This window comes from Mchenga conophoros, linkage group LG3, assembly GCF_057382185.1.
Source record: "Mchenga conophoros isolate Kocher_MC1m ecotype Shallow Benthic linkage group LG3, M_conophoros_male_GT1.1, whole genome shotgun sequence".
NCBI classification, from domain to species: Eukaryota; Metazoa; Chordata; class Actinopteri; order Cichliformes; family Cichlidae; genus Mchenga; species Mchenga conophoros.
Window position 1 is genome coordinate 53541334 of NC_140528.1, and position 141821 is coordinate 53683154.

The window sequence follows — 141821 nt, forward strand, 5'->3', positions numbered from 1 at the left end:
TGGCCAAATTTATATTGTTTCTATTGTATATCGTTTATATCGTCCACCCCTAATTATAATAGTGTAGCTTATTGGTTAAATTTGAGCACAATGTCATCAGCATGTATTGAGAAATTCAAAGTTGCAGTTTTTTCAGAGATATATAGTGTTTAGACTTGTTGGAATTGAATCTTTTGTCTTTCACTTGGTCTGAACATGTGTCCTTTACAGAACTGATGCCAGTAAAGTGTGTTTTTTCTTTGTTGATAGATGTTTGAAAACGTATGGTGCTTTGAAAAAAAGATTTAGACAAAGAAACTCAGAAACAATTTTCTCATAAACACAATAATTTACAAAATGAAGCAGCACAATGAAAGAAAGTCATCATTTTCAGAAGAAAAGCAGTATGTACAGCAACACTGATCATTACATTTCTATTAATTTAAACTCTGTCACATGTAAATGTTACATTTATAGCACTACCTTATCTTCTGGCTCTTGAACAGAGGTTAAATGAAGAGAATCTGCTGGTTAATTATGTCTTACCAAAAAGCTCTGGAGACCCAATGTTTCTTTTCTTCGTTCTTTTCTTTTTTTGTTTTTCCTTAATACAGAATGATTGACAGCAGCCAGACTGACACACATTAGAGCTGTTGCTGTCAGTCCCAGTACAATATAAACTGAGGTTCTTTCCCGACTCTCTTCTCTTGAACTCAGAGTTGGTCTCGGTGGTTGGAGCTGATCAGCAGCTGCTGTAAAAAAGCATAAAATGTAATTGTTGACACTTGCTCGTGTTCATGATCTGGACTTAAAAAAAACCACAGTTCTCAGCAGGACTCATTCAAGTCTCTCAGTGATATAGAAATAAATTAGTAAATAAATAATGGTAATAATAATATTAATATTAATCATGATAAACTTACCAGTTACGTTGAGTCGACATCTTCCAACACCGAAGCCATAATCAGTGTTGACCTCACACAGGTACAGACCCGAGTCATCAGTCCTGAGTCTGGACAGCTGAAGTCTGATTCATCCTTCTCTGAGGGCGTCTTTGTCACTCTGGACTCATCCTGAAAACTCTTCATCCTGAGACTGACACCTCAACACCTTCGTGAACCTGATACAGGACTGAGAGTTTATCACCGATGAAGAGTTCACAGAGGATGTTGAGAGTTTGGGTGGATCTGTCAGGTTTGGTGGTGAACGTCCACTCCAGTGTGATGTTGTGGTTCTCCTCTGCCTGATAGCAGGTCTGTGTCACTGATTGTTTTGCAGTCTTGGACTTTGATGTTTCTGGATTTGCGGTTAGCAATAATGGAGACAAGACTGACTGAATGCAGGGAGGAGACACAGAGACAGGCCAAGAAAAGAAATGAAAGGGAACTGATTAAACTAAACAAGGAATTAAAAACGAAACACCTAGATCACTAGACCAGGCACTTGGGAAAAATACTAAACATAAGGAAAATAAAAAGTATCACATACAACTCCAGAAACAAATCACAAATCCACAATATTAAAAAGTACAAGGCAGAAACCCTGAGATCCTAATAGTTACTAGTAAGACTGGATATAGTGTAGCTCTTTGTAATGGGTATCTTCCTGCGTTGTCTCTGAGAAGATACAGCAGTTGATCAGATGGAGTCCAGTCATTTATTCAGTTTGTACAGGTATTCCCACAGCACAGGAATGAACACTTTGTATGCTTTGTGTAGAAATAATACACAACAATAAGCAACATTCATATTAATATTACAGATTACATGGGTTTATACAACAGTCTGCTAAAACCAGGAGAAACCTGGTGTTAAACCAACTAACACCTACTGCTGTTACTACATGATTGAATGCAATCCAACATTTCCACCTGCTGGTTATAATGGTTAACAGCAGAGCAAATTTGCAGCTGCGGCTTTATGTTTTGTCAAGCTTCTTTATAATAGTTGTTCTTGGACTGTAGGTTCCTGTCAGTACTGATGGGTTTTTACCATAAGAAGCTCAGCATCTGTACTTCTGCTATAGGATTTTGTATCCTCTCTTCATTTCTGAAAACAACTAAAAGTATTGCAAACAGTGCCAGCAGAGCTGCCAACACTCCCATTAAAATGTAGAAACCGGTCATTCCTCCAATGTCTGTTGTCGTTTTTGTTGTTGGTCTGTGAGGTTGGAGCTGATCAGCAGCTGCTGTAAGAACATGGAGACACTAACGTTAATGATCAGAATCAAAATGATAACAGTTCAGCTCACAGTGTTTGAGTTACGGATCACAATAAAATAATAATGATCTCCAAAAAATAATAACTTTTATGTGTAAAATAAAACAGAAATTGAAGGGGATAATCCTCCTTCCATAATTTATAAAATGAAGCTCCTGTTTTATTCAGTTTGAGTTCAGATCTAGCCTTCAATGTTTAGACGAATACATAAAAGAGTTTTGTGTTTAACTGGTCCATCAAAGTTTGAATAATAATCTGCAGGTTTTCATACATCATTCCAGACATAAACATGACAAACCAATTATTTTTAAAAAATGCAATATTTTAACTAAATAAAGATACCAGTTACGTTGAGTCCACATCTTCCAACACTGAAGCCATAATCAGTGTTGACCTCACACAGGTACAGACCCGAGTCATCAGTCCTGAGTCTGGCCAGTTGAAGTCTGATTCGTCCTTCTCTGAGGGCGTCTTTGTCACTCTGGACTCGTCCTGAAAACTTTTCATCCTGAGACACCTCAACACCTTCATGAACATGATACAGGACTGAGAGTTTATCCTCAGTTATCAGGTTACAGAGGATGAAGATGTAGGTCCAGGATCTGTCAGGTTTGGTGGTGAATGTCCACTCCAGTGTGATGTTGTGGTTCTCCTCTGCCTGATAGCAGGTCTGTGTCACATTGACTACAAATGATCCTGTTGAGGAGACAGAGAGGGAAAGAGAGGAGCAGACACACTGAGAACTGGAACAAATCTGTTGTTGAGCTTTATTTGGAGTTCATAAAGTGAAGCTGTAAACGAACCAGAGACACATGAGGTGAGGATGATGAGCAGCAGGATCCTGCAGATCATCTTCTCCCTGTGAGAGGAGACAGAGGCGAAGAGTCATCAACACATGAGGTCAAAGGTCAGTCAGTACAGCTAGAAGAAGAAAAATCTACAGTCTGACTTCATTCACTCATTACAACATCTGATCCTGTTCATTATGCTGATTATTACACTGACTGACCAAAACTACATGAATACTTTCACCTTCGTCTATAAACACACTTCAGTGTAAATAAAATCGTTGTCTTCACAATGTATTTCCTAAAGCGCTGACATTTCTCTTGTTTTTCTTTAGAGAGAAATCATCTACTGAGTTGTCTGTAAATAACTCAGTTCACATTTAAAATCATGAACATATACATCTTTATAATTAAGAAGATAACATTAACAACTCTAAAGTATTTCACTTTTTTTTAGAATAAATTTTTTCTTCTGCTTAAAAAACACAAAATATATCCTTCCACTGTTTCTGTGCAGCTAATAATTGTTATTCTGTACATGTGTTGAGCTACAGCATTTAAAACCCTCTCTTGACATCAGTGTGTAGTGTTTTTATCTTTCATATCTTTTTTAACCTGTTTTTTTTATATTTTTACCTTTGCCTTTTCTTGGACTTGTCTCTAACAAAATTTTATGCAAAGGTTTTTTCACCTTTGCATAAAATTTTGCATAAAAATAAACATGTGAGGAGGAAGTTTTCCTGTTAAACTTACTGGGTACATTACAGTGAGACACTGACCTGTAAAAAAATATCAGTGTTGTATATTATTATCAGACATCACAGGTAACAAAGCAGAACATTGTCCAACTTAAAAATAAATCAGGTAAAACACATAGTTTTAAAAGAACATCAAGGTTACGTGCACAGTGGTCATGTTTCAAGCCTCCTTAAAATTTCACAAAAAATTATACAGTATCTCACAAAAGTGAGTACATCCCTCACATTTTTGTCAATATTTTGTTATATCTTTTCATGGGACAACATTGAAGATATGACACTTTGATACAATGTAAAAAAGTCAGTGCACAGCTTGTATAACAGTGTAAATTTGATGTCACCTCAAAATAACTAAACATGCAGCCATTTTTTGCCTAAACTGCTGGCAACAAAAGTGACTAAAACCTAAGTTAAAATGTCCAAATTGTGCCCAATTAGCCATTTTCCCTTTTTGGTGTCATGTGACTCGTTAGTGTTACCAGGTCTCAGGTGCAAATAGGAAACAAGTGTGTTAAATTTTATGTTATTGCTCTCAAACTCTCTAATACTGGTCACTGGAAGTTTAACATGGCGCATCGTGGCAAAGAATTCTCTGAGAATCTGAAAAAGAATTGTTGATCTACATCAGGCGTCCCCAATCCCAGTCCATGAGGGCCTGTGTCCCTGCAGGTTTTAGATATCACCCTGGGTCAACACACCTGAATCACATGATTAGTTCATGCCCAGGCCTCTGGAGAACTTCAGGACATGTCAAGAAGGTAATTTATCCATTCAAATCAGCTGTGATGGATCAAGGGCACATCTAAAACCTGCAGGGACACCGGCCCTCTTGGATTGGGATTGGGGACTCCTGATCTACATAAAGATGGACTAGGCCATAGGCCCCCAATCCCAAAGACAACTGTGTCTGGCCTACAGTCAAGCATGGTGGTAGGATGTCATTGTATGGGGCTGCATGAGTGCTGCTGGCACTAGGGAGTTACAGTTAATTGAGGGAACCTTGAATTGTAACATGTGACATACTCAAGCAAAGCATGATCCCTCCCCTTCAGAAACTGGGCCACAGGGCAGTATTCCAACATGATAGTAATCCAAAAACACACCTCCAAAATTTCCGCTGCCTTTTAAAAAATAAACCGAGGGTAAAAGTACTGGACTGGCTAAGCATGTCTCCAGACTAAAACTCTATTGCACATCTTTTGGGCATCCTCAAATGGAAGGTGGAAGAGCGCAAGGTCTCTAACCTCCACCAGCTCCATGATGTCATCATGAAGAAGTGGAAGAGGATTGCAGTGCCTGTGAAGCTCCAGTGAACTCCGCATTCAACAGAGTTAAGGCAGTTCCTCAACCTTATGAAGAGTACATTTACACAATGACTGAAACTAGCACCTCTGACTAACAATGGACTATGAGGTTAGTTCCTTGATCATTAATATGCCAGTTGTCATCACCGTTGATCACTTGAATGAGTGACAAAACATTTCTCCCACTGAAAACACTACGTCCACAATCAACTTTCTGGGACAGATTATCACTTGTTTTTGTCAGTGTCTGTACCTAAACAAGAACAACATTATAATAATACTAATAATAGGTGCATCATAATAATGACAATAATGATATTAATATAATAGCAGAAATATTGTTTACATTGAAGGGACTCAAAGTGCAGCTTCCTTTTGTGCATATTCAGTTAAACCTTCGCATTAGATCAACAAACTAAAAGAAGTCTGATTTCTAAATGATTTAATGTTCAGCTGGAGGAACAGACACAAGTTTGAATGTTTCACATGAAGACGAAGGTGCAGCTCAATGCTAGTGCTAAATGTCAGTAAAAACTGCGATACACACAAAGTGTACAAACTATTTAACTGTTGGACTCAGTCGTGTTGTGTTTTACAGTCTCTGATTAAACATTTACTTTATAGCGCAACACAATAACAAAAAAACAAACAGAAAAACTCTTCTCTGTGTAGAGATTTTTGGGTCAGCTGGACCTATTTTCTTCCTACCTTTGTTTCTTTATTTCTTCCTCTTTTTCGTGAAGCTCTGTTACTAAAATGCAGATCTAGTTGCTTGCTCAGGATCCAGCAGAACTAAGAATGAAAAAAGCACCTTGAGTACACATGATGAGTTAACTCAGACACCAGTATGACCATCTCTTAGGTACTAAGTCCTTTCTAGGTTGTTTATTTTAGAGGATCACTTGCATCACTTCAGTATGTCTGTAAATAAAAAGGAACATGTATCACATTTGTTGTGAATTTAATAGTGCTTAAATGTGATGCAACTGTGCCACATGTGATATTTAATGGCATCCCTTGTCATGGTTATGGGTCTTTTGACTCAGCATTTTGAGTGCCATGCCCTTTTGTATTATTGTCTTCTATTTTATATAACTTAATTTTCAGATAGTTCTGTTGATATTGAGTTCTGTTCCCTATTTAGTTCATGTCTGTCTAGGTTCTTCCCATGTCTGTGTCTGACGCAGGACCCTGTAACATGCACACACACACACTCTCTCGAAAGTGAGAGGAATTGTCCTTAATTTATCCTTAATTTATTATTGGCAATAGAAGTGCGGTTTCGGCCATGATCGACGCAGAACGCAGACACTCCTCACTAGGGATGGGTATTGTTTAGGTTTTATCCGATACCGGTGCCAGACCGGTACTTTTGAAATGGTTCCAGTGCTTAAATAGATAACACAAACTTTGTCCAAAAACCTCTTGTGTTTTTATTTTTAGAAGTCTCTTTTTTTCTGAAAATGATAACCAAGTTAGCCTTTTCTGTTGATACAACATACCTCCTTTAGTTGGAAGTAGTGCTTCAACAATGGAAAACAGAAAACTTTATCCTAAAACCTCTCATGTTTAGTTTTTTTTTTTTTGTAAAAAGATAACAATGTTAGCCTTTTTTGCAGCTCTAGGGTATATATGGTATTACTCTATCAAACAGGAAGCTGCATGTAACTACGACGGTGTTTGCTAGTTCACCTTACGTGCATTAATGTAATAACGCGGTTAGCCTACTCAACGTAAATTACACACGAACAACATTAAGCTACTCACCCAGAGAAGAACGGCTGCTGCAATCATCATCATCCGTCATCATTTCTGCTACACTGGCAGGGCTAGGGGCCAGGACCCTCCTCTTCAGGTTCTTGGGGGATGTTGCTAACTCTGGGTCCGATAACAGGCACCACACCTGCAGTAGATGTGTTTGGTGCTCAGTCTTGCAGAAAGCTATCAAATATGGTGCATTTCTCGACTTTTATGCATCGCCAGGTGTTTCATCAGATTCGAGGTGTTACCTCCTTTGCACAGTATCAGCTTAAAGCACTTGTTGCAGGCTGCTGAGTTTGCATCTTTTGCTGTGAAGTACAGGAAGACTTTTGGCCGCTTTGCCTTGGGCATTTTTAATCTGTAGCTCTGCTCTAAAAGAAGGTACTTACCTGGGCCCGCCTACTATCCTTGGAAAGGTAAAATGAGCCAAATGGGACAGGCAAAAAAAAAGAAAAAGAAGGAAAGGTAAAATGATTGGCTGGAATCCAAAGTGTATGACACCTCAAGAAAAAAAAAAAGCACCGAAATAAAGCACCGAAATGTGCGCTGCTTTTCGGTCTGGTTACTACCGTTTAGGTCAGAACCGATACCAGTACCCATCCCTACTCCTCACTCTGTGGTGTAATCTATATTGATGCACATGCATGTGCCACTAGGCGGCAGTACTTACCCACTAAACAGGAAATTGGGGGTATGTAAACAGCCACGAGAAGAAGCTATATTAAAAGATTGTTGTTGCTCCACGTTATTGCTTGAGCAGGAGTTTTATTCAAGAGCCCAACACAACACACTCCATGCCACACACCTATCTTGTCAGCTCTGCGAGCTCACTGCGTCACTCCTCCACTGCAGCAGGCCAGAGACCACACCTCCGCCACACTGTGTCTTCCCCACTATGTTGGTTATGGTGTCATGTCTCCAGTGAGCGAGTATCTCAAGTCCCCTGTGTTTAAGTCTCCCTTGCCTTTTGTGTGTTTTAGTGATGTCTTTGTCTCCCATCATCTCCTCTTGTTTGCATGTTTCCCTCCTACTGTTTTATTTGGTCTCTGCTGTTAGTCATGTGTAATGTCCCCATTCATTTAGGTTCCCATTTCCCCCCTCCTCATGTTCATTCCATGACTGTCCAGAATATTCAAAAGGCTCTGTGCCATGTCTCTATACCTCCTCAAATTAGCTAAAAAAAAATAAAAAAATAAAAATGACGTAACATGACATTAAAATTGGGGTCTTAAAGCCAGTCAGCCTCACATTATGTTTCTCTTTCCTCATTCTGTTCTCTGCACCGGGTTTACTGCAAAAATGACTGAAAGTACAAAAACATGACATCATTTCAGACAACCATTTTGAAACTCCGTTTGATCGACTGGAGCTTTTAGCTGTTTATTTTGTTTAATACTGAAAGGATAAATAAGAGTTTGGCACTCGTAAACTACAGAGTTCAAGAAAAGCTAAGGACTATTTTTGACTGTAATAGTATAATAATAACTATATATTTTATTTATAGGTGCCTTTCAAGACCCTCAAGGTCACCTTACAATAGTACAAAACAAATAAATAAAAACATAAGGTAAATGAAAAATTTAAAAAAACAAGCATGAAAGTATAAAAGCTAAAGAAGGTAAAAATAGACTAATCATTATGAAGGGTATGCAGTTGTAACTAATGTAAGAATGGTGGAATGATTCACACAGGTGGGTGATGTGTTTGTAGGAAAGTTGACTGCGATGTAACCTTGGATGTAAAAAAATGCAGTCTGCATTCCAGTCAAATACAAAAGGCAATGTGACAAAAGCATATAGTTCCTCCTCAAAGTTCCACTAACAGCAATAACTGATCCTTTCTGCTATACAGCATTTATGCAATTAGAAAAGCTAAATGAAACATTACAAGCAGACCTGTTTCAAATACTGTTCACATGAACTTAGAGGTATTACCTCAGCAGGAGAATTGACTCTGGTCAGCTGACAAATACAGCAAAAATTTAATCGAGAATTTTGTTGTCCAACAATTTAATTTTACTGATTGTAATAAATGTAAAAAATCTGACTTTCAGAAGAAGGACTAATATGTTTATTTATTAGATTAAAGCTTTCAGGAACAACCTGCATTTTAGGTTACATCAGTAACCTAAAAGTCTCTATCAATTATTTTGTTTTTGAAGGTACACAATCATTCATCTCAGGGACTCATACAGAATAAAATCAATACAACTTTCTGAACAAATCTAAGAAATAGCAGGATGCTAAAACATAATAAAAATGAGGAACTCATCTTTTCTTTTCTTCTTGTTAACACACAACTAAATATAATCGTAGCCAAGGTGAGATCACCTTTATTCAGCCCAACATATTTTTAAAAAGTTCATTATTTATTGAACTGAACTTGATGTGAAAAGCTCTTTATTTCATTCTGTTTCGTTCCAGTAAACCTTCACTAGTTTCCCTCGCCTTTAACATGAACTAGTGTTTCATTAGAGTATGTCAGCTGCAGAAATGTTATACTGATGGAAATATAACAAATGAGGTTAAATATTTCTAACAAAGATGAAGTTTTGTGCAAATAATCAGCTTTCATGTCCACAATATTTGTCTACACTCACGTAACAAGTTGCTCAAGAAGTTAGACAAACGATCACTTCAACTTTGTTCATATTTCTGCTCGGACTGGATTTAATAACATGTCTGTAGTACTAACATGGGGTGATTGTGGCTCAAGAGTTAGGAGTTCGCCTTGTAATCGGAAGGTTGCCAGTTCGAGCCCTGGCTCGGACAGTCTCGGTCGTTGTGTCCTTGGGCAAGACACTTCACCCGTTGCCTACTGGTGGTGGTCAGAGGGCCCGGTGGTGCCAGTGTCCAGCAGCCTCCCCTCTGTCAGTGCGCCCCATTGTAGCTTGCCATCACCAGTGTGTGTGAATGGGTGCGACTGGATATGTAAAGTCCTTTGGGGTCCTTAGGGACTATTAAAAGCGCTATATACAGGCCATTTACCATAACAAGAAGAACTTATTCTATGTAAAATCTTTCATTTTGCCAATAGCAAAAAGACTACCTGTGTCTGTTTGCATTTTTTTTATTTTCATGTTGGCAGAAATGAGTCATCTTGTGACTAAAAACAGCCACAGAGTGGAACTAAAATTTGCTCACTATAGAAGTAAAACTGAAACAGTTGAATATGGTATGTGGCATGTGGCGTATACCTAATACAAACGTGGTTTAAAACACACCTATGACAGCAGTCGGTTGGTATGCATAGACGTCAAATTTCTGGAGTCCTCGTATGTAAAGTGGCACATTTCATTGAACAGACAATATGAAGTGTGCACAGAGAAAACAGTGGGAGTGAGCACGTTATCTTGTCTGTTCTTTTCTTGTATTTGTGTCTCATACTGGAGTGGAGGACTTTGCAGTGCCTTGACTACTGTGCAGTTATACTCAGAACTGTATTAATCAGACTGTACCTGACATAAATTGTTCCCACTTAGAGTTGGATTCTGTGGCTGTGAGGTGCAAAATACTGATAAGGTAAGATATTCACAGAAGTTCATGAAATAATAGCAACTGATTTGTGTTTCTGGACACAGATTATTTGTCATTCACTGGACACAGTTTTTCATCTGTGTGCTGATACTGACCGTTGTCAGTCAGTATCAGTCAGTAACTCTGAGACCTGGCTCGTGCTGCAGACAAAAAATATCTTTCTTACCGAAATACATCACTTTCACATTACTGACAGTCACATAAAAAAAAAAAAAAAAACATTTGTGTCTCCGAACCCTTTTATGCATTGATTCTTTTGTGATTTTCATATTTTGCTGTGAGACCAGGCTGAGTAAGCAGGGCACCATTTACACATGCAGCATCTGTTTGGGTGGGGCAATCACTCTGCTATCGTTTGTGCTTCAGTAGCTCAGTCGTTTACACATTGACTTGTCATATGAGGGGTTGATAATTTGATTCGATCCGGAGCATTGAGAACTCTGCTAAATCAAACATGAGGCACTACCTGCTGTGGTGACTGTTTATGAAAAGGAAGCAGCCAAAAGTAAAAGCCAAAATAAAGAGTTTGCATATTTATTTCATCAGTCTTGTTCATATATTCAGTTTATTCCTATCAGGATCACAAACAGGATCAGAAGTTGTAATGAGTGAATAAAGTATGACTGCAGATTTTTCTTCTAGCTGTACTGACTGACCTTTGACCTCATGTGTTGATGACTCTTCACCTCTGTCTCCTCTCACAGGGAGAAGATGATCTGCAGGATCCTGCTGCTCATCATCCTCACCTCATGTGTCTCTGGTTAGTTTACAGCTTCACTTTATGAACTCCAAATAAAGCTCAACAACAGATTTGTTCCAGTTCTCAGTGTGTCTGCTCCTCTCTTTCCCTCTCTGTCTCCTCAACAGGATCATTTGTAGTCAATGTGACACAGACCTGCTATCAGGCAGAGGAGAACCACAACATCACACTGGAGTGGACGTTCACCACCAAACCTGACAGATCCAACAAAACTCTCAACATCCTCTTTGGACTCTTCATCAATGATAAAGTCTCAGTCCTGCATCATGTCCATGAAGGTGTTGAGGTGTCAGAGTCTCAGGATGCAAAGTTTTCAGGACGAGTCCAGAGTGACAAAGACGCCCTCAGAGAAGGACGAATCAGACTGCAGCTGTCCAGACTCAGGACTGATGACTCGGGTCTGTACCTGTGTGAGGTGAACACTGATTATGGCTTCAGTGTTGGAAGATATTGACTCAACGTGACTGGTAACCTGATTTAGTTAAACTTTTTTTATTAAGTGGTTTACAGTCAATTTGTTTATGATGTTTATGTCTAGGATGATGTATGAAAACATCTCAGTCAAAGAAATGTCATCCTCTGAAAGGTGAAACCTGCAGATTATCAGTCAGCTACTCTAGCCTTAAACTTGTTTCACCAGTTAATCTCCTAAAATTTTTGCCTGTTCGTCTTAACATAGCAGGCTAAACCTGGTAAGGAGAATTATACAGTTTCTCAGTCAGATTTGCCTCTCGCTCCTCATGTCCAAATCTGAAAAAAATCAGGATGGCGACGGTAAAAACACTCAGATCAATGCTTCGTAACAGGCCTTCACTAAACAATAGATGATGTAATGTCATCGTGGCTACCTCTGTCTTTTACATAGTCCATGAAGTAGCCTTAACAGAGTTTACAAACTAAGGGCTGTTTTATTCTATACATTAAAGTTATTATTATGAGATTTTTGTTATATGATCTCTAACTAACACTATGAACTGAACTATTATCAGTTTAATTCTGATGTTTAATGTTAATATCTTCATGTCATTTACAGCAGTTTCTGACCAGCTCCAACCTCAGAGACCAACAACAAACTCAACAGCAGAAAATGGGGGAATGATTGGTTTCTACATTTCAATGGGAGTGTCAGCAGCTCTGCTGGCTGTGTTTGTTATACTTTTGTTTTATTTCAGAAATAAAACCAGGATGCAGAACCCTGTAGCAGAAGTACAGATGCTGAGCTTCTTATAGTAACATCCCATCAGTACTGACAGGAACCTACAGTCCACACATCTATCAGAAAGATTCATCACAAAACATAAAGCTTCAGACACAAGTTTACTCTGCTCTAAACTCGTAACCACCAGATGACATTGTTGATGTAACAGCAGGAGAGATTTGAGTTAGCTGGTTTAACACAGAAATGAGTGAACCAGTTTCATCTGTAATATTAATGTAAATTTTGTTTATTATTGGTTATTCTTTTTACACAGCTTACAAAGTGTGTAAAACCCAAAGCTGCTGTTCATTCATGTGCTGTGTGAATACCTGCACCAATGAAATAAATGACTGGACTGCATAATTCCAACTTCAGCTTCATCAACTTACAGAAATAATCCAACCGCTATAAAGAGGACTTGTTTTTTTACTGTGTTTAGAAAATCTCAACAGCAGATTTTATGTCTGCAGCTTTATTTTCATGCTGCTCAGAAATTCTGAAGGAAAGTTTACAGACTAGATCTTCATAATGTGTGTGTGTGTGTGTGTCTGTGTTATATCTTACTTCCAGTCAAAGGTCCGGACACACCTTCTCTTTATGATGTAGTCACCTGAAGTGGTCTAAGGAGCTTGGAAAGAAACCATATCGTGTGATTTCCTGAGGTCAGATGGCCCAGGGTGTGAGTGGGTGTTAAGGCGTCTGGGAAGGGATCCCAAAACTGGTTTATAGATGGGAGACAGTTGGTGTCGTTCAAAGACATCTTTGAACAGAGGAGGGCCATCTGACCTCAGGAAATCACATGAGAGGGTGGGGCTAGGTTTCACAATAAACTCACCCGAAACCCTGGCTGATTGTGACCCACACCCGTTTTCACACCTTGGCTCCTGTGATTAGGTAAAGGATCTTCAGGGGGTCCTTTTGTCCCTCTGTGGGGGGATACTCCCACAGGGCTTAAATCTGAGACTCTCCACCATTTGACCCTAGAACTGAAGAAGCTTCTCGGATGAGAGGTGAAACTTCTTCAAGCAACTTAAAGAAGTCCAGACTCTTTTTCTTTCCAAGCTCCTTAGACTACGATGACCTGGATAACTGAGACCCTTCACAGACATGTCACCTGAAATGTTTTTTTCACTTCACAGGTATGCCTTGTCAGGGGTCATTTCTGGAATTTCTTGCTTTCATAACTGGGTTGGGACCATCAGTTGTGTTGTGCAGAAGTCAGGCTGGTACACAGCTGACAGCCGTATTTGACAACTGTTAGAATTCGTATTACGGCAAGAACCAATCAGCTGAGTAAAGAGAAACAACAGTCAATCATTACTTTAAAAACTGAAGGTCAGTCAGTCCAGCAAATTGCAAAAAATTTGAATGTGTCCCCAAGTGCAGTTGCAAAAACTATCAAGCGCTATGACGAAACTGGCTCACACTAGGCCTAAACCCAATCAAGATGGTTTGGGATGAGATGGACCGCAGAGTGAAGGCAAATGGACCATTGAGTGCTCAGCACCTCTGGGAACTCCTTCAAGACTGTTGGAAAACCAATTCAGGTGACGACCTCATGAAGCTCACTGAGAGAATGCCAAGAGTGTGCCAAGTAGTAATCAAAGCAAAGAGAGGCTATTTTAAAGAATCTGAAATATAAAACATGTTTTGAGTGATTTCACTGTTTTTTGTTTACTACATAACTCCATGTGTGTTCATTCATACTTTTGATGTGTCAATGAGAATCTACAATGTAAATAGTTGTGAAATTAAAGAAACAACATTAAATTGTAAAGGTGTGTCCAAATTTTGGACCGGTTGTGTATGTTTTTTTTTTTCTTCAAGTTATGGAACTAACATTCTTCCTCTTGGACAGATGATGGTGCAATAAGCTCACCAGTAAAAAAAACAAAAACATTCCCTTTTCTTCTTTCTTCTTCAGTCTGTCTTCATTTTGTAGTTCTTTCACATTCTTATCTGACTTTTTACCTCAGGCCAAAGAATTTTCTGTGTTATTGAGTCATAAAACTGTACATGGTTCAGAGATACAATAATATTATCTTAAATTATATTTTTGGCAGTGCACTGGACAGCTCAAGTCAGCTCCTTAAATGAAATAACGCTGGTATTTTTAAATCAAGACTAGCAAAACTACAAACAGGAGGTGGAACAAGAACCTTCTTGCTGTGAGTTTACAGTACACACCAGTGAACCACCATCCCACTTGCACCTCTTCCGCAGATGGTCACAGTCACACACCAGAATCAGTCTTCAACCTCCTCATTAAATCTGATGATGTCTGATTTAGCATTAGCCCAGATGTTCAAAAGTGCCACTGGGCAAAAGAAAAAAAAAAGTAGAAAACTCCTGTTGAGCAAACTATTTGTGTGTTGATGTGACTTTCCCATCTGGTGTTTACAATAAACCAGCAAAGCAGAGAGAGAGGAAAGAGAGATGGTGATATGCAACCAGAAGAAAAAAACTGCACTTTGATTTCCTCTGAAAATATTTCACATTTTAAAGAATTCAGAGCATCAGAAAATATTTTCTGTCAAAGGTAAATTCAAGTGACGACCTCTTTGTTTTTCCTAAAAACAAACTTAACCACACTCATGTGTTGCTCCATAAACTATCAAAATCTTTTCTAATAAACAGGAGAATGTTTCTGTTACTGATTCTGTTCGGTTTTAACTGAATCCATGAATAATTATTTCCATTAAAACCCAAAAAACAGAGTTAAAGGATGGCTGCATCAAGTCTCATGTCTCAAATTTATACAACATTTATACAACCAGGTTTCCAGTTACAACATTTTCTCCTTCCTTCTGTTTAGCATACAGCCTCAGGGTCTCTATCTCCTCCTTTGGCCAGCTTATTATCTCAGCAGGGTACTTGATCACGGGCAGGGCGTAGGTGTTGATAGCCCGGAGCTTGTTCTTACCATTCAGCTGACTGCTCAGGACTTGCCTGACCCTCTGCAGGTACTTGGTAGTTGCAGCTTTCCTAGCTGCCTCTTCATGGTTCCCATTTACCTATGTATCCCCAGATACTTATAGCTGTCCTCTATGCCCATTCCGATGTCATTGCTGTATAGCCTGGTAGTGTGGATCAGTGAATCGATGTCTTGTTCACTCTTTGCATACAGCTTGATGTCGTCCATGTACAGGAGGTGGATGACAACTGCTCCATTCTGTAGTCTGTACCCGTAGTTTGTCTTGTCAATGATCTCACTGAGGGGGTTAAGGCCTATGCAGAACAGCAGTGGGGACAGAGCATCTCCTTGGTAGATCCCACACTTGATGGTGACTTGTGCTATGGACTTAAAATTGACCTCTAGTGTTGTCCGCCACATGCCCATTGATTTCCTGATGAAGGCTCTTAGGGTCCTGTTGCTCTTGTATAGGTCTAGGCATTCCAGGATCCAGGTGTGGGGCATAGGCTTTCTTGTAGTCAATCCAGGCAGTGCACAGGTTGGTCAGTCTGGTCTTGCAGTCTTGGCTGACTGCTCTGTCTTCCAGTAGCTGGTGTTTTGGGCCTCTGGTATTCTTGCCAATCCCTTTCTCTGCCCTGCTCATTTATTGACCTATATGCCTGTTCATCTTTGCTGCTATGATGTGTGACAGGAGCTTCCATGTGGTACTGAGGCCGGTTACTGGTTGGTAGTTGGATGGGACCGGTCCCTTCTGGGGGTCCTTGAGGATCAGGACCATCCAGCCTCCAGTTATCCATTCTCTTGTCAACTAGCAGCTGGTTCATTTGTGCTGCCAGATGCTCATGGAGTGCATTCAGCTTCTTCAGCCAGTAGGCACGAATCATGTCAGGGCCTGGTGCTGTCCAACTCTTCATACTAGAGATCCTTTCTTGGATGTCTGCCACTGTGATGGTTACTGGACCCTGTTCAGGGAGGTAGTTGTGTTCTGCTCTCAGATCCACTAGCTACTGAGCATTGCTGTTGTAGGTTGCATCATTCTTCCATCTGCTCTTCTATCGCCAAGTACTCTAACACAAAATACAACAGGCATGTAGGAACTGAATATATGGCAACAAAAAGAGTACAGATTAAGTGAAAATATTTTTTATTTGATTAAAACAAAATAAAGTTAGGTATTCCTTCTATTTTCCCTCACCGTGGTTGGCCCCTCCCTGAACTGGTGTCTCTTCCTGTTAAAAGGGAGGTTTTTCTTTTCACCATCGCAAATTCCCTATGCATACCGGGGTCATCTGATTATTTGGGGCTTCTTTCTAACATTGTGCAGTCATTACCACGCAAAGGTGGGCAAAGAACAAAAAAATGACAACTATCATCGACATACCAACCCTCAGCATAAGAAGATAAGGGGGTAAATGGCACAGATGGATCAGTGCAGGTTTGCTACAAACATGTAAGTAAAACATTCTCTATAAAATGTGTTAATAAAATGTGACTATTTAGACATAATCTTTATCACCTCTGTAGCAGATCAGAAAATCCAATATTTGATCTAATCCCTGGAACCTCTTCTCCTAAATTTCATTTGCTGATTTCTCACAGCTCCTAATTTCTCACAGCATACAATCCTCATCAATAGAAGGAAAAATAATTCTTTACTTGATAAAAGACTTACATAAACACACACTAAAAACATATTTTGCCAAAGGTGGATGGCTCAAAGTTATGAGGTTAAGAAGCGAACGCAATATATTGCTGTGGCTAAATAAGAAATTTAATTGACGAGAGCCAAACTTCACTGAACTTAAACTCGAGCGTCGAAAGCAGGAGCTGCATGACAAAAAAAAGCATCTGTGTGTCTATACTAAACAGTGCGCAGATACAGATCTATAAAAGGGCAAATACATCTTTGTATGTCTGTGTGTTTAATCTGATCTTTTGGATAAGATTTAGCTAACATAAACTAATGTAAGTCTATTAGCTAGTAAAGAACGAGCCAAACTGGTGATGTCTCGTTCTTTACTAGCACAATATGGTGCTAAACTTGTTTTTAAAACTTGAACTTCAAGCACCCTTTTCTTAAATCTAGCTTCATAGACCGAGTTATATCTGTGCCAGTTATTTAGAGCATGGCTCAATGGTGTGAATTAGCCTGTGGAGCTTTCATGCCCCCTTTAAGACCCATTTAAGAACAATACTGTGTGCTTTTGGTGCACAACCTGTACACTAAAGCAAGAGCAAGTCAATGCTCTCTGTAAAAAAAATACTTTATTTTACTTGGGGCAACAATATAACAATAAGAGGTGCTTTATTTCTTTAGAAATTAGACACTAATGTTGTAAACTAAGGAAAAATATTACAATCTTGTTATGTTTACTTAATAGTAGGAGATACAAGGATTTATTTTCTGTTTATGCATCAGTATGACCATATGATACTCTTATACAGTGAAGTCCCACTTGGAAAAGGTCTTTCACAGCTCACACGCATGCTTCCTTTTGACTGCACTTGGTTTTTAAACTGTAATCATTATTAACAGTTAATGCTGCTTCCTGTCTTTGAGTTTATTCACCGAATAAAAAATAAGGTGAGATAAAATATGCTTTATTTAACCCAAAAGCAGGGAAATCATTGTGTTATAAATGCCAAATTATTAAAGCTCTTTATATTGAGAAACCGTAGAATCCCTCCACCTTTCTTCTTGCCTCTCAGATTAATGTCTCTGTCCACTCAAAAAATTGTTCACACCATAGTCCAGGAAGTGTGGGTGCAGTGCCTTGTCCATGATTCACATCAAACTGCAATGCGGATTCTGTTCCCCAGTTTTGTTCATATCATTGATCTCTGATAGCTGCTTAGTTCTCCAGTTAGCTTCAGCTCTGAAACCATGTTGTGTTCACTTCAAAGCAAACAGGATATGCACTGCCAGAGTGATGATCTAGCAAAGAGTCTTGACTGCCAAGAGTGTGACAAAAAGAACCAGAAAAACAGGAAGCTTAAGAACACTTGTGCTGGCAGCTGTTGCAGCAGTCTACCACGCAGCACTGTGGGGACTTGACTGACAACTTTTCTTTTTTACGTTTTTCATTTTGAGAATAAGACAACATTTCTAAAAGTCAAAATATTATTTCAAGAACAGAATCAAAATATCTACAGACAAGATGTTTCAAATAAAGTTAGCATTAGTGCCGTTCATGGCCGCTGTACCCTGTACAATATGCTTTGTGCAATTTAACTGATGAAACTATATATCAAATTCCCTTTTGATAACCATCCATCCATCCATTCGATACCGCTTATCCTTTTCAGGGTCGCGGGGGGCGCTGGAGCCTATCCCAGCTGTCATAGGGCGAGAGGCGGGGTACACCCTGGACAGATCGCCAGTCTGCCGCAGGGCTAACACATAGGGACAGACAACCATTCGCACTCACATTCACACCTAGTGGAAATTTGGATTTTCCAATTAACCTATCCCCACAAGCTGCATGTCTTTGGACGGTGGGAGGAAGCCGGAGTACCCGGAGAGAACCCACGCAAACACGGGGAGAACATGCAAACTCCACACAGAAAGACCCCGGCCTGGTGTTGGAATTGAACTCAGGACCTTCTTGCTGTGAGGCAACAGTGCTAAACACCGTGCCACCGTGCTGCCTCCTTTTGATAACAAGTAAGTTATTTCTCTCTGCATATGAACACAATGTGGTAATAGGTACAGAGAAGAAGGACTTTGAAGTGATGGTACAGAAAATTACATCTGTTCTTTCTTCCTTAAACCCCACAGCGGTTATCCCCATGATATACACTGATCTTCATTTGAGTATTTTTAAGTGAGAAAAATACATCATACTGCATATGCATTATATATGAGGAAATTAAACCCTAAATCACTAAATGTAGAATTATTTGCTTCTGAAATATCATTTCTATCAACTCTTAGTTCAAAGGCTCAATTTAGAAAAGACACAAATACTGAAAAAGATTTTCGAAAGCAAAGAATCAGCATTTTAACATCTGATTTTTTTTTTTGGTCTTTTTTCATCTTCTAAGTGTAATTTTCTTATAGTGAGCTTTTTTTTGCTGTTGTTTATTTGTTAGTTTGTTTTTAACATTAGCACAACTGGAGCAGGTAAGAAAGTCGTTGTTGGTTTGACTCATTTGGTCAGGGACACAGTAGCGGTGTTTCATCATGTTGTTGATCTGTAATATACAACACACAACACCACAGTCAGGCAAAATCAAATGCAGACATAGTCAAACATGTAGATGCAATAAAAGTTTGCCAACGTACCGTTTTAAACCATCATGAAGAAATTTTATTAAAAGTACGATGGTTCCTGCATTTGCAATAATTAAAACTACAGCCAGAACAAACAGCACCGTTTCCTCCTGACTTGTCTTTCTTCCCGCCAGTTGTGGATCTAGAAAACAAAGGATTGTTTTTGAAAACAGTACATACAGTAATGAGTTCTCACCCTGCATGCTGTAACCTCTACTTTCTGTAACACATGCATGGCTTGTACTGTATGTGCCCCAAACCCCCCCTGCATCATTTTCCTGAATTACCTTCAGCATCACCTGCACTCAAAATCTTCATTTTGTCCACCTTTATTTTCCTCACATTCATGTACAGAGACGCAAAACCTGAAAAGAGAAAACTAAATTGTGACATATTGATTTATTCAGTGAAAAATGGAAGTTATTGTTTTAATTGATGTGTTTTACAAAAATATTTCTGACCATCTTCTTTATGGATGAGAAATGTTCCACACCAAAATAAATATTTGAATGTTACTTTAAGTTTTATCTTTATTACATTTCTATAGTTTTTTCTATAACTTTTCCTGTCAGTGCAAATCATTGTGGAGGTTATCACAACCGTAATGAAGACTAGACATTTTTAAATTAAATAATTCCACAATTTACTGTAAATTTATGACACTGAACTTTTTAGACGAATAAAAATAAAATTTATTGAAACACTCTCTGAATGCAGCTCCTCAGATCTGATTTACCTTTTGGTGGTCCAAACATTGGAGGTTTGAGTGAGACATCACTGCTGTCTCCATCAGAAGTTCGACCCACACTCAAAACAAAGTTTTCTGAGGATGAAAATCTGAATGTTTGTTCATCTGCAATATAAATACAGCCCAGTCGTAAAGAGATACAGGAGTCAACTTACCATTTGTCTCGAGCCTCCATCTCTTCAGGCTGTCGTCGTAGTCGGCAGCCACGTCACACCTGTAGCTTCCAGAGTCTTCAGCTGTGACTCTGGACAGATGAAGTCTGATTCGTCCTCCTCTCAGAGCATCTCTGTCAGTCTGAACTCGTCCTGCAAACTGCTCATGCTGAGACTCAGAGTCCTCCACTCCTCTGATCATTTTAAACAAAATCTTAGTGACGTCTGAGTGGAAAACACACATCACGTCAGCCAGAGACACGTCAGCTTGGAGCTGACTGTCCAATCTGATGGTGATGTTGTCGTCCTCCTTGGCCTCAAAGACAGTCGCAGTCCTTTTCAAAACAAACGTCCCTGTTGAGAAGACACCACCTCATTATTGTGTGTTCATTTATCCTTTTTATTTATTTATTTATTTGAATTTACCAAAAGATAACTGTGTCTAAATGTGGACACTCACAGACAGAGGACGCCAGGCCGAGAAACAGAAGGATCCTGATCATCTTCTCTCTGTCAGAATGAATCAGAGGAAGAACGTTTTAATAAATATCTTTTTTTAAAAAAGACAATAGAAATAAAAGTGAAATATTTCACATTTTTCACCAGCTTAAAAACCACTGAGTGATTTCCCCACACAGAGTGCACACAGACACCGTTTCTGTGCAGCTCACCAGCACATGAATTAATGTACGTCTATGATCCAAACCATGATCATAATTCTGTGCATGTTTCAGCTACGAGATTTAAAATGGTCTGTTGACATCAGAGTGAAGTGTGTTTTCAGTATTACTCCAATAACATGTTTAGATGTTTTTAGGCTTAGTTTTCTACCTGTTCTTGCGTTTCTCCGTCTCTGGCAGCTGTCTCTACGAACCATGAGCTCCTCTCTACGAACACGGAAGAGCATGTAAAGTTTTCCTGTTGACTTTACTGGGTGCATTACACTTAGTGACCTGTGAAATTTAAAAAGAAAAAATATCAGTGTTATTGATTTTCATTTCATCACACCTCACAGACAACAAAACTGAACATTAGGCAACAACGATCGGTGCTCACCAGAAAATTAAATGAAGTAAATTCAGAAGGCCTCAAAGGGACAATCAAGGTCACTACTCACTGTCGGTTTAAATCTCCTTCCTGAAATTTCACAAAAATATATTTAATGAACTTTTTAGACAGATTCAGATTCATTTTGATTTATTTTGTTGATTTTTTTTAAACAATTTGTTAAATGGTTTGGCAGCACGGTGGCACGGTGGTTAGCACTGTTGCCGCACAGCAAGAAGGTCCTGAATTCAAATCCACCATCAGGCCGGGGTCTTTCTGTGTGGAGTTTGCATGTTCTCCCCGTGTTTGCGTGGGTTCCCTCCGGGTACTCCAGCTTCCTCCCACCGTCCAAAGACATGCAGCTTGAGGGGATAGGTTAATTGGAAAATCCAAATTGCCATTGTGTGAATGGTGTGAATGTGCGAGTGAATGTGAGTGCGAATGGTTGTCTGTCCCTGTGTGTTGGCCCTGCGACAGACTGGCGACCTGTCCAGGGTGTACCCCGCCTCTCGCCCTATGACAGCTGGGATAGGCTCCAGCGCCCCCCGCGACCCTGAAAAGGATAAGCGGTAGCGAATGGATGGATGGATTGTTAAATGGTTAATATAGTTTTCTATTTTCAGAGGTGCACATATCCGCGCACCAGATAAGAAGTTGCAACGCGTGTTTGCGTACATAAGATTTTCTGGAGGAGGACAGACATTTGTTTAGAACTCTTAAAGATGTCGAAGAAGCTCCTTTAAGCAATTACTCTGGTGTTCCTCCACCTCCAAAGAAATGTCAGAAGGAGTCCAAACCACAAAAGAAGCGCGTATTCTCGGAAAAGTGATTGCAGGAGGCAAATGATGAACGCACAGAGATTTGGTGCAGAATATGCCGTGAAAATCCCACTCTAGCGGACAAAAACAGTGCCTTTTATATGTACGCGAACGCGCGTTGCATCTTCCTATCTGATGCGTGTCTTTTATTTTGCACATAAACATTCAGTTTTCTGTTTTTTATGATAGGAAAAGCCACAAGCCTCGTGTTTTTGACAACAACAACAACAACTAAATCATTATTATTATTATTATTATTATTATTATTATTATAAACTCTTATTGACACTGTAAACACCGCTATGCCGCTATTTACTTCATGTTGCGCACTTTCATAAAACCCCCTTTGGGTTTTCATGTTTTGTATCACATGAACCAACTAAAAGCTGTTTGTCTTTCTCTGTCCTTTTTCTGTGAGATATTTGTTTTGTTTTGTTTTTCATCCTGTTTCCAATCTGATGAAAATGAGCCCACGTAGCGTATTTAAACAGTGAGTGCAACAGAAAGTAAACAACAGGAGCACACATGTTCACACAGGATGTTTTAACGTCAACTTACTTGTTTGTAAGAGAGCGATCGGCGATCTGTCCACTTTCTATCACATCAATTATATCAACTGATGATCAGCTGGAAGAACAAACAACACTGAATGTTTCGGATGAAGCAGAATACCACGAAGTGTTCAAACTGTTAATCCCAGTCACATCCTCTTTACAGACTGTGATCAAACGTGTTCATTATCGGACATGTAACATTTTAGTACTGCTACTTTACAAAGGCATTTTAAGAAAGAGATAAAAACGTAATAATGATAAATAAATATCAACTGCAGTACAAAACAAAGAAGAATGACACAGAAACACAGCAAAACATACTAAAAGATCAAGTTCATACTTCTGTTGTCTCCTCTTCTTCCCGTTGGTAGCTTTTTATTCGCTTCAACGCGTCGTTTTGCTTCAGTTCTATAATAACACAACATAACTTGTGTACAAGACTCCTGATATACTGGGCAGTCAGCATTCATCTGTTGGGTTTTTTTTCTTCTTGTTTGTTGCCGTGTGTGTTTTAGTTTCACTTTCATTTTGACTTAAAGCACAATGACTCATGTCAGTAAAAGCTGGATCAGATCAGCTGATAAGCTGTTGCGCACTTTATTTAAGTGTCAGAGTCTCACTTGTTATTTTAGGAGGTTTATTTGGATCATCACAGGCTAATAAAGTGTTTTTGGATCCAAAAACTGTTTAAAAACTTTGTAAGGAAATTATTTTCACATAATGATTTATATTTATATAATTTATAACTCCAAATGTCTGCAAAAACAAGAGTAAGGACATCAGGGGTTAAAGTGACAAAAGAAGCAAATGCGTAAACAATCTTTCTTTTCTTTCACTTGTTAACATGTGACTGCAACACTGAGTTATTAAAGAAGAACCACACACTGCTCAAACATGTCCTGAAATGAACTCAACTCACTTTAAAAATGGCTTCTTTATTTATTTTAACTCTTAATACCAGAAGCCTGGAAACATCAGAATCAACATTAAAAAAACAAAACAAAAACAAAACATCAGGCAGAATTGGTGTCTAAATGTAATATGTTAGCTCTGAATTTCCAGAAATCAGCATGAGGATATGAGGTTGATGTTAATAAGGTTGAAAAAATCATATTCTGAATCACTTCAACAAACACACAATCACATTGGATTTTAACCTGAACACTGTGACCATAAACTGCAGTGTTTCACCAACGTAAACATTAATAATACAGAGTTACGTTTAGAAACAGGTATCGTCGTTAGACTACAATTAACTGAGTACCTACATAGGCAAACCCAGCATTTTGACTATGTATTGTGGTCTCATGACTTTTTCTTTTGTATCAGCTGCTGTACCACTTTATATTTAATGACATCACTTTGAAATAAATAAAATCTAATTTTGTGAAAAGACATTTTCCCTCCTCTCTATGTCTTTTGTCTTTTTCTTTTGATCATCTTTAGAAGTATTGAGCACTCACTGTCATACACTTATCGTCGAGGCTCCGCTGTGTAGCAGGCAGAGTGGGATCCAAATGTGAGGCTCGGAAAGCAAGACAAAAAACCCAAATGCAGCGGTGTTAATGTAAACATAACATAAGGCAGGAGCAAAAAAATCACACAACAAAAACCTAACTGGACCCACATGAGGAGGACCACACAGGTCCATCAAGACAATTTTCCCAAGAGTCAGATCATGCAATGCCCTGAGAAACTGTGTGGATGGTTGGAAGGATTTCCAGGAGAAAGCCTCCCATCTCTAAAAAGAACACAGCCACACAGCTAGGTTTGCAAAGTTGGACAAAACACATGAACAATGCTTTTTGGACAAATAAGACCAAAGTGGGGATATTTCTCCGCAACTGATAGCCCCATGTTCAGAGAAAACCAAACCAACACAAACAAATCATACCAACTGCCTGTGCGGTGGTGAAAGGGAATGATTTGGGCTTGTTGTTCAGCCACTGAATCTGTGCACTCTGTAGTCACTGAATCAGCCATGCACTCTCCTGTGTAACAAAGTATTCTACAGCCAAATGTAAAGCCATCTGTCCAAAAGCTAAAACTTGGCTTAAACAGGGTGATGATCCCAAACACACCAGCAATGAATCAAGAGGCTGCAGTGGCCCAATCAGACAAGACCTCGACTGTGTAGCGGGACCTCAAGCAAGCTGTACATACACAAATGTCAGCAAACCTCAATGAACTGAAGCAGCAGTGCAAAAAAGATTAGGTTAAATCCAACAATGTGAGATACTGATAAAGTCATACAGAAATCAATCACTTAATGTTAATTGAAATCCAGGAAGCAGTTTGGTGGAATAGAGACTTATATATGATTCATTTCCAACTACAGCATCAGTATTCTTGTCAAATAGATGCTCTTCTTTAATAAACAAGATAGATACATGTTTATTAAATTTTAATTATAGCTATTATGCCATTTTGTTTTGTTTCTATCTTGAATTGTTCTTTGTTCCTTTATATGGATATTGAGAATTCTTTTATTCAATGTAATGACTGAATTTATTTTCCATTCAACTGGAAAATGGCCCAGTTTATTGATTTATTGTCTTAGGGCAGGAGGGAGATATTTTTATGTTGTTACATTTCATGTTTTAGAACTTCATTCTCTTCCACTTGTCCATACCAGGGTCATGAGGGTAGCTTGGATAGGCCCTATTCAGTGTAATTCAGTTTTATTTATATAGCACCAAATACGAGCAACAAGGTGCTTTATATTGTAAGGTAAAGAACCTACAAAAATACAAAGAAAACCCAAACAACCCCAAAATCAAATGACTATATGGGTAAGCCTGTGGTGAGGCAAGGTAAACCCTGGATGGGTTGCCAATCTTAGCAGGGCTGTTTAAAAGCTAAGTTTAAGTTTCTTACATTTAAAATGATCATTTATGAAGAAAATGGAGTGTCTGTTATTTAGTATTATGTTTTTTTAATTGTTCATTCAGAGAATACAATCTAAATTTCAAGAATAACATGGACTTAGATGAGCCCCGTTGTTGACCTTGTGTTATCATTCTCTGTAGGTTTATAATTGCACAGTCCACAAACAGAATCTTGCTCATAAAAAGTTGGACACAGCCCTGCACCACAGGCCTTGGAGTCCTGTCATACTGGTTTCTGGACATGTGTACTGTGGGTACTGTTGCCACCTGTTTGTTATGTGACAGTGAATCCTGAAGCATTGGCAAGTTTATTGGCATTGCCAGGCATGACAAAATAAGAATGAACAATGAAGGTAGGGTTGGACCTCAAAGAGATACTTTGTGTTTTCTGGGGATCTTAAAAAATGGTTTCCTGTCCCAGCATCCAACGGGTATCTGAGTGTCACATCTGATGTAGTGTTGTTGGATTTTAAACATATTGTTCAACAAACTGTGTCTGTTCAGAAGGGAAAATAACACATGTAAAATAATATTTACATGTCATTCTTTCAATGTAGATCTTATTCTCAAAATCAACAATTACAAAAAGATAATACTACTCAACAACCCAGCCTAAAATTATAGTGCAATTGCAGCGCTGGGGTGGTTAAGATCAGTGTTTCTGTTCTGGGATCCTTTTAAAGTACTGCAAAGTCAGTGACAAAAGAGTGCATGCAGTATAATTTGAAACTGCTGACTCCATGATCTGCTTTACTTACATATATTTTAAAGAAAAAAAAGTATGTAATGTATTTGGGAAATGGACACCATAACTCACTGGGTCTATTATGTTTTTTTCTAAAATAATTTGTTTGACTTAGAGCTAAGAATCAGTGTTGTGACATCACATATGACTTTTCTGTTTTTTCCTCATTTGAAGGAAATCTTACAGGTGCAAAGATTCCTTTTCTTTTACTTATATTTTTTATTTTTGTATTTATTTTTTAAGCACAGCAGTAGAATTAAATTAAATTAAATTCACAACATTAACAGGCAGGGAAGTCACTGTTGATTTAAGTCGTTTTATTACAGTGTGGACGTTTCCATGTGGTGTTGAACTGTAACAATAAACAGGACAGTCAGACTAAATCAAACGAGGACAAATGAGTCAACCATTTCTATCCAAAGTTTGCCAGTGTACCTTACCATCGTAACAGGTTACAAAGACCTCTTATGAAAAGTACTACAACTCCTGCAGTTGCCACATTTAAAAATGCCATTAGAACAAATAATGAGATTATTTCATGACATGCCCTTTCTTCTGCTGCCTTTGGACCTGTGTGGAGAAAACAGACCATAAAATAAACAATTTTATCAAAGCCAACAAAAGGGACGTAACAGTACAGGCACAGAAATCAGCCAATTGTGAAACACAAAAAGGAACAAATCTGGAAACTAAACATTGTATTTAGACTTTAAGGGTAAGAATTGGGCTTGTTGTGCAGCAAGAAAGCTCTGTGATGTCACAGTTGGCAAATCTTTTTGCAGTTGATCAATGAGTAAACCCACCACCGTCTTTCAAAGGAAGTCCTGAATTAACTTCAGTATCACCTGCAATCAAAACTTTATTTTTGTCGTCCACCTTTATTTTCCTCGCAATCATGTGCAGAGACGCAAAACCTGTCCAGATAAAACAAAGGTAGAAACAGGAAAACTTAAACAATAGAAACAGAAATAATAATAATAATAAACTAGGTTCAAAAGTAGATGTAATAAAAAGACAAAACCAAATACATCAATCAAAATGACATGCATCTATTCACTGAAAAAAAGTAAGTTGTTATTCTTTGTTTTGATTAATAAAGCATGAAAAACTTGATTATGAATAAGAAATTCTGCCTAAACGATAAATGATTGCATAATGTACATCATGTTATTTAAAATTATATATCTATAACATGTATTTCCCGTGAGATGTCGCCCTGTGTTCATTACATGCTTGTTTGATTGCATGGCAGCTATCACAAATGTGATGAAGTTCAGACAATTTTAACTTAAATATGTCACGGCGGGGTAGTGAAGCAGTGGACCCAAATCCAGACAGAGAAGAAGACGGAGCGGAGACTTGAACCAAAAGCGAGCTGTTTTATTTAGGCTGGTAAACATGAACAAAGGCAAAAACAGGAGCAACAACTAAACTGGAACCCATACTGGGAAAACTAAAAGACAACTGTGACGAAACATAGAGACAACTATAGAGACTATGATTTCTATGACTCGGCGTGGTAACACAGACGTTCTGACAAAGACAGGCTAAACACACACAAGGGATGATCAGAGGAAGTGGAAACACATGGGGAAACAGCTGACACTAATGAACATAATGACACCACAGGGGAACTATAAAACTAAGCACACTGAACAAGGGAACACTAGACTTCCAAAATACAACAGGAAACACAGAGACGCTGGCATGACATCACAAACCAGACAACATGAAATACGCAGACAACAAATACATGACGAACTACCTAGAGAAGACCAGAACAGACTTACAGAAGAGGACCTAGATGGACCTAAACTAGAATACACTCATCTAAAACCTACAGAACTACACATATATTTATAATAAAACACACATTTACAAAAAGCACTCAAATTGCTGGGTCACAGACCCAGCCCCTGACAGAATAATTCCACAATTCACTGTAAATTTTGAACACCAAACCTTTTAGACGACTAAAGTGTGATGTGTTAAAAAGGGTACTCAGAACTGTGGATAAAGATTGGTGATTTACCTTTTGGTAGTCCAAATATCAGAGGTCTGAGTAAGACATAAGTGCTGTTTCCATCAGAGGTTCGACCCACACTCAAAACAAAATTTTCTGAGGATGAAAATCTGAATTAATGTTTGTTCATCTGCAATATAAATACAGCCCAGTCGTAAAGAGATACAGGAGTCAACTTACCATTTGTCTCGAGCCTCCATCTCTTCAGGCTGTCGTCGTAGTCGGCAGCCACGTCACACCTGTAGCTTCCAGAGTCTTCAGCTGTGACTCTGGACAGATGAAGTCTGATTCGTCCTCCTCTCAGAGCATCTCTGTCAGTCTGAACTCGTCCTGCAAACTGCTCATGCTGAGACTCAGAGTCCTCCACTCCTCTGATCATTTTAAACAAAATCTTAGTGACGTCTGAGTGGAAAACACACATCACGTCAGCCAGAGACACGTCAGCTTGGAGCTGACTGTCCAATCTGATGGTGATGTTGTCGTCCTCCTTGGCCTCAAAGACAGTCGCAGTCCTTTTCAAAACAAACGTCCCTGTTGAGAAGACACCACCTCATTATTGTGTGTTCATTTATCCTTTTTATTTATTTATTTATTTGAATTTACCAAAAGATAACTGTGTCTAAATGTGGACACTCACAGACAGAGGACGCCAGGCCGAGAAACAGAAGGATCCTGATCATCTTCTCTCTGTCAGAATGAATCAGAGGAAGAACGTTTTAATAAATATCTTTTTTTTAAAAAAGACAATAAAAATAAAAGTGAAATATTTCACATTTTTCACCAGCTTAAAAACCACTGAGTGATTTCCCCACACAGAGTGCACACAGACACCGTTTCTGTGCAGCTCACCAGCACATGAATTAATGTACGTCTATGATCCAAACCATGATCATAATTCTGTGCATGTTTCAGCTACGAGATTTAAAATGGTCTGTTGACATCAGAGTGAAGTGTGTTTTCAGTATTACTCCAATAACATGTTTAGATGTTTTTAGGCTTAGTTTTCTACCTGTTCTTGCGTTTCTCCGTCTCTGGCAGCTGTCTCTACGAACCATGAGCTCCTCTCTACGAACACGGAAGAGCATGTAAAGTTTTCCTGTTGACTTTACTGGGTGGGCTAAAGTGACACTGTAATGCACCTGTATTACAATGACCTGTAAAAGGAAAAAAGAAACGAAAAACAAGTTTAGCTCATCAGACCGGACAGGATAAGGTGACCCTGAATCCTCTCTTAGTTATGGAGCAGTAGGCCTAGGCTGCCCTGGGATTCCCATGATGCATTGCATGTTTCTTCTTCAGTCACCTCTGTTTTGCTCACTGTGTTTATACACCTCCTGCATTTAATTATTAGTTATTATTAATCTCTTGGTGTCTTTTACAGCTTGTCAAATAGTCACGCAATAATAGTAATAGAGATACTTTTATTATTATTATTATTATTATTGTTATTATTATAGCCTAAGCATTAGTAGCACTGTAGACACCACTGTGCCGCTGTTTTCTTCCCGTTGCGCACTTTCATAAAACCCCTTGTGGTGTTTCTTGTTTTGCATCACATGAGCAAACTAAAAGCTGCTTTCCTGTCTCTGTCCTGCTTCTTCTGTCATGGTAGCTATTTGCTTTTGTGACGCTGCTTGAAACTGATCATGGTTTGCCCACATACCATACGGTCTTTTTTTAAAAGGCGCCTGCATCAAAAAGTAAACAACAAAAGCACACACGTTCACACAGGATGTTTTAAAGTCTACTTACTTGTTTGTAGGAGAGTGACCCGCAATGTGTCCACTTTGATTTAATAAGCTGAAAGAACAAACAACCGCCTGAATATTTCAGATAAAGAAGACGCTTCAGCTCACTGTTAAACCTGTCTATTCAGACACGTGACAAACACAAAGTGTCCAAACTGCTCATTCCAGTCACACCCTGCTTTACAGACTGTGACTAAACATTTACATTACAGTAAAACAGAGATGCCATTTTTTTGGACCTGCTACTTTACTACCTACACTTAAAGACATTTTATAGATAAATAAATAAACCATGCACATAAAATAACAGGTGCATTGTTTAAATGAAAAAGGAACACAACAAAGCCTACTCGAGAATCAAATGCAAACTCTTGTCGCTTCCCCTCTCAGTAGATTTGTATTCAGTTGGCTTTACTTTCAAGCCACGAGAACATAAGATAACATATACTCAGCACTTCTCCTATCAGTGAGGTGAGGCATTAGTGGTAAATGACCGCTCATGTCTTTGTTTATGTTTCATCTCTTCTTTCAGTTTTAGTTAAAGGTCAATAACTCCACTGTACCAGTGAACACAGCAGTAAAACTGGATCCGAGCAGCTGACAAATTGTTACGCACTTTATCAGCCTCTTAAGCCACCAAAGAAAAACATAAAGCAGATCCAATGAAGAGTAGATATAAATAAAATCATTGTGGTTTTATCAACGTAGAAACAAGAAAGCCTTCTCAAACATGAGAGCGCTTCTTGTTTTCAGTTTGCTTTAAAATGAAGCTTTGAATCAATAACTGTTCAAGGATATTTATGACACTGAACACACGCCACAATCTGAATTTCAATAAAAGTGACTTTGGGTGTATGCTTGTTGTTTTTTTGCTTGTTGATTTTTTTATTAATGATCATGTCTTTAGTCTTACACTTAGTGTTGCTCAACTGAATGCAGGACTAATCACGGCATTTGACAAACTCAGCAAGCACTGGGCCGTGGCTGGATCTATTTTCCTGGAGCAGCCTGAAAGTTGTCTGCATACTTTAAAATGGCCCTATTTTCAAACTTACTCTAACATATATTTGTATACATTTGTATATAGGATAAATGATAAGGGTGAGTGCACAAATCCCTGTCGAGGAGCAGACCTGGTTGGACAGGACTCTATTTAGCTGGACTCTTTGGGTCCTGTTAACTAAAAAGTCAAGAATCACACCGACAAGATTTTTATTCATGTTCACAACATTTGACTACAACAAGTGGTTCACTAAGAAAACTCAGCTGACCTCCAGCTCAATACCTGATACCAGACCGTGACCCCACCATCGCAAACCTGCATCTAACATGGCAGTAAAACTAAAACCAGTACCTGACTCTTTGTCGTGTCTCTGGATTCCCCAGCAAATGACTGAAGGCACAGAGAGGAGGGTAAAAGGTGTTCCAACAAACTCAGAGTGATGACAATATCTCATCTTATATTTCATGTTGGGGTTCTTACATTCACAGCATGGAGCAATTTTTACACACACAGACAGTGAAGGTCACACACTTGAAACACACAACATAGATACTTGAGGAGTCGTCAGTCCCTTATACTAGTGCCTGAGGAGGCTGCAGTCATGTGTACTGTAAGCGCTGCTGTCACCAATTTGCTTTGAAGCTGTTGTGTAATTGCTGAAGCAAAATTCCTGTTGGTGTCTGTATGCATGACAAACTAGACCATGAATAGATGCTTTCTGTTTGTACTGATGGAAACTCTGAGACGGATACAACCTCAATTTCAGCTTCAAATAAACAATGTTTATAACATCTATATTATATCTATATCTAGATAGATAGATAGATAGATAGATAGATAGATAGATAGATAGATAGATAGATAGATAGATAGATAGATAGATAGATAGATAGATAGATAGATAGATAGATAGACTACAGTCAGTGTAGCAGAGGCAGGATTTGATACAAGAGAGCATTACAAGAGCTTGTAATGAAGCACTAGCTTCACTATTGAGCTGAGTTTGGGTGGGGCGCTCAGTAATGACATTTCCACACTGTGTTGAGCTTTCTAAGCTCAGATGTTTGGAAACACTGCTCCAAGGTGTGGTCGGGTCGAAACACACGTCATGTAAGCATGGCTAATTGCGGTATTGGGACTTCACTCAAGTTTCAACATGTGGTGTACCTGCTGCTTCCAGGCAGGCGAGGCACGGGGAATAACCTTTTCTTTTATGAACCAGAGGTTTTTTTTTTTTTTGTTTTTTTTTGGGGGGGGGTTAACGCCGCACACACATGTAAGGAATAAAACAATATCTGATCTCATTATTGTTTTTGCTGTGGATTGTAAAGATCAATACAGACTGTTCAATCCCTGAAACCCAGAGTGTCATTAAATAAATATTGGCACGGAGAGAGAGAGAGAGATGTGCTCTGTGCTGTAAATTTATTAAATGATCTGAAAAGAAACTTTCAATGTCACAATAAAAGAGGCAGACATTTCTCAGTTCTATTTTTCTCTATTGTTCCTACTTTCAATAGAAAATGCTCTATAAAGTGTGTTGGGAAACCCAGCAGTACCACCTGGTGGTGAAGAAGTTAATTACAGTCACAAGACCTGTTGCCTTTCCAGCTCCGATTTAAATGCTGACTCTGCGGCTTACCGTACACTGGACATTTTCTTCTACCACACACACACACCCCATGCATATACACCCCATGTCCAGCATCATTTCTATGAAGAATAAACTATTTAACCCTGACATCCCTTCTCCTGACCCCGATCCTCGTGTTGGATCCTCTAACAGGAAACTAAGTCCATGCTGATTCTGCTTCAGCCAGCTGCACTTAATGTTTGAGTTTCCTCCACATACGGCTCAGTCAGAAACTGAAGGACGATTCATCCTGCAAAAAAGCAAGAAAAAAATCCATTAATTGCACATGGTCTACTTCGTACTAACTCTCAAGAAAATATTAATATTATTATATTTTTTTTATTATTCCAACTGTTGTAACGTGAAATCTCATACATGCAGGTTCAATCTGAATAAATCATGCCCATGTCACCAGATATGGCTTCCAGAGTAGTAATATACTACTACTACTAATAATAATAACAATAATGAAGTTTCTTTATCCTACTTGAACAACCTCTGAATGTGTGAGGTTGAAAAGCTGTTGGTCAGTGTGAAATGGACTGTCGCGATTAAATCCGGGCGTGTTGCCGCTTGTTATAAATAGAAGCATCAAAAACATCCATTCAGTAGCAACAAGTATCAGCCAAGATGTTATAACCTGCAGGCGCCTCACCTGCTTGGAAGCAGCAGGTAAGCGAGGCCACCTGGCGAATTTGTGGTGGAGTGCACCAAAACCGCAATTAACCACAATCACGTGACCTGGGTGTTTCCAACTATACTTTGGAGCCGTATTTCCAAACACGACACAGTCTCATTGTTAGTACAGCCTAAGGGAATTTAACAGAGCAAAAACAAATCAAAACCTAAGAGTAAAGTAAACTAAAAACACAAACAAGAAATTCAAAACTGCAAAATTGTCTAACACTAGAGACTAAATTAAAAAAAAAGATAGTAAATAAAATCAAACAAAAAACATCGAAGAATTAGTTTGATTAAAAACCCAAAGTACCTGAAAAATAAGGAGAAAAGGAATTGAAACCGGTTACAGCCAGTTAACTTCACATTAGTGATGTGTAAGTTGTGAACGAAATGGCTCTTAAATTTGTTTAAAAGGAAGAAGCTGAAAATTGAAATAGTTAAAAGTTGAACTGTGAATAGTTCGTTTTTGAGATATGATTTATTTATTACATTTTATGTGGAGTGAACAAATTATATATATATATATTATATATATTTATGATGCCCCTAGAGACAAAGCACGTACAAACTTCAAAACACGTACGAACTCTGAAGCACGTACAAACTCCAAAACACGTAAAAACTCCAAAACACGTACAAAACACAACAGAAGTGCTCCAGGATGCTGGGCGCAGTGTTGAGCTTTTGTTACCTAGTGGCTACACAAGCCAGCAAGTACCAAAGACCAGATTTGGTGTGTGGTAGTAACAGGTAAATGAACTTTTTTTTTTTTTATTATTTGAATATATATGAGTGCTTGTGTATAAATACACAAATCATACAAGTATGCTTTCAATTGTGTAATTTAAGTGATCTAGTAGCTCTGCTTTGGAAGTATATTTTATTGTTTGTTTTTATTGTATATATTATTGTTAATAATAAATTAATTAAAGCAACAAAACAACCTGAAGGAAAGAGCCGGCTCTTTTTGGTGAGTAAAGCCGAAAGAGCCGGTTCTCTAAAAAGAGCCGGAAATCCCATCACTACACATAGTTTCCCAATTACGATGGAAATTTGAACGGCTGGTGTTCTGGGAATCCATCCTACCCGTTGTTTCTGAAATTAATTCATGAAATTAATTCAGTGCCAAACCATCCTACCTTTGTCAATGTGACCTACAAGCATACTTTAACAGCTAAAATTTAGTGGCAAATTGTCCTACCTTTGTGAATATGAGCTAGAAACACACTTTAACAGCTAAAATTAAGTGTCAAACCATGCTACCTTTGTGAATGTTACCTACAAGCATACTTTAACGGGTAAAATTAAGTGGCAAACCACCCTGGCTTTAAGAATATAAGCTTCAAGCATACTCTGATGGGCAACGTTAAGTGGCAAACCGTCATACCTACTTATATTTGTGCTGGAATTCCTCTGTGACTGCAGAAATGTGCATAAACTACTTACGGTAGGACGTTTTGCCAACGTAGAAGGTTGTCAGAACACCGGTTTGATCAGCCAGATCTGTTATTTGTCTCACGCACATTAGACAAACATCGTGAGTGTGGATGTTTTCCTAGTGCCCTTGAAAACAGCTGAATCGTAATAGATCACGTCAGTCCCGACCATTCCGCTTGATGCCCAAACAACACTGACAAAGGCAACCTGAACTCTTCCTTGTGTTAATAACAACAGTTAACCCTTTCACCTATACAGGAATACAAGCACATGGATAAATCAGATGTACACGAGGGCACGCGTTGTCTTCCCCGATGTGTAAAAACTGTGTAAAAAGTTGCCTCTCCAGCGTCACCGAAAAAAAGATCATAAAAAATAAACTTTTAGCTCATGTATCTGTTATACAAAATAAGCTTAACAGTGAGTTTGGACAAAAATGAATTGAATTTGTGATATCCAAATAACCGGAATATCAAGAAAAGCGGAGGAAAAAAAGAGGAAAAAAGAAATAAAAACTCAGTCGAATTAGTTAAGAATGACTTGATTGGTCGATGGATGGCAACGTTTATAGAGGGCGGGGCTTCACTGCCCCGGGCTCACTGAAGACGACAGCGGTATATCTGAGAGAGGAAATCATAGGAGCACGGAGTTCGTTTTTGTGCTACATTTGTGTGTTTCCTTTTTTCATGTGTGAGGATGTAGCTCCGTGCTTCACTCGCTCAGCAGCGCCAGAGTTTTATTCCCACGGTGCCCTGTCCACAGTCATCGCAGGGTAAGCGGGTAAGCGCTTTTTCTCAGTGATTTCTTGGTCATTTTCACCTGCAGTGTCTTGTACTTCTGCTCTGAAGGATGCTGTCTTTTCACTCATTCATTAAACGGTTGGATCGTCTCAGTAAGGAGAGAAAAAAAGGACTTACATCGATGAGGAAAGGATGTGCAACAGGTTTGGATTGAGGATAGAGGTGGAAATGTGCCTGCGAGTGAAGGTGGTGTGTTGAAGAGGTTGGATGGGGTACTTTGAGGAGAATGAAGAAAAATGAGAGAGAGGTGGGGAAGTAGTGATGGATGACGGTTGGTGATCCAGGAAATGTAAAGTGTTAATAAAGAGGAAGTGAGGGCAGCTGTGAAGGGGATGGAGAGTGGAAGTGCATGTGGCCCAGATGGCAAACCTGTGCAGGTGTGATATCTGGCAGAGAGAGAGAGAGAGAAAGAGAGAGAGCAGTGGAGTTTTTGAACTGACTGTTGAACACAATCATGGAACAAATGTGCTGGTGCTGATTTTCCAAGAGCAAGGGTGATGTGCAGAGCCCAAGTAAGTACAGGTGGCTCAAGCTGATGAGCCACACCGTGAAGATATGGGAAAAAGTTGTTGATGATCAGTGAGCAGCAGGCTTCATGCCAAGAAAGAGCTTCTTGAATGCAGTGATGATGAAGAGGCTGACAGATGAGGTCAGGCAATAGTGTCCGTGGACTGTGATGTTTGCAGATCACATATAGTGATTTGTAGTGAGAGTAGAGAGCAGGTGGAAGAAGCCTGGAGAGGTGGAGGGATGCTCTGGCTAGAAGTTGAAAGAAAGCCAGTAGAAGTAAGTCAGAGTACGTGTGTGTGAATGAGAAGGAGGCGGGTGTAACAGTGAAGGCAGATGAGTTTTAAATACCATCCAAAGCGAAAGACAAGAGAAGCGAGGAAGTGCGTGCAGGAAGGGTGGAGTGGGTGGAGACGAGTGTCAGAGGTGATTTGTGGGAGAAGGACCGCAGCTAGAGTGAAAAGACATTTTTCTTTTCCCCATATAAATATGTTGTTCTCCCAGCAGCTGTATTCAATAATCAGAGTCAACAAGACCAAAGAAGGAAATGTGCCTTTAGTACAGTAGATGAAACATTTCATTCACTTCCTGTTTCCTAAAACTGTACGCGTTGCATTAAAAAGCACACAGCCATTACCCTTTTGTGTCGACACCAAGATGTGAAGCAAGAACGGGAATAAACTTTAGTAATAATGTGGTTTACAAATTTGCAATAACAATCATGCAGTGAGAAAATAGTCTTTTGTTTATGTATATGCATCTGTTATCCTTTAATATTAGAGGAAAAAAATACTAATCTTTTTAAGAACTGAGAGGAATCCAGTGTGAGGTGAGGGGAGGAGGGGGCATGCAAACTCCACAGAGAAAGAGCGAGCAACTGTTTTTCAGTTGTTATGGTTTTAAAAATAATTTAGAAGCAGAAATAAAAGAAAAGTCTAAGGTTCTGCTGCAGGTTTCTGCTGCTAAAATATAACTTTGGATTTCTACAGAGTCAAACTAAAGCTTTGGCAGCAGCCTGCTGCTGCTGCTGCTGCTGCTTTCATTTCATTTGCCTGTCAAATCAACACAGAGAGGCCTGATGAACTCATGTCTGTGTTATTGATGAGAATTATTAGTTATTATTAATCTCTTGGTGTCTTTTACAGCTTGTCAAATAGTCGCAGCAGATGGCCCCGCCCCTCCCTGAGCCTGTTTCTGCTGGAGGTTTCTTCCTGTTAAAAGGGAGTTTTTCCTTCCCACTGTTGCCAAAACACTTGCTCATAGGAGGTCATATGATTGTTGTGCTTATGCTCACTTTGTAGCATAAGGCACCTGCCTTATGCTACAATGTGAGTCTGTCTAACCCAGGGTGTCTTCCCCTTATCTGCATTAACACTGCCCGCTAGAATAAATGGGCCCTGATTTAGGGATAAGCTGTTTTCTAGTTTGGGCTACCCTTACCCCCTTCCTGATGTCATCCTCCCACTGTACCTGTCGGCGGATGTAACTCACTGTGTTACGGCCTAATGATGATTTTTGAATTGGTTACCTCTGACACATAAGTCCCAGCTTTCCCAATCCTCATCACAGCTAAGTTTTGCTTATAATTTAAATATTTTTTTTTTTAAGCATAAAAGTTATTCACTCATCACACGAGGGCCTCCGTGATGACCGATCACTTTGAAATGGGACCAACGCACTGAACGAAGAAAAGAGAAAAGACAGTATCGATTGCACCACATTCATATCGATCTGACACCAATACCAGTGTCGACATGGATACTATTAATATTAATATTTCGATCTATCTGCCTGTGATGGACCGAGCAGTGAAGGAAACTTAGGCACAGGTTAAAGTCCAAAAAATGATTTTTTTATTTAACCCAAAAAACATAATTGGTTAACTCATGCAAAAAGAATCAAAATCTTGGGCCCATAAAAGAGGTCAAACTAACAAAACTCTACTCAAAGTTAACAACACAACTGATAACTCAAACAAACTGACCTAACTTAATGAGACAAAGGGGAAACTTAAATAGTGGCTGATCAGCCCACAAAAACAGGAAAAGGGGTAAAACACACAAAACCTAACTAAACCAAACATAATGAACTCCAATTCCCCCCCATGGTCCCGAGTTATGGCGTGAACCAATTTGTAGCCTTCCTTTAAAGCTCGCTCCGCCCCTTTTCCACCTCTTGGCTCCTTAATCAAGGGACTGGAACAGCTGCAACTAAGGTAACTCAGAAAACAAAAGATTAATCATACATAACAGTGTAAACTAAAATGTGCGCACTTATTTTAGAATGCAGTGTTATGTGGATATGTGAATGAATTCTAAACCAAAACCAGTTATTTATTGTTCTGTAAATAAATTCCTATATTTAAAGAAAGAAATGTGAATGCAATGTTACTTATAAGCCTCTATACTAACATGGTGGGTATTACCACTGTGTGGCTGTAAGTGCAGCCATCACACTGCCGATCCCTACTGGGCGCGGACTAAGGCCATAGTAACTTTTTTTCTCCCAGAGGCTGAAGGGAATGATGCTTAGTGTTGCACAGCTGTGGTGAGTGACATTATAATAGCTCTGTGGCTGTTTGAGTCTCTATGAACTTGAGAAGCCAAAGCTAGAACGTGTTGATATATTTTTACTTTTCCAAACCTACCTCAAGTGCTTTGTTTTGATGACTTTTTTTGTAATAATCTTTGTCCTAGATTTTTTTTTTTAAAGTTGATGCTAACATGTTACTTTAACAAGAAGGACCTGAAGCACACACCGAAGTCAAAGTCGAGCTATATTTATTTGCAGCGTTTGCTACCTTTGTTGCTTCACACACTAATCCTGTCAGGTTCTGTTAACCTACTGAAATACAGAATGAATGACCAAGTGATGATAAACAGCTATGTGGGTCAGCCTCCCCTGAAACCACACCCTGAACCTGCTGCTCCACCCCATCCCTGCAGCTGAGTCATAAGCCACACCCGTCATGGTTGCATAAGCAGGATTCTGACTTCTACTGAAGTAAAAAGACTAAATATTTTTTTCAGCACTTGGTGACCGAGTTAACGTTACTTCTAACAAGATCATGAACAGGATCAGATGTTGTGATTAGTGAATGAAGTCAGACTGTAGATTTTCCTTCTTCTAGCTGTACTGACTGACCTTTGACCTCATGTGTTGATGACTCTTCACCTCTGTCTCCTCTCACAGGGAGAAGATGATCTGCAGGATCCTGCTGCTCATCATCCTCACCTCATGTGTCTCTGGTTAGTTTACAGCTTCACTTTATGAACTCCAAATAAAGCTCAACAACAGATTTGTTCCAGTTCTCAGTGTGTCTGCTCCTCTCTTTCCCTCTCTGTCTCCTCAACAGGATCATTTGTAGTCAATGTAACACAGACCTCCTATCAGGCAGAGGAGAACCACAACATCACACTGGAGTGGACGTTCACCACCAAACCTGACAACTCCACAAACTCTGTTTCCATCATCTGTCAACAGATGACTAATTATGAAACCTCAGGCTTCTATCATGTGTCCAGTGGTGTTGAGGTGTCAGAGTCTCAGGATGCAAAGTTTTCAGGACGAGTCCAGAGTGACAAAGACGCCCTCAGAGAAGGACGAATCAGACTTCAACTGTCCAGACTCAGGACTGATGACTCGGGTCTGTACCTGTGTGAGGTGAAAACCGAGTATGATTATGGCTTTGACTACTGTCGACTCAGCATACATGGTAAGAAGATTAAAGCAGTACGAATTACTCCATCTTGACATTCAGAAACCAACAAAGAATATTTGTTTTCCTAAAACAAATAATACAATCAGTTTTTATTCTAAATATACATTCGAATAACACTTCTTTAAAAATAGCATAAATATATAAAAGCAGTACAAATAGTTTTTATAAAGATTTAAAATTAGATGAAGTTCCTCCTGCCTGTGCTTTAAAGATCGAAGTAATGTAAATGTTGAAAGCATAAAGTCTGCAAATAGCTGTATTTTTTTTCTATCTGAAGGATACTGTGTCTGCATGTCAGAACCTTGAAAGGTTTTTTTTTGCCTTTTCAAAGCTGGACAAAAGAGTAGAAAAGGCAATTTCCAATGTTCAAGGCACAGGTGTCGAACTCCAGGCCTCGAGGGCCGGTGTCCTGCAGGTTTTAGATGTCTTTGATCCAACACAGCTGATTTAAATGGCTAAATTACCTCCCCAACATGTCTTATAATTCTCCAGAGGCCTGGTAATGAAGTAATCATTTGATTCAGGTGTGTTGACCCATGGTGTTATCTAAAACCTGCAGGACACCGGCCCTTGAGTTCGACTCCCCAGGTTAAAGGGGTTATATGCAGAAACGGCCCTAACCAATCTGGCGCCCTAGGCAAGATTTTAGGTGGCACCCCCCTACATCAGCAGTGTAGTGTAATGTTGTAACAAATAATATTTCTATTAAATAAGCTTTACTTTGCATTTTAATTAACGTGGGATTATTTTTTGTATTTAGAAATAATAGTACCAACTTTTTTTTTTCAACATTTGTGGCACTGGCGTGGCGCCCCCTGATGGACGGCGCCCTTAGCATTTGCCTATACGGCCTATGCCACGGGCCGGCCCTGGTTATATGTCACTGTACTGATATACAGTTGACTTGTTGGTTCCCTTTAACTTCATATTTACCAATTCTGCAATATAAGAGAGCAGCAGGGCCTGTCAGTAATCTTATTGTTCATCGAGTTCTTTGTGCTCCAGTTGTTATCAAAGTTTTTTGTTGTTTCTTTCTTTATGATGTTTTCAGAACAGGAACTGCTAACAGCTACCAATGATATTAAAATATTCTCTCTTAATTTTTCTCTCCTTTGCAGCAGCTGCTGTTCGTTCCAAACCTCAGGGATCAACTTTGAGTCCATCAGCACACACCTGGATGCAAAGGACGGTCCTCTACACTGCACTGGGATTCGAACTGGCAGCTTTACTTGGCTTTGCAGTTTTACTGGTTAATCGCTTCTGTGCCTTAAGATGTCGTACTCGGCTGAGAAGATACCAAAATTTCATTTAAATGTTTAACGGGAGCTTTGTGGTGTCGTTTTGCACCAAGAGAAACTAAAAGCAGGACTTGGAGGGAACCATCAGGCAGAAAACCTGAGGTTCAAGAATCCAAGACTGTGTAATGTATGTTTGAAGTATCAGAAAGCCTCATTGTGATATGAAGTGCATATTATGTGCTCATGTATCACTGCAGAAAGGATGATGGGGTAGGTTATGCTCCCATGTGTGTCCTGTTTATTATTTCTAAGCTGGACACTCATCCTGCCACCAAATGGGAACTTTAAAAAGAAAACAAAAAAAAACTTTAATCCACCAGAGGATTTAGCCTATAAATGTGCTGTTTTCCTATCAGCTGTATTCAGTGGTTAAACTTTAACAAGTGCCTGGACTCAACAAGACCAAAGAAGGAAATGTGCTGTTATTTAATCCTGACAGTAGGGACTGGACTTTGTTACGGCAGATAACACACTTCATTTGCTTCCTGTTTCCTCAACGTGTATGTGTTCCTTTAAGGAGCACACTGTCACGACCCTTGTTTTTACAAACAGCAATAAACTTTATTAATAACAGAGTTTACAAGATTTGCAATAACAAACATGCAGTGAGAAAATAGTCATTTCTTTATGCGCATACAAGAGTTAGGCTTTGTTATTAAACTTTGATACATGCATATTCCATAAACAAGGGTCTCAGGTGAGCAGATGGTTCAGTGTTTCATTGCTTATGGTTTTAAAAATACTTTAGAAGCAGAAATAAAAAAGTGTAAAAGTCTGCTGCAGGTTTCTTTTCCTAAAATGTAACTTATGGTTTCAACAAACTCAAACTAAAGCTGTGGCAGCAGGCGGCTGCTGCTGCTTTTATTTCATTTCTCTCTCAAATCAACACACACAGGCTGATGAACTCGATTTCTTTGAGCTGGGCCCTGTTTCAGGAAGCCGGTTTAGTGGAAAAACTGAGTAAGTATACCCTGAGTTAACGAAAACTCTGGGTTTTCGGTTTCACAAAGCGAGTTCAGATGAAGCCTCAGTGAGTCACTATGACGACACACGCCGTGAAGCTAACCTGCCCCCTAGCAGGTTTACTACAACTAACCCTGACTGTCTCCGCCCCTTTGTCGGAAACCTGACAGTAGGAAGTGTCAGACATGGCGTGCCCCTTCCTTGAAGAGCCAGTAGATTGTGAAGCCCAAATTCTCCGCAGAGCTCTCCGCCGGGAGAGAGTGATCAGAGCGCGTTTGGACATTTTATCATTTCCTGATGATTTTCTGTGTGAACGTTACCGTTTCTCAGCACAATCTATAATTTATTTGGATAACATCCTCAGGCCATATATTACGCATGTGACACATCGCGGACATGCTCTCAGTTCTGTACATATTATTTGTATTGCACTTCGGTTTCTTGCAAACGGGAGCTTTCTGTATAATATTGGTGACGCTGAGCACGTTTCCAAGGCTACAGTCTGTCGGGCAGTCAGGAATGTTACAGTTGCACTGAAACGTCTCCTGTACTCGTCTGTGGTGTTCCCCGGTCACAGACCCACAAGATTTATCAAAGAGGGATGCCACAAAATTGCAGGTATCAGGATGACCAAAACTTAATTTATGATGTGGTGATACTTGAACTACTACTTAAATTTTACATTTATTTTCAGGGTTCCCAGGCATGATTGGCTGTATAGATGGCACTCACATTCCAATCATTGCTCCTTTAGTAAATGAAGGAGACTATGTGAACAGGAAGTCTTTCCACAGCATTAATGTACAGGTACATAGTTCCCTGTAGCATTTCAAACTAACAGATTATTTCATCATAGTAATGGATGCTAATGTGTGTTCTCTGCACTGTGAAGATCATATGTGATGCTGCCAACATTATCACAAATGTGGAAGCCAAGTGGCCAGGCTCTGTCCATGACTCACAAATATTCCGTGAATGTACACTGAGCACAAAATTTGGACATGGTGAGTTGAAAATACTTTAAAATATATAAAGACCAATTGCTTCAGGGACATTTGAACTGAAGTGTATCCTTCTGTCTTAGGAGAGTTCACTGGCTACTTGCTTGGTGATAGGGGGTATCCATGTTTACCCTATTTGCTTACCCCTTACTCTGACCCTGAACCGGGCCCACAGCAGCGATATAATCTGGCTAATTGCAGGACAAGAGCCAGAATTGAAATGACTATCGGAATGCTTAAGGCCCGGTTCCAGTGCCTGCAAAGACTCAGGGTCACCCCAGAAAGGGCATGTGACATTATTGTGGCATGTGTGATTCTTCACAACATTGCCACAATTAGAGGAGAACACTGTCCTTCTGAACCAAACATCAGCAGTGATCCAAACCATGAACATGCTGACCCTCCCACGGACATACAAGATGGAAGAGCAGTCAGAGACACCATATGTCACAATCATTTCTTTTGACCCATCACCTCAACATGTTGAAAGAAGAATAAACAGATTTTTTGTTCAACTGGCTTTATTGGTCGCCTGTATTTCCTGTACACAAAGTATTAAAAGATGTAAACCTCATAAAGTGTCTCTGTTGCTTCCTCCTCTGTAACAGCTGTCAATGTTTCTTCATTATTTTCCTGTAGTAAAGAAATAAACAACATTGCTGTTCTACTGTAAACTCATATAATCTGTGGAGTATTACTCACAACTGCATGTTGGTCTGGCTTTCGACCTCAAGCGCTGTGAAATACATTGACCGCGCCTTCTTTCCCTCCGTCTCCATGGTGACTCGCTTAATCTGTGCTCCGCTTATCAGGGCTTTATGTATCCTCGTCCGCGCGCTTCACTTGGGGTTGACGCAACTCCGCGTTGATTGAACTAATTGTTATCAGCCTTTCTGAAACCGAATATTCCGAGTTGGACAGTTCGGGGTTACTCAACCCTGAGTATCGTTTTTCACTCTGAGTTTTCTAAACCGGCTTCCTGAAACAGGGCCCTGGAGTTCGTGAACTGGAGGAATTTCATATCTCATGCCCGATGCTTTCTTCTTGTTTTAAATCCAGTCTAAACTTTGAACCACACTCAGATTTCAAGACGCTGCCTGCAGGACACAAATCATGTCTGGAAACAGATTCTGAGGTCAATATGAGACGTTGTTCCTGCATGAAGATACAACATACAGTTCTTTATGCATTATGGAGGAGGAGCATAACAGCAACAAGAATTTCATCAAAATGATTTAGGCATGGATAGATTTGTTTTATAGGGAAAGAAAAATATCCATGAAAATAAGTATTTTCCTCCACTTATGGAACTAAGTGAAATTCACCCTCTTGGCCAGATGATGGTGCTATAAGCTCACCACTTCACTGTATCCAATCAAATATATTATTATTATTATTATTATTAGTAGTAGTATTAATAATAACTTATTATTATTTTATGGAACTTATTGCAAACTGCTTCAGTAAAACACCCTAAACAACACAATAAATATCAAACAAAATAAAAAAGCAACACTAACCAAACCATATCCATGTCAGTTAGGACATGCAAGAATTCCTTGATCTCTCAAAACAAGTTTAAAATTAACATTACTTAAAACAGTAATATGGGGGTTAAATGAGAACGTCAAAGATGTAATGAAATTTATAATAAAACAGTAAATGTTTGATCATTGTTTCATTCTTTACACATCGGAGGAAACAGCTGTAGTTGGGGCAGCTGTGGCTACAACTGTAGCTTGCCTCCACCAGTGTGTGAATGTGAGAGTGAATGAATAGTGGCATTGTACAGCGCTTTGAGGTTCTCGAATATATAAATGCAATCCATCATTATTATTATTAGTTATGTAACAGTCAAACCAAGTGTGGCACAAACATAATGAAACAGAAAAACTACAGTTTTCTGTTTTAGATCATAAACTGCTGTCTGACATTTCAAACAGATGTTATTGGGAGAGAGGTTCATGTCTATAAGTACATCTGAAATGATGTGTCCTCATAGGAAGCGGGTCCTTCAGAAAAAGTCTCCTTAGTCCTGAAGGGTTGTGTCTCTAAGGCACTCCCTGCTGGGTTTTGTGGCTTTTTCTCCTTTCCAATAATCACAGAAACTACAGCAGCTACTCCCAGCCCCAGACCAACGTACAAGCTCATGCTTGACAGTGTCAGTCTCTGACGTTGATCAGCTGCTGTTGTAAAAAACACAGAGACATGTGTTGCCATTAAAATATATATTATGCATCTGTTATGAAAAGCAGTAATGGCCTTATTATCCTCAGTGGTGAAATTATATTTAAAGAAGAAAAAAAGAAAATAATACAAATACTCCTTAGTAATTTACCTGTGATGCTGAGGCGACAGCTCTCATAACCAGCACCATGATCAGTACCTCACACAGGTACAGACCCGAGTCATCGTCCTGAGTCTGGACAGTTGAAGATGCTGACACTTCAACACCATTGGACACATGATAGAAGCCAAAGGTTTTAAAATTAGTCTTGTGTTGACACCTGATGGAAACAGAGTTTGTGGATCCATCAGGTCTGGTGGTAAACGTCCACTCCAGTGTGATGTTGTGGTTCTCCTCTGCCTGATAGCAGGTCTGTGTCACATTGACTACAAATGATCCTGTTGAGGAGACAGAGAGGGAAAGAGAGGAGCAGACACACTGAGAACTGGAACAAATCTGATATGATTATACTGTAATTTTAAGTACAGCATAATTTGCTTTAAGTAATGTGTGATTTCATGTGGAAAAACAGTATTTTCTATTGATCTGTTTGCTGTTTCATTCATTATGTTGAAGGATGTTCTACTGTCATTTAATGTCATTCTGTCAGCATGACAGAATTAAAAATAAACTCTTCTAATTTCCTACTAAATGTAGTGTTACTGAGGGAAACAAGAAACAATCCTGCAGTGTTAAAATAGATATAAGCAATTTTTTGTAATTTAGTCAATGCAATGAAAAAAAAAAAAAAAAACTGGACTGAGTTGCCAGCTATGGTTATTAGTCATCATTCGGATACTTGACACTTTTTAGATCATACTTCACTTTCACAAAACAGACATTTTTCATTTGTGGACCTTCTGTTTCAGAAACACAACCTCCTCCGGTACACTCTCAGGGATACAACTGGACATTGAGTCACACTGTCGCATCCAATCATAACTGGAATAATTCAATTCAATTCAAGTTGTTTTATTTAAATGCCGCCAAATCACAAGAACAGTCGCCTCAAGGCGCTTTATATTGTACAGTAGATCGTACAATAATACATACAGAGAAAAACCCAACAATCATATGACCCCCTATGAGCAAGCACTTTGGCGACAGTAGGAAGGAAAAACTCCCTTTTAACAGGAAGAAATCTCCAGCAGAACCAGGCTCAGGGAGGGGCGGGGCCATCTGCTGCGACTGGTTGGGGTGAGAGAAGGAAGACAGGATAAAGACATGCTGTGGAAGAGAGACAGAGATTAATAACAGATATGATTCAATGCAGAGAGGTCTGTTAACACATACTGAGTGAGAAAGGTGACTGAAGAAGAAATACTCAATGCATCACGGGAATCCCCAGCAGCCTACATCTTTTGCAGCATAACTGCACAGCATGGGGTATTTTACTTAAACAAATTTCTAGGGTTTAGCTGAATTGATGCTGATTCCATACTAGTGTTGCACTGCAGGATTGAAAGAGACAGTATACAATAAGTGGAGATAAAGCACTGATACATAATCTAAAACAAATTCCTATAAAACTTCAGCAAAACCGTAATGTCACACTTTCATGTAATGCAGTAAATCTTTCACAGTTGGACACAGAGTTATCAGTGTCAGTATAATGTTGTTTTCCACAGACATTAAACACTTTGAAAGACTTCAACCCAGGCCGCTACACAGATGGGTGTTAGCCTGCAGTGCACAGACTGCTGACTCAACCAGGTCAGCTGTCCTGGCACCTGCTGTGTAAATCACCTGTCCTGAATTCTCCTTCAGCAAAAATTAAAATGCAAAACAGCACTGAATTGCCATACCACTATCATGACGTGGCTGTAATAGTCAAATGAAAATGATAAAAGCAGTAAAACAGAGGGAGTTACAGAAACTGGTCAGCTTCTCTGCTTTTTAATCTTTAATCTTTTTCTTATTTTAAAACGTGCTGTTTAGCAGTTCACAATGTCAGTTTACACCACTTATCAAAATAACGTCAAACATACTTTTATGCCTGTGGTGGGGCGTGGTCTGCGCTGCTGCTGCAGGGGAGGTGGATGCAACTGCACGGCATCTGCAATCATGCCTCACCGACATAAAAAGTCTGCACTGGGTCCTGGTTATTGTTGCTGTTGGTGTTTGTGCTCCAGCCGTGTGGAAATGACAACCGCTGATGAAAGCAAGTCAGTAAAGATGCTGAAAAGCACGAAAACGTCATTGGGTCTGCCGTGGTTTCTTTACAATGCCACAGTCTGAAGAGCTGTACAGAGACTAAAGAGAGTCAGAAGCACTGGATACTTTATGTTAACAAACAGCATTGTCAGGGCTACACATGCAAGAAGTGGTCTTACTTTGCTCAAATTCAGGCAAACAGCTTGATGCCTTGATGTTCGTGTTTTGCGCCTGTTTTAAGATATTTCAGAACTTTTATTTGATATCAGATGAATCATTCCAAGAAGAAAGAAAGTTTAAAATTGGTTAAACAAAAGAAAAATCTAATACATTTGATAAACTGCCTATCTTTAATTCGTGGTATTTAATTCTTTGTTGAATATTTTTGACTTGTTGTGCTTCAATAGTTAGCAGTGTTGCATTTCCATGCAGCCTTTGCATGCTATTCCAGAGGAGTCTGTTCAGTGACAGGTTGCTTCTCCCAAAGACAAGAACCAACAGACTTAAACTCCTTTGTCCCACACGCCATCAGACTGTTTAACTCCTCTCTGGAGGGGAGAGGGAGGGGAAACAGGAGGACAAAGGAGGGGGGAACAACTAAGCTGTAGTGCCTCTTCACTTCACTGTGCAATTACCTTTTGTGCAATACTTTTTGTTAATATCCAACAGTGCAATAGAGTTCAATATTTGAAATGTGCAATTCCTTTGTATTCTTATTCCTATTTATCCCTTTTGTATTCTCTGTATTTATATATGTCCTGGATTTATATATGTGTATATATAGTATATTTCTGCTCACATTCTGTAACTTCTGTTGGTGCCGTGCTATTTGGGAACCGAATTTCCCAGAGGAACCCACCCAAGGGATTAATAAAGTTTTATCTAATCTAATCTATCTAACCTCTCTATTCCTATGCTTGCATGAGTGTTCTTTCAATGTTAGAGCCACTGCTAATCCATAAATGGTTGTAGGTGTGGGGGTGAATGATTTCCTATCTCTCGGTTGCTAGTGAGCTGTGCAGGATGTGCTGTCTTAGTTAGCCATTGTTGTGGAAGTTTCCCTTTAAATAAAGCCTGCAGATGAGCGGTGAGCGGTAGCTAACATTCTTTAATCAAAAACAAAGAACAGACAAACCAAGCTTGTGGAGAGCCTACATGACCGCGGGGCAGACGGTCAGCAGAGTCTCCCTGAGCCTAGCATGGCTCTCAGTTAAAAACCTTCTCCAGGAACAAAATACAGTACACAGCTGTTTCACACCTTAAGGTTCACACTCCCTTGCTACCTCACAGAGTCCTCAAAGAGAGAAAAGATTCTTCCTGTGGAGCTGTCTGCTTCCCCCCAACATCCTTACTAGACCCCCACCATCTGTCTAACTGCATGAGTGTGAGACATGTTAGAATCCAGTGGCACCAAGGTATCATACAATAAAATAATGTGATTAATACATAAGTAAAAGAAATTCCTATACACCATCACAGATAATATAAAACAAAACTGTGACATTGTCCTGCACTAAAGTCAACAAATACTTGTGAGAGCTGTGAAGTATAATCTCAGGCTTTAGGGTGCACAGTTTCACCTAGTAGTTTTTTCCCTTCTGACTCATCTGCAGATAATGGCATAGACAGATGATTTTATTATGGTCTTCTCTCTCTGGTAAATCTTTATTTATGAGTGCAGACAGTTAGCTTAACCCTTTAACTACTCCACCAAGAAAAAAGCAATGGGAAATGTCTTATGTGCTCGACCACTTGGTTGTTAATGGTTTAAGGAGTGGATATTTTCCAGAGACTTGAGCTGTGACTCCGGGCAGACGAAGTCTGACTCTTCTTCCCCCCAGAGTGTCTCTGTCACACTGAACCCATCCTGCAGACTGTGTGTAGGGAGTCCTCAACACCTTTTATCATTTTATATAAAATTTTATCCAACTGGTAAAAACAAATCCCATTGATGAGAGAGATATCTGTTTGGATCCGACTGTCCAAACTGATGTTAATGGTCTCCTCCTCCTCTGCCTTTTTGATGTTTGAAATCCGTTTGACAACAAACCTCCCTGTTGAGGAAATGAAGAAAGAACTGTCACAATTAAAGCTGAGAGTCTGGAGAGTTCTCTGTTATGTGTACCTTATCTGCACCATGTTTTCTTGCTGATTACAAGTAAATTGTAGGCGTAAAGTTTTTATAATGTGTTATGAACTCTCAGGAAAAGGAAGCGATGCTTCAGTTTACTGCATAGATAACATGAATATGGGTAATAATGACAGTTTAAACATGAATACAGTTCGTTCTGTATCAAGTAAAGGTAGTTTAAACTAGAAGGAGTTTCTCGTCCTCCCAGTTAATAAGTCATGACCAGAGGGCGTGATAGCTGTGTATACTGAACACATTTCTGTATTTAGGGAGATAAGAATAATTTGATATCTCTAATTCACAGCCTTCTTGCTGTCAGAAATTGGTGCTAACACACAAAAAAGTGCAGATTTCCTTCACACATTTAATCTTCAGTGATATATTTTTCTTTTCTTTTGTAATAGCAACTCAATTAAACACGGATATACTTTGGCTACAGATTATTTAAAGTGCTTCAGGATCTATACACACTCAAATCATCTGTGTTGATCCAAATGTAATTTCTAAAGATAAACAGATGGAGACTCTGACTATGGTAGAATGTAAACTGCAGCTTCTTTGTAGAAGTGTTTCTAGAAGCTCTGAAAACCTAAAGGAACCCAAATGAACAATATTGCATTTCTTATTGTGCACTTAAACTATTACAGAACTGTTACTAACTGTACAGACATGAAACACAAACAGTTTAAACCTCATTTCACCTGAATTATTTAAAGTATCTGAAAGGATTGTGAACAATACTTGACATTTTTTTCTGTAAGTTGAAGATGGAAAAATAAATGCTGACATTTGAAATCGAGATGTAGTCTGAGTTATAGATTATGAAAATATCATTGCAGTAAACTCACCTGTAAATCAATCCCTTTACAAAGGTGAACCAGAAGAGTTCATGCATTTCTAGTGTAATGCATTAACTTATCCTAACCTCATTAAAAAAAAAAATCCACATCCTTACCTGTTGGTAAACTGCTGAATGTGCAGAGATGATAACATAGTGTTCACTCTATGTTAAAAATGAAACCACAGAGACTGATGCCAAAATGCCTATCTGTGAGCAGCCAGCTACTTGTTTATGTATACAGCATAAAAAGTAACACTGCATATCAACTTGGTGTCTTTGGGCAGTTTGGGCGGACTGAAGATGCATAACAGAGCTGGAGGTTGTTTTTGGAAACAGATACCAACTCAAAGAAGAGGATGCAGCAGGAGTATGTATCTCTCCAGTTGTTTTATCTTAGTATTTATATTTTTAAGTGCAAAAAAAGAACAGCAGATTTATAGTAGGGATTTCTTGGCAGGGAACCTTACTTTCTCTCAGTGGAAAACCTTTGGTCAGATGTAACTGAATTTTCATGTGGTGTTCTGCAAGGATCTGTTTTAAGACCTTTGTTATTCTTATTATAGATCTTGTCATTACACCTTATTAGTAGTAGTTTTAAATTATTTTCCTATTATCTGTATGTAGCACTTTAAACCTTGTGAACTGGATAAACTATCCATTCTAATGGATTGTCTTAAGGCAATTAATGGCTGGATGGCAAACTATTTTCTGCAGCTTAACGCAGACAGCACTGAGTGTTTAATATTTGCAGCAGAGAGCAATAAGCCCTAAATGAGACAATACCTGGGTTCTTTCTCATTCACAGTAAAAGCTCACTAACTCATCTAATTCCAGTATAATAAACTGGACTATTTATCTATTTATCCAGTTATTATTTGCCACAGGGCCCAAATTAAGTATCACAGTCATTAAAAAAATAAAAGGAAGAAAAAAAGAAACTTAGATGTTTTTGCTGCTTTCATAATATTGATGGGAACTTCCCAGACTGAAATTTGTCAGAATATTGGAGACATTACCAGATCTAACTGAGACATTTAGCAAGAATAATTTCTTAAGAAACTGTAACAGGTAGAACAGTCTCGGGGTACACTAACTTACACAGTCATCCATGCATCCACCCTTTACTGCTATCTGTGTTCATGTTGTGGGCTCAAAACTCTATGCGGGGAAACCCAGACCTCCGTCAGCCCAACAATCTTTGTGCTCATCCATGGGGACACCGAGCTGTTCCTAAGCCTAATGTCAGCAATAAGCCATGGGTCTGCCCCGGAGCCTCTTAGTGGTAGGAAATGCCGAAACACTTCACCTAGAAACCTTAGAAGCGTCCAGGAGGCATCCTAATTAGATGCCCAAACTACCTCAACTGTCTCCTTTCAATGTGTAGGATTAGCAACTCTACTCTGAGTCCCTCTTGAATTACTGACCTCCCCATATCTTTGAGGGAGAGCCCAGCCACTCTTTGAATGAACTCACTTCCCCTGCTTCACAAGAAATGGGATGCAGTAGCAATAGGTCTTATAGAGTTATTATACCAAATTTAAAACATTTAGTTCAATTCATGATCCGTATATAAAGAAGAGGTAAGGAGAGTGGTACAACAGCGAGTCTCTACAGTCATCTATAAATCGTTTGTAAATGTCGAGTCCTAGTTTGGGGATGTATTTCAGCCAGTCAAAATTGATGCAATTATGAATGCCGATTCAGATACGTTCAGATTTTGTACACTATGAAATAAAATCTGGAAAAAAATCAGACTGGCAGCTTCTTTAGCCTTAAAAGTACAGCTCGGTAGAAATGCATACATTTCACACAGTCAGTCATGGCTTGACCTCTCCAGAGGATCTCAAACTTGTTGAAGCAGTGTGGGATCATCCTGACAGAAAACAGAAGGCAACCAGCATCAGAAGAAGAGCTTTCACTGTAAAAATCAGGATCATGAACAGGATCAGATGTTGTGACGAGTGAATGAAGTCAGACTGTAGATTTTCCTTCTTCTAGCTGTACTGACTGACCTTTGACCTCATGTGTTGATGACTCTTCACCTCTGTCTCCTCTCACAGGGAGAAGATGATCTGCAGGATCCTGCTGCTCATCATCCTCACCTCATGTGTCTCTGGTTAGTTTACAGATTCACTTTATGAACTCCAAATAAAGCTCAACAACAGATTTGTTCCAGTTCTCAGTGTGTCTGCTCCTCTCTTTCCCTCTCTGTCTCCTCAACAGGATCATTTGTAGTCAATGTGACACAGACCTGCTATCAGGCAGAGGAGAACCACAACATCACACTGGAGTGGACGTTCACCACCAAACCTGACAGATCCACCAAAACTCTCAACATCATTTGTTGCCTTATTGCTCGCCATGAACACTTTGTCCTGTATCGTGTCATTCATGGTGTTGAGTTGTCAAAGTCTCGGGATAAAACATTTTCAGGACGAGTCCAGAGTGACAAAGACGCCCTCAGAGAAGGACGAGTCAGACTTCAGCTGTCCAGACTCAGGACTGATGACTCGGGTCTGTACCTGTGTGAGGTCAACACTGATTACAGGTTCAGTTCTGCCAGATGCAGAGTCAGTGTTTCTGGTAAGTTATTTATTTCACCTTTTTTAAAGGATAATTATCAGTGTCACACTGAGCAGTATGTGGAGATTTCTTTTATTTGTCTGATTTTTTAATTTGTTTATGTCCTGTAAAATTTACTCTACAGTTGTTTATGAGTCTAGTCATGGCTGAAAAATAGCTCCAAATTAAGGGTTTTCTATTTGCTTCTTAATTTTATTTGTATGTAGTTTCTTTATTTAACTTTATTTTTAAACTCTAGTTATAGTTATATTTTAGTTATTCTTGGTATTTGTATTTATGGAGTTTAAGAAGCCACCTGAGTGTTTTCCTCCATCGTATCCCCTTGTGTTATTCTCTCTGTTAAAGAGGACATGAAACACTACAAATATAAAGGATAATTTACATCATTCAGCCATGCTCTCAAAAAATGAGATAGATGTAACACTGTCTGTTAAGCTGAATTTAAGAAATAAGTAATTCAGTAGTAGTAGCACCATCTTCTGTCAGTACAGAGCATTACATTATGTGGTTGGTTGGCTCCGGCTAATAAACTAACTTATAGACTAGCTTAATAGTGACAGAATCAGTGACTCAGAGGGACATAACAGCTAATTGCCAATTCATAGGCTGCATCCTTCGGAGGACCCGGCCTTCTTGGTCTACGTTGGCCGGGTCCTTCGAAGACCAAGAAGGCCGGAAGTGCGAGGCTGTGATATGGGAAGGTTTTGATCAAGAGGATTCTAAGTTCATCTGTTTTTTCTTCTTGCAGGTGCTGAAAGTCGAAATAAGAACTACTGGGATCAAATTAAAATTGTTCTGGGAGTTTTAGAGAGTGCATTTTTAATAGTTAGTGGCATGATATTTTTGATCATTATTGCCGTTCAGGGTCTTGTGTAGTCTTTTAGAAAACATAAGATAGAAAGTCCTCTTTTAAAATGAACTACTTCATCTCCTATGTTTTATGTTGCTACTTTCAATCTGAATGTTTTCTGACAAAAAAACCAAAAACATAAGGAAGTATTATAAATATATATATATATATATATATATATATATATATATATATATATATATATATATATATATATATATATATATATATATATATATATATATATATATATAATTGCCTTTCTGTGTGGAGTTTGCATGTTCTCCCCATGTTTGCGTAGGTTCCCTCCGTGTACTATATATAAATCTATTATGTATTAAAACAAACATTATTAGCTGAAATCCAGATATTCTACAGCTTAATTTTCAGTGTAAATCAATTCCATATACATTTATGTTAAACATGTTGATGCCCTTCACCAAACAGTGGCCTCTGATCAGCTAGAGGAAAAACTTAAAGGGAGAACCATTTCTTTATGTTAGACTGCAGCAAGTAGCAGCCCTTACGGCTTTCTGTGTTTTTTGTATTATATGGAGGAAACAATAAATGAAACACAAACAGTCTGACTTCTTTTTACAAAATAAGTCATTAAACCTTTACTTCAAGAGATTTTGGGACAGACATTTTTGTACATTGGACTGAGAGCTATAGGAGCTCTACCAGCTGTGTTTAACTCTAAATTTAACACAGATATAAGTGAACCTGTAGAGATGTCTGTTGTGTACATTTACATGATATGTACATAATATTAAGTATAATGTCCTTTGCTACACACAACTCCATGACAGTTTACAACACGTCAGATCGTCATCATTGTTAACATGATTAATCTGAATCCTTTCAACATTACAACAGTAAAAACATTAAACACTGAATTTATATCTGCACGTGCTGCGTGAGGTAGAGGTGTTTCCCTGCATGATTACCGTAAAGTGAACACAGTGCACATTTCATCATCTGTCTGATGAGTGACAATATGATGATGTGTCTTAAACAAACAAACAAACAAAAAACAGAGGATAAAAAACTTCCATTTGATGTCCATTATTGTGTATCATGACACTTATTCTCAGACCAGCATGTGTCCTAATGCACTCTCTGTTATATAACAACTAAAATGCAGTTTTTATCAGCTTGAACCTACATGAGTACATCCATCAGGATGTTAAACAGATTTCATTGAATCATTGCAGTTTTTTAGCTTATACGAGTCTTAACTTTATGATGTTCAACTCTGGGAAAAGGGATGTCTCACCATTGACAGTTTAATATCACCTGTGCAAAATACAACTTTGAAGGTTTGTATACTGAAATACATCAGAGCTTGTATCTCATGGCCATGACATTTTAAATGTCATTTAAAAAAAAGATTGACTTGGAAATTTTTCGATTTCTGGCCCTACATGTAACACTTGCAAAGAGCACTTAAAGGAAAACATGTCAGACAATTTCTGCTGATCATCTGGAAACTGACTGACATGCATCACTGAGCTTTGAGTAAAAATTCTGTTTTCTATGCAGATAGTAAATGAAAGAAAAGCAGCAGAAAAGTAGCACAACTGCTGACAGTCCACAGTAGACACCTGTGAATTGTTGAATTTCTGTGTTTGATGTCTCCGGTTTTCTCTCACATTCAGGACAATCCGGCACTGCTGCAGAGAGACCAAACAAATTTGATTTATTTAAGGGTTTTTTTGTTTGTTTTTTTAAAGAACAAATATTAGAATTCATTTCACAACAAATTTGTAAAGGACAAAGAGAGCATTTCTATTTATGCAAAGTACTGCTAAACATGATATAAATGTTTTACTGCATAATCTCACCGGTGACGTTTAGTCGACATATTCCAACACTGAAGCCATAATCAGTGTTGACCTCACACAGGTACAGACCCGAGTCATCAGTCCTGAGTCTAAACAGTTGAAGTCTGATTCGTCCTTCTCTGAGGGCGTCTTTGTCACTCTGGACTCGTCCTGAAAACTTTTCATCCTGAGACTCTGACACCTCAACACCTTCATGAACATGATACAGGACTGAGAGTTTATCCTCAGTTATCAGGTTACAGAGGATGAAGATGTAGGTCCAGGATCTGTCAGGTTTGGTGGTGAATGTCCACTCCAGTGTGATGTTGTGGTTCTCCTTTGCCTGATAGCAGGTCTGTGTCACATTGACTACAAATGATCCTGTTGAGGAGACAGAGAGGGAAAGAGAGGAGCAGACACACTGAGAACTGGAACAAATCTGTTGTTGAGCTTTATTTGGAGTTCATAAAGTGAAGCTGTAAACTAACCAGAGACACATGAGGTGAGGATGATGAGCAGCAGGATCCTGCAGATCATCTTCTCCCTGTGAGAGGAGACAGAGGTGAAGAGTCATCAACACATGAGGTCAAAGGTCAGTCAGTACAGCTAGAAGAAGGAAAATCTACAGTCTGGCTTCATTTACTCATTACAACATCTGATCCTGTTCATGATCCTGATTTTTACACTGACTGACCAAAACTACATGAACGACAACCACTGCAATGGAAGCAACCAGAAGACAAACCTGCACTTTAATTTATTCTGAAAATATTTGACATTTTAAAGTTTTCAGGGCTGACAAAATGTTTTTCTGTCACATTAAGATACAAAAGGGGAATTGAACGCAAGTTAACATATAAATAGCTTTTCTATAAGTATTTACTACACCACAGTATACTATATTGATTACTAGCTTACAGCACAATAAGCCACCAACCATTGTTTTAAAAAAAAAGCAGCAGTTAATGTAGAACAAATGTTTTTTTGGATATTGGTTATTTTATAACTAGACTCTTTGTATTAATTAGTCAAACCTTACCAGTTAATCAGAATTTTGTTAACTTTTATTTGGCATGGATAGCTTGTGTCAAGCAGCCACATACTTTTCTTGTTAGGTGGATGAGGATATTATAAAGTTAACTGGCTCTGCCCTTTACCTTGCTATGTTTGTTTTTACTAATTACTTATGTTTTAGTTAAGCATAAGGTCGGACCTGTTAGATAAGACCATCTTATGACAACAGAGATGCATATTTTATATTTTAATGTGCTCTTCTTAGCAGGTTCACAATATCCACCTGAAATTTGAATAGAATAAGAATAATTTTCACACAGTGACGATATTTTATCTTTAAAGTTTACATTTGCAGCATGTTCAATCACTGTGAAACTGACGCTTTTTAGCAAACTTTTAGCCATTTCCAGAATTTGTACCCAGACAAACTTTCAGAATTTATTAAAAAGATTTTTCAAAATTAATTTTTGGTTGGTCAAATCTTCTAAATCACTGTAAGATCATTGGCTATGGCAGTGTTTGTAACATTTGACATATTTTGACACACACTGACTCCTGCAGCTTTCTGCAGTTTTTGTTCTGGGAGTTTGAAGTCTGCCTCTGTGTGTCTATATTAATTGTGCTGCTCTTTTAGTGGCTGCTGTTTATCCTGTTGGAACACCTCCAACAGTGAAAAAAAATTGAAATAATATATTTCTTGGCTAGCCTACAACGTGGTGAGGTTTGCCAAGCTGCAAAAATCCCACACCTCTCAATCCTCTTTTTTTTACTCTTCCCTAGTCCTTCCTACACTTGGAAATTGAATTTAAAGTTTTTAAAAGTCCGACTGCCTGATTGTGTATGTTTTTGTATTCAAATCAAAGTGATGATAAATTAACCTTTCATACCTCACTGCTTGAGAAAATGATTGTCTAACCATGTAAAACGTCAACCATGAAATAATCGCCAGAAATTTCTGGTTCAAGATTTTAATGAACCACAGTGGAAAAAACAAACAAACAAACAAACACATTAAAGAAAAAATAGAAATTTTCATTTTCATTTTTGGCTTTTAATTTGTATCATATTTGCTGCATCTGACATTTTTTTAATTGCTTAAAAATATATTGTGCAAATATTTAGATTTCTCAGAGGGGAAAAAAATACACAGATGATGTAGAAGTCTCAAAAACTCACAAAACACTGTCTGTTTCAAATATGACACACTGGCATTGCATGCATTCAGGTTCATGTTGTATGGATAATTGATACAAATAAACATAAAAACAGACCAGAAGGAGAAAAAAATACATTAAAATATATAATACATACAGCAGTGTTCTCCTCTTCTTTCATTTGCAAACTGTTTATTATCTTTAACAAGTCCTTCCAGTGTTGCAGTTTACTCTGACTCCTGCTTTTATATTGCCTCACAATAGGCGGAGTGATCTGCCTCCGGTTTGCTGATCAGCCAATCATCACCTCACTACTTGTTCAAACTTGACTTCATTTCTCTTTAAACTTTCACTTTTGGCTACAGCTCACAGGTTATGTGGTCTTTGCCAAAAGAAGAAAGAAAAAAAAGTTCAGCAGGAAAAACCTGAATTAGCACTGGGCTGTAGGCCTGAATAAGATAACATGGGAAAAAAGCAGACTTTTCATCTGATCATCATTATAGTTTGAATTAAGACAGCTGTTGCATCAACATACGAGAAGTGATAAAATCTGACATTATGATCACAGAAATGTTATAATAAATTTCCCTGATTATACCTGCTTGCAGTTAACAAGGTGACCAGAATGAGGTTTAAAAGTCACTGATTTATAGCTAAGATGATCATGTGGTAGATGAGATCACTGCATCCCATCTATAATCTAAATCTTCTATATACATGCGCTGATACTTCAATGTCTAGTTTTACCACATTTAGTTTATTGACATAACATTTACTAAAAGAGAGAGCCATACCTTATAGTACAGCACTGTGCAAAAGTCTTGAGCCACTCCTCATTCTTTTACATTTCGCCACAAGAAATATTAAATGTGAAATAGGTACAGAAGTTTATTGAAACACAAATAATTTCTTTTAGGTGTTCAGGAATAGTTCTCCAGCCTCCAGTTTTCTTTTGGATGTTTGTGGGCTTTTGTTCTATTCTTTGTCAACCTGCTTGCCACAAGCACTATGTGTCCTTCATCGTGTTTCATATGATTTAGTCTAATAGTCTCTTCAGGTGAGGTCAGTAGTCATCTGTGAACTTTTCTTCGAACAGGCTGCAGCAAACTGGATGTTAATGAACCCAAATGTAGGGTTAGAGGTAAACACAAGGCTTTATTTTGACCGATGTCCGTCAGTGAAGACTACCAAAAGGCCAACAAACCACACACCCAGGAAATTAACAAATTAACAAATCTTCGGAAGTAATAACAAGGAACACACACAGTAGGGTCAACAGATGCTATGACAGAGTGAGGGAATGACAGGACTATTTTTACACATAACACAGATGCAGACAATCAAGAGAAAGAGACAAAAGGACAAAATTATAACAGCTATTGTAACAACTATTGTTACAATTACTGCAGAACTACCTTATCACAAGAACTGAATACACAGACAACATAAAATATAGAGAACCTAGACAATAAATAAAAGTAATTATTATAGGCAGTTTTAAAGGAATTCAAGCCCAAACCCCTGGATAATGACAAATGCAGTTTTTTAAGAGGCAACTACACTCCGGACTATGTAAACAACTTTCAGCAACCAACAATTCATTTTAAACTAAATGACCTTGAATTTAACAACGAAAGAAAGTAGTTTTTAACTGATACAAAGTTATATGTTATTGCTTAAATTTTATAATTTAGACATTTAGCCTGCCTGTAAATAAAGTGGAATGTAGCCTTAACAGAATTCAATTTATTGTTTACTATCTGAACATTTTTATGGTCAAGAACCACATTTTAGTTTCATTATGGAAACTGAAACATGAAAATGGAGCTCAGATGTGACAGTTGTGTAGTTTTCGATTATTGACAGGTTCTCTTCAGTATCTCTAACATCTCTTTAACAACAGTCTCTGAGAGGCTTGGGTTGGGCCAGGATACTTGACTGACAGGTAAATATAATGATTATCTTAGCTTGGAGGAATCAGTATGATACAAACCTCTGAATAATCTCCATGGTTACATAAACAAACCAAAACACAAGTGCTCATGACATCACAAAAACACAGATACAATTATCTTGAAAATACATTTCATTACAAACAAAGTGATGACTTTTTGCTCAAAATGTGAAATTATTTATTTAACCCTCTGATGCATGAATTATGAAAGCCTTGGTCGAGATTTTTTTCTTAAGTGTTTTTATTCTTCTCAAGACATGAAAAAAAAGTTGAACTCCCTTGACAGTAGGCCTTTGAAAGGAATTATCTGCTCATCTACTGACTGAAATTCATCAGGGTCTGCTGCTGCCTTGAATGTCTCCTTAAGAGCACATAGAATTGGTCTTATTTTGAAGAGCCTGTTTGTGTTTGCTGGCTGGTAAGTCAAGTTATCTACAAAGTGCAGGTATCTCAGGATTTGCTCACATCTGTTTACAGACATGGCACTTGCAACTATTCCAAGACGAAGACCGTCCTCACTAGACCAGTACATTCGTGCCCTAGGATACCGAATGTACCCCATGATCAGGTTGATCCCTAAAAAACCTGCATCTCTTCTCCTGTTACTGACAAAGTTTCTTTCCCTTTTTGTAGAGCATACAAGTTGGTGTTATATGGTCATAGATCCACTGGAAACAGATGTCTGAAGAAATCTATGGGATCCATCCCCTGCACATTAAATTTCCACTCTCCTAGATAGGAGGCACGTCTCCATCAAAGTCATTGTTTTAGACTTTCCAAACATTTTTGCGGGCTTCAGTATGGTCAGGTGTCATGTGCTCATCACAGCTCCCTGATCATGCTGACCTTCCTCTTCATCCTGGGCCTCATCATTCTCACTTTCTGTACCCTGACTGTCTGTGTCTACATCATAAGTAGCTCCTATGTCTCTGTTCTTTTCTGGCAGCCACTCATCATCACTGGACTTATCACTGAACTCATCATCACTGCACTCATCAATGAAATCATCATCACTGGAGCTGGATGGAATTTCCTGGACTATTCTGTACGCTGCCTTATTCTTTGCTGCATTTGAAGTCTACAAAATATGATAAAATAATTATTATAGTAACTCAAACTATAGCTGATCTGCACAGAAATATATATTTTAAATGAGTAGCTTTTAAATGTAACAATTATATGCTTATTTATAACCAAACAGTCCCAAGAAACAGTGAAGCAACTTATGACTTATGTTAAAAAAATATAGTGGGTAATGCATGATGTCCACTTCATTGGACACATGGTTTATCGTAGTTTTCTACATATTAGACATAACAATTTCTTATTCCAAACAGATAATATCCTTCCCAGATGTTACTGCATATTGTCATATATTTTTTTACCTGTTGGTATCTTCTAGCATAGAAGGATTGACAGGATATGCAAGCAGTGGTCGGCAGGGGTGGCAGTTTGTCTGCCATCTTTGATTCAGAGGAAATTTACTTGCAGTTGCACTAACTGAACACTGAATTGACCTCAATGGAGTATGGCAGCAGAGAGCACTCTAAAGGCTAATATGCAGTTCCACCAGAGAAACCAGTGCATTAAAGAGATATGTACGTTTTAGTAGCTGTCCACTCCAGTGACCAGTATGCATCAGCGCGTTAAAAAAATCATGATGTATGATCTTAATAGCAAAACCAAATGAAATCTATATAAATCTGTGGTTTAGTATATTAAGCTGAGTTTATTTGTTTAAGTGAATGATTTAATGTGTTATGTTTAACTTTATTTAGGTTAATAAAAAAAAAAAAAGCTTCCAGTAACAAATCTGTGTTGTTGTTGTTTCTTTCCCATTGGACTAAAGGTCCCTCTGCTTTTCTCAGTCAGTCATTTATTTGAAGTAAAATGGCATTCATACCATGATGAGCTAATGTGGGGTGAGATGACTCATATTGGAAAACAAATTGTAGCACTGGTGCATTAACAAGCACATGTTACACACAGACATCACAAACAAGTTGAAGGCTTCTTTTTGACCATTTATGGACATCCTGGTAACGCGCCTGTGCACAGGGTGTGTCCATCTTAAACACAGGCAGCACAACACAATGGCATATTTCTCAGGGCATGTTTACTCCACAGATTCAAAGATGTTAGATGTTTACATTTAACTCAAAAGGGATATGTTGAAGAAGGAAAGATTTTAGCTGCTCCTCAGAGTTTTAACCACAGTTCTAATCACAGTTAATCCTTTTCTAAAAGCAGAGTGAGTTTGCTTTTAAAAAAAACTAAATGCAATGTTTTAAATCCTAGCTACTATGTGTTTCACATGAGTGAGTGTGTTCCAATGTGTTTCAAAAATAACAAATTAACCGTGAAGCCGGTCATTTAAACATTATGAGATGTAAAACTTCAGGAACAGAGACACCACTTTGGTAATGGTCTGTTCATCTGATCATCATTTGATATTTAAATAATCTAACCATGTTTAACTACTGACTTTTTGTGTGTGCACATTCAAGTACAAGGTCTCTAAAAGATGCTGCATTCTTAAATTACTCAATCTAAACTCCAGCAGGTAAACAGGCAGCAGCTGTTATTTGTGTCCCTTTGACAGAAAAAAAGAATCTATAGACTGAGAAGAATTGATAAAATAAAGCTTGTTCTGTTTTTATTCTACTGTGGAGGTAAACACAGACGACACGAGAGCTCTCGATAAACACTGCCCGTTTATAACTCATCACCACAGAACTGAACACTTTCCCTCCAAAACACAGCAACAACACTTCCTGAGAACTGGGTGTGAGTGGAGCCCTCCAGTGGTCCACCACACATGCCCCCCCCCCCCCCCCCCCCCCCCCCCGGACACCCAGTAGGGTCATCCCCTAGTCCAGGACCCTTGCTTTAATTAAACGTCCAGAACGGCTGAACCGGGGAGGTGGAGAGCTGGCGGAGGGGAAATGAGCCTGAGGGCCAGGCTGGCACGAGCGGTCAGGAAAAACTGAAGATAGCTCGGGCCCCGCCAGGTGGGGGGCGCTCCCAGAGGAAGAAGCAGGGTTGTCCAGTCCAGTGGAAGGCGGGCGACCATGGCGGGGGGCCTGAGCCGGCACCACCTGGTCATCCAGAAGCACATGTGCTGGTTTAAGTCTGTCAATAGAAACAGCCTCCTGCCGACCCCCAAAATCCAAAAGGAAATGCTTCCGGCCCGGTTGAATAACCCGAAAGGGGCCGTCATACAGTGGACGCAGCAGAGGCCTATGAGCGTCATGCCTGACAAAAACAAACTGCGAAGAGTCCAACGACCTCGGAACAAAGGTGTCAGGCACACAATGGTGCACTGGGCCAGGAAGAGAAAACGAGTCTCTTGGGGGACGGAGAGACAGCACAGAGGGAGCGAAGCACGGGGGTGGGCTCTCAGGCAAGAATTCCCCGGGGACCCGGAGGGGCTGACCAAGGACAAGTTCAGCCGGGGAAACCCCAAGGTCTTCTTTAACCGCGCAGCGCAACCCCAGTAAAACCCATGGAAGGCGCTCAACCCAGTTGCCATCTGTGAGAGAAGCATGGAACGCGGCCTTAAGCGACCGGTGGAAACGTTCGCACATCCTGTTGGCCTGCGGGTGGTACGCAGTGGTGCGGTGGACCTTGACCCCCAGGCCGTCAGCCATGGCAGACCAAAGCTCGGAAACGAACTGGGGGCCCCTGTCTGAGGTAATGTCGGCGGGGGGACCGAAACGCGAAACCCACGTTGACAAAAATGCCCTGGCCACTGCTGCTGCTGTAGTGGACGCCAGAGGCACTGCCTCAGGCCAGCGGGTAGCCAGGAGAATACAATCCGCGTCCTCAGCCAGGGAGCGATAATCCTTCGTGCCCAGAAGCGGAGAGTTGGCGAGGAGAGTTGGCGAGGCCGCCACCAGGCCTGAGAGGGAGAGGAGCTTCTCGGCTCGCTCTGCGTCGGTGAGGGCATAGCGCCGAAGAAGCAGCTCCTTAAGGACGGCGTACTTCCCTCGGGTGGGTGGGTCCCGGAGGAGAGTCAACGCACGACGGGTGGCTAGCGGGTCGAGAGAAGCCACCACATGGTGATATTTCGTGTCGTCAGCCGTGATGCCGCGAAGGGCGAACTGAGCCTCCACGTGTCTGTGAAGGTTCTCAGTCATCCAGGTCATCGTAGTCAAAGGAGCTTGCACGAACCACGATGGGGGATCGTGAAGCCAAAAGTCCGGCAGCTCGAGCGCCACAGCAAACGTAGCTGCAGCCGGGGGCAGAGAGCTGGCGGCTGCTGATGCATCCAGAGCGGACTCAGCGCCACCATCGGACTGCAGCATGTTCGAGTCAGGGGTCACCAATGTGGAGGTAAACACAGACGACACGAGAGCTCTCGATAAACACTGCTCGTTTATTACTCATCACCACAGAACTGAACACTTTCCCTCCAAAACACAGCAACAACACTTCCTGAGAACTGGGTGTGAGTGGAGCCCTCCAGTGGTCCACCACACTACATTACAAGCTAGTGTGACCACAAATGTCTGAATGGGACATTTTAGAAATACTTGTATAAAATATAATTTCAAAAAGATTTTGTTTCCTGAACGGAATAATTTTCACATTGATGAAAATGTTTGCAGGTTAATAACTTAATAAAACGTAACAATTACAAAATATTTCTCAAAGGAGAGCTATTAAAATTATTTAACAAAGAAAAATGCTTTTAACATTTTGTATTGTGAGTTACTTTGTTTATCCCTTCCCCAACTTTCTGCACCCTGAGACTGGAGTTGGTCAGTAGCTGTTGTATGAAAATGAAGTAAATTTCTTGGAGTTAAAACATTCAAACACATTTCTAATATATAAGGCCTAATGATCTTTTAAATAAAATAAAATAAAATAGATACATAAATGAAAAAGAAAAATCAGTTCTCAGCACATCTGTTTAATTATAGTTTATAAAAGTCCAATAAAAACCTTACCGGTTACATTGAGTCGACAACTGGCAGATATGAAAACACAATAACACGTGTTCACCTCACACAGACCCGAGTCATCAGTCTTGAGTCTGGACAGTTGAAGTCTGATTCGTCCTTCTCTGAGGGCGTCTTTGTCACTCTGGACTCGTCCTGAAAACTTTTCATCCTGAGATTCTTCATAAACATGATAGAAGACCCAGGTTGCATTATCATCTTCTTTTTCGCAGATGATGGAAAAGCTCTCAGCTGTGGGTGTGAACGTCCACTTCAGTGTGATGTTGTGGTTCTCCTCTGCCTGATAAATGATCCTGTTGAGGAGACAGAGAGGGAAAGAGAGGAGCAGACACACTGAGAACTGGAACAAATCTGTTGTTGAGCTTTATTTGAAGTTCATAAAGTGAATCTGTAAACTAACCAGAGACACATGAGGTGAGGATGATGAGCAGCAGGATCCTGCAGATCATCTTCTCCCTGTAAGAGGAGACAGAGGTGAAGAGTCATCAACACATGGGATCAAAGGTCAGTCAGTACAGCTAGAAGAAGGAAAATTTTAATTTAAAGCTGATTTTTTGTCCCTTTTGTTGTCAAAAGTTGAAAAAATGTCCTTAATGATACAGAAAAGTGTTAAAATAGGTATCTCCAGGGTTGAGGCCAAAAAAGCTTAGAATTGCAGTTATATATTCTCTCTTATGGGCTGGAAATGTTTTCATTTGATCTGCCTCATTGCTACCCGAAATTGAACCTCCCCTACCCTCATTCAGATCTGGCGTTTGGAACTATTTTGGTTTTTATGTGAAGTATGACCCTGATGGACAAAAGTAAAACAGTATGTCGGATGTGCCACCCAATGCTCAGTTACATTGATGGGAACTAGTGCTTTAGCGCAGTTTGCTCGTTAACGTGTTGACGCTGTCCAGCCCCACGCAGGGGGCAATTAACTCGTTAACGGAGATTTGCCGTGTTGTGGCCTTAATGTCATTTCAACGAGATTAGCGCTGATAACACTAGTGGGAACACAACGAATATGACTGCACATTTACTCCGACATCATCCTAGTGCAAAGACAAGTGGAAGCAGACAAAAACAACAAGCACGCATGCTACAAACTTTACCCGAGTCATTTAGACAGCCGTTAGCACATGATTCTCCTTATGGGGACCTGATATGTTTAATATGCTGCTGAGAGACCAGAAGAAGCGTTTAGTATAGCTTTTATTTTGGAAAGAGCCATTTCTCTGTAATAAACTCTCTTTTCCAAAGATGAGTGATTTCTCCATCAGATAGATTTATTATTTTATCCCTTTGCTGTTTCATCTTATTTTTATGCATTTATAAATGTTCACCAGGTTAAAAAGGGTTAAAGTAGCTATAAAATCAGAAAACAGTGAAACATTATTGAAACAAAATACCTGTTTGTTTTTCTGGGTGAGTTTCAGCGCTGCAGACGACTCTCTGCTGTCACAGCACCTGCAGTCTGAGTGATGTTGGTTTTTACGCTGCGTGTCTGGCAGTCTTATCTCCATCTCTCTCTGGGCTCACGTCATTTCTGCTGTTGCTTTCATTATTAGTGTGTTTACACCTTTGTCCAGGGACTATCAGAGTGTCGTTGTTCTGTAATGTTTCAAATGCTGCAGTAAAATTGGTTTTCATCAGCTGTGAATAATCTGCAGCTTCCCACTGCCTGAATAACACGCTCACAGTCAGGATCATCAAATGTTTTACTACATTTTTCGATCAACATTTGTTTGAATAAAATCTGTGGTTGCTAACTCTAAAGGAAACACTGTATTGTTTACTTGAGTCCATAAATCATCAGTAAACAAGCTGCAGTTTAGGTTGTGTCAACATGAGAGTCTTCAGCAGGTATTTAGTTTTAGAAGGTGCATTTAGGTGAACACAGACTAATGAAGTGTTGATGGAACCAGAAGCTGTTTAAAGAATCTGCAGCTCAAATACATTGAGAGTTAACTGAGAGATGTATACAGATGTATACAAATATTCAACATTAGAAATCCCCCCCCCCCCCCGAAATAATTCTGAAGTACACATTTAGACTTCAGGAGGAAACTGTGAGCTCACACAGGGTGAAGATATTCATGTTTTTCTGGATCTGTGATGAGTTTCTACATTTAAATTATTAGAAAGGTAACTTAATCTGAACAAAACAATCACAAAGAGGAGTTTTCGTTAACTGGAGCTCTTCTTTCCTTTCTCACCTCTGCAGCGAGTGTGACAGTGACATCATATGAGTCAGAACTGACGTTGAGATAATGAAGATTCCTGCAAACCAGAAACTATCACTTCAAGGTCACTTCCAACCAGCGCTCTGCACACATCCGTGTTCCCTCTCATTTTGTCGTGCATTAATGGAAATGTCAGTAAACTTTTAGTTCCTTCAGGATCTACACAATAAACAACTGACAGCAGCATCCAATGTACACATGATGGCAGTGTGGAAAAAGGGAAATATTTTACTGCTACTCATACTCATCATTATTTTCATTGCATTAATCAAATTAATCATCATTGCAGTAAAACATTCATTGAAGCTGTTGGTATTACATTAACCTTTTTATTACAGGTACAGCTAAGACCATTTTATACACATTGCATTTTGTGCTTATTAAAGAGTTGGAGCTCGGTCAATTAATTGGAGGTTGTAAGCTTTGTTCGGCGCGATGTCTGGACAATCTATTGTGTAACTGACTTGGAGCTGTAGAAGGTTAAAACTGCATACACGCCTACAAAACACATATAATCCATATAATCTAGAAACAGGCTTGAGTGAAGGCCTGAATGTATCCAGCTTATTGTTGCATCTGAGTTTGCTTAGGAGGACCAGTCCATGGCAAACGTCAGAGCCTGAATCCATCGCCATATTTGGAGAAGATGCTAGAGAGGGGAACTTCAGTGTCTACATTTATCTCTTAAGATTGCTCATTGTCTATAAAACATGCAAACGATGTGCTTAAAATACAATACAATACAATACAATACAACGCGAGAAGGGGCGTTAACCAATCCTGACGTTATAAAAGCAATCTGAAGTGTATTTTTGGGGGGAGATCTACATCTGATGTTTTGCAGTGTGCATCTTCCCACGCGTGTGTGTTCAATAAACTCATCTGTTTGATTGCATCCTCCTGGGCCTCTGGTATTTTGTTTTGGCTCTCAACATCACGAATCGGGACAGCAGCATGCTCAGAAACCAGTATGACAGTACTTTCTGAGTTGTTTATTTAAGATAATCATCTGTGTGATCAACATTTCTACACTTCACTGTTTGTGTGGATGAAAAGGACATTTGTTTTATCGTGACAAATTTTTGTTCCGTATTTACTGCTGTGAGGGCTTAACATGTGACCTAACATTGATCTGCCTTTTTCTCAGATTAGTTACAGACTGTGGAAGTGGAAGGTGACTGGTCTTTCACTATTTGGGCCTGACAAATAAAACCTAATACAAAAAAAAGGCTCTTAAAGAGGATTTAAAAGTCACCGTTAACCATATTTGTAGAAATAATTCCAAAGTTTTTACATTTAAATTCAAAGATTAAATCTAAAAAAGGTGCTTTGTGGAGCTAAATATTATATTAAGCTAGTGTGCAAATTTACACATAGTAGTTTATTTCTTTTTTAACCGTTTATTTTGGACTGAGAGGACACTTAACGCACTGACTCATTATTGCATTCTGACCTACAGAGTCGTATTAAGGTGGTTAACATGCCAGACTTTCCCAATTAGCCACTGACGAAAACTGGGAAACTGTTTAATTATACATCATAACTGAAAATCTTTATATCCTCTTGGTAATTAAAGTTGTTTTGTTTTTTTCAATTTTTTTATGCAATTTTAAATGGCTGTTTATCAGTGTCTACAGTATATAAGAGATGTGTGCCTCTGATGCCTAAGCCTTGTGCCAGGAAAACTTGGATTTAAATGTGACAAACAACCTGTCTTTACAACACATCTGACACTATGGAAAAGAAAACATGTTTTATTTCCAGGGAAGTTGATAAATTAGAGTCGACATATACCATACATACACTTTCAGGTAAAAAACATATACCGATATATATACTAGAGATGGCATGATACGACTTTTTTATGTCCGATACCGATACCGATATCATAAATTTGGATATCTGCCGATACCGATATGAATCCGATATAGTGTTTTTTAATCAACAAAACTGTTTTTTTAAATATCTTGCTGCATTTTGTATAAGTTCATACTCAAGTTTAAAACAACAACTACACTAAAGCTATTCTGTTATACCTGTATGCAAAAAAAAATATTTCATAGTTCAGCAACTTAAACCTACACCATCCTCCCTATTCTGGTATTTTAAAGAGTACTTAGCGTAAATATTAAGCAACCTAACTAATAGGGTTCCAACTCCCAGCAACAACAAAGATAAATAAATAAAAAATAGGGAACCACCCCTCACGCGCCACCTCATGATGCTTAATTGACGTAATCAACCTTAATTTGATGCAGTGTGAAAAAAAAATGCACAGAAATCAATTATTTTTCAAGAAATATTAAATAGATTCAACATCTTTCTTCAACAAAATTGCAGACTGCACAGATGGTACCTTCCCAAAGGAAAAAGTACTATAGCTTACTAGGGTATATATATTAGACTTAATAGTTACTATATACAGTAATGGACTTCTATTCATTTTACATCAAATTAAAACTTTGGGTGTCAGATAATTATTTATTAAAAGCTAGACATTGTAAATGAGAATAAGAAAGAAAAGTATGTCTTTGTGCCCCCTTTTCCCTGTTCATGCCCTATCGGCCCCCCTGGCTAAACTTTGCTAGATCCGCCCCTGCTCAGTTACCAGCGTCAGCTACGTAAAAAAAGATCCTGGTGTAGAAAGTAATATTAAATAAATTCTAACAACAGCTTATCAAGCTTAAACGTGCTGCTGTTGTTTATCCACTGGTTTCCTCTCTCTGGTGCAAAGTGGGCCAAAAACAAACCAGAGAGATGGACTCGCGACAGAAAAGCCGATCAGCTGATCATTAAGCAGTTTCATGATTGAAGTAGCAGCAAGAAGAGGCAGTCGCTCCATATATCGTTTGTTAAGCTTAAGGCAGGAATGCTTTACAAACATTCAGAGATGGACTTACACACTTGCTTTACTTCTCTCTGGGATAACTTTGTCGGAGATGAAATGCCGGGTTGCTAGCGAAGCTCCAAATGCTATCCAGACCACCGACAGGTTTGCAATGGCCAGAGGAACAACCAGTGGTATTTTGGGTGCCAGTGATTGTTTATTTACTTGTCAATAATATATATATATATTTGGAGCACTAGGTGCGGTGACTCCCAAGCTAGGCGAGTGGCTCCAGCAGATCCCGGGAATAACATCGGAGATCTCTGTCCAGAAGAGCGCAGTCCTGGGAACAGCTAAGATACTGCGCAGGACCCTCAAGCTCCCAGGCCTCTGGTGGAGGACCCGAGCTTGAAGGATAAATATATATATATATATATATATATATATATTTATTTATTTATTTATTTATTTATTTTTTAAAGCTGTACTGTTTATAAGACTGGGGAAACCTGCAGTCAGCTGAGACTGAAGAAGTCACTTGAATGAGTGACAAAACATTTCTCCCACTGAAACGTTACATCCAGATGAACAAAATCAACTTTTGGAGATTTACTTACCTGGATATTTGAGCATGCATCAAGATGAAATTAAAAAAACTGTTTTACCAATATCAGAATTCTCTCTACAGTAGCAGCAGAGGTTCAGTTTTCTGAGTCAGGACAGATGTAGATATGGGAGTCAAGAAACCTAACTCTAAACCCAGGGTAAATGGCTTCAGTGAATGTGGTGTTGAAAGTGTAGAAGTGGTACAGCATATCTGGGAAGACCTTGTAGAAGGACACAGTGCCAGCATCACAGTCCACATATACTGCAACCTTGTGAGGGGCAGATGAGCAGGGAACACTGATGGCTGTTGATGTGTAATTGTGCATTGCGAAATAATCTGTATCATCACAGTACAGAGACCAGGATTCATCAGTCCTTCCAAACCTGTTGTCATCACTGTTTCCTTTCCTTTTTATTTCTTTGTAAGTCACGGCAATATGAACCTCTCCACTGTGTTCAACTTCCCAGTAAGAACGACCAGTCAGACTGTTAGTACACATCAGCTGAGGACTATCAAATCTGTCAGGATGATCAGGATAGAGCTGGTCCTCTTTCATGTGCACCACCTTCCTATTGTTGTCAGACAGTTTAAGATTGCGGTGGACTGTGTTCACATCCACTGTCAGCCCACAGAAATCTAAAAGAACAAGGCAAACACTGTTACTACTGCAATAAACAATGAAACCTCAAATAAAACTAGGACAGCAAATGGCCTGTTGTCAACACACATTGTGGAATGTAATTAACTGGAGAATTAACTGGACATGAACAAATTTCTACAATACTTAACTGAAAAGTAGCCTAAAACAAACAAAATATGAAGATATAAAACTACACACCTGAACACTACTGAATCCACATCAAAGGACACACTATGAAACTTTCATAACACATGGGATCACATTGTGCTCTCTTATACCTGGCATTTTTTAATTGCTATAATAACTATAACTTGTGATTTTATAAGCACTTTTCACTTTTTTCTTCTCTTATGTTAGAAATTTGTGGTCCAAATTTCCTTTTAGGTGGTGTAAACATGAAAATCAATTGAACTGTAATAGCCTTCATCTTATGTCCTGCACATTTTTTGTTGGTCTCCCCAAAAAACCTCTAAATACTCAAGAACTGCCCCTCACTGGGCAAACAGTATCTTTGTTGCAAGCTGGGTCATCAATAGCACTTTTCTGCTCTTTTGAGAACTCAAAACATTTTATAACATGCCTCATTCCCGTTATGCACATTCATAAAGCACATTTTTCTATGCCTAGATGTGTTTTTTTCCTAATGTTTGTACACAGTCACACTCAGATGGATGCATCACAGAGCAACTTGTGGTTCAGTATTATCCCTAAGAATACTTTGACACGCAGATTGTAGTAGCTAGAGATCAAACCATCAACTTTCTGATTCATGGGTGATGTGCTACAGCCATGTGAAAGTGGATATTTAATATGTTGCTGTACTTTTATTGTCGTAGTATTATGTATTATTTTATTGTGTTAGCAAAATAACTCTACCTTCCAAGACACAAAGGAACGAGATGCATGTAATATATAAGCTGGAGTGGAGCAAATTGGATTTAAATATAAAGGAATTTGTTACATGACAGCAGGAAACATAAAACATAAAACACACTTACATTTCTTTAGACCCGTTTTCATCCACTGGTCTCCATGAGGATCCATTCTGAAATTAGTAAAGACAAAGAAAAGCACAAATGCTTTTAGCTTAAAAAACCAGACGTTTTCAACTTTTTTCCTTCACAAAAGCAAAATATATTTTCATTATTATGGTATTTTTCCTGCACAAACTTGACTCTTTACCTAAGGGTGTCCAGTCTCCAGCAGGGATCCTCCCGTAGAGGAGACAGCAGCTTTATTCCTGAGTCTCCTGGATGATTGTAGCTCAGGTCCAGCTCTCTCAGGTGTGAGGGATTTGACTTCAGAGCCGAAGCCAGTGAAGCACAGCCCTCCTCTGTGATCTGACAGCCAGACAGCCTGCAAAAACAAAACAGCACATGTCACACTGGCAGAGAAAACTACTCTTTTTTAAATATATTTGACTGTTATTTGTTGGTTCTGGTTTCACCTGAGAATTTGAAGTGCACATTGTGGACTCCCGAGTCCTGCACACAGTCGCTTCACTCCTAAATCCTGCAAATTGTTGTTACTCATGTCCAGCTCTATCAGTCTAGAGGACGTAGCACTGAGAACTGAGGACAGAGCTTCACAACTTGTCTGTGTGAGGTTACAGCCACTCAGCCTGGAAATGTATTAATGAGAGAATAGAAGACATCCTTTTAATATTTAAGCTGACTAAACTCTTGAAAGTAGCACTGATTGAAAACTCCCACTAACTTGCTTAGTGGTAGTTGCATACTTACAGAGCTTTTTTGCAGATTTTGACCACTGGCAGCAGTCCCAGAAGAGCTTCTGCTGAAGCTGAGTATGTTTTCAGGTCAATAAAATTTAGATTTTTTTCTGATGACAGTAAGATGAAGACCAGAGCTGACCACTGAGCATGGGAAAGATTAACCATAAAAAGGTTTCCTGAATTAAGGCGACGTTGGATCTCCTTCACTATAGAGTCATCATTCAATTCATTTAAACAGTGGAAGAGATTGATGCTTTTCTCTGGAGAGGGATTCTGGTTGATCTGATTCTTGGTGTACTGGATTATTTTCTGATTTGTTTGTGAACTGCTTCCTGTTGGTGTCAGTAGGCCTTGTAGGAGTTCCTGGTTGGATGGCATTGAAAGACCAAGGAGGAAGCGAAGAAACAAATCCAAGTGTCCATTTGGACTCTGTAAGGCCTTGTTCACTGCAATCTGGTAGAAGTGGCTTTCAGAAACATGCACTGAGACTGTTTGTTCCTCTTCCAGCAGGTTGACATTAGAGTTGGTGAATGTCAGATGGGCATGAAGCGCAGCTAGAAACTCCTGAATGCTCAGATGAATGAAGCAGAACACCCTATCTTGGTACAGCCCTTTCTCCTCTTTAAAAATCTGTGTTAACACTCCTGAGTACACTGAGGCTTCTCTGACATTAATGTCACACTCTGTCAGGTCTGATTCATAGAAGATCAGGTTTCCCTTCTGCAGCTGCTCAAAAGCCAGTTTCCCCAGTGCTTCAATCATCTTCTTACTCTTTGGACTCCAGAGAGGATCTGTCTCAGCTCCTCCATCATGCTTGATGTTCTTCAGTTTGGTCTGAACCACCAGGAAGTGAATGTACATCTCAGTTAGTGTCTTGGGCAGCTTTCCTCCAGCCTGTTTGGTTTTTACCACGCTCTCTAGAACTGTAGCAGTGATCCAGCAGAAGATTGGGATGTGACACATGATGTGGAGGCTTCGTGATGTCTTGATGTGAGAGATTATGGTGTTGGCCTCTTCCTTGTCTCTAAGTCTCTTCCTGAAGTACTCTTCCTTCTTTGGGTCAGTGAACCCTCTGATCTCTGTAACCATGTCTATATATTCAGCAGGGATCTGATTGGCTGCTGCAGGTCGTGTGGTTATCCAGATGTGAGCAGAAGGAAGCAACTTTCCCCTGATGAGGTTTGTCAGCAGCACATCCACTGATGTGGACTCTGTAACATCAGTGAGGATCTCAGTGATGTGGAAGTTCAGAGGAAGTCGACACTCATCCAGACCATCAAAGATGAACACAACTTTGAACTTTTTAAAGTTACAGATTCCTGCTTCTTTGATTTCAGTGAAGAAGTGATGAATAAGTCCCACTAAGCTGAACTTTTTATCCCTCAGTAAATTCAGCTCTCTGAATGGGAATGGAAAAATGAACTGGATGTCCTGGTTGGTCTTGTCTTCAGTCCAGTCCAAAGTGAACTTTTGTGTCAGGAATGTTTTCCCGATGCCAGCCACTCCTTTGGTCAGAACTGTTCTGATTGGTTTGTCTCTTTCAGTCGAAGCTTTAAAGATGTTTTCACACCTGATTGTTGTTTCTGGTCTGTTTGGTTTCCAGGAGAATATTTCAATCTGTCTGACCTCATGTTCGGTGTTGACCTCTCCGGTCCCTCCCTCTGTGATGCAGAGCTCTGTGTAGATCTCATTTAGAGTGGTTTGGGTTCCTGGTTTAGCAATCCCCTCAAAGACACACTGGAACTTCTTCTTTAGGTTACATTTAAATGTGTTCTCACAAAGTGGATCAGGATTTTCTACAGGGAAGAACCAGAAACATGGGTGTTATGATTATAGAAAATGTGACAATTTCACTCCTGTAAAGACTGAATTTATGAAGAGAAATCCTCTCACTGCTCTGCAGACAGTCAGCCAGCTCCTCCTGTTTCATTATTCTCAGGAAGTTAACTGCAAGTTTGAGAAATGCCTCTCTGCTTCTCCTTCTCTGCTTCTCTTCCTCACTGTCCAACACCTCCTCTTCATCCCTCTGACACTCTGAATAATCTGGATTCAGATCATTCTGCATCTTCTTTAGTTCGTTCTTCACAAAAGTGATAATGTTTTCCTCCAGCATCTGGAAAATAAATGACACAATCTGAACTCATGAGCACTTTAAAGCTTTGATTTGAAAAGTTCTCGATAAATAAAAAATATAATGAAATATGAAATAACTGCTTTTGCCGGCAGACATTTAAATATTTTTGATACTCTAAAAAGTGCAACATGAAAATAACTACAAACAGAGTTTGGTGTACATGTACAAACCTTAAATACTGAGTCCAGATCAGTTTGATGCAGAAGACTTGAAACATCTGAACTCTCCTGATCAGCTCTGTGGAGACATCATGAAGAAACTGTAACTATTTTGTACAAAAATCCAAGATGTTTGTTCTTCAAATATTTTATTACTAAATTGATTTAGATTGATTCCTTTAAATTCATTACACTGATTACTAAATTAAGAGCCTTGGTGTACGAGACCACAACAGTATTATTAAATATAAGGAAAGATTAAAGAAAGACTGTAAATTACTCTTGAGGAGTAAATTAAAAAAAAAAAAACAGTTTCCAAAGTAATTTTAACTAATTTATTTTAGACTTTCATGCTGGAGGAGTCAACAGTAAGTAATACCAAAGCAGTTGCTGCCGAAAGTAAAACTTACTGGTTCCATGAATAAACAAAATGTCCAATGTTTGTCCAACTTTGTCTAAGAATCAAATATCCGGACTCAACATCCAACTACATATTGAGTAGCCCATTAAGGCAGAAGTGTGCAACACTTGCAGTAAACCATATCTTCTCACTGATTACTCATGAAAGGAACATTTAACATTTTGTTAACTCTTACTTCTCATCAGGAGACAGTTTCCTGTTTTCAAAGTCAGGGCGGTCTTCTTCTGACTTCCTGCTCTTCCTCATAGTCACAGAGCTGAGTCCACACTGAGGTTTGGGAGAGTCTGGTCTGGGGAATGAGGAAAAACACCAGGTAGGCCAATATATACATACATATATATATATATATATATATATATATATATATATATATATATAAGGAGAATCATGTGCTAACAGCTGTCTAAATGACTCGGGTAAAGTTTGTAGCATGCGTGCTTGTTGTTTTTGTCTGCTTCCACTTGTCTTTGCACTAGGATGATGTCGGAGTAAATGTGCAGTCATATTCGTTGTGTTCCCACTAGTGCTGTCAGTGTTAATCTCGTTGAAATGATCTTAACACCACAACACGGCAAATCTCCGTTAACGAGCTACCGCTGATCGCCCCGTGCGTGGGGCTGGACGGCCAACACGTTAACGAGTTAACTGCGCTAAAATACTAATTCCCATCAATGTAATTGAGCATTGCGTGGCACATCCAACATACTGTTTTACTTTAGTCCATGACGCGCTTACCTTCAGGGTCATACGTCACATGAAAACCAAAATAATTCCAAATGCCAGATCTGAATGAGGGTGGGGGAGGTTCAATTTGCCATGTCGCAAGGAGAGCTTAACTTCTGTCTCGCTAGCTTGCCCTGCGCTCAGTGAATCTGCGTTCGACTACTCTGCCTAGGCTGCACTGTCGAGCGCAGATCCACTGAGCGTTCAACACAGACAGCATCGTCAGAAGGAAAGTTGATAAAATAAATTAAAAATTTTGTATTGTTCATACATATGCGTACCGAACCGAAAGGACTGTATCGAACGTTCAATATCGATACGAGTATTGTTGCACCCCTAATATATATATATATATATATGTGTGTGTGTTATATATGAATAACATCAAGCCAATAAAGTCTGAAGCTCTTCACACTGAATGATTTCTGTCCTCTTTAGTCTGTCTAGTTTTAAACTGTTACATTTCTGGCTGTGTAAATATCGTCTTTGCAGTTTTCAGAGTTTTGTCTCCTTTTAGATGAGATGGATCAGTCACTATCATGTCACCTGGATCTCTATGAGTCGCTGTAGTACAACAATTTATCATTACAACTGCAGTTTTGTTTAGTGTGTTTGTGTTAAATGAAATGTAATAACGGCGTTTAGTGTTTGTTAACTGTGCTGCGTTAAAATAAATTGTTAACATAAGAAAGAACAGATGATTATCTTCCAGATAGATGTTGTATAGTTACTGCATGTATGAAATATTTTAAGTATTTGTTCGTGTAGCAGTGATTCTAATGTGAAGTGTTGAGTGTGATACCTTTCCATGTTCATCAACACCTGCAGTCACCTGATAAAAGAGAAAAAGGTAAACACTATAGACATGGTTCCTAGTATATATTTTTTTCACCTTATGTTATTATTTCCGACACCCCTTGAACACACTGTGTTTCCATAGTCCAGTGAATGCAACATAAGCACGCTGCTGCATTAAGCTAGACAAAACGGAGCAAGACACTGAGAGCAAAACAGTAAGGCTTTCAATATAAAATAAGTGTTAAAATGTACTTTTAACAATCTCTGACTTAAAGTTATGTACTTTTCAGAGCATTTTATGTGTTTTGCTCTCGACCAACCCGAAGCAGTGCATGTTTGTTTCTTGGAAACTCCGGTGAGTTACTAAAATTGATAAGTTAGCAGGAAAACTTATGCTAATTTTACACGTGGTAACTGCTGCAACAGTGTGAACTCTGTATTGTTTAAAAAAAATACTAAAACCAGTTTGAGTACTTGAACTGTGTGTGAAATGGAGTGTTATATTTTTACTTCATTGTCTATTTGATTAAGCACTTTAACAAATACACCAAAATAATGCAAGATGCACTTTTCCTTTAGTTGTACATATTATTCAGTGCCTTTTGTGCACTTTTATGCTAGCCAGACCCTGTGAAAACTCTTGGCGAATCCAAAAGCAGTGTGGGCAGCTGTTCTGGATGCAGGAGTAGATCTAGACTGAATTACTTCAAATTGCAGGATTTCAGGTAAGCCAGAGTAAAACCACTTACTTCCATACGGATTGTTCTCATACGGAGAAACTATTGAACTCACAATATCCTGTTTATCAGGAGTCAGGTCTAAAGAGATTTCTCATTTTATTGTACAGGGGAACCCCGGCTTATGAAGACCCCATTTAACGAAAAATTCAAGTTACGAAGGCACTTAATGGCAATGTTTCTGCCCATGGTACGGCAAATACCTGCGTAATGAGATAGATAAAACAGAAAATTTTAAAAAATTACATTAAATTCCTTAATGTTATGTACATGTACACATGCGTATGTATGCATGCATACGTATGCTTTCTTCAACCTCTGCCACCTCCTCCTCCAACAAGAACTTCGTCTTCAGCCAGCATCGCCTCACTCAAAAGGTGATGGAAAAAGGTGCATCGACTTACGAAAAGTTTGACTTACAAATGACCTGTTCCTGTTTTCTGTTGTTTTTCTTTTATGGCTGACACTTCCACTAAAGGCTTGAAGAGTTTGATACTATATCTAAAACATTTTTCTTTTATTCATTTATTATTCATTATTTCACTTTGATCTCCTAACATTAGAAATCATGCTCTGTTTTAACTATTTCAGCTTTTCTGTTAAATGTTTAACTAACCAGAGAGAAACTGTTGACTGTGTGTAACCACAGCAGGATTTAAAGAAACATCTTGAAATAGTAATTTAATGAAAAAGTTGTCATACCCAAAGAAATAAGAAATCAGTTTCATCTGCACGTTATTAATAGAAACATAACATAAATTTAAGCTCACCAAATGTCCACATTCCATGTGTTTTATTCTGCAGCTCACTTCCTTGTTTTTCTCTTTGATGTTAATAATTTGAATACAGGTGTTCACTGTACTGATGATTTTACATGCCTACACTGCTCGACTGGTTAAACAAGTTTATAGTCTCACTACTTTGTTCTAATGTTTTACTGAATTTCAAGTAAAATGTTTGAACTCCAAAATATTGATAGCTCAGTTACATAAATGATGTGCAGCATATTAATCTATAATAACAGTTGTTTTAAGAATTGTACAAGTCTGCAGCCCTAAAAAGTTTTGAATATTCTGTCCTGTTTCACTACCATGACTGATCCAACGCTCTGAATCAGAAACATGATAAATTACCAAAAGAGATCATCACCAGAGGCCGTGGCATTAACAGGTTATGTCAAAGCACTTGAAGTCATCATATACTTAAATAGCTCATGTGTCAATATCAGAGATGGGCAGTAACGCGTTACTTGTAACGCGTTACTGTAATCTGATTACCTTTTTCAAGTAACGAGTAAAGTAAGGGATTAATATTGCAAAAACGGTAATTAGATTACCGTTACTTTCCCGTAGGAACGCTGCGTTACTGCGTTACTAAAACCGTGACTTTTTTTGCGAGAATGTCTCATGACAGTGACGTAAGCGAGTGCGCCGTTAGTGACAACAGCTGTGTGCAGATCAACAATGGATCACATATCGATTGTGGGAGAGAGTATGAGCGTGCAGCGTTTAAAGCGTGGAAGTACTGACCTTACTTTGAGTTTGATTCCATAAAAAGTGACAAAAACATTAGCGTCCATCATGCGTGGGAAGAAAACTTCTTTTTACAGCGAAAAAAACCCCTAAACTTCCAAGCAAGCACCGAGTGCGCAACGACGTAATGGGAAATTCACAGAGAAAGTCGTGGATTCTTCAACTGACCGCGGCACACACGGTAAACCTCCGCCTACCGCAGTCCTGCTTTACAGGTGAAAATAGAGCAACAGGACCGCTGAGTCTTTGACTTTATTTATTTTCTGCTGTGTTTTACTTGCATCTATTTGAAAGAGTGAGTGTAAACACAAAAAATATTTTATTTTATGTGCTGGAATGTGTCGAAAATAGGTTTAAATGTTAAACTAATTTATTCAATTCAGAGAATGTTGCATATAATAAAATTTTTGCTTGATGCATAAAGTTAAAAGATTAAAACTGATAAAACAAGTTAAAAAAAGAGACTTTTCCATTTGATTACATTTTGTATGATGGATTAAGCAGAAAAAGTAGAATTGGGCTGAAAGATCTATCGCTTTATCACCTCTTCGGGTTGTAAATCATGTTTTTAAAAAGTAACTAAGTAACTAAGTAATTAATTACTTTTGAAAATAAGTAATCAGTAAAGTAACGGGATTACTTTTTTGGGGAACTAATCAGTAATTAGTTACTGATTACATTTTTCAAGTAACTTGACCAACACTGGTCAATATACAAAAGACCAAATTCATGGTTCAGTCCAACCAACAGACACAGAGACAGTGCACAGGGTGGTCTCCCTCAGTCTTCTCTGTCCAGAGCAAAGGTTCTTAAATGTTCTGTGTCAGGGTCCCGTTACAGAGGTGAACATTATGATGTATAATCAATTGGTTTGGTCTTAGCTCAACCTAATAATATGTAGTAACTCAAATATTGAACTAATTTCACAGGAAGCAAGCTGACCCATCATCCACATCACAGCAGGAAAGAAGAAACAGAATTACAGTGAAATCAATGAAAAGAGTAAATACATACATCTACTATGTCTTCTTCTTTCACTCGGTACCTGTCTGTTTCATCAGTACCTACAGTAAACTGGTAGAAGTGTAGTTTCACTGCATATGCAAACACAGCTGCCACACCTGGCTTCCTCGGATCATGTCACATTAGTTTGTTTCTCTTTCTGTGTTCACTTCAGCTTCAGTTCATTTCTCCTTTTGGTTATGCTTTCAGTATGTTTATAGAAATGTTGTAGTTATTCATTTGGAGCATTTTTATGAGTGAAGGCAGATGTTAAGATTAAATAGTGGATCAAACCCTTCTCTGAGCCTGTTGATCAGATAAAAGCTTTTCAACATGAAAAATATAATATGTATATGTATATAATTGAAAATGACCTTTCCCTCACAGATCTTTATTAATATGTTAAAATCCTTTCAGTCCATGTGTACACCATACTATAATACTATTGTTATAGTTGTTTAATCATCTAACAACGATCAAACAATCCAAATGAACCAAATGCCACCAACTCTATGAACTAAAAACATGTTGTTTAGCGGTCATTTTTAAGTGCAATCAAAAAGCTTGGTACACTTTCGAAAAAGTCACATAATAGAAAGTGACTTTTAAAGACAATAAACAAACACAGAAACACAGAATGGGTGAAAAACTGCTGTTACGATACCCAGTTAAAGCTACATCCCCATTTACAACCTTTACCCCAGAACAATAACTTGATAGTACAAAACAGATCAAAATCAAACACTGTCATGGTCCTGAGTCTGAGGACTCAGTGTTTTGTGTTTCCTTATGCTTTTGTTTATTCTGAGTGTGTATTCTGTTGTGATTTTGCCATTTGTTAGGGTTCTGTTCTTTGCCTGCCTGCCCCCACTTCTCTGTGTTCCCTCTGTCTGTCCATGGTGTTATTGTGTCTACTTATGAGTCCGCCTGTCAAGTTCAGTGTCCTGTCTGGTTCTCTGTCTGTTAGTTTCCTGTTTTATTGTGAAGGTCTCTGTCTGATGTGAGTGTGTTCAGTTTACGTTTCCCCTGTCCCTTCAGCTCTGATTCCTCCCAGCCGTGTTGCCCTCCTGTCTCTCATCCCCTGATTACAGGTGTGTGTATTTAAGCCCTGTGTGTTCTCCTGCCTGTTGCTGGTTTGTCTGCGTTACGTCGTGTCAGTCTGCGTTACTGTGTGGACCACGGTGTCCTGTTCCTTGTCTGCGTTTCTCTGCTTCTCATCCCTTTATCGTATGCTCCCAGGTTTGTTATTTTTATTTCTCCCAGTTTAGGTGTCTTCAGTTATTTGTCATGCCCCACTGCTTGTTTGCCACTACACCTTTGTAAATAAACCTCACTAGCATTTCATCCACTGCCTGCATCTTGGGTCCTTCTTCCAACTCCACACGGCTCGCCTCGGCAGCCGTGACAAACAACAAATATCACACAGCAATTTCACTTATAGATTAAACCCTTTTTTAGTTTTCAAAATATTTTTTCTGTGCATACAGACATTTTTTATTGTCTAAATTGATGTCTTTTTAAACAAAGTCAGAAAGTTTTAACAGAAAAATGAAATGTGAAATGTGAGGGGAAGTGTAGAGTCCTGTGGTATTAAAGAAAAATTGAAACTAATAACTGGCTAAGTTATATCTCAGAGCCCCACTCTCAAAAACTGACATAGTGTTTGACCTTGTATGGGAGGAGCAGGATTTTGAATTCAATTCTTGATTTACAGTTTTTCTCCATTGTTTTGGCTCATTTCTTGAAAGAGAAATTGCATTCTCAAAATAACATGGACAAACCTCTTGGCAAATGTTCACAACAGAATGGCATTTCTCATTAATTTTATCAAATGGCAAGTGCCTTAGTACATGTCTCAATTGTCTCAGTAAATCTTTGCAAATGATTAAGTACAAGTAGCCTACAGTTATACAGTTAGCCCATATTTAGCACATTTTCCAAATGAATAGATTTTGTAGATCTAAACTGATTAGTTGATTCTCAGTCTAATGATCATTCCCTCCAAAACATGTCACCAATGGAGAAAAACTGTAAAAAAAAAAAAAAAAAAATCAAATAAAAAGAAACCACTCTTCCGTTGGATGAGATGAGCACTTAGCTCCATCATGTGGCATCTGCGAATATTGCACTATCATGATAAGAAGTAGGGTAAGATTAAACTGGCAAAATCTCACCTAAATGTAAAAGTGAAACTGTACAGATTTCCAAATTGTTATGGAGATGCAGCAGAGCTGACTCTGGTGTAAAAAGGAAACCATCTGAAAGAAGAGGACACTGCAGAGTTTGTATTTTACCTTTTTAAAAATAAATTCATTCATTTCTTTCTGTAGCAGCATCGCATTTGTTTGTGAGGAGATGTTCAGAGAAACGGATTAAATTTTTTCCATCTATTTAGAAAATGAACCACATCACTACCTTGTATCAGAAAAAAGCATTTTTTCAGCTCTGAACACTGCAGGTTTTTCTTCTAGATGCTTCTGTTGCCGTGGTTGTAGTTCTTGTAGTTTTGGTGAGTCTGTGTAATAAGGATCATGAACAGGATTAGATATTGTCATCAGTGAATGAAGTAGATTTTCATTTTTGCTGTGTCACTCACAGGGAGAAGATGGTCTGCAGGATCCTGCTGCTCATCATCCTCACCTCATGTGTCTCTGGTTAGTTTACAGCTTCACTTTATGAACTCCAAATAAAGCTCAACAACAGATTTGTTGCAGTTCTCAGTGTGTCTGCTCCTCTCTTTCCCTCTCTGTCTCCTCAACAGGATCATTTGTAGTCAATGTGACACAGACCTGCTATCAGGCAGAGGAGAACCACAACATCACACTGGAGTGGACGTTCACCACCAAACCTGATGGATCCACCAAAACTCTCAACATCCTCTGTGAACTCTTCATCAGTGATAAACTCTCAGTCCTGTATCACGTTCATGAAGGTGTTGAGGTGTCAGAGTCTCAGGATGCAAAGTTTTCAGGACGAGTCCAGAGTGACAAAGACGCCCTCAGAGAAGGACGAATCAGACTTCAACTGTCCAGACTCAGGACTGATGACTCGGGTCTGTACGTGTGTGAGGTCAACACTGATTATGGCTTCAGTGTTGGAAGATGTGGACTCAACGTAACTGGTATCTTTATTTAGTTAAAATATTGCATTTTTTTAAAATAATTGGTTTGTCATGTTTATGTCTGGAATGATGTATGAAAACCTGCAGATTATTATTCAAACTTTGATGGACCAGTTAAACACAAAACTCTTTTATGTATTCATCTAAACATTGAAGGCTAGATCTGAACTCAAACTGAATAAAACAGGAGCTTCATTTTATAAATTATGGAAGGAGGATTATCCCCTTCAATTTCTGTTTTATTCTACACATTAAAGTTATTATTTTTTGGAGATCATTATTATTTTATTGTGATCCGTAACTCTAACACTGTGAGCTGAACTGTTATCATTTTGATTCTGATCATTAACGTTAGTGTCTCCATGTTCTTACAGCAGCTGCTGATCAGCTCCAACCTCACAGACCAACAACAAAAACGACAACAGACATTGGAGGAATGACCGGTTTCTACATTTTAATGGGAGTGTTGGCAGCTCTGCTGGCACTGTTTGCAATACTTTTAGTTGTTTTCAGAAATGAAGAGAGGATACAAAATCCTATAGCAGATGTACAGATGCTGAGCTTCTTATGGTAAAAACCCATCAGTACTGACAGGAACCTACAGTCCAAGAACAACTATTATAAAGAAGCTTGACAAAACATAAAGCCGCAGCTGCAAATTTGCTCTGCTGTTAACCATTATAACCAGCAGATGGAAATGTTGGATTGCATTCAATCATGTAGTAACAGCAGTAGGTGTTAGTTGGTTTAACACCAGGTTTCTCCTGGTTTTAGCAGACTGTTGTATAAACCCATGTAATCTGTAATATTAATATGAATGTTGCTTATTGTTGTGTATTATTTCTACACAAAGCATACAAAGTGTTCATTCCTGTGCTGTGGGAATACCTGTACAAACTGAATAAATGACTGGACTCCATCTGATCAACTGCTGTATCTTCTCAGAGACAACGCAGGAAGATACCCATTACAAAGAGCTACACTATATCCAGTCTTACTAGTAACTATTAGGATCTCAGGGTTTCTGCCTTGTACTTTTTAATATTGTGGATTTGTGATTTGTTTCTGGAGTTGTATGTGATACTTTTTATTTTCCTTAGTCCTCTGATGTTTAGTATTTTTCCCAAGTGCCTAGACCAGTGATCTAGGTGTTTCGTTTTTAATTCCTTGTTTAGTTTAATCAGTTCCCTTTCATTTCTTTTCTTGGCCTGTCTCTGTGTCTCCTCCCTGCATTCAGTCAGTCTTGTCTCCATTATTGCTAACCGCAAATCCAGAAACATCAAAGTCCAAGACTGCAAAACAATCAGAGATGAGAACAAAACAACAAATTGAAATTCTGCAAAAACAATAACTCAAGAAATGAAATGCAACAGAGACTAAAGACATGGAATAGAAGAGTATAAGATAAAATAAACATTCAAACCTCAACACATATGAATCAAAAATTTCAAAGGCCACAATATGAAGACTTACAACAAAAATCAAGAGAACATGACATGAAGCTTGGATTCTTAAAGCCAAGTTAACTTCACACAACGTCTTTCTTTAATGACCAAAACTGAATCAGTCTAGACTAATCAGCCTGAGCTGTCACATGCTGGAGGATTCTTTAAACGTTTAAAGGACAAATGGATTTTAGCACATGGTGATTTATGAGCACCTCAAACCCAGGCACCAAGAAAACAAGTCGAAGGCTTTCTTTTGATGACGGTCACAATGACGCAGTGACTCATCTTGCTGGCGTAATACTGGGTGGGAAGGTACGCTATTTGAACACTTGAATGTAACATAACTTCACAAACTGCATTCCAGTCATATGCAAATGAAATATAACGAAGGTAAACTTTAGCTCCTCCTGACAGCTTCTATTAATAATATTCTCAACCCAACCCTTAAATCCTGTTTGCGTTACAGCTCATTCTGGTCTTAAATGTGTTAAATTATATTCAGTATTACTCAGCATGTTAACAAGAGGCAAGCCTTATAAAAATAAGATCCAAAGTCTTAGTAAACAAACTCACAGAGACTTAGGGGAATTCAAAAATGAATTTCTGATATTTCAAGACCTGGGAAATTATTAAGACTCGATGAGGGTGCATGGTGGCACGGTGGTTAGCACTGTTGCCGCACAGCAAGAAGGTCCTGAGTTCAATTCCGACATCAGGCCGGGGTCTTTCTGTGTGGAGTTTGCATGTTCTCCCTGTTTTTGCGTGGGTTCCCTCCGGGTACTCCGGCTTCCTCCCACGGTCCAAAGACATGCAGCTTGTGGGGATAGGTTAATTGGATAATCCAAATTGTCACTAGGTGTGAGTGTGAATGGTTGTCTGTCCCTGTGTGTTGGCTCTGCGACAGACTGGCGACCTGTCCAGGGTGTACCCTGCCTCTCGCCCTATGACAGCTGGGATAGGCTCCAGCGACCCTGAAAAGGATAAGCAAATGGATGGATGATGAGGGAGAAATTAAAATTTTGACCTTTGTGGAATCTGGTACGTCATCTGAATAGTTGACTTGTTGCCAACTTAAACAGAAGGCGGGGCTTCACTGCCTCAGGATTACTGAAGACCTGACACTACCTGACATAAGAGGAAACAGCAGGAGTACGCAGTTGATCTTTTACTATGCTTCTTTAACTCCTTCTTCATACTTCTCAGGATATAGATCTGTCCTCAGGATCTCTTTACTGTACCGGAGCTGAAGCATCAGCAGCGCCTTGATATCTGTGCGGCTCTAAGTCCAGGGTTGATTCTCAAAATCCGGTTTCCAAAGCAATTGTAAGTTAAACAGTGATATTTTCTGTGTTGTTTTTTCTTGCAGTCTATTTGTACCTTCAGCTTCTGCAGTGAAGGCTGCTGCGTTGGGTCTAAATTGGCTTTGTGTTTTGTGTGGACCACTAATTGAGATCCAGCTGACATTTATTGTTTTTCAACTACATTTTTGTACTTCTATCTTATTTTATCTTATGCTACTTTCTACTTCTAGTTCACTAAAACCTTTCTCTTTGTACTTCATATCATTGGCTTTCAACTTAAACCTAAATCTGTAAATATGTGAGTATGGATTTATGGTCTTAAGGCCACCAATGACCCCAGTCTAAAAGAGGACTCAGACCTCCCATGTTTGTGCAGTCTATGCCTATTTGTCCTAAATTCGGGTAACTGGTGTTTTAATTGTTTTTGAATTCACCTACAATGTTGTGCTGTATCTAATATTGCTGTTACTTGAATGTATCTGTTCCATTTCAGTCTGTTTCTTCTATGCTATTGTTTATGTTGTTACACATTTGTATTACATCTGCACTACAGTTCTCTGTTCACTGTTCTGAACAGAGAAACAATAACAGATGTCTGTTCTCTGTTCAAGTCCTTACAAATTCTCCTAATAACCAGTCCTGGAACGTGCAAGATTTTCCATCTGGCTCTAGTTAAAGTGGTTGAGAAAGGGAGACAGGAGATAACAATTTACTATTCCAACATATCTCTTAACAGCCCTTTCAGGAGACTATACATTCTAGGTGATGCCCTAAAATGCCCTATGAAATAGAAATTATGGAGTCACCTTTTGTTCTGTTTATATCTCTGCACGGCGGACAGGAATAAAGCTGTGACTGTTTTTAATGTCTTTAGCTCAAAAAAAAAAAGACCTTTTCTTACTTTTCCAAACATGCTGTGAGTAACTTAGTTGGTTCATTACATGTTTTTTTTTTTTTTTTTTATATCTTCAGTAACAGTAAATTGTTTTCTAGTGCTTGGGTTTCCTAACAGGATAATGAACAAGATCAACAGTTGCAAGGAATGAATAAAATCAATCTGTCTCCTCTCACAGGGAGAAGATGATCTGCAGGATCCTGCTGCTCGTCATCCTCCCCTCATGTGTCTCTGGTTAGTTTACAGCTTCACTTTATGAACTCCAAATAAAGCTCAACAACAGATTTGTTCCAGTTCTCAGTGTGTCTGCTCCGATATATCTCCTCAACAGAATCATTGAATGCGACACAGACCTCCTATCATGCAGTGGAGAGTGGGACTGTCACCCTGGAGTGGACATTCAAAACTGCAACTAATACCCCCTCCAATTTTCTTTCCATCATCTGTGAAAAGGAAGATGATGATAAAGCCTCAGTCTTATATCATTTTCGTCACGGTGTTGAGGTGTCAGAGTCTCAGAATAAAAGGTTTTCAGGACGAGTCCAGAGTGACAAAGACGCCTTCAGAGAAGGACGAATCAGACTTCAACTGTCCAGACTCAGGACTGATGACTCGGGTCTGTACCTGTGTGAGGTGAGCACAGGTTATCACTTTCACGTTGAGAGCTGTCAACTCAATGTCACTGGTAAGTCAACAAAAGGTGAATTCATCTCATTTGATTTTTAGAAACCAACTAATAATATGTATGTGTATCAGTAGATCCTGTCAGTCGTCTTGCATATATATTTAGGCAGTGAAGCAAATAATTACTTTTACAACTACCATTAATGATAAAATTATTCTCTTTGACAGACTAATCACCTACATTTTTCTGTCCTTTGCACCAGCAGCTGTTCATTCCCAACACAAGAGATCAATTTGGAGTACCCAATCAGACAGATGGGAAAGAGCCACCCTCTACCCTTTTCTGGGACTGGTACCTCTACTGGTTGTGCTCTTCTCTGCCTGCAGACGCCATAATCGAGTCAGAAGGCATAAAGGTTTTATGTAGGTCTTCAATGATGTGCATACTTTTCTCTACACAACCAGCCAGACCGGTTTTCTCTACTCCTACTGTCTCTAAGTACTGAGAGAAACTAAAGTGCCTTGAGGTGACTTTTGCGACTTGGCGATACATAAATAAAACTGAACTGACCTAAACTGAAACCAGGACTAAGTGAACTCTCTTGGAGCCATTTCTAACAGCCTTAATTGTCAGAGCATTAGTCGAAAACTCAAGTGAGAAAACCTGAAGACAAACCACCCAAGAGTGTGAATGTTTCAAGTGTCAGGAAACGACTTTGTAATATGACATTCATGTTTTATGTTCATATTATTGTAAGTTTAAATGATGTAACTGCCATTTAATGATTTAAACTTCAGCATAACTTAACAATGAGCAGCCTCCTTCTTTAAAAACATTGTTGGGAGTGTGTGAGCTGAGAAACGCTGTCTGCAGGCTGCACAGTAACTGTAACTTGGCCGTGCGCGTGAATGTATGCAACATCTTTTCTGTTTTGTTTTGTTTTTGTCCTGTATGCCATGCAATGCTATTTATCAAAGTCAGTATTATATGCATTTTAAGATTCAGGAATTAATTAAAGACACTTCCAATCTTTCTGATTCCCATTAATTGAAGCATTTTGACAGCTATTTAGATGTTGTGTATCAAAGATCACTGTGACGAGAAAAACTTAATGAAGTGATTTGTGATGTTGTTGAGCTGAGTGACTGCACTGTTAAAAAAAAAAAATCTTTAAAAAACAGTAATATTCCGGCAGCTGGGGCGCCAAAATACTACATAACATAAATAACAGAAAATAACTTCCTCATAAAAATACGGTTATTCCCAGTAATGACAATACAGTTTGTTGCGCTAATTTTACATGGGATTCTGCCTTTTCCAAGTGCTTTTAGACATTACATTTTAACGTGATCAAACAATGAAATTACCTATAAGCAAGGTCAATGAATGTGGCAATATGAATCATAATACGTAAATGTACAGAAATATACAGTTAACAGTTGGTTTAAATAATAATGGATTGCATGCCCTGGGACAGACTGACAGAGGATAGGCTGCCATATCGTACCATTGGCCCCTCTGGACATCAACAGTAGGCGAAGAGTCTAGACCACAGACACAATACCAAGAGTGCCCGAGCCGGGGCTTGAACCTGCAACCTTCTGATTACAAGGTGAACTGCCAACTCTTGAGCCACAATGGCCCTAAATTTCAGTGATAATAATACTTATGTGATGTAACACAAGCTTATAGGAATCATGTTATATACTTTTCCATAGCACTACATTTGAATTCAAAAGTTCAATCTTTCAATCATGATACATTTGTGAATGTATTTTAACAATCTAAATATGCATATGTACAGACAGATACATTTAATAATCATGAAAATTATGTTTTATTACATTACAGTGATGTAATGTTAATTTACATTTGAAATGTGAAATCACAGTCTATTTACGTAACTTTAATGATATTCTAGAAGAACAGAACAAAACTGTAAAATGCACAGTAGAATACTTTTATATTAAGATTTTTTCCTACAGTGCAGCCATACCTTGTGGTTGTTAGTTCACATTCATTGGCCGATGCTTAGCGTCATGTTATTATGTGTCCCAACATCCAATGGCATGTCACATTGTTTTCATGGCCACACCCTCACCCCAGGTGCAGAGGCCTATTTCTGTTCAGGAATGTTGTGAACACTTTGAGATTTATATTAATTGCAATTCCCACCTCTACATTTATTTTTTAAAATATATAATTAGCACAGCGTGGCCGTGCAATGTTTTATATGTTTTTTTTAGTTTTTATTCCTATTAATTATATTTTCACTTGTTACCTCTGAATTATCGAATCAGACCTAGATGACATGAAACTTTCAGCAAAATTATAATTCAAATACTGCTTTAATTATTGATTATTCTCATTAATTTTTGATCATTTTATATTTAATGAACAGGCTTAGTGTCAGCTTTGCAACTGAAAGGCGTGGACACGATAGGTATTTGGGTTAGTGACCTGGTTGCCAAGGCTTTTGTAGGAATATGCCTTTAATCTCACAAATGTTTGTCATGACAGTTTGAATGACTCAGTTCTTTACTTATGTTTGAAATAAGATAAGATAAGATAAGATAAGATAAGATAAGATAAGATAAGATAAGATAAGACTTTATTGATCCCACAACGGGGAAATTTTTGCATCACCTCAGCTCAGGTACAGATATATGAAGGAAATACAAAAATACAATTAAGCTATCAATGAAAAAAAGTAAGATAATACACTATATACAATGGTAGCATACACAGTATGTGATTATGGATATAGTTGGAAATATGGAAGACATAAACTATATAGCTTGGAAGGTCATGGAAGGTCCATTATGCATGAAGTGGTGACCGTGGATGTTCACAGTGTCCAGTGACTTATGACATCGTGATTGAGGAGTTATAGAGTCTAACTGCTGTTGGGACGAATTATCTGCGAAAGCGCTCCTTCCTGCAGCGAGGGTGTTTCAGTCTCTGACTAAAGGAGCTGCTCAGCCCACTCACATACTCATGCAGTGGGTGATGTGGGTTGTTCATGATGGATGTCAGCTTTACTAACATCCTCCCCTCACCAACCACCTCCACAGACTCCAGGGGACATCCCAGCACGGAGCTAGACCTCCGCACCAGTTTGTCAATCCTGCTCCTGTCCCTGTCCGTGCACCCACTCTCCCAGCAGGCCACTGCATAGAAAAGGGCAGATGCTACCACAGTGTCATAGAATGTCCTTAACAGAGTCCTGCAGACTCCGAAGGACCTCAGTCTCCTCAGCAGGTGGAGTCGACTCTGGATGTCTGTATTTGTAGTCCAGTCCAGTTTATTGTTGAGGTGAACACCCAGGTACTCATAAGAGTCCACTATCTCAATGTCTTTCCCTTGGATGTTCACCGGTGTTGTAGGGGGTGACTTCCTCCTGAAGTCTATGATCATCTCCTTTGTCTTGCCGCGTTGATTTGGAGTACGTTGGTCTCACACCAGCCAACAAAGTCACTGATGACCCCCTGTATTCCTGATCATTCCCGTCTGATACGCATCCAATGATGGCTGTATCATCTGAGAACTTCTGTAGATGGCAATCGTCCGAATTATAACAGAAGTCTGAAGTGTAAAGGCTGAACAGGAAAGGTGAGAGAACCGTGCCCTGTGGTGCCCCCGTGCTGCAGATTACCACCTCGGACACACAGTCATGGAGCCTCACATACTGTGGTCTGTTGGTAAGGTAGTCGATGGTCCATGCAGTCAGCTGTTTGCCTACTCCGTCTCCCTCCAGCTTCCCTCTCAGTAGTGCGGGTTGGATGATGTTGAAAGCACTGGAGAAGTCAAAAAATATGATCCTCACAGTGCTCCCCGCCTGCTCTAGGGAGAGAGGGATCGGTGTACCAGGTAGATGACAGCGTCATCCACCCCAATTCCAGAACGGTAGGTGAACTGCAGGGGGTCCAACACTGAGCCCACCAGTGGCTGAAGGTGATGCAGGATGAGCCTTTCCATGGTCTTCATCAGATGAGAAGTCAAGGCAACAGGGCTGAAGTGGTTGGGCTCCCTGGGGTGTGCGATTTTTGGCACCGGAACCACACAGGAAGTCTTCCACAGTTCAGGAACCCTCTCCAGGCTCAGGCTCAGGTTGAAGATGTACAGGGCCACCTGACAGAGCTGGTCTGCACAGTCCCTGAGCACCAGTTAATGCCCAATTTAACGTGTGCTGTTCTCATTGTAAGATTGTGTGAAACTGAAACTCTCCTTTCCTTGGAATAAAAGGAGGAAATGTTGTCAGAGTTGGCTCGATCGCTGTGACACAGTAGTAAAACTGTCCTGTAACCCTTCACTCAGTCCACTACCAGCTTTTTAAGAGCTCATCCCATTTCTGATCCAAGTATTATTACCAGTGTTTTATTAAAATCAAGCACAACTGAATTGTTTCAGGTTTTTAGTCACATACACTATAGACTGCTGTGTAGAATATTCTCCATATGTGAATGGTGTGTGAGATCTTCATTTGAATGAAAATTGAATTTAAGTAACTTGTTTTCTATAACGGCTTAAGAGTCAGGTTACCAGGGTGCACCCAGAATCGAGAACTGAGAACTAACACTCGGCCAAGTCTCTATATTAGCAGTTTAATGTGTTTTTATTTTATTTTATTTATTTATTTAGTTTCATTTTTAAAAAAATGTAAAATTTTTGTTTCCACAGTTGTGTAAAATGCCCAAAACCTGTGGTTGTCAAACCTATGGTTTGGTTTACAAAAGCCAGTTGGTTCTTTCCAGTTAAATTCCTCTCTATGGGTCTTATTTAAACACACCACTGTGCTCCTATAGTTGAACCTATTGGTCCGTTAATATAATCTATTCAAGAATTCTCCTTATTGTGTTACAAACTGATTCTTTGGCAGCAGAAACAGTTAAGAAACTTCCTGAAAATGTAGTGGAAAACCACTGAACAGTGAGTTAACTGTGGCATATAACAAATTCAGATTAATCTGATGCAGGTTTATCTATCTCTGTCAGCCTTCAAAATGCAAACCAAAACTGTTGAGCATGTCTGTTGAATCCAAAAAAGCAGCAGCTCCTTCCATGCTCACTTCATGTCCTTCTAAGTTGTCTTTTTGACAGTCAAGCGACATAACAGCTGTTTCTACGCCCAGTGTCTCAAGACTGCATACCTTTAACAATGTATAGGATAAAACAGCTATCCATAAATGCTAAACATACATGAAACTATAAAAGTTGAGAATGATTCTTTTGTGTTCTGACTTTGCTTCTGCTGCTTTTATTTATGCTTGGGATACACTGATAAACATTAAAGGTTCAATGGAGAGCTACTGTGACAGCTGGGACAGCTACAGAAAAACTTTCCCTCCTCCTTTTGTGTGTTCCTCAACTAAGTGCGTGCTACTTTGCACAACCCACCGGGACTCCCGCCCCCACGAGACTGAAAAGGGGAACTAGAGCTGTAGTCCAGGTGAAACTGAGAAGGTACCGGAGGTTAGCTTCCTGGCTGTGGGGAGACTCCCGGTGCCAGTTCCTCTCCTGACATTTGGTGTTGATGTGACCCAGGCCTCATGGCTCAAAAGCAGTATCCTCACCCTGTGTTCATCATCTGTTTTATTGTACCTGCATTATAATCAATCTGGTCCTATTTGGCCTTTTAACCCTTTAAGACCTACCATAGAACCAAGTCCGCCAGAGCTTATATTATATTTTTACATGCTGTGGAGCCATTTTTGGGAGCATTTCAAGTTGCTATACATCAATACAACCATTCCAGCCTAAATTTTAATAATATGTATGCATTAAGTGCATAGTAATTACATAAATTGCAAAAAAGTGCAATAAACTACAAAAAAATTGAAAATCGTTTTTGTTTTTTTAACATATATTTCTAGTTAGAGAAATTTAAGAGGCTTATCACTCAAAACTGTAAATACAAAAAAGTTGCACAAAATAGTTTCCCACCACAGGAAATTTATTTTGAGTGTCTTCATAGTTTTATTTTTGAAATACACCAATTTTTATACACTGCAGGAAAAACAAAAATAAATATTATAGTGCAAATTTGCAAAAAAGCTGCATATGCATCAAAATAAACTATTTCCAGCAGTGCAATATGAGTCCTAAGCATCCCAGAAGCGACACAGAAAGTCATAAAGTCAAACATAACTTTTACAAGCACCAGTATAGGCCCTGAGGCCCTGATGGTAAAAAACTACATTTCCGCAAAAATGACGTCACTTCTGGTTTCGGGCAGTTCATGGCGGACATGCAATAGTTTGTGCTGACGTCTATTCCAACGTAGGAAGTGTTATGAACAGCTGATCAGATCAGCAAAGTGTGTTTCTGGAATATTATATTTTTGTTGCTGCAAGTATATATGTATCTGTATTTATATATGTGCGTGTATATATAATATTCTGCTCACGTTGTGCTCCCTTACCTGTTGTAACTTCTTTCGGTGCTGTGCTTTTGGAAACTGAATTTCCCAGAGGAACCCACCTGAGGGATTAATAAAGTTTTATCTTATCTTATCTTATCTTATCTTATCTTATCTTATCTTATCTTATCTTATCTTATCTTATCTTATCTTATCTTATCTTATCTTATCTTAAGCAGGCTCTTTTCATAATATGCCACCACTCTGGTCTTAACGTAAACATTTAGGATAAGTATGTATAAAAAAGCAAATGGGCTTCGTATTTTATCAGTTTTGCATGCATTTTGGATTTGTTCAGTTCACACACAGGAGGCCCTGTAGGGCTGGGGTGCATTGTGTGACGGACTAACAATACTAGCAATTGGGACAAGTAATGTCACCTCTCTGGTGGAGAAGTTATTGCATTTTGAGGTTGCAAGGTACCGGCTAGATATAGTCAGGCTCACCGCAATCCATAATTTGGGCTCTGGAACCAGTATCCTGGAGAGGGGCTGGACTCTATCTCAGTCTGGAGTTGCAAGACTGAGACAGAGTCCAGGTACTGGAGTGAGAGGCGGTGGGCTGGGGCGGGTATCCTAGTATCCCCTTGGCTTGCTGTCTGTACGTTGGGGTTTCTCCTAGTGGATGAGAGGTTTTGTTTCCTTGGCTTCAGGTTGGGGAATGGGTCTGTGGTTATGCGCCAAGTAGAGGTTTAAAGTACTCAGTCTTGTTGGAGTTCCCGTTGGGGTGCTGGAGGGTGCTCCGCCTAGGGACTGTGTTGTCCTACTGGCCGACTTCAATGCTCATGTGGGCAACAGCAGTGAGACCTGGAGGGGTGTGATTGGGAGGAACGGCCTCGTGCAAACCACAGTTTGGCCATGACGAGCACCATGTTTGAACATAAGTTTGGCCATAACTGCACATGGGAGTGTGTGGGAGGTGCTTGGAGAGGCCATGAAAAAGACTTTTGGACTGCCTCAAAGAGAGGTAGTGATGCTGCACTGGTCCCTCAAGCTAAGTGTTAAAAAGAAGCTCTCAATTTACCAGTCAATCTACGCCCCTACCCTCACGTATGGTCACGAGCTGTGGACAATGACCAAAAGAACGAGATCGTGAAGGGTGGCTGGCCTCTCCCTTAGAGATAGCGTAAGAAGTTCGGCCATCTGGGAGGGGCTCAGAGTAGAGCCGCTGCTCTTCCGAATAGAAAGGAACCAGTTGAGATGGTTTGGGCATCTGACAAGGATGCCTCCCGGGGTGGATGAGGTATTCTGGGTATGTCCCACCGGGAGGAGACCTGTTTGTGTTATTCACTCTGTCATTCATATTCTGTTGTGTGTCCCCACAAACCACTTTTCACAAACAGAACTCTTGCATCCTTTTTATTTCCTTGGTGGAAGCTAAGTACTCTAACTGCTCTTCACAGCGATTTTTATTGTCCTGAATGTACTCAGTTTTACAAGCTTCTATTACTAGTCTTTTTAAAGTTGTCTGTAAAAGTTAACAATAAATACCATTTTAGTTGTCATCATTGTGCTTGTGACTTACCATGTGAGGCAGCTTGCTAAGTTTACCGCCATTCTGGCCGACAATTCCAAGACCATTTGGTGATGGATCTTTTCTATTAAAAAAAAAGTATGACGATTTTTTTGGTCTAAATGTAAAGTTAACAAAACTGACAACTTAAGACAAATCTTTTTTACCTTCTGTGTTGTAATCTTTAAAATTTTCATAAATTTGAAATTTCACTACAACGTCAGGAGTTTGTTATGAGGTGTTGCAAAGTTCAGTACAGTTCAGTTGTATTTATACAGCGCCAAATCACAACAACAGTTGCTTCAATGTGCTGTATAGTATAATAAAATAATACAAAGTGAGCTCACACTCAACTAAACCCCCTTTGAGCATGTACTTTGTCACAATGGAAATGTAAAACTCCCTTTAAAGTAGTGATGTGACGTTCTGTATCGAGGCTTCGAAGCTTGTGTCGAGTAATGGAGGGGGCGTTTCCGCGATGTGCGTATCGAGGCTTGCTTCATTTATGGGAGGAGCTGAAAATGATGACGTCTGAAGCCTCGCTGCCTGGCTGTACCACGTGACTGGTTCATGAAGTGGTTCGAACTTTGCCGTGAGATATGACAGCGATATAAACCCCTCAGACTTCATTCAAAATGTAGGTGTTTGATGGAGAGTTGCGGTTAGTGAGAGTTTGGAGACAGTTTGGAGGTTTATGAGAGTGAGGAGAGAAAGTCAGGAGAGAATGGAGCCAGCTAAGAAGAGGAGGATGTCCTCCCCTGTGTGGGAACATTTTGATCCTATTCCTCCCAACAAGGTATGTAAATTTCTACAGAAGATGTATTTTCATAATACTGATGGTGCAATACAATTTATGTTAAGCAGCTTTACTTTTGTACAAGGTGAAGTGTTTGCTATGTGCCAGGGAGCTGGGATATAACAACAACACCTCATCCATGCTTAGGCACTACAGAGCTTTGCATGAGAATAAGGGAACACCGATTGTGGAGCAAGACCAGGTGAGCCATCAAATGCAATGATAATATAGGATGCAGTAATGTTACTAAATTATATAACAATATTATACAACTGTTATAAGTTACGTGTGTGATATTTATATTTGTGCTTTGTCTTTATTGTCTTTCCTCAGGAGAAGAATCTCAAATAGATGAAGACCTGGTCAGCATGGTGATTGAGGACTCCCAGCCATTTAGCATTGTGGAGGACAAAGGATTCAAAAGATTTGTTAAATCATTAAATCCTAGCTATGCTCTCCCCACTAAAGGTTATAAAAGCAGTGAAAATTTAGTTTTTACTGAATAGAATATGGGCAGGACTGACGCCTCAGTGTGTAGCTGTCCATACCTCAACGTTACAAGAGCACAACCACTGTCCATACCCCAACCACACCTCACCTCACAGTAAATGATTATTTCCATTTTAAGCATTTCCAAATGATCATTTTCCATACTGCCAGTATAAATATACACAGTATACTGCCATCAATACAATATAGATGTTTTACACACTCCTTTTGTTGTTGACATTTACAGGCTGTGTGCAAAAGGCCACACTCTTCAAATTCATGCCAACTAATATTTTTACGTCCAGTAGGTGTCCTACTAGAGCAAATGAAGCTTCAAGAAGCTTTGCGCTGGGGTGAACCAATTGGATGAAAAGCTTCAGTGCTTCATGAAGCTTCATCTGCCCATCACTACTTTAAAGTGGGAGAAACCTTCTGCAGAACCAGGCTCAGGGAGGGGCAGTCATCTGCCACAACTGGCTGACAACAACTATAACCAGTTAGAACCAGTTCAAAACCAGTTAAAGTGGTTCTCCAGAGGCCTGGTAATGAACTAATCATGTGATTCAGGTGTGTTGACCCAGGGTGAGATCTAAAACCTGCAGGACACCGGCCCTCAAAACCTGGAGTTCAACACCCCTGATTTATGTAAACAACTGCAGCTGTTCCCATCATGCCGCAGTGTTTTTCGACAGAAAGTGTCACCACCATTGTTTGTGTTGTTGATCAAAAAGATCGATCATTTTATTTTATGAAAGCAGAGACAGAAGCTGATAGCAGAAAAACTCAGCAGAATCAAGTGTTAGATTTTCAGTGCTGAGAGAGAAAAAGTCATTTCAACGCCAACTAAATATTCTTTAAGTAGAATAATGTTACGATTAAGAGTTGGCGTAAACAACTTTGTTGCTTTATATGTACACATTCAGTGTTTTATATATTTTAAATAATTATCAAACTCCTGTCCTTCTTGTAATACACCTTGTAAAGTAATAGTACCAAACATGTTAGATTACACTTGGTATTATAGACCTCTTTAAGATCTTCTGACCCTTTGATAAAATGATTTGGACACACACATATACAGAAGAATCATAACTTCTTTCATATAAATAAGGACTTGTTTACAATATATACACATAAACATTAACTTTAGAAAAAGTAAATTCTACCTATGGTGATCCATAGTCAAATTATTAGGAGTTCACTGTAACACTTAGAATTCTTTTAACAACTTGAGTTCAGGCACATTTTAACCAGTAATAATTTATAACAGCTGATGGGAGAACAACAAGTGATTTCAATCACTCTGGATGCTAATGGACAAAAATTAAAGATTCCTCATACCATATCTAACAAAAACAAATGTTAGAACCAAAAGAGGAAGGAAATATTATTAATGATATACGTGACAAGAGCTTTGAATGTTTCCATCAGTGTTTTTGATGATGGCTGCAGACTGCAGACAGTGTTTCTCAGCTCTCACTGAGGTTGATGCTCCCACAAATCTTCCACTGCAGACCCAGCTGTTAACATGACAATCTTTGGAGTTCAGGGAAGTCATGTCCACACTCAGAAGATGATGGACGTGGCTTCTAATGAAGCAGCAAGGTGAGTGGCATCTGAATTATTCAAGTTGACTACTGCTTCACTGCATTCGCTGCCTAGGCGGTGACTGTTTAGATTTAGGTTATGTTTTCGTTTTATGATTTTATAACAGAGTTTGATCAATAAAGCTGCTGCTGGCAGTATAAGTAAAGGATACAGGTTGAGCCATCCTCGACTCTCTGGTTGTGTGTTCACTGTTGGACTTGGACGTTTGGGGTCATCCGAAGCTAACAAAAAGGACACAAGATGCATTTCTTTAATGTGAATAGTTAGTCTACATATCAACCAAAGTAAATTATCCCAAGGTTCAGGTCAAATTTGATACTCATTCCACTAAAAAACTTACCACTGATGCTGAGTCTACATCTGGCTGAGCCAAAGCCATAATCTGTGTTCAGTTCACACAGGTACAGACCCGAGTCATCAGTCCTGAGTCTAAACAGTTGAAGTCTGATTCGTCCTTCTCTGAGGGCGTCTTTGTCACTCTCAACTCGTCCTGAAAACTTTTCATCCTGAGACTCTGACACCTCAACACCTTCTTGAACACGATACAGGACTGAATCTGTACGCTCAGTTATCAGTTCACAGAGGACGTTGAGAGTTTTGGTGGGTCTGTCAGGTTTGGTGGTGAACGTCCACTCCAGTGTGATGTTGTGGTTCTCCTCTGCCTGATAGCAGGTCTGTGTCACATTGACTACAAATGATCCTGTTGAGGAGACAGAGAGGGAAAGAGAGGAGCAGACACACTGAGAACTGGAACAAATCTGTTGTTGAGCATTATTTGGAGTTCATAAAGTGAAGCTGTAAACTAACCAGAGACACATGAGGTGAGGATGATGAGTAGCAGGATCCTGCAGATCATCTTCTCCCTGTGAGAGGAGACAGAGCAAGAAAGAAAATCTACAGTCTGACTCAAGACATCACTCATGACAATATCTGATCTGGTTTATGATCCTGATTGGAAAAAACATGATAGTATCCTCTAAAAAAAGAAAGCTCACTTAAGTTTATCATGTTTCTATTTATTTAATTTTTTTAGAATTCCCGTACATCATGCTTTTAAACTACAATCAAGAAACATACTGAGCCTACCAAATACTACACCAGCAAGAGCTGCTATGCAATGGAAACATATGCCATGTAGAACAGTTTGAGTGGAATTTGTAGGAGATAAGAAATTTCACCAACTGAATTGTTGCAACGATGGGATCTTATTACAGAAGCTCTTTAGAACAAACCATTGTTTCACAAATGCTTTTAAAGGCAGACTCTATGGCTAGATGCTTGATTTCATATACGTGTGACTTAAGGGTTGAAAAACTTTTGAGTGGCGTCTTTCAGTGTTAAAGAGATATGATGATTACTTCCAAAACCTGCCCTATATAGACTCATCCGGTTGAAAGTCAGTGTCCTCATTAGCCAGGGTTATATGACTGATCCAGAAGCACTACACTTATGTTAACCAAATAACTGATTTGGATTTTAGTTGGAGTAACAAATCAGCAGTGGTGGTGTTCAACTTTTTTATTGCTAAACCAGACTTAATTTCATATATAGTTATAGAAGCCTAAGATAGGTGTTTAGCTGAGGAAGTACAGTTGCCTGGACCCCCACTAATGCTGCTGACTAACACCCCCACCTTCATTCATCCAGTCACATGTGAAATTTTCAGGGTGACAGATTGAAAAACATATGAGTCACAAAGTCACTCTGTTTTGGATAAGCTACCGTGAATGGAGTTTAATATTTTGTCAACACAACAGCATCAAATTTTATTTGAAAAAAAAAAAGAAAAAGAAAAACCATTAGGATGTGACCTTGATGTGTGTTTCTTTTCTTTTCTGTTTTATTTTAATAAATCGCCATTAGTCACTCTTTATTTTCACTTTGAAACAATCATTCACACTATTGACAGCTACACATTTAATAACAATGAAAAGTTTACTTAAAACAATGAGCATTAATTTTTTAGAATGAAAATTTTATAATATTCTCTTTTGCTGAACACCTGACTGCAGTGCATAAAGTAAGTTGTTAAGGGCTTTAATCCTGAGCATACTTTGGAAATATAATACACAGGCAGTAAATACATCGTCCTTCCCGGAAGTATATCTGTTCTTTTTTTTAACACCAATGGAAGACGACTCAAATCCTTCATTCTTTCTGGATGAGTTTCTGCAGATAAGTTGTATTGTTGAACATAATAGATTTTCTGGATATGTAATATTTAGACCGAAAAATGAAGAAAAAAAACATTTTCTGTCGCTTAGAAATGAATAGTTTTCCAGCTGTATTTTAATTAAAGGTGAAGGATTATTGGCAGTTAATATTACAAAATGTCACTCTTTCCTATGTAGGTGGTTTGGTGTGAAAATGACTCAGAGGATAAGAACTTTGCATGAGGTGGGGGAGTCACATCAAAAATGATCAGCAGATTTTGTCCATCACATTTCTCTCTCAGTGGCAATTTTGCTAAAAGGAAACCCATTAATGAGCACACCTGTGATCTTTCTAGGTTTTCAATGCATATTAACCAGAAGAGGTCACCACAAGAACAAAGACAAAAAGACCCCCCCCCCCCCCCCCACACACACACACACACACACACACACTACCTTCAAACCTATAACATCACCACCAAACATACACACAAATGAACAAATGTAAGAGTAAAAAACTTCAGCTCACCATGTATTGGATATTTTCAAGAATAGCATTAAGTGTGGACGTGTCCAAAGTGATAGATGAGGTACTTTCAGTGTTTACAGCAGCATAGGACAAGTGGTGACAGGTCTTCAAACACAACTAAAACTTGTTGTTGGTTAGTGGATGAGGGCGTATATAGGGGCATATGCCTTTTATTATCACTGGAGCTTTCATGAAACACTCCACAAGGCTCAGTGACTATTTAAGGCTAAATGCACTGACAGCTGGGAGCTGCTTTGTTTTGCCAAAATAAAACAGTTTGTTTTGGGAATTAAACACAAGTCAGCCTCCATTAATGAAAATACTTGCTCTCCCTGTGCTTAGTTTTAGCTAAAAACATGCTGGTGGTTGCTAATCAAGCTCTTAACACGACATGAGCCTCCACCCTCCATAGCAGGATATATTTACCCGCAGCAAAATGCACTTAAAGAGCAAACTAAAAAAGGCTCCTTCAAGGTTGATGCAAAGGCTACTGTAAAGTTTTAAAAGAGCTATGTCGCTCTGTGGTTGTGTGCAAGCATGTGTAATCTGATGATTACATCAGATTTATCTTCATCTTAAATATTACTTAACTAATATGATAAAGGTCTAAGGTGGAGGCAGAATACTTTTTTACCCAATGTACTGTGTAAAAGCCTCACAGAAAAAAGTCTCAGTGGACAGCTGCTTATATAAACATATAAAGCAGATATGTGAAAAAGAACTGAAGGAGAACTGAGAAGGAGAAACAGTAAATCTACCCAGCTGTCATGTTGTTGAGTTAACTTTTTTTTTCTCGTTCATTCCTGTCAGGCCAGTTTTCCAATCTGACCACGATCTCTCTCAACATAATTATGTTTATAGATCCTCACATCATCATCTGGGTACATATGTATACATAAATAAGTAAATCTGTTTTTTTTTGTAAGGGTACTGACAATCCAAGTGTTTTTCAGATATGTTCAGTTTGACCCTTGCATTTAAAATCAATGTCATAATGTTTTAATACAAAGCAAATTAGCTATACATCATGTTTATCATCAACATTATTTCTTTTGATTTTTCCCTCACTGTTGTTTATTTTATTCTTTACACACATCATGGCCAAGAATGAAATCTAATGAAATGAATGAAAATTCCACCACTTTTTTTTATCATTCCTAAAATAACATTCATTTTGTACTTAAACTATTCCTGTTTTTTTTAATCATCTTTAACTTTCCAAAGATGAAATGTTAAGATTGCCTTGCTGAAACTTAGCTAATAGCTACAATTAAAACTTTAATTAAAATAATATTCTAACAAAATAAATTATGTAATTCTGTAAATATTTCATGAAACAATTTCTCTTCAATGAAATTGTTTGAAACTTACCAAATGTTCATCACCACCGTGCTTCAGTCTGCAGCTCACTTTCTTCTGTGCGATACTGCGCAACCTCTGTGGATTTTTATGTTTTGCCTGCAGGTGCCGACACGCCTTCGTGGTTTATACTGCGTTGGTTGAACAGAAAATGTGTTAGTTTTGAGTCCAACTCCTCATGACTTACTTTTAACACTTAGCAATGTGTTATTTAAAGTTTTAAACCTAAACATGGTTTGCTGAATTCTATACCCATACACACTAAAAAATGCTGGGTTAATTTCATAGCTCGACTTCTGGGTAAAAGCCTTAGGTTAACAAGTTGGGTTAGTTTGACCAAAAATGGGTTCAAAAATTGTGATTTAGGAGTTGGGTTGACAATGTGCTGGGTTCTTTAAAACAGTAACTGGGAGCAGGTTTACGGATTCTGCATACAAACGTAAACACAGAGCGCGGACCCGACGCGTCAGAATCAGATTTTGGTGTGTCGTCGGGTCCGCGCTGTGTTTGCCTCTTTTTTTTCCCGCTGGCTTCTGCAGCTGCAGGTTTCATAACTCTCTGTTTACATCTCTAATTAAGTCTCACATGTGTCAGCTTTCTTTTAATAGATACGAAATTATGGATATATACTGTTAAATGATCAGAATTGTAATATTTCTGACTGAGGCAAAACTTTCCAGATTCCAATCAAATTGAATCGGATCCTGTATCGAATCAAAAATGATTCTACAAATCAGTGACGATGCAGCCGTACTCAGCTCCCTAAGCATTTTCCCTTTCCAGTTCACAATCAATCCCACCCCTAGGTCAAAAATATGTATAGGACAATTGGCCTCATCTAATATTTTGTATGAACCTGTCCAGCTGTCCAGTGATTAAACGACAAGTAGATGGAGGCAGGACTTCACAGCAGGGGCATACTCCATAATGTGCTGTGCATTCTCATATGTATATTATATATATTGCTCACTTATTGTATTTACCAACATCAAGGAGTTATGAGCAAAGAAAGGCCACACCATAGTGCATGTTTAAATAGGGAAAGTTTATTGATCAAAATGTATTACGCAGATACGCATTACATTTTTTTCAGCCCCCCAATCGAGAAAACAAAACCAATTACATGTTCAAAGCAACGGAACGGTGGCCCAATATCAGAGAGAACTCCACTCTTGAGTGAGCAGTGATAATTGAGCAGTCCGTTTTATTTTGCAGATTCAAGCTGCTCTTCAAAATTTTCACCACCAGATGTCACCGGAGAGGACTGTGTTGAAAAGCTTCGAGTAATGAACCGTTTTTCAATACAAGCTTCAGTGCTTCGGAAAGCTTCATTTGGCCATCACTAGTTGTAACCATCTTACTGGCCATCTGTGCTTTGTTTTATGCACCTTTATTTAAGAGGGAATGGCGAAATAAGCTATTCCAGAGCTGCACAGAGCAAGAACCTTTGCCTAATGATAGAGGACGTGATCTCTATCAGCTGGACACGTATGAACTTCCAGGCTTGGTGCAACAGCCACTAATCTTACGAATGCCCCACCTTTCACTTTAAAGTGTCAATGGGGACGGTGGCTTTTTTTTTTTGGGGGGGGGGGGGGGGGGGGGGTGTTTGTTATGCCTCACAACATGATCAAAGTTTTATCCATCAACTGGATTCTTTGGACAATACTTATGGCCTTTTAAATGCACAGCCTTCCTGAATGTATGCTTTCAATCTGTGGATTTTAAATAGACTGTTTTAATAGTGTTTGTAAATACAGAAGTGTATTACAAAAATTCACAAAAGTGGACAAGTGTCAAAATACGCAAATTAAATGGCTCTTGCGGAGTCTCACCACAAATATGTGTGTTTTACCAGGTTTCTGTCAAAACCTGGTAAAGGTGGGATAGAGTGAAACCTGTCTGTAATGTGTGCTTCTAAAGTTGCAGGGCTGGTGATACAGTGATGCCTTTTCAGACCATGTAAACAAAAAAGGGAACTCAGCCAATTAACTGTGTGAAACAGGAACTCTGTAAAGCATGGGTAGAGCAGGTCCTCTAACAATGGGAAGGTTGGTGGTTCAATCCCTGGCTGCAGTGTGCAAGAGATGTAACCCCAAGTTGCTCTCTGATGCATTAGTGTGAATGTTAAACTGTGCTTAAAGGGAAAAAAGTGCTTTTGTGAATGAGGCAAGTTGGATAAAACTCTTTGAGTAGTGACAAAGACACTATATAAGAACCAGTCCAGTTATCAAACACCTTGCTTTTAGAACAATGACCTATCAAAACATTAGGCACATGGCTCAACTTGCCCCAATGTTGGGGTAAAATGGGCCCTACAAGGGTAAATAAAACTGCACATTAAGGCTTGAGATAATTTCAAACTTTATTGAGCCTTCAGTTCAATAAAGGTAAAAATACATTTGTTTCCTGTTCATACTATAGAAACATTTTCAGTAAATATTAAATTGTGATTTTAGTGTGTTAGCTACAAGATGGACAAGAGGACTCAGAACACCACTCCCCCAAAAGGCAATGGGTAGCGTAAAATAACGCGTGTTGTGCAGCTCTCTCCATGTTCTTTCGTATGATATTTCATACTATATCTAATGACATTGTGGTTTCTTTAAAGTTTTTTTTTTCCATGGTAGACTGCTAACAAGGGTCCAGGTCAAATGTTCAGGTGTCCTAGGTACTCATGTCCCCAGAAGCATATTATATTGTGAAGTTTGAAGACAATTCATAAAACATTGTGGGTAACATAAACTTTTATACTGATTTTCACATTTGGTGTGATCTTTATGTTGACCTCATTTTCACCAAAATCAAAACCACTCAAACTTATTGGTATCTACCATCACAAAATAATGTGATATAATATAATACTGACAACTGTCGAGCTAGACTGCTAACAATCAGAAAAACAAACAGAACCAACTACATACTCCCTTGGGAAGACTAATATGTGTATGGAGCTCAGTTTCATTTCCATCAATTGCTGCAGAGCATTGCTGCTCTGTTTAGATCATCTAAGAATGCAAAGCCTTTATCTTTTGCACTGTCTGGCCATCTTTAGCTTTTCTGTGGAATACTGGAAATGAACACTTAAACGCAGACGTTTCTAGGCACATAGTCTACATAAACTCTTTGGGGTTATATTCCAGCCACTGACTCAACTTGCCTCAATATCACTGTCACATTTTCCCCCCAAGCCTCATTTTTAAAAAAACTGTTTTCAGACAATGACCCAGATCCACAATTATCTTAAGACTGTGATCTAATTTTATAGCGTAACCTGACTGAAATTAACATGAAAAAATGAGGTAAACTTTCTTTCCTTAACAACAATAAAATAAAAATTTAGGTATTGTGACTTGAAATGACAAAAATGATTGCTGATCACTCTTTCCATGTGTTTGAGTCTAAGAAAGATTGATGATTATTGTAAGGTATTCCTCATTTGTGTTTGTGTGGTTAACGAGATACAGGAAGCGGTTTTAATTGCTGGCATGACTCTCCTACATGATTTCTACATTTTATTGTTAATCATGGAAAATCAAACTTATTTTCCAGTGTGTCAAATGCAGGACTAAGATCCAGTAATAAAAGTACAACAGAGTCACTATCAACAATACATAAAAGGTCATTAAAAACCCGTATTCTCTTATTTTACTAAATATAGATGTTACTCTTTTTTTAAATTCACATTTCAGCTGTAACACTAATAAGGTAGAAAACTGTGAGAATTCAGAGACTTCTGTGATTTATGTCCAACCTTTTTCAAAAGCTCAGAAGGACCTGCTCAGCGCTTGTCACTGAGCTCCTGCATTTCTCTTCAGAGCAGCAGGGGGCAGCAGAAGAACATGTATGTTCCTCATTGCACTTTCTTGAGCAGGCACTTTGCTTCCATTCTTTGTTTCCACTTAATCCTTGAGAGTGAAGTGTTACTGCAGTTTTTCTAAGTAATCGTCTTCATCCTGATGAGATTGGTCTCTCCCAGGAGGACAATCACCCAGATCCAATAAACTCGCTGACAGTGATCAGACGATCTCTAGCCAAGTTCCAGAGCCCTGCAGAGTCACTACCAAGGTCTACAGAAGCTATTGTATGACTGAGTGTACTGTGTTTTATACTTTAAGTTGTCCCCTGTCTGTATAGAGTAAAGAGGTAAATGATTGGTATGACAAAGGCTGCCAGACATCCTGCCAATCCTGCACCCAATGCCAAGTTGGAAAAAAGGCTTCTTTCTCCTCTCTCAGGTTTTCGGTTTGGTTCTCGTGTTGCTGTCACTGGCTTGGGTTTCACTGTGGCTGCTGTGAAAAACAAGTATTGATTATACAACTGATTAGGATTACTGAAAGAATATACCAAATAAATGTATTTTCAAATTCAGTTCATTTTTAACACTTAAAAACAAGTAGATTTGACCAAAGATGTCCATTGCTGGAGAGGCAAACTCAACTTGAAAGCAGTTAAATAAAACATAAAAGCAGTATGACATCAAAATGCTTCACAGTCGGTCAGAGCAAGAGCATAAGACAGAATAAAAGAAACAGTTAAAAGGAGGGCAGGACACAATATGACAATTGTTTGAAACAAACAAAAAAAGAAATAGCCATGAAATAACATACTAGTTTGAATCAAAAGCCACAATAAAATAATAAGTTTTAAGACGCACTTTAAAATGTATCTTTATGTTAGCAGACAGATCTAGTCTGAGCAGTGATAATGTCTATTCTAATGTCCCGATTTTGTGTGTGCAGACTTTTTATTCATGTCTTAGTTTGAAAAGATAAGATCCGTGTTGCCAAACCATCATTATACTTTTGATCAAGAAAAACAGTGTTAAATGGTGAAAGTTAATTATGCTCAATAATGATCAGAACATAATTAGTAAATATAAAGATGTTTGAGTTTGGCTAAAAGGATGACTAAGAATAAAAGTATGAAAAGAAAATAATTATTTTAGATACAGGCGTAACTCGGGTCTAGAAGACAGCCTGTGTAGAAACATCCTTGAACGATATGAGAGTGAATGTGAGAGTGAATGACCACATAGAGTACACTATGATCTCTGAATGTTTGACTTTCAAAGTGTATGTTTAGTGAAAAGGGGGATTGTATTGAGATTATTGTAATTGACACACAGTTTTAAAGAGAAAAGTATCTGGATTAAAGGGGATTAGGGTTTGGATTTGTCTCCATTTCCCTCATCATCATCATGATCATCATTATCAATGCCATGTTAGATTATAACTCTGAGAAGGATTTGGACTTCCATCATTTTCCAAGTGGACTGCAGATTCTGCAGACTTCCAAGGTGCCCCCTGTGGATTATAACTTTGAGAAGATGTGGGATCCATCAAGGAATCCTGCTTTCCTGATTATTTCCATTAACACAAAAAATCCTCTCTCACCCTGAAGCCTGGTTATTATATTTACATTATTTTAACTGTAAATAGGTATTTGTGTATTCTAAAGTTTTGTGTTTTCAATATGAATTTGTTTTTCCGGCCCTTTTTTAGTTTTGTAAAGGTGATATGTAAATAAATGTCATTACTCCAGTAGCAGAAATAGGAATAGTAGTCGTACACACACACAGACATACAAAGCTTACCAGTGATGTTGAGCCTGAACTCTTTAACCTTCTTTCCAAACTGAGTGGCCATCCTGCAGAGGTAGCGGCCCGAGTCGTTACTCCTAACTCTGGACAGCTGAAGTCTGACTCGTCCTGTCGTCAGAGCGTCTTTGTCACACTGAACACGTCCAGCAAACTGCTCGTGCTGAGGCTCATCAGAACTAGTGTCCATATTGAAGAAAACCTTCAGCTCAGGTAACTGCAGGCAGTGGAAATTCAAATCTGGGCTATTCTATGCTAGCTAAATTTTTTAGCCACTGCATGGCATTAGCAAGATGACAGACAAAAAAGTTCGAGTTTATCACAATTTTTCCTCTGGGAATGATGATGGCTAAACTATTAAAAACAACCGTTCTAACCATTACTAAATGTTTATGTAAAATATAAATTCACAAAGGTACTAAATCAGCATCCTCATGGAGGTTCAACTAACCGCAGAAACATGAAGTCAGAATTATGAGGAGAAAGCTCCTACACATGGTCTTCTCCCTGTGAATGAACACACATGATGGTAGTTCACAGAATAATAATGACAGTACTATAAAACACTGAATAATTACACTGAAAATACTGTTAACAATCCACAAAGAAAGTTCAAATTCTGTTGTCTAATTATAAATACACAGTCACTGCTTTTTAATTTTGCTGTTATACAATACTACAACAAGCACCAGTGACTTGTTTCCACAGACATCCACACATAGTCCTAGCTTCACTTACATATTACACATGACATATCATATAGCCCTTACCAAATGTTCTCTGTTCAATAGAATTTCTCAAGTCCCTCTGAAAGCTTCAGCCAGCTAATAAGTTCCACGATAAACTCTTGCTTTGCTTACATGCTTGTTACAGCAGCAAGTGTGTCTTCCACGGCTCCTTTCTTTTTCTGCAAACTGTTTTCCTTATCTGACATCAGCCGGTCACATTTAGTTTGACACTCCCTCTCAAACACCAAAAAGAGAAACCAGTTTAACAGTGAACATTTCCTAAGCAAAATTACATACAGTGGTTTTCCTTTGTAAGTTCAAACAATATTTTTCAGAGTTCTAAGAAAGGCTAGCACATTACTCAGACGATGACTCATCTGAGACTGCTTATCTTTGAGGTTTCCATTCAAAGTGTTTCAGTAAGATCTGATATAATACGAATCATCAAAATAGCATTATATTGGCCATATTACTACAGACTACAGAAATACACTAAAACTAAAAAAAACCTACTCTCAAATCCGGAATAATTATTTTGCATATTCTGAGCTATGAGGTTTGTTGGGTTGTTGTTGTCGTCATACTTACTGTCATACGTCAATATTTTGATATGCAAATAACATATGATCAGAATTAACATTAGTTGTTATCAGGGAAAATGTAAATGAAAATGTATTTCTACTGTATACTACCACAGCTAATAACACATAGCTACAAAGCCACCTAATTCAAATGTAAGTGTAGCAGTTTTGTGTAAGTCCACTTCTTTCACACATCAGCATTTCCGCAGAGCAAAATGTGCAGGAAAACAGAAACAGGAAGTTGGTCAATGACAACAAGAGCCCAGACTAAGAGTGAAAGAAACATGGCCAAAAAAAGGTCATTCTTTATAAGATGCAAAGTTTCCCATTTGTACTGTATGTTTACTAAACTCTGTATTTGTCACACACTTATTGTCTTTTCTTTCTTTTTTTTTAACTGAAGTATATTAAGCAAACATAACTAAAATGTCTAGTAGCTCACCCCCGGGAATGTGGATTTTATCTCCTTTTTGATTTTTTACAATCCACCCCTTCAAGGCTAAAACATCTGTAGATCAAGCCTAATGACTGACAGTGTGACAGTGGGAGTGAAAAAGAGGGTATTCTGGGTGATTAGAAAGTGAGCAAAAATTAAGCCACTGTAAAACTGTCACAAACAATTTCATCTTTTTTGAGTAAAACTGTAGTATGATCTACTATGGGCTAAGTCTGTTATTTGTGCCTGATGAACTCATGGAGTTTGTGGGTGCAGCATGCTAACCCAGCATTGCTAATATTAGCTGGTAGCTTGCTAATCCACCCTCCAATCCAAATAAGATTACTTCTGACTCCAAAAATAGGCCACCATCATGGCAGCATGTATGCTAATCTTGAAGTTTCAGAATATGGAGCTGCAGTGGTTACAGCAAAATGTGCACCCGCTGGTTTTGTCTGTGTCTTGTCTTTGAATTATACAAATACATGGCATCTCACTGAGACTTGGACTTGATAAAGTGAGTCGTTATTTTCTCCTGATTGTCAAAACACTGTTTTAGTTTTTGAACAATTTTGTGTTCTTTGGAAATGAATGAAAAATACACCAGGCCCTGGCCCTGCTAGTGATGTATAGTGTTTATTCCATTCTTACTACGATCACATAAATCAGCATTAACAGATTATATCCATCATCTGGACAGACAGGATCTGACAGAAGGCTTCACATCGCGATGATGAATACACTGGAAAATAACTGTGTGTTAGTCACAAGGAAAACACAAACTTCCCGCCACGTTTATCACTCCCTCAGAGGAGCAAATCTAACTAATGCATGTCGTTAGGGAAACTTAACATAGACATACAAAATTAAAGTCACCAGAGATTTTTGGCTTAAAAAAATATCACAGCACAAAACAAGTCAAACAATTTTTCTCAGTAGATTTAAAGCAAAACTGAAATCTTACTTATATTACGGTGCAGCAAAAACTACCCTGGAGAAATAAGTGATGTTGTCACCTGTTTTGAATAGAAGTAGATGAAGAAGTTCCAGTGCTCTAGAGAAGCAGCTGTTATATTCTTTTTTGCTTATGTAGGATCTGAGTAAGACTGCATTTCCTCATTGCCCTGCCTTCTATTCAAAGTGTGGTGTTTTCCATTCAGTAAAAACGGGCTTTCCAAAAACTCTGACAAGTCGACCTGTGGTTTTGAAAGGGGCAGTTTTGTGTTGAATCATCACCATCCTTTGACAGATCATTCGCGCATATTAATATGACATTGTGTTGCTTAACATACATTTCTATTTTTAGATTTTTTTATCTTCAAATGCCTGCTGGTGATTTAAACTCTAAAATTCAAAGAATATTTGCCTTTTCTAAGGGTTTCTACGCTGCCACTGAAAGTCATCTTAGAGAACAGGGTCATGTCCTTTATTTCTGCAAATGTGACTTTGATTTCTGGGTATTTGAAGGTTTTAATAACCAAGGAAAATTTTTCATTTTATATAAAATAACTAAATAATAAAATATGGTAGTGTGGTGTGGTTTTGTAGTGTGGAGAGGAAATAAAAAAAAGGAACTGTTACTATAAACTACTGTACATTTTATATAATAACTTAGTTAAACTATCTGATATTCATGTTTTAATGACAACAGCTTTGTATGACTAACTGCAAGACCTGCCAATCAAGGCATTCACATCATCAACATACCTTTGTTAAAAAAAAAAAAAAAAATCCAGAGTAATCTGTTGTGTATTTAAGTGAAGTGGCTTCTAGCTGTGCTGAAACTTAAATATGAGCCCTATACGATATTTACCAGTGGGATGTATATCAGCTGATATACTGGGCTGTAGATGGTTCCTGCATGCCCCAAGCTCATTTTAACAGATCTGCCAAACAGTCTGAGGATGTGAATACTTTCCTAAGTAGATACTTGATATTAACGTAATGATTCTAAGATTATAACAGTCCATCAGTCACTTTGTCCACCAATGGATTGCAGTTATATTTATTCTTTTCCTGGATAAGAAGCACGTTTTGAACTTTGTGTGTGTGTTTGTGCGTTTTTCATAATTTATTCTTCTCCGTAGACATCCTCCCGGCATGCCGTGCTTCTCGCGTGCTCCTCAGGGCCTTGGTCCTTTTGGGGTCCACCACTGCATAGTCCACACGTGTACGCTGGCCTCGTGCTTGATCCTCGCCGTCTCCAGCGTGCTCACTGCCCCCGGTTAAACCTTCTCCAGTGCAGCGTTTCTGGTTGCACAGAAACACAATGAGAAAGATTTATATGATTTTTGGGAGTTTGGGGTTTTTGGTTTTTTTTTTAGATTATTTACTCGGAAAAACGAAAGTAATCCATTGGTGCCCTCTGGTGGTCAGACAAAATGATCACAGTCAAAATGTATTATTTATATCTGATGACAAATTATTAATTAAATAATGCATATGCTATATAGTATAACAGTAAAAGAAATAAAAGCACATTTAATTGAATGTTATGACTCATGTGGAATGACAGAGTGAAACAGCGAGAGATGGTTTACCTGTCTGCTTGGTGTTGATTGTCCAGTGTGGAGGTCAAGGTCCAGGTACTCCACCTGCTTGTCATCTCTGGCTCGTCGTAACACAGGGCTGTTGACTCCGCCCTCTGAAGCTCGGTGCATCATAAGTCTCAGAGACTGTAAACCGTAACGTAGAGAGTTTAGTAAAGGAGTTATGAAATCTAGAAGAAAGAAAAAAATGTTAAGACATGATAGAGAGATGGAAGGTACTCACAATCAGGTATTAGAATATATTTCAAAGAAAGAAGGGAAACAATGCCCCAAATAACAAAACATGAGCCAAATGTTTTCAATATAATAAGAATAAAAGATGAAGAAGAATAAATGGGGAAAAAGAAAGCAAGAATAGTTGGAACATTGTGAAAAAATGGAACAAAACAGGGGAGATGTGTGTGTTTTACCTGCTCGCCGGCACTGAAACTGAGGCTAGAGGTCATCATTGCAACATAGTTGTCATCTGGGTCATCGGAATCAGAGGACGGTGAAGAGCTGTGAGCAGAGCTCGGCGTGACCGTCCGACGACTGGAGGGTCTGTCACACAAACACATAAATATAAAATGAATCTTACATGATGATTTAAGATTAGGTAGTTTTTGCTTTTAAAGCAAAACTTCATCTCAATTTTGCTGACTTATAGATTGTTGGTCAGACAAATCAATCAATATTTATTCTATTGATGGCTGAGTAAAGAAAACTTTTACTTTGTAGTTTTTACTACAGAGTAACTACTTACTGTTAATTAGTATTTATATTTACTGATTCTACTCCATTCTTCTTTTATTAACTTAAATTACAACATCTTGCTGTTGTAAGATGATCTAAAAGTCCTTGTAGTAACCCTTAAGCACCACAGGGTGGCAGTAGATTGCTGCTCAGCTATTAACACATCCTTCCTCTCTCTTACTCTGAAAGCGTTCCAGGCAGTAAATTTGTGTTCTGTAGTTTTCTGTTGACCTTGCAGTAAACGTGATCATGTCACGCAAACAAACATACCCACGGGTGAAGGTCCGTGTTACAGGCGAGCGCACTGGAGGGGGGACTTCCTGCCAGTCCTGCTGCACTGAAGAGATGTCCAGAGGAGCTGGTTTTACTGGGTGACAAAAGATGGGGAGAAAAGGGCGGCTTTACTTATTACAGTTTGAAATAATGTAAGGCTTAGCTCAAATAGGGGCTGCTTGTTTTCAGGATATGAGAACAAGAAAACTGTATTTCCACTTGTCCTTCCTTTATATCTGTGATTAGAGCTGTTTAGTCAGCAGTAAAAAAAAAAAGAGCATTGCGTTGTTTATTTTAAGCCTCGAGTTTGAAAAATTTCACAGTTTAACATAAAAAAGTAAGACCTGAGGTCTGATTTTTTAAATATATTCATTGTCTTCCTCAGTTGCTGAGTCATTTCAAACCCCCTTTTTTTTCAGTTCAGCTGTTGAATTTGGGTGATTTGAGTGAAAACGTGTACTTCATTGTTTTATTGCTGTATTGACCAACTGAAAGCAGGCTGACGCAGACCTGCAGGCTGAGGAAAAAAAACAAAGACAGATTACCATCTAATGTGTGACCCAGCCAGCAGTCACATATATGACAAATTTGACAGAAATTTTGCTTTTATCTGGACAAACCACTCTTTGAAAACAACTAAAAACTGTAAACGGTGCCAAAGCATCCTTGTAATACTTTTAATGTTGGCTTTTAATGTTTATTATTGTAATTAAAAACAGAATAAAGTTTTTATAGGAAGTAAAATCAGGTGGGGGATTTTTCCTTGCGTGTCCAGAAACAGTTTCCTGACTGTGAAGACTTTAAAATTTAATGTGAACGTTTCTATAAGCAGCAGCTGGTTCGTGTCGCTGTGTGTGTGGCTGTCGTGCTCTTGTAGTGCAGGCTTGTTGAGCAAAGTGGGAGCAGGTGAATAATTAAAACAAAATGAAATGACAGATATTGAGGGGGTGGGGGGGAGAGAAAGAGTCACCACAGAGGAGAAACAGCCAAGTGTTTCAGGAACAGAAAGCTTAGGGTCAAAGTTTGAAAACTGTTTCATTTTATAAGTGGGTGTATTGTCTTCAAACCACAATTTAAAAGAAAAAAATCAGTTGTCAGCACAAACAACAAAATGTGATTTTACAGAACAAGACAAGCTGAGTAAAAGCAAAAAGAGGAATCATGAAGTGGGAAGTAATTACAAGAAGCTCTGATGGAAAGCCCCTTTCACCAGTGTTTTTCATGGCTTCTAAGGTTCAGATATTTTATTGCATTTACTTGCTTCAGTAGATGCATCAGCTTCTGCTTGTGTGATTACACTTGTACACTTTGAATCATTTTTTAAAGCTTCTTTTACGTCTTCCACCTCTGCTGGACTGTTCGCTGATCATGCAAAATGTTTACTTTTTGATGCTTAGCAAATATTTTATATCTAGAATTTTAAATATTTGGCAAAATTTTGATTTTTCTATTTGTTTTCATTATTATTCAGCCATATCATTTTAATATTGTCTTAAATATCAAGAGAAAACTAAGTGTTGATGTAAATGTGTGTTGTAGTTTGTACCTCTTGTTTTATTTGTCAGCTCCTCAGGAGTTTGGCTCTCATTTCTGTCCACCGGCTGATTGGCACAAACCCCTGCAGAGACACGCAACACCGCAAAACAGATGGCATTTACCAAAGAGTGCTGCAACAGCAACTCAGCTAATGCTACATTAATGCTTACTATGAACAGACAGAATCTGGTTTTTAAACTCTAGTTCATTTCCTTAGAAATATGCTTGTGGTTATTTAGGTGAATTTTACAAATCACCAAAATGCTTGAAAATACAAAATATTTTAAAGGGAACATTATTTAATTCAAGGTAAGGAGTTTTTCTTTTTTTTTCTTTTTTTTCTATTTTTTTACATCAAGGCTCTGTTACAGCTTCCAGCTCTCACAGTAGAATGATACTAAATTTAACACAAAACTTAATTTCCCACTAAGTTTCCGCTAACCTCTCCGTTGTGGTTTCAGGTTGCGGTGGATCGGAGGGGGCACGGCTTCTTGTTCGCCTCCAGCAGAAGTGTTCATGGTATTTCTCCTGAGCGGCGGAGTGAGAGGAGCAAGGGGAGTCAGGGCGGAGTTACGGAAACCCATGTGCGCAGGGGGAGGCACCTGCCTCCCGAGAGATGCCATGTCGGTCATGACAGTGGTGGGGTGTGTAGGAAATGAAGATGTCAGAGGGGTCATAGGGACGTAGTTGCCTTCTTGGAGCTGGGCAGAGGGGTCTGAGGGTGGAGGCACTCTGGATGAAGAATAAAATTAATCAGAAATTAACGTTACTGAATTGTAAATTCCAATTTCAAATGTCCCAGATGTTCTTTTCATCACAGCATTGGCTGTCATTAGGTTTATCAAATCAATCAAATTTATTGTCACGTCACATTACTAGTACATTGGTACAGCACATGTGAGGGAAGTAGTTACTAATAGTTATAAGTAGTTCCTTACATGTGAGGTGATGTTAGCTTGTGTTTTAGTCCAAAGATTAAAGGTGCCTTTTGTAACAACTCTCTGAAAATTTTGATTGACATCAAGCCACCACCAGGGGTTAGTGTTTTATCAGCAGGTGTGTGTTTTTTTTCAGTGTGTGTTTGCTTGGGAGGCTTTTATTTGTTAATAAAGACTGCTATTTAACAAAGCAGTCTTTATGACTTGCTTTGTTAAATAAAGGTTACATCAACTCCTTGCACCTTGAACTGTGTTCATCTTCATTTGATAGCTCTTCAACACAATACAAATATGTTTTTGAAATATTGTCATACCTGTATTTTTTTCACATTAAGTTGTTTGTGTGTCTGTGCGTCTTTGATTGATAGTCTACTAAGGGCTCATGAACTATGTAAATGTGCCAGATTTGGCCAATTCATCCACTTGAGTACTACAAAGTAAGGGGCAGCCTATTAGAAGAAAGTGGAATTTCACGAAGTGGGATCTTAAAGAGAGAGGACCTAAAACAGCTTCATCATGCAGATGACAATTTGAGAGGCTGATTTTAAGAAAGAAATCTTTATTTTACGTGTCGTAATTCTTACAGACCTGGGTGCAACCGGTGGCTCAGAGGTGGCAGCGCTCATGGGAACATAATTTTCATCCACATCATCATCTTCAGAACAGACACTACCCAGAGGGACCATGCCTTTGTTAAACTGAGAAAGAATGGATCAAGAATGCAGGTTGTTTTTCATTGTAAAATTATAAATCCATGATAAAACAGAAAGAGATAAAAGATAGAATAGTCGTTCAAAGTTAACATTTATTTTATTTTGGAGGTTTCAACTTACAAAATAGCTGTTAAAGCTCTCACTGAAATCAAACATGCTTGCTCTGTCAGACAAAGACCGAGGGATGTAAAAAGAGTCGCTACCTGAAACAGAAAGTATTGAGACAAAATCCATGAGTAGCTCAATCCTCTGTTCAATGATAACAGACAAACTTGTTTTGGCTTTCTATTTATTTGTTTCTTGCTGTTTTTTTTTTTTTTGTTGTTGTTTTTGTTTTTTGTCTACAGATGTGAAAGTGAAAGTGATTTTCTTTCCAATGGCAAAGCTCTTCCAGTAAACTGCCAACTACTTGTATACCTTTGCAGATCGTAGACTTCTGCTGACACGCATTTACACAAACAGCATTTGTACAGTGGGTTTGACCAAATGTGAAACTGAATACGCATGGCGGGTAATCTAAGAAGGTGGGACAACCACATGCATGAAATAACAAGTCTGAGCTTGCATGAATCTATCTTAGATATACTTGAAAGCAGCTGTTTCTTTATGATGGAAACTTCATAGAACTGGAAAGAGAATGTGGATTAAAAAAAACAAAAGAAAATAAATCTCCTTGTGCTGTTGTTGGGCAAAGTTCACGTTTGATTAATGAATCAAATTATGGAGCAATCATGCACAAACAGTTTCAGCTGTAACAATATAATCCCTCAGAACTGCTAGCTCTGCACAACAAAGCTTCTTAGCTCTGCATAATCTCCCTCAGGTACGAGGTTTAAAAATCAGATAGCAAACAGTGATTGCAGCCTCCTAAAAAGATTTAGCATTGAACTGAGTACAACATTAATGTGCATGAACTTGTCTCTGAATATTACTAAGTAGGCACATCTGGTACCAGAAGGTGTTCTCATGTGAACCAGTTTTCATTAGTTTGCACCTTTTGTGGGATTATTACTCTGAATCTGACACTTTGGTGATTAAATTAATGACAAATGTAAAATGGTAAAAATGTTAGTGGTTGGTGTTTTAGAAGAGTAGAAAAAAAATGCTATCTCAATAAAATTCATGAAGAACAAGAACATTGTCTTCTGGTTTGAAAAATGAATCCAGTGACGTGCATTAAAGCTGCGTTATTTTTAATAACTAGCAGGGCAATTAGTGGTAAAACAGCCTGACTTGTTTGTTAAATTAAGGGAGGTCTATCTCTATCTCTCTGAATACAGCATTAAATTTATGTTCAACTGATGAAAAAAAAGCATGAGATCACAATCTTCCGTAGGGTTTCAGTCATATCTACATCTCACTCCTCATATCAGGTTTCGAAACACCAAAAGCCTTCAAAGTAAGAGCCAGCAAATCCAGAAGTGACATCACAGTAACTTTGTTTAGAGCAACAAATTTTAAAACTGTTTAGTTTTAAAAGTCAGCTACAATAAAACATAATGAAACCTGGATCATTACAAGTTTGCATAATGGCAATTAAAACAAAAAGATCTGAAGAACCAACTGAGAATTACCATCCAACGCTGTCAGTCTCCAGATTCATAAAGTCTCTTTTACATCACAAGTTTCCTGCAGCAGCAATAAAACCTTAATGAACCTGCTGTGTAAAACCTATCCTGCTTTAAATTGCAGCCTAAGTTACATACAGCTGATTAATATCCACTAAACATGGTACACACGGTAAAGCATTTTGGCAGCTAAATCAATGCCTTACACTGGCACTGATTTATCTTTAGTTCTACAGCTAGAACTTATAGATTGGCTTAGCACAAGGACTATAAAATGTCAAAAACAGCGAGCCTGGTTGAATCCAAATGCAGCATGGAACACACCAGCCAGAAGGTCGACTTGTTTTGACAACAACTACATTTTTAGAGCTATTGTTATAGCCCGAACATGTGGATACCAGATAAGAGATAACTAGATCAAGACTTCTGCTGGTCACTATATAAGACTGAAGAAAAGAAATGTTCACATGAAAACTACCAGGTTCATTTTGTCTGTCTTTGGCTCTGTACAAAGATTAGGTACCCATGTGTAATCAATGCCAGCTCAAACTGACAGCTCAGTGGGACTCAGATTGCAGACAGACAGAAACATCTTCTCGTCTGTTATTTGCACATTATGTTTATTCATATTCAGGTGTTGTGTGTATTGACGTTAATCAAGAGGAAATAAAATGCATCAACTGGCATCTCAAAGGCTCCTTAAAGAACTCCCTAAATCTGATTTGTTGAATGTGTGAAAAATAAAAAATCTAATGAATGAAATGTTGGTTTTGGCATTGAAATCTGAAGGATTATTTGTTTGAATTATCAATGTCAGGACAGTATTGTCTCCTTACTTGTATGCATGCATCCTGGTGTAGTGACGGTGTTGCTCCTTGGCAGATGTCCTCCTCCATCCACACTCTCATCCCTCCTCTCTGGCTCTGAGGCAGTTCGGGGGAGTGTGGCAAGCTTTGAGCTTTCTCCTTGGGCTGCAATGCCAGGAGGTTTTGGTGGGCGCGGAGGAGGAGTAGGGGTGGAGGCATGAAGCTCTGCTTGGGTTAGGGAGTCCACACTAGGGGTAGAAGATGGGCGGCGAGGGGGCGGCGGTTGTGAAGTGCATACTGGACGTGGGATCTGGTAACCACTAGTGGTGGATGAGTGTGTGCTTGGATGCACATTGGAGTGCACATTATCACTGAGAGGTATTGCTACTGGACGAAGGTGAAAATCCAGGGAGTGCTTTCTGGGATGCGGAGAGGGGTGACAGCGGGGTCTGCCAGCTCGATTCTGGGAGTCAGGGGTTGTGCTGGCATCTAAAGACTGGCTGAGAGGGCTCGACATTGCAGTGACTGTCCAAGGGACCACTCTAAAGCCAGAAGAAGAGGAGGAAGAGGAGTAGGATGGATTTGGAAGGCTGCTGGGGAGGAGGGAAGGAGAGGAAGAAGAAGAAGAAGAGGAGGAGGTTGCAGAGGGAGGCGGGTAAAGGTTGTCATTGTAGTCAGTTTCAAGAGATGTGGATGACCCTAAAGGAGCCCTACAAAAAGAAAGAGAGAGATATCAACAAAAAGACTTGAATAAAAAGAGTTTGTTTTTTCTTTTTTTTTTTTTTCCTTATTAAGTTGTATAGTTTATCTGTTTATTTTGGTCAAAAACAAAGACGAATAAAATAGAAAGGTTTTCTTTGCATTAAAATTATTGTTGATTTTTCCCATCATAGTCCACTCAAGGCTTTGGGTTCAAACCTCAACAACTAAACGTGTCTGGAAAGATCAAACATTTTCCAACTGAGGAGGAAAATAGGTTTTATTGTGCTGTTCTGAGGAACTCTCCCATGAAGTTTCATGAAGTCAACCTTTTCCGTGGGTGTGATCCAAGATAAATCTCAAATCCCCTTTCTTAGAGTCAACACGTCTGAACCTGTAACTCTGGTAGTTTCGCTGATTTATCTTCAGCTGGTTCTCTTTAGTCTGAACTGGAGTGGAACTGGAGTCAGAGTGGAAAAGTTTTTTTTGCATTTTTAGGATTTTGTTTTGAGTAATAATATGACTAAAACAAAAACTAACTAGATATATTAAACAAAGCTTGCAGATCTGACAGGCTGTCTTTTATAATTCTGTTTTCTATCATTGTGTTTTTATTAGTTTTGTTAGAGTTTAAGTATAGATTCTGGACTCATTTTGGCATTTTAACTCAGTTTTTACAGAAACTGCAAATCTTTCTATGAGGTTAAAATTTTAGCGAAACTCTAAAGGCTTCAGAAGACGTCTAAAGTTAATTCGCTGCTCTGTTACCTTAAATGATATTGCTAACAACAGGATTTATTAACACATTAGGAATTCTAAGTATACCTTCAAAGTTAAATAACTTAATTAATGCAAAAAGACTTCTGGGTGCATAGAAATCTATGGGAAAATGGCCATAAGATCCCTTAATCTATGACCTTCAGTAGTTTCCTGATGAGTTTAGTGTCTCGATCGTGAGTTTCAAGTGATACTGAATGGAAGATTAACTTGTAGATTATGGTCCTAATGCACTGAAGTAGAAAAGGATGATGAAGCTGGGATTTTTTTACTCAGTTATTGACAAGTCATTTCATGAGCAATGGCCCTCAATTGCACAATCATGTCCCCTCATACATTTGCGATGTCTAGTCAGAAAACCGTAACAATATTGTAATTGTATACATACAATATACTATATATACAATATCCATCAGGTTTGTTTCAAGTGTTCTGTATCTCGATTTTTCCATCCACTACATGTTGGAGATATTCCATCTATGACATGTTTGCTTATTTAATTAAAGTTAAATCTTCAGAAAAATATCTTTCTATGATATTTTAAAACTATCCTTAAAAGAGGATTAAATTGTTTACAGACAAATTCACCAGATAACCTTTACTAAGTAGTTGGAAATCATTTAGACTTAGGTGAAAAAAAAATCTGGCCGTAACCTATTGTAACTTAATCTATCTTAATCGAGATGTAGAGTTTGCCAGGCATGGATTAAGCCTGAACCTCCTAGAAAACATGTTTGGTCTAAGACTAAGCTGGGAAAATGAGCTTTAAGACATTAATGACTAGGCTTTTTTTTTTTTGTCTTATTGTATCTTTGTGTTCATTTATTTACCTGATGTGACTCTGGCATTGTGATAACCACAGATAATCCTCCTCTGAATTCCGGTCAGGCTCCATGTGCCGCACACTCACCGGGTCATATGGTGGTGGGACTAACCCTGTCATCGTAGAGATGGTGGTGGTGTGACTGACTGGGGTCATAGATGTTGCAGAGGTGGAGGAGGAGACAAGAGGTCTTTCTGGAACTGTACAATGAAAGAAAATAAATCAGCTAATTCAGGAATTAAAAACCTTATAGACAATCTGTTCAAAGGTCCCAAAGCTCAGCCAGTATTTGTCATGTCAGTTTATTAGGCACGCCACTTCAATACTTTTAATGCATATTTTACCAGCAGTTTGTTATTCTTCCTGTTGTGCTGAAGTGCATTTTATTGAAATGCTACCAATATATTTATCATTTATATGTTATATATTAACATACATTTGTTGATTATCTGAGCAAAACATTGGAAAACCTTAATAAACTGGAGTGTGGTGCAGTATTAATGATGCAAAAACTATATTGCATTACAATAGATGTTTAGTAAAGCGGTGACTTACTTCATGTGTGAATTTACAGAAGCTCTTTTACATGTTTTTTTCTATAACTTTAATCCTAAAGAGATCTATGTTAATTACAAAGAAACCATTGATTTTACAGTCAACATATGGAAAAAAAATAACTGATTTGTTGCATTGTATCATATCAAATTTATATCAAAAAATCAAATTTATATTTGTTATATCAAATTTATTCAGAATATGAAACCTCTGATAAAACATCCATCTATTATAAACACAAATAAGACTGTTTAACTCAAAGGATCCATTTCACGTGTGAACACAAAGTTCAAATGTACAAGGGCAAGCTGCTATAACAATATCATAATATTTATATTGTTTAAATGTATTGCTGTACAGGTCTGAGTCAATGGCAGCCACAATCGTGAAGGCATACTTGTCTACTTTTCTTTATGCATGTTCTCTCCTCCTCCTACTTTTCACACTGACTCAACCACAGCCCACGCAGGCAAACATCCACTTCAAATGCAAAACAAGAAAGGTACACGGAGCATTTTTCACTTGTCTAATAATTGGATATTTAGCATACCATCATCAGTAGGGTTGAAGCCACAGAGCAGGCAGATGGATGTCACCCAGCGGTTCATGTCCTCTTCAGACTCAGCCACCAAGTACCAGATCCTCTCTTCTGTCCTGAGGTCAAAAACAAAGCTGCTCTCTAGCTCCTTTTTTGTGAAAGAAAGGCCAGCATCCACCTGACGGAGAGGCAGAAATGGAGCAGACTTGTTACTGTCAAACAGTCAAGCAACCCTTAGGATTTATTAAGTGTAAGTGTTTACATAGTTGAGTATCTATGTACATGATATACATACATTCAATTGGCATTTAACAAACAAAAAGAATTTGAAAGAAAAAAAATAAATTATGAGATGTGATCATAAAGTTCCCTGTGTCTCTCAAAAAGTGAAAAATCATACCTAATTTAAATTTGGTCAACCTTCCCCTATGGGCCGTCGAGTCCCAACACACATGCTATGTTTGGATTGCATCTTAGAAGACACTCAGGCATGCGGATTTGTAATTTCAAACTTTCCCAAAAACAAAATATCACAGTCCGTGTCAAAGTAATTCAACCATTATGCTAATGATCACTGGCCCAACAGCAATTTTTAATCAAAGTGTCCCCAATGTCCAGACCTGAATTGATTGCACCAGGTCAGGAACACAACAATGATCTATTTTCTGACAATCCCAAGGTTGTGCGCCAAGAATTCGTCCCCTGTGGACAGACTATCAAAGTTCGACTTTACTGCAATGTTCCGATGTGTCAAAGGAAGATCATTCAGCAGAAACCACCTTAAATAAATCACATTTTATGCTGCACACAAGACATGTGTGGCCATGCCAACACAATCTTTTTAGTATTATTACCAAACCAATGTTAGTGTTGTGACTTTCACATTGTGTGATTCGGTGTAATCTAATAATTAGTAGTTCTGTGCTACAAGTCTTGCACTGCTCAAAGAAAGAAACTTGAAAAGAAGATCAGTCAAAGTTGAAATAAGAGAAACTTTCTCTTTTCTCATAAAGAAAATTCAGGAACTGATTTTATTACCAAAATCTGTGTTGCCACACTCTCTCTTTATTTTGCAAATAAGATCATATTTACAAAAAAAAAAAATGTTTAAAGACATAAATCCAACATTAGGTGAGATAGTAATATATCTGTCATCTCACCTGTTCGCACAGATTCAGATTGATGTTCCTGATTGGCCGACGGGAATGCGGGTTCTTGTAGTATTGCAGAACGTCCGGCTCTCCGCTCAGTCGACCGCTTCGCAGCACAAACCAGCGCCTCTTCCAGGCCTAGACAGAGTAAAAGATTTATTACTAAAAAAGGTTTTTATGTGTAAAAATAATCTCAGGACAAGATGCAAGCACTCAACCCCTGTGTGCCAACTGCTGAGATCTTTTTGAGACTTTTACTTTGGACTTTGAACTTCAGTCTTCTTCCTGAGTGAGTTATTGATTATATGAAGTTTTTTTTTTCTGTCCTTCTTCCGTTACACAAACTCATTAAACGCAATAGCGTTGTCTTCCTCCATGTCCTAAGTTTTACACTTCAGTGAATTTGAATGCTAACTAAACATCACACACACGCCTACGTCCACTGAACTGCTAAATGTTTGACACTTGTCTCCGGTCGTTTGGCATCAGGTGTTGGGCATTACAGGTAGGGTCTATCTCCAACAAATGATCCACAGGAAGGCATCTCATACTTCAGACATGACTCACAACCAGTGCGTTTGTGCCATTAGTGTGTAGGCAGAGTGTGAAAGAGAAGTCATGATATTTTTTTAAAGGTGTGAAGCAGAGCATAAATAAGGATTTAAATTTCATAACAGTACAGGGACACGTGAATGCACAGTTTCACATTCAGGGCTCAGGTTTTCAGTTTAAAGAAACCTGAGATTTTTCTTACGAAGGTTGAACAAATGCCATTTAAAACACAGGAACAAGTTTTATGCTTCTGTTTAAAAGGCTGAATACAGTATGTGTGTGTGTATGTTTTTGTGTTGGCCTGACAAGCTAAATCCATTCTTTCTGATCCTCATGAACTATTTCTCAACAAAATAAAATGGACTCCTCGGGCCTGAGCCTCAGCGGGAGTTTATGTGTTTGTGTGCTTGTTTGATCAAAGCGCACAGTAATGAATGGCAAAACACATTTCAACCTTTTTTTCTTCAAACCCAGACAGGAAAAGGAAATAGCTGAACAGGAAATGCCGGTGGGAGATGGCAGTATGAGCATGTGTTTATTGACTGTCTCCCTCGAGCTGTTTGATGATCTGCTGGGTGCTGGGGAGATAAAAGCAGCAACATGGCAGAACTAGTATGAAAATACTTTTTGATTCTTTCTAATTAAAGTAACAGGAACAAGCTGCAGCGGACTGGATCACTCACCAGCATGGCCTGCAAAATCCTTTTTAAGTGCCTGGTAACACAGGCTATTACTAGAATAAGTCATGATGGAGCAACCAGATTAAGAAACACACTAGTTTTAAAGGGATAAAAAGGTAATCAAATTTTAATGTTGTTATTATGCAATAAGTACTTCTTTTACAAGCTGACATGCAAACTTCAACAAGTTCAACATTGTACGAAAGCGTTTGTTTGTCAAACTAAATTGGTGTTCAGTTTGGACTTGATTTTATGTACTGACTCATTGGGTTTATTTATGTTTTTAATTTAAAAGAATTAATATATTTAATAATATAATTATAATAAAATACAGTGATTTACGACCCTTAATAAACACTTGATCATTAGTTTCATGTGATTCTGAAAAAATAAAAAAAACGATTTTAGGCTTGTAAATTATGATCATTGGCCTTCAATTTTGTCAGGTGGTCCTGAGCACTTTTGAAGTCTTGTTAGAAAACCCATTTATTTTTGATGTACAGTCTATGGTTTTGTTATACAAGTTCATAACTTATTTTGCCTACCAAGTTATTGCATTTCTTTAGACTTTTTTATTTAAAACTTTGATTTAAAACTTTAATTAGAAGAAAAAACTCACTTCATTATTGTCTTCATATTCATGATTTTTTTTCAGTGGCCAAAAAGTGTGTTTTGTTTTATTTTAAAGATGTGACTCTCAATAATCAGATACCAAAGTATCAAAAATACTATTCTTATTCCAGTTTGTGAAATACTGTTTTCTTTTTTAATTTTGCTTTGGATTTTTTCACTTGACATCACAGAAATGAATAAAAGTTTTCCTTTGGTATTATTGCCTTGACTCACTGACAATTTGATGTCCTGTAGTAATGGTTCTTTTTTGAAGGTTGGAAAAGTGAGCAGGTTGTTTGTCAACATGCATTTCTACTTATTGCGCTAGTATATCCTTGTACTTGTATGCCTACAAACACCCTCTTTTTTCTTGCATCCATTGGGTCAGCTGAACTTTGATTTACCCCACATCATGCCTGCCATGCAGTGACAGGTCTAGGGCATCATTCATTTTGCTTTCCTCTGTTCCACAGTACAAGAGATAAGACTGTCTCCATGTCTTTGTAAGGTTTTACAAATATGAGATTTTTTTCTTCTTAATAAAAGGAAATCTATCGTGCTCATTTCTAAGTTATTATTTTTTATTCTTGTACTCTAGAGTAGGTTTGCATGGTTCCAAGCTCAAAACAATTCTTATTTATCCCTTCCTCTTTAAGCCAACTTTCTTCAGATTGGCTGCTGATCAGAAGAAGAAAAAAAAGCTTGAATGGCGGTGGGTGGGGCTTTTTGCTCACAGTCCCAGCTGTGTGGCTAACATGACCATATTAGGTATGCATGCTACTATGCTAAGGCTACTATACTAAGGCCAACAGTAGGAAAGTAACATGTCTAAGACCAACATTTAGAGCATTCTGAAACATCTGTTCTTCACTCACATAGATTACTTTCCACATTTGCTGATTTCACAATTTGGACAGTCCATTCATCGTCCTCTTAGTTGCTGATCTGATGAAAAAGATCAAATTTTAAGCACAATGGCAACCAATTATACATTTCCTCACATATTTTATTTATTTGGAACTGTACTTCTACTTTGCTATCATCACCAAGACAGTGGTCAGAATAGACACACTAACAAACAATTACTGATATTCTTTGTTCCAGTTTATACTTTTGCTCCTATATTTAAGATCCCAAGTGTAACCTCTATGGACAACATTTATTCTGAAACATTTATAGCATTACCTTTGATCTGTGTTTGTTGCCTATGTCCACTGTGCACTGTGCATTTCCTCTCTATCACCTACAGCTCCCATGCAGCGGCCTTATATCCACCTAAAGTAATAAAGATAACCTCTTTTCCTTTAACAGCTTCTTTCCTCCTCTCCTTTCATTTGGTTTCTTTCTTTGACCTTTGACCTCAGCAGGAAAAGGGCACAATGGATCTAAAATAACACTTCCTCCATCCTGTCTCCAAGCCAAAATTAACACCAGACCTGAATAACAATATTCCTGCTGTTCAGTTCCTCATCTTCTCATCTGTAATCCCTAATCTTCTCATTCCTTTTAGTGCTGAGCTCTCATAACTGCAAACATGTGACTTTAAAACACTTTCTGTTTGTTTGCAGTCACTTGCAGACAGTTTCATTTATGAAAAACTAAAAAAAAAAAAACCTGACTAAATTATTCTAAAATGCTTTATTTCAACGTAAACAAAATTTAGATGAATAATATTTTGAACATGGCTGTAAATGAATATGCTAAGATGCTAGGCTCCTCAGTTTCCTTCATAGATTTTAGAGGTTTTAAATGGAAACACATTGGCGTCCTTTTTTAAAATCTATCTAGCTTGGTGTCATTTGCCAAATTTTGGAGATGTCTGCTTTCTTTTAAATATAATAGAACTAAATTACATGTAAAACATCAGCAGCAGCACTTCTTACCACAAATCAGACCCAGTTCCTCAAAAATATATTTTAAAAAACTTCTAGAGAACAGTTTCATGAAGGAACTGTTTTCTTTCTCCTGAACTGCACCTTTTAACTGTATGACTGTACAGAAGGAAGTGTACATCTACAACCCACTAATAGAGGTCCTGGCTTATGATTCGTGTAACAGGATGTAAACACTGGTGGCCCCGCTTCCACGCACTGTCCCTTTCTATGATGCAATGTTAGTCAGCTTCAAGTTTTTTTTGACTGGCATATTTGACAAATTGTTTCTGAAAGTATTTGAATTTGATGTTTGGGGGGTAAACAGTTCATTTCAAGATACGATGAAATAAGATTATTTTGTGCTATGGAAGTGAAACAGTAGGTACCAGGATGGATCGATGACTTTGACCAATAGCAACTTCATTCTATTAGTTGTTCAGAATTTCCTCAGATGGTCTTTGAAGTGTCACGCTGGGAAGAAGTTAAGCTTAGATTGCAAAGGAAAACATTACAAGAGATAATTGGTGGTAATTTTCCTGTTTACGTTTGCTTTCTAATCCAGATAAATATGCCTTAACTGTATTTCAGTGTGGTCCTTTTCTTCAGTCACTGGCTTCGTTTTTTAGTGGTGCTTGTCACCCATGTCCAGTGTTGGGCAAGTTACTTTGAAAAAGTAATTAATTCTTAAAAAGAGTAACTGAGTTAGTAACTAAGTTACAAGATTCTAAAAGTAATTAATTACTTGAAAAGTAACTGTTACGTTACTTTAAAAAAAAATGTTTAGCCCTCTGGGGTCCAGGGTACAATTGGCCATTTTTAACTACTTTTGATTTTCCCTCCACATTTCACCCTTAAAAACTATTTACTTTGCCTTGTTTGGTATCATCCTTTTCAGCACAACCTCACATGTCTGAATTTACAGTTAAGTTTTCATTTTGACATACTGTATTAACACAACTGATCTAAAATCAGACAAAAAACAAAAAATCTGAGCAGAAAAAGTTATATTTTTTTAGTGTAACAACCACAAACATGTTTAATGAATCATATTTCATAACTTTAAATGCAAATATAAATTGTCAATTTTAAAATCATATGCACAAGTTTTGCAAACAACAAAGTTATTTGCAGTCATTTACCTTTTACCTTGATTTTCTAAATAACCATTTCAAACTATTTACAGAACAACAGGCTGTTCTTCATTCAATAAGATGCCACACAAATTATTTGTGCCACTCCAAAACAATAATCTCTGTCCACAGCAGCAGGTGTATCACTCCTGTTTCTACCTGGAGACAGCAGTCGCCTCATTGTTCTGACACACAAACAAAACTATCCACAGCACTACACACTAACTACACAAGACAACACACTAACTACACAAGACAACACATTAACTACACAAGACAACACATTAACTACACAAGACAACACATTAACTACACACTGCAAACACACTAAACATCACAAATCTCTCAACATCTCAAGACTCGCTCTCTCTCTTTTTCTGCCGTCTTTCTCTCTCTCTCTCTCGCTCTCTCTCTCTCGCTCTCTCTCTCACCGTCACTCCTAAAACTTCCCCCTCTTCCTAAACAACCAAATGTCATGTTGCTATAGAACTCATGCGGTTGTTTTGTCCACTAGCTACACTTCTTATGCCAAAAAGAAATCGTCAACCTGAAAGTGATTGCCGTCCGCGGGAGCATGTGCAGCTGCTTAAAGCTGTAGCGTCCAGATTACTTTCAGCTACTTCCATGCAACTGATATAAGATGCGGTAAGCTGAACACAGCTTCAACCGTCTGTTTGTTGACAAATAGTAACGAGACCATACCGCATTTTCGTGTTAGTAACGGCAACGGCGTTGTAACGATAGAAATAGTAATTAGTTAGATTACTCGTTACTGAAAAAAGTGACTCCGTAACGCCGTTACTTGTAAGGCCGTTATTCCCATCACTGCCCATGTCATTCCCAGATCTCAATATTACTAGCAGAACCAACAAGGAGAAAAGAAAGAAATTAGAATTGCCCCAGAGAGCATGTCCTCAGCTAAGGTCAACGCCCCATCTCACAGCTGTAAACACAGTGATTCAGATCTGCTTCCAAATAAAACATTTCCTCCTTTGCCCATTTAAAGCCTAAAGTTTCATACACTGAACAAATGTTAGGTATAGGACCCAAATTAGAGTGAAACAGAATTAGCTTTTTTATGTGGCTTTGCTGTATTTCATTTAAGTCATAGGTTAAGAGTTTTTCAACTTGGAAAACTGAAATCATGAATAACTCTAGGGCTCTCGAGGTGAAATGTAACATTTCAGGTGCACCATGGCTGACTGACCTTGTAGCATCCAGCTGTGCATTAATCGGATGCAACCGTATAATGGAGTGGAATAAATGTCAAATATAAGAGCCATTCACACCAGCAATTTAGATAGATCATTGTATCCCATTATCCTACCGAGTGCCATAAATGCTACATACTTTACAGGCTGTGGCTAAGTAACGTTCAACTCTGTGGGTGCTGCTGAGTGGTGTTTGAGCATCTGTGGTGCTGGGACGCATGAAATCAGAGCTCTTCATTCAAACCTTTTCAAGGCAAGGTGTTGAACTTGTCTGTAGAGCACCATTGCTCTGATGGAGAGCAGGACTTTTGGAGGTATCCACACTGTGATACATATCCAAGAGAGGGCCTCTGCAGACCCAACTCTTTCTTCAACTGTGTTTGACCTTCTGTGTGTGTGTGTATGTGTAAAACATGTGTTATTGTACTCAAGGTTTCAAAATTTACGTCATCATTATCCCTGGTTTGCTTCCAGAGTGTGTGTTCGTTTGTGTGTGTGTGTGTGTGTAGCTGTGTGTGTGTCTGTGTACGTGTGTGTGTGTTCGTGTGTTTTCAAATCTTCTAAATCTTCAGGAAGGCCCTCATCGTCTAACCAGGCATAGCTGAGTGTAATTGGTTTATTACATAACGCACACACAGCTTTCAACAGAGCAGGGAGTGTGTGACGAAGTATACTCCATGAACTTTACCCACTATACATGAACACACACACACAAACTGTCTGCTTCTTCCATTATAGGGGACTGTGTGTGTTTGTGTGCTTAAGTGTGAGTGTGTTGATATTAGAGGCACAGCTGGCCATGCAGCGCTTCTTTGCACACATTTCATTGTATATACCATCATGACTGAATATATACACAGACTCAACAATGGTCTGTCTGTTTGGAGCAACTTTCTTTTTCTTGCCGTCTCGCCTCTCTGCGTCTTCGTCTCTTGTCTTCTTTTCCCTTTTCCTCCAGCTCTTCTTCTTTGATTCCAATGGATTTGCACGGTCTCCTTCATTTTAAACAAGCAGTAAGAAAGTGCAACTCCAGCACTCGACTTTCTTTGAAATCTGATTGTTCCCTCCTAAAAAATGTTCCCTGCTGCGATGGGTCTATCGACGTCAGCTAAGAAGAATATTGAAGTCTGCCTAATTAGTGCTGGCACAGTTTCTCTGTGCTTTTCCCCGGCCTTTTAGTGATGCTCTGCTTCAGCTATTTCTTCAGAGGGCCCGTGTTCTCACGTAAAAAGTTACTGGTTCAAATCTGGAAATTGTTCAGCTTTCCCTGAGCATATTCTGGTATTGAAGGCAGCTTCACTTCCTATCACTTTTTCTTCTGACCTATTTTATTATCCTTCACTTTCCGCTGCACACACACAAAGACAGAGGGGGGGGGGGGGGGGGGGGGGGCGGGAGGAAAGGAAAACATGTGATAATAGGAGAGGAAGAGAGAGCACGAGAATGAAAGAGAAACACAGAGAAAGGCACACCAAACATTTTTTTAGAAATGGAAAGAATAAAACATCAAGGGAAAATATGGAACGGAGAGATGAGATTAGCTCAACTCACTGGTAAGGCATGCCAAATATGTGGTGCATGCATGTGATCCTAACTGCCTAAGCTGCTTCTTTACTGGAATAAAGCAGCCTGTGGTGCAACTGGACACACCAACTTGCATGAATTCATGAATCCATCCTTCCACTTATTCTACATAGTGAAGGAGAATACAGGAAAAAACAAAACTGGTCCAAGTCTCTGGTATTCATTACAGGCACAGTGCCACGTTGTCAGGTTTGGGATTTGAAAAATGCTAAATAACATTTTTGTGGCTTACATGTAATTAGAAACAGTTGTTTCTTTTGACAGCAGCTAGAACTGTACACTTCGTTCATTTTGCATGTTTATCAGATTACAAGTTACATTGCAGCAATTTTGTAGCTCATCTTTAAGTTAGTTATGTTTCCAATGACAAGTTGTATAACAGTCAGTTTGTAGGGCTAATATATCAGCTAAGGATCAGCCTTGTTGACTGAGTTTTATCCGTTTTAAATAAACTTTATTAATACCAGTGGCTGGTATTTATCTGTGTCACATCTTTGTTTTTGTTTTTTCAAAGATAATGGGATTAATGATGAACATTGTTGGGTTTATTCATGTAACAATGTATGCATTTTACATAAATTTATAGAGAAAGGACTCAAAAATAAATTGTCTTACAATATAATACAAATACAAAACAGCTACAGATTTCACTTTAAGGATATTGACTGCTGTGCTAGCTGTAATTAAAAGTCTGCATATTTACTGAAATAAACAAACAGCTAGCTTGCACGCTAATATGCTAACTGTAGTAAAAATATTGTAGCTGTGCTAAAAATATAGCATACAATCAAGCTGTTTTTCTTTTTCTCTAGATTTAGCTTGTGTATTAGCTGTATTCTGAATGGGGTCAAATAAATAATGTCTGAATTCTCATTTTTTAGAAATAAAAATTCATCCATTCGTTTATTTTCTTAACTGCAAATCCAGTTCACGGTCATGGTGGTGATGGAGCCTATCTCAGCTGTCTTAATGTGAAGGATGGTGTAAACCATAGAGAGTTTTGTAGAATTACAAATAATATTCTCTGTATTTTATAATGTGGTACTACAAAGTCAAGTAGCATTACAGTGTTGCTTCCTGTCTAGTTGACAGCTGTGTTAGGATGGATGTTTTTTATTGTTTTATAATCAAGAGTGTGTAACTGTAGGAAATGACTCACTGTGTAAACACTGATGAAACTGAGACAAATCTTTAAACTTAATTAAATGCTACAGAGACAAACCTCCATGAACAGTTGGTAATACTTCTGCAGTTGTACTCCTGATTAAAAATCTTTGTACAGCTTTAGGATACTTCATATATCCACACTGGACATCACAAAGATGAGTCATATATATATACAGAACATATGCACAGTTTTTTGTATGTTTAATTTTTTCAAGTGTTTCAAATTCAAATAAAATACTCACATAGCGCCTCAGTTTTTTCTCTGGGGGTGACTTTCTCAGCCACCCTTCACACACCACGTCCCCTGCTCCGCTCATCCCGATGCCAACAAATATGGCTCCAGCAGCGCTTCTTTAATTATCAATTAACCAATCAGATGGACCTCAGTTGATCAGGATGCCAGTAATGTGTCAAACCAGGCAACCATTCAGTTGATCACCATGAATTTCCAACAGTCAAGTACATTTAACCAATCGAATGTCACATAGGTTCATTAGTCCTTTCAGTAAGTCTTCTTTTTTGTTAACAATGATCAAATCCAACCAGATTTGAGATCAGCTGCTTTGGCTTTAAATCGGTAAACAAGGCATCCAAGCTTCACACCAGTCTGAGATCCAGTCAGTTGATCTGTACATGTGCAGGTCAGGCTTCCACTTTGTCAATCAGACTTTTAATAAGTTAAGGTTTCCAGTCTGTTTTTAAATAAAATCCTGCTGTAATAAATCAGTTGAGCAGTTTCTATCCACACATGGAAGAGCTTCTGTTCACCCGTCGACGCCTGAGTCACACCTCCTTTTGAGAAAGCTTCAACTTCCCAGCAGTCAGTCTTCCCTCCCTCCTCCCTCCTTTCTCTCACTCTCTCGCTTTTTGTGGTTGTGCGATAACTGAACACAATGCCTCAGCTCGGACATTCCTGCTCTCCTCTCCACCCTCTTTTCCCTCCTCCTCCTCATCACTCCTCCCATTCTCCTCCTGCTCTGTGTAACAGGAAACTCCCCCTGTGGATATGGATGCAGTTTTTTTTGGAAAATGTGTGAGGGAAAAGGAAGATGTCTACTTTAATATAAAGTGAACATGGCATGGACATAAGTTGAATAAACTGATGGATAAATTAGATTTCTAAATATAATAAGCATGAGTATGGGTCTACTATGACAGACGAGACCTTTGATATCAACAAAAGAAAACGTGTTCAACAAAACAAGAAAAAAACATTTTTTCCTCCAACAGCATGTATTTGTTTCTTTTAAATTTCTACTTAAAAAAGATGCACACATTCAGTAACAGCTCAACAGCCATTATGAACAACCTTGGGGTCTATTGATGATTATATATTAATCCATGTACCTTGGTATCTCCAGGTATCTTGTGTGAAAGAGCACTCAAAGTTGTTTAAGGTTTATGCTCAACCCTAAGTTGATCAGTTTCCAGAATTCCAAGTACACTTGAAATTAAAGACTTCTTTAAAATATATTATATTGGTAAAAGAGAGGCTACAGCACCCTCCAGTGCTGAAAGACTCAAACCGTCTAAATACTAGATGAAGTCCACTTTCTTCAATTTCTTCTCTTGTGAAATTGTCAAAAGTAAGATTGTGTCATCAATAATAAATTAATACTAAATTAAATGTATTGATCAGTAAAATGACTATGTTAATTTCAATTCTCCACTTCAAGCCTTAAACATAAAAATCAGATTGAACCCCTAAATAACTTAAACTTAATGAACTTCTTCTATAGTTCAGTTTACATGGCTTGAATATTTCCTGAATTATACCTTAATTTTTTTTTATTCTTAAGTAATTATTTTTTTATAATTGAACTTTTTTCATATCAAAACGTACACATAAATTGATTTATTGTCAATATTATCTTTATATGTTGCTCATTTATTTATTTCTTTCTTATATTGCAGTTGAAGTACATGTATTATTTTTGTTAATAGTAATTTGACTGACATAAAAAAAACAAAAAAAAACCAGAAGCTTTATATTTAAAAAAAAAAATGGCACAGATAATTTTCCAAAAGTTGATTCTGTTCATCTGGACATAGCGTTTTCAGTGGGAGAAACATTTCGTCACTCATCCAAGTGACTTCTTCAGTCTCAGCTAACTACAGGTCTTTTAAACAGTGTATTTGCATAATGACTGATAATAATGAAATGAAATAATAATGAAAACACTATGCTCAGATAATTGTTTTGGGCTGGAGATTTTGTGATTTTGTTTTGTTTATACCAATCTGTGTCTACACATGCATTTGAGAACTTATTTATCTTACACTTGATATGTCTGAGTCAGTTTTTTCTTGGGAAATGACAGAGCGATGAGGAACCTTCTTACAGTAAAATGATGTTTTAATTTAATGGGGAAAAATATCCTACCCTGCTCACATAATTTCCTTGGGGATTAATAAAGTAAAAAATCTTGCAAAACAAATATGAATCATACTAGATATCATTATGTATTACAGTGGGTGAGAGGTAGAACTCCCTACATGAGGTCACGGTGGGAATTACTACATGTTTGATGTGGCAGACTTTTGCCTCAAATGTCTTTTTAGCACAAAACTGGGATTTGTGTCTCCAAATATAACTGAACCAGGGACCTTTCACTTGCCAAGCAAATGTGTAAACTGCAACAGCTTAATAGTGCAGTAGAGCAGCTGAAAGTTGATTCTTAAGTTATTACTACTTTACTAAATATAGTATTATTTTCTTATAGTATCATTTTTCTTTAAAACTGGCAATTGTCCTCCCAAACACGTAGGAAAAACTCAGGTTGTATGAGTTGTACTTCTGTTTTGTGTGACTAGGTGGCAGAATTAGAACTTGCTGTACTTTTGTCAAAGAAAATCATGCATTATTAGAACTATAAGGTACAACAAAAGGCATTAACACACCCCAGAAGAGCTTCAGGCTTTTGAACTTAGCACTTGTAACCAGCTGGATGGCCCCTCTTCTCTTTAGTTCAGAGGTCATCCAAGTTTTCCAAAAGTAATTTCAAATTTCAATTTCTCTGACCTCAGAACAATTTTACATGAGTGATTATATCCATTATTATATCACTTTATTTTAAATATTTAAGTCTTCATAATTTTATGCTAAAGAACACTATTCTTAAATTCTTCCACCGTTGTAGACTTTCTTTTTTGTTGTGCTTTTTTGGGACCTCCTGGGTGAGTCATCAGTGCAGTCTTGGAGTAATTTTTGAAGGCTAGCTGCTTCTGGGAAAGTTCACCACTCTTCAAAGTTTTCTTCTTTTGTGGATAGTGACTCTCATTTAGTTTGGTGTGGAGTCCTAAAACTGTAAAAACTGCTTTGTAAACTTTTCCACACTTACATTTTCACATAGGTTTGTATAGCATTTTTTAAATCATGATTGAAATGAAGTAATGAGTTAAATGATTTAAAAAGTTTTGATTTCCTAATTTACTTTGCTTTAAGTGTGAAAAATATGCCAAAAAAAAGAGTAAGTGGCAAATACTTGTTCATAACTGTATATGTATTTGTGACAAAAATAAGTGGTCTTACCTGCTGTGGGGACCTCTTGTGAATAAGGGAGCGGCCAAAAGTGGGTTTGTTTTGTCATTTCTTAAATACAAGAGGGGAAAGACCTTGTAGGAATGAAAAATAGTACAGGGAGAGAAACAAGAATGTCTGTGTCAGGCAATGTAAAAATACACTGACATTATGTGGCCATCTGCTTAGCTAGTTATCAGTTTGTGTTTGATACAGAGTGACATATGGCTATTTACTGCCATCTGGTGTTAGTTATACAGAACTGCAAGTAAAGTCACTGTTGCGTTCTTGTTGTTGTTTTTCTGTTGACAAAAAACAGCTGTGGATATCTGTCTTTTTCATAGCCATTTTAGGATTTTTTTGTTACAGAAGGTCTCTCAAAGATTTAGACACCAAAGTGTCAAACTGACACTGACTGTCTCTTATTATTATTAACTGATTATTAACTGAACATACTTGAACTGATTGGCGCCATAGGCAAAAAACAGGGGGACCATCCAACCAGTGTTCAGCACCAACTATGCAGATATGAAAAATGAAAAATCCTCCAACGCTCACCCAACAATATTACATTTCCTATGATTTTTCATCTGATATATACTGCTTCATTTCCACGCATATAAAATGAATATTGTTGCACATTTAAAAAAAAAAAAAACCTGCAAGTAGAGGGTGGACTGGTGGAGCGTGGTGCATTACTTCAATGTGACTCTTATGGCAGAGTCACAGTTTTTTTTTGCATATCAATATATTATTAACTAAAAATACACCTGTGAGAAATATTAATAGGTCATGTGGTCGAAACCAGGGATTGGATTCTTCATGATATAGACATATTTACTTTGTGTTATTTTCATGGTTAAACACCCCTGCGAGAATCAAAACAAGAAAGCTCATATTTGAATAAAACACGAGAACAGCTGTGATGACCTAAACTGCATTCCTTGATTTGTATACACATGGATCGTTGTTTGTTTCAAAGTTATTTGAATTATGAAAATGTTATGAAAAAACGAATATCATTTGCATGGCTTCATTCTAGCTGCATGATTAGCTGGTGGTGATCATTCGCAAAGTCCTTCTAAGAGCACATTTCAGCCATCTGGAAGCAAATCTTTGTGGTTGAGTTAAATTTCTACTATGCGTGTATTTTCATAACATTGCAGCTTTTCTAATCTCTTAATACAAAGTGCCGTCATGGACACACCTTGGCTCGTGTAACTGACAACACTGAACAAACGTCATGCTAATTGTTATCTGGTCTTATGGGAAAAGGGGAAAAGAAAGAAAATATAAAGGCCAACGTATTTTAACCGTGTAAAAAGATTCAAAGAACGAACTTGAATTGCAGCATGCAAAACTCTCCTGTACTCCTCCTTTTACCTATTACAAAAACACTCATTTTTTTTAAAGAGGTGGACATTCGAATCAGACATTTACAAGAGTGGCTGACAATAGGAGGAAGATCAGACTACTGACAAAGTGAGTCTTCTTCTTCTTTTTCCTCTTTTAGCTGATCACTTTAGTCACCACAGAGCAGACTCCTCAATCACACCAACACTGCATCGCTTCACACTAGTTACAAGGGAAAAGATCTTTAAAGATAAAAAATAAAATAAACAATATTGTCACAACTAAACAATTATAGAATATTTGTCTGTTTTTACATCATTAGGTTTTCATTCAAGACATAATTACCCCTTGGATGCACAACCTACCAATACCTACACTCTTCCACGAGTGGGGTCAAAAATGACCCCAAATAGAAACAATGCATTTTGCTATAAACTTGGTTGTTATTCTTCAAAATCTTTAAAACGAAGAGTTGTTATATTTTCATATTTGAGGTATTCCTCATAAAACATGTTTGTGACATGAGGCCCTTTACATTTTTATTTTTTTTTTTCATTAATTTTAAGAAATTGCAGTTTTTGTATCAGTTGTATCACTTTTGTATGCTTGCTCTGCATATACTGCAGAAGCTGGGCCTTCCAACTGAAAGGCACAAGTTGTTCATCCACTGTAACACAATCACTGAGGATGAATTTCTGCCTGCAGTTGACCAGGAACAGGTCCCATATGTAGCAGAAAGCTGCGATGTGGTTTGTTTTCAGTCGGTAGGCTCTGGTTCTCTTGTCATCAAAGTGCAAGAAACTGTGAATATCTTCAAATCTTTGAATTGACATAGTGGCCTTGAACAATGGATTATGCAGAGGACTTGTACATCCCAGTTCTTCTCACTTCCTTCAAGAATGGTCAATCAAATGAAGGTCAGGAGCTTAAGTTTGTTTACATTTTTCCACTCTTTTCCAACGTCTTTGGCTACTCTTCGTGCCTCCATGTTTGTGCATGTCAGCACCTCTTCTATTATATTTTAAGACATGAACATCTTCCATGCATTTACTGGGGAGAAAGTACTAAACCCAGGTGCAAGCCCTGGCCGACTAATTCAGAATATTGTGGCTAGAGCAGTAAGAGGGGCTCATTCTGTTGGACTCAATATCCATTTCCTCTTCAGAGGACTCATCAGAGGACTCCTCTGTATCTGACTGGCCTTGTCCAGTGGGGGGGACAATAGTCTGGGTCCTCCATATCTGAGATGTGCGATTCTGAGTCAATGCCTCCGATGGGCTCTTCATCACATCCGTCCTGGATCATTTGTAGGGCCACAGGGATCCTAGCTGGCCTCATAGCAGCTATGTTACTTTAAATATAAAAAAAACCTCAGAAAGGGCAATGTTTGAAATGCACAGGAAACTATAAATAGGGCTGCAAATAAATGGTCGAGCAGGTGCGCATTTGCTGTCAAAATAAAGATAAGAAGTTGGAACGCTTGTTTGTGTACATTAGATGTTCTGGAGGAGGACAGATATTTGTTCAGAACTCTTAAAGATGTCGAAGAAGCAAGCTCGGTAAGCAGTTACTTTGGTGTTCCTCCACCGCAAAAGAAGCGCGTATTCTTGGAATTTCTGGGAATTTCCTTTTATTTTGACATTGAATGCACACCTGCAGACCACTTATGTGCAGCCCTGACTTTAAATCATGTATGTTACTGTGTAAAAATTCATTCCTGATCCTTTAGAAGTGTAAGTGGGACAGTCAGAGTTGCTTCAGAATGAAAGTTCCATAGAAGATTCCACAGGAACTGCTTGGGGTCATTTTTGACTCCACTTGTGGAAGAGTGGGGTAGTGATACAAAAACTGCATTTTTTTTTTTTAATTAATGAAAAAATAAATAAAAAAGCAAATGGCCTCATGTTACAAACATATTTTTTGAGGAATACCTGGAATATGAATATATTACAACTTTACATTTTAAAGATTTTGAAGAAACACAACCCCACGGGTCATGAAACCACAATTTCAAAAAGACTTTGGATGCTGAGTACACTGTAAAAAAACCAAAAACCAAAAAACAAACATATTTTATTCACAAAAGAGCCAGAAACCATAAGAAAAGTTTAAAGTTGGGGCTTGGCAGTGCTGCTGCCGTAGGCCCCGGTCTGGATGGGCCTTGGCTCCCTTGCCTTGGTGGGTACCAGAAGACGGGGGTGCCTACTGGGGTCAGCGGGGGAGCTGGCCCTAGGGAGGGGCATCCTCCCCTCCCTTCTTTTCCTCACCATCCCCGGCTACCTCCCTCTTCCCGCTCCACCACATCCACCCACACAGGTAGGGCCTTGGGGTGCGGGTGTGTCACCACGGTGCAGGGGAGACATTCCCCCCCCCCCCCCCTCTATCCCCTTCTGGCCACCTGTGCCTCAATTTTATCTCACAACTTAGACATCCACATTACTTACACTCTCATAACACACACACATATATATAGGGCCTTGAGGGTGGGCACGTTAACGGCGTCCAGTGGACGGTCTGTGTACTTAAACCTACCTCTGGCGCCGGTGCCCACCTCTCAATTTTAAATCCATGTAGACATTGAGGGTTCTCGGGAGGGGCCGTGCTAACACCTGCTGCTCTCTGGCAGCAGCACCATGCTCTCCCTTGTTTTAAATGCACTTTAGAACAACACGCAGCAACACTACACATGAGCGGGAGGAGGGAGGTATGGGGTCTTCACACACCCCCGTTCTCTACTAGCCATCGGGGCGGGGGGGCTGGGAGGAGATGTTGGCTGTCCGATTGGCCTCCCTGCTGCTGCGGAGCCTGGGACGGTCTGCTTGCCTCCACCCCGGGGGGAAGGGTAACATCTCTTGGGTCTGGGTTCTGTTTCCCCCTCTGGGGGAGAGGGTACCTGGACCCGGGGTATAGAGTATGTTTGGGGAGTGTGATTGTGTGTACATGTCCATTTATGTCAATCCTTACGTTGGGTGAGTGCTGAGTGTTTTCATATGTGTGCATGAGGGTGGGAATGCATGTTTGTGTCTGTGTGTGCCTGTTTGTCTGTGTTTATATGTCAGGTTGGGTCTTACACTCCACCTCTCTGGGAACTCGCAGGCCCTCCAAGGCCTATCTCCCCTCACCACACTCCCTGCTGGTGACTGATGCCCTCAGGGGTCGGTGCATTGGTGGTTCTTGGTGTCCGGGGCTGGGCGCTCAGGTATGTACCAGCTCACTCCTGGTGGCTACTTGGCAGGGCCTGGCGCCTGTTGCTCGGTCAGGCCTCTTCCGGGATGCGGGGGGGGCCTTCGGGCCTCCGGCCTCTGGGCCTGCGGCTCGGTTCACTCTGGCACAGCTGGCTGCCGGCAGAGCCGGCGGCACGCCGGTGCAGCCCCCTCTAGCTTCTGCTCGGTGGCTACTGGGTGACGCCTCGTCTGGGGATCCTCAGCCCTTCCCATGAGGGTGGCACGGATGCCCCTCCGGTGGTCCTCCTTGGGGTCTCGCACTCTGGGGCCTCTGGATGTCTGGAGCCTGGATCTCCTCCATACCTGCTTCACGCCCTGGGGGACGGGGCTATGGCTCGCTACATCCTCTTGCAGACCATTACATGGGGAAACCATTTGAATACAAGCGCGCTGATCCACACAGGTATGCACATGTGTGTTCACTGCTCGTAGACTTAAATTACACCTTTCTTGGCTGCTACTTCAAAGCACATTGTGCGCTGTCTGTCCTGCGTGCTGCACAACAACATTGAATATTTAGTATTTACTGCTGTTTACACTTAGCTAGATTAATGCGATGGTGTTGTGTTTAGTATGTTGCTTTGGGTTTTTTTTTTCGCTTGTTTTCTATTCTTCTTCTCTCAACAGGTGATCCAGGAGATTTTTTTCCTCCCCCCCTTTCTCACTGTCCCTCTCCCCTTCTGTTTTTCTTTTCCTTCCTCTTTCTCTCTCCCTTTCCTATCCCTCACTCATGTCTGTCCCATCTGTAACAACTGAAAATAAAATAAATAATAAAAACAAAGGTTGATCAAATGGACCAATACGGCAATGCCACGATGATCCATTTGGCAAAATAAATCCATTGGGTATCCTTGTTGGTCTTCAGACAACAATTCTGATGGCTAAAGAACCAAATGGGTCAGGCAAAAAAAAAAAGAAAGAAAAAAAGAAAAGTTTAAAGTGAGACAATTTGTATTCTCATGAAAAATATTAAAAGTTAAATGGTAGTGAAAATAATATAACGAGACCATCTTAGACAGGCATTTTTTCACCAATCTGGAAAAAACTGCATATACAATTTGTTGAAGAATACTGTTTCTCAATGTGAAATTGCAAAGTCTTTAAGTATCTTGTGTGATGTACATAATATCATTAAAGAAACTGTGAAATTTTGAATTAATTGATCAAG

At 38.8% G+C, this 141821-nt stretch overlaps 12 protein-coding genes, 1 long non-coding RNA gene and 1 pseudogene across 20 annotated transcripts; 4 read left to right on the forward strand and 10 right to left on the reverse strand.

Annotated features, from left to right (window-relative positions):
- Positions 1-401: 401 nt before the first annotated feature.
- On the reverse strand, positions 402-3050 carry LOC146579507 (uncharacterized). The gene is made up of 3 exons (XM_085269360.1): positions 3002-3050; positions 2541-2894; positions 402-731 (listed from the first exon to the last, which is right to left on the reverse strand). The coding sequence occupies exons 1-3, from the start codon at positions 3048-3050 to the stop codon at positions 511-513; spliced, it is 624 nt and encodes a 207-aa protein (XP_085125486.1). The 3' UTR covers positions 402-510.
- A 14412-nt stretch (positions 3051-17462) lies between these two features.
- LOC146579508 (uncharacterized) lies at positions 17463-23310 on the reverse strand. 2 transcript variants are annotated; one of them, XM_085269345.1, is made up of 10 exons: positions 23150-23310; positions 22814-22882; positions 21447-21527; positions 21222-21343; positions 20851-20900; positions 20394-20744; positions 20227-20313; positions 19778-19855; positions 19503-19632; positions 17463-19411 (listed from the first exon to the last, which is right to left on the reverse strand). In XM_085269345.1, exons 5-10 carry the CDS (start codon positions 20891-20893, stop codon positions 19399-19401), a joined length of 702 nt encoding a protein of 233 aa, XP_085125471.1. In that variant the 5' UTR covers positions 20894-20900; positions 21222-21343; positions 21447-21527; positions 22814-22882; positions 23150-23310; the 3' UTR covers positions 17463-19398. The 2 variants fall into 2 exon arrangements, with proteins under 2 accessions (XP_085125471.1, XP_085125472.1); XM_085269346.1 differs by lacking the exons at positions 22814-22882; positions 23150-23310 and having other exon boundaries at positions 21447-21921.
- A 3448-nt stretch (positions 23311-26758) lies between these two features.
- Positions 26759-30339, reverse strand: LOC146579509 (uncharacterized). 2 transcript variants are annotated; one of them, XM_085269344.1, is made up of 7 exons: positions 30218-30339; positions 29475-29619; positions 29103-29152; positions 28646-28996; positions 28475-28561; positions 27288-27356; positions 26759-27012 (listed from the first exon to the last, which is right to left on the reverse strand). In XM_085269344.1, exons 3-7 carry the CDS (start codon positions 29143-29145, stop codon positions 26879-26881), a joined length of 684 nt encoding a protein of 227 aa, XP_085125470.1. In that variant the 5' UTR covers positions 29146-29152; positions 29475-29619; positions 30218-30339; the 3' UTR covers positions 26759-26878. The 2 variants fall into 2 exon arrangements, with proteins under 2 accessions (XP_085125470.1, XP_085125469.1); XM_085269343.1 differs by having other exon boundaries at positions 27246-27356.
- Positions 30340-35518: 5179 nt separating this feature from the next.
- LOC146579510 (uncharacterized) lies at positions 35519-42068 on the forward strand. The gene is made up of 4 exons (XM_085269334.1): positions 35519-35739; positions 39467-39522; positions 39630-39989; positions 41114-42068. The coding sequence occupies exons 1-4, from the start codon at positions 35519-35521 to the stop codon at positions 41305-41307; spliced, it is 831 nt and encodes a 276-aa protein (XP_085125460.1). The 3' UTR covers positions 41308-42068.
- Positions 42069-43578: 1510 nt separating this feature from the next.
- LOC146579511 (uncharacterized) lies at positions 43579-47644 on the reverse strand (the record flags this gene model as incomplete). The annotated part of the gene is made up of 3 exons (XM_085267966.1): positions 43579-45443; positions 45596-45882; positions 47473-47644. Coding segments are annotated over 3 exons (483 nt in total), but the record flags the coding sequence as incomplete, so codon positions are not given.
- Positions 47645-48730: 1086 nt separating this feature from the next.
- On the reverse strand, positions 48731-50883 carry LOC146579512 (uncharacterized). Its single transcript, XR_014891611.1, has 2 exons — positions 50725-50883; positions 48731-49692 (listed from the first exon to the last, which is right to left on the reverse strand). It is a non-coding gene; the product is annotated as an uncharacterized LOC146579512 (long non-coding RNA).
- LOC146579513 (uncharacterized) lies at positions 50872-54925 on the forward strand. Its single transcript, XM_085269365.1, has 4 exons — positions 50872-50977; positions 52671-52726; positions 52834-53193; positions 53942-54925. Exons 1-4 carry the CDS (start codon positions 50967-50969, stop codon positions 54067-54069), a joined length of 555 nt encoding a protein of 184 aa, XP_085125491.1. The 5' UTR covers positions 50872-50966; the 3' UTR covers positions 54070-54925.
- LOC146579514 (uncharacterized) lies at positions 54648-58228 on the reverse strand. 2 transcript variants are annotated; one of them, XM_085269356.1, is made up of 4 exons: positions 58192-58228; positions 56355-56410; positions 55888-56247; positions 54648-55716 (listed from the first exon to the last, which is right to left on the reverse strand). In XM_085269356.1, the coding sequence occupies exons 2-4, from the start codon at positions 56401-56403 to the stop codon at positions 55523-55525; spliced, it is 603 nt and encodes a 200-aa protein (XP_085125482.1). In that variant the 5' UTR covers positions 56404-56410; positions 58192-58228; the 3' UTR covers positions 54648-55522. The 2 variants fall into 2 exon arrangements, with proteins under 2 accessions (XP_085125482.1, XP_085125483.1); XM_085269357.1 differs by having other exon boundaries at positions 55579-56247.
- Positions 58229-60238: 2010 nt separating this feature from the next.
- On the reverse strand, positions 60239-61451 carry LOC146579515 (uncharacterized; annotated as a pseudogene).
- A 9257-nt stretch (positions 61452-70708) lies between these two features.
- On the reverse strand, positions 70709-74998 carry LOC146579516 (protein NLRC3-like). The gene is made up of 6 exons (XM_085269206.1): positions 74880-74998; positions 72997-74782; positions 72702-72875; positions 72437-72610; positions 72253-72299; positions 70709-71250 (listed from the first exon to the last, which is right to left on the reverse strand). The coding sequence occupies exons 1-6, from the start codon at positions 74914-74916 to the stop codon at positions 70709-70711; spliced, it is 2760 nt and encodes a 919-aa protein (XP_085125332.1). The 5' UTR covers positions 74917-74998.
- A 6646-nt stretch (positions 74999-81644) lies between these two features.
- LOC146579517 (uncharacterized) lies at positions 81645-84675 on the forward strand. The gene is made up of 4 exons (XM_085269358.1): positions 81645-81730; positions 83090-83145; positions 83253-83612; positions 83987-84675. The coding sequence occupies exons 2-4, from the start codon at positions 83097-83099 to the stop codon at positions 84184-84186; spliced, it is 609 nt and encodes a 202-aa protein (XP_085125484.1). The 5' UTR covers positions 81645-81730; positions 83090-83096; the 3' UTR covers positions 84187-84675.
- A 1546-nt stretch (positions 84676-86221) lies between these two features.
- Positions 86222-88895, forward strand: LOC146579518 (uncharacterized). Of its 3 annotated transcripts, none has more exons than XM_085269503.1 (4): positions 86222-86383; positions 87435-87490; positions 87588-87941; positions 88144-88895. In XM_085269503.1, exons 2-4 carry the CDS (start codon positions 87442-87444, stop codon positions 88305-88307), a joined length of 567 nt encoding a protein of 188 aa, XP_085125629.1. In that variant the 5' UTR covers positions 86222-86383; positions 87435-87441; the 3' UTR covers positions 88308-88895. The 3 variants fall into 3 exon arrangements, with proteins under 3 accessions (XP_085125629.1, XP_085125630.1, XP_085125631.1); XM_085269504.1 differs by having other exon boundaries at positions 88147-88895; XM_085269505.1 differs by having other exon boundaries at positions 88109-88214.
- An 8961-nt stretch (positions 88896-97856) lies between these two features.
- LOC146579519 (uncharacterized) lies at positions 97857-99559 on the reverse strand. Of its 2 annotated transcripts, XM_085269508.1 has the most exons (4): positions 99518-99559; positions 99452-99461; positions 99044-99403; positions 97857-98924 (listed from the first exon to the last, which is right to left on the reverse strand). In XM_085269508.1, exons 1-4 carry the CDS (start codon positions 99557-99559, stop codon positions 98662-98664), a joined length of 675 nt encoding a protein of 224 aa, XP_085125634.1. In that variant the 3' UTR covers positions 97857-98661. The 2 variants fall into 2 exon arrangements, with proteins under 2 accessions (XP_085125634.1, XP_085125633.1); XM_085269507.1 differs by lacking the exon at positions 99452-99461 and having other exon boundaries at positions 99511-99559.
- An 11152-nt stretch (positions 99560-110711) lies between these two features.
- On the reverse strand, positions 110712-133368 carry LOC146579520 (GRB2-associated-binding protein 1-like). Of its 2 annotated transcripts, XM_085263199.1 has the most exons (14): positions 132799-133368; positions 126466-126535; positions 123756-123884; positions 122608-122773; positions 121510-121702; positions 119234-119913; positions 116950-117032; positions 116705-116814; positions 115621-115910; positions 115189-115260; positions 113640-113736; positions 113048-113177; positions 112629-112763; positions 110712-112338 (listed from the first exon to the last, which is right to left on the reverse strand). In XM_085263199.1, exons 2-14 carry the CDS (start codon positions 126481-126483, stop codon positions 112153-112155), a joined length of 2289 nt encoding a protein of 762 aa, XP_085119325.1. In that variant the 5' UTR covers positions 126484-126535; positions 132799-133368; the 3' UTR covers positions 110712-112152. The 2 variants fall into 2 exon arrangements, with proteins under 2 accessions (XP_085119325.1, XP_085119318.1); XM_085263192.1 differs by lacking the exon at positions 126466-126535.
- Positions 133369-141821: the final 8453 nt, after the last annotated feature.

Coding starts and splice junctions, on each gene's coding strand:
- LOC146579507 (XM_085269360.1), bottom strand. CDS start 3,050: ATGATCTGCAGGATCCTGCTGCTCATCATCCTCACCTCATGTGTCTCT. Junction 2,895..3,001: donor CCTCACCTCATGTGTCTCTG/GTTCGTTTACAG, acceptor TCTCCTCAACAG/GATCATTTGTAGTCAATGTG. Junction 732..2,540: donor ATGTGGACTCAACGTAACTG/GTATCTTTATTT, acceptor GCTTTTTTACAG/CAGCTGCTGATCAGCTCCAA.
- LOC146579508 (XM_085269345.1), bottom strand. CDS start 20,893: ATGATCAGGATCCTTCTGTTTCTCGGCCTGGCGTCCTCTGTCT. Junction 20,745..20,850: donor CGGCCTGGCGTCCTCTGTCT/GTGAGTGTCCAC, acceptor TCTTCTCAACAG/GGACGTTTGTTTTGAAAAGG. Junction 19,856..20,226: donor AATGTTTGGACCACCAAAAG/GTAAATCAGATC, acceptor TTCTCTTTTCAG/GTTTTGCGTCTCTGTACATG.
- LOC146579509 (XM_085269343.1), bottom strand. CDS start 29,145: ATGATCAGGATCCTTCTGTTTCTCGGCCTGGCGTCCTCTGTCT. Junction 28,997..29,102: donor CGGCCTGGCGTCCTCTGTCT/GTGAGTGTCCAC, acceptor TCTTCTCAACAG/GGACGTTTGTTTTGAAAAGG. Junction 27,013..27,245: donor ACTTCCTTTGAAAGACGGTG/GTGGGTTTACTC, acceptor TTCTCCACACAG/GTCCAAAGGCAGCAGAAGAA.
- LOC146579510 (XM_085269334.1), top strand. CDS start 35,519: ATGGATGGCAACGTTTATAGAGGGCGGGGCTTCACTGCCCCGGGCTCA. Junction 35,740..39,466: donor CTGTCCACAGTCATCGCAGG/GTAAGCGGGTAA, acceptor CTCCTCTCACAG/GGAGAAGATGATCTGCAGGA. Junction 39,523..39,629: donor CCTCACCTCATGTGTCTCTG/GTTAGTTTACAG, acceptor TCTCCTCAACAG/GATCATTTGTAGTCAATGTA.
- LOC146579513 (XM_085269365.1), top strand. Junction 52,727..52,833: donor CCTCACCTCATGTGTCTCTG/GTTAGTTTACAG, acceptor TCTCCTCAACAG/GATCATTTGTAGTCAATGTG. Junction 53,194..53,941: donor ATGCAGAGTCAGTGTTTCTG/GTAAGTTATTTA, acceptor TTCTTCTTGCAG/GTGCTGAAAGTCGAAATAAG.
- LOC146579514 (XM_085269356.1), bottom strand. CDS start 56,403: ATGATCTGCAGGATCCTGCTGCTCATCATCCTCACCTCATGTGTCTCT. Junction 56,248..56,354: donor CCTCACCTCATGTGTCTCTG/GTTAGTTTACAG, acceptor TCTCCTCAACAG/GATCATTTGTAGTCAATGTG. Junction 55,717..55,887: donor ATGTCGACTAAACGTCACCG/GTGAGATTATGC, acceptor GTCTCTCTGCAG/CAGTGCCGGATTGTCCTGAA.
- LOC146579516 (XM_085269206.1), bottom strand. CDS start 74,916: ATGAAACAGGAGGAGCTGGCTGACTGTCTGCAGAGCA. Junction 74,783..74,879: donor GGCTGACTGTCTGCAGAGCA/GTGAGAGGATTT, acceptor TCTTCCCTGTAG/AAAATCCTGATCCACTTTGT. Junction 72,611..72,701: donor TGTGCACTTCAAATTCTCAG/GTGAAACCAGAA, acceptor TTGTTTTTGCAG/GCTGTCTGGCTGTCAGATCA.
- LOC146579517 (XM_085269358.1), top strand. CDS start 83,097: ATGGTCTGCAGGATCCTGCTGCTCATCATCCTCACCTCATGTGTCTCT. Junction 83,146..83,252: donor CCTCACCTCATGTGTCTCTG/GTTAGTTTACAG, acceptor TCTCCTCAACAG/GATCATTTGTAGTCAATGTG. Junction 83,613..83,986: donor ATGTGGACTCAACGTAACTG/GTATCTTTATTT, acceptor ATGTTCTTACAG/CAGCTGCTGATCAGCTCCAA.
- LOC146579518 (XM_085269503.1), top strand. CDS start 87,442: ATGATCTGCAGGATCCTGCTGCTCGTCATCCTCCCCTCATGTGTCTCT. Junction 87,491..87,587: donor CCTCCCCTCATGTGTCTCTG/GTTAGTTTACAG, acceptor TCTCCTCAACAG/AATCATTGAATGCGACACAG. Junction 87,942..88,143: donor CTGTCAACTCAATGTCACTG/GTAAGTCAACAA, acceptor CCTTTGCACCAG/CAGCTGTTCATTCCCAACAC.
- LOC146579519 (XM_085269508.1), bottom strand. CDS start 99,559: ATGATCTGCAGGATCCTGCTACTCATCATCCTCACCTCATGT. Junction 98,925..99,043: donor ATGTAGACTCAGCATCAGTG/GTAAGTTTTTTA, acceptor CCTTTTTGTTAG/CTTCGGATGACCCCAAACGT.
- LOC146579520 (XM_085263192.1), bottom strand. CDS start 132,873: ATGAGCGGAGCAGGGGACGTGGTGTGTGAAGGGTGGCTGAGAAAGTCA. Junction 116,815..116,949: donor AGAGCTTTAACAGCTATTTT/GTAAGTTGAAAC, acceptor ATTCTTTCTCAG/TTTAACAAAGGCATGGTCCC. Junction 113,178..113,639: donor ACACGGACCTTCACCCGTGG/GTATGTTTGTTT, acceptor TTTGTGTGACAG/ACCCTCCAGTCGTCGGACGG.